Here is a 139,035-nt window from a genome sequence, read left to right on the forward strand (position 1 = left end):
TAGCCTTTTGAACAGAGAAGAAAAGGTTCCAGAAATAAAAAACAAAAACAAAAAACTACAAAAAATGGTTTTGATTTTTTAGTTTTTAAAACAGATTCCTTTTTTTTTTTGTTTTTAAAAACAAAAAAAATTGTTCTCAATTGCATTGTATTTTTACCGCCAGTGAATCTCCCGCGGATCTCTATCCCCACTGCTTTTTGACATACGTTGCTGGTAGCATTTCACTTCTGTTTGGCGCTCCCGCTCTATAAATGCCCCCACCCTTTGCCTCTATTTTCATTCATTCACTCACTTCTCCTTCCCCGCCTCTATTCTGCGTTTATTCTGATTCTGTATGTATTCTTTTCCTTTCTTTTCTTCTGGCTCTTTATTTTTCATCTTCCCCGCCTGTTCCCCCTCCCAAACTTTTTTTTCCTCCTGCTCTTCTCGCTTGTTTTCTTCATCACTTCATCTTCTTTATGCTTAACGCTGCCGTGGCAACTTCCAGTCTGAAATATCTGGCTTTGTCTGCCAAGTCATTTATGGTCACCATTGGATCAGTGTCTGAACTTATCCTGCCGTTCTTGCATTTGGATTCATTTTTACTCCACGAGTTAACTCTGTTTACGGAACGAGGCTCTGTTGGGTCGTTTAATTCATCCCAACCTCTTTCTGGAAGAAAGAGCTGGTTTTTTTTTTTTGGCGTTAAAAGATCAAAACTCTGTGCTGCTTTCCTCCCTAAATCCGGCCTAGACTAATAAACTCATTATAGAAAAAATGTCTTTGTCTGAAGACTCCCGAAGCTCGCTCGTTATTAAAGTGATTTACGCCTGCTTAACATATCTATGTAATTTTAAACCAAAGATCCGATACTTCCTTTATTACTGGCTAGCACTTTGCTTAATACTGATGCTGTAATAGATGCACTTAGATAAGTTGGGTCTGCCCCTAAAGAAACCGCATCTTGCAACTATTCTCCTTCAGGACTCCACTATTTAAGAAATAAATCTTCGATCGACAGGGAGAATAAAATCTTCAGTTTTTTAAAATGATGTTTTTGAGGTGGTTGGTGATAGTAGGTAGGTCTTTTTTTTTTTTGGGGGGGGGGGTCACATTGCTTAGGTTATGATTTTTGACTTTTGGTGACTAGCCTTATTTTCTCTGGGCGACTTACTGAGTTACTGTGTATTATCTAGAGCTGTTTCTCACATTACTTCTCTTGCTGCAGTTGAGTAATGGCCACCGAGCAATTGACCCACGTTCACACTCTCCGCGAGAGGCTTGATGAAACTCTCAAAGCTCACAGGAATGAAATCCTGACCCTCCTGTCTAGGTAACCATTATTTCTTCTTGAAAAAGAAATTATTATAGTGTTTTCTCAAACATACATCATAGTGGTTCAGTTGTTATGGTCAAATTAATTTTCAATGGGCTGCAAGAAAATCTACGAATTAAGCATTTGAAAATATGGATGGTGTTAAAGGATTGAAGCCAAGGGCAAGGGAATTCTCCAACACCATCAGGTCATTGCTGAGTTCGAAGCAATCCCTGAACAAAACAGGCAGAAACTAACTGATGGGGCCTTTGGAGAGGTTCTGCGATCTACCCAGGTCAAAATTTTCACATCAGTCAATAATGCTGTTACGCAAAATGTAACCGGTTCAGGAATTTTTTTTCCTTGGGGCATCTCATCCGAATTGATTTCTCCGCTGTAGGAAGCTATAGTTTTGCCTCCATGGGTTGCTCTGGCCGTTCGTCCAAGGCCTGGTGTTTGGGAGTACCTGCGAGTGAATGTGCACGCTCTTGTTGTTGAGGAATTGCGTGTCGCTGAGTATCTGCAGTTCAAGGAAGAACTTGTTGATGGAAGGTAAAACTCTGAATTTCTCAATGGCATTTGTTATTTTTGTTGTAGTAATTATTTTAAACAGTTGGGTTACACTTAACGCAGTGCTAACGGAAACTTTGTGCTGGAGTTGGACTTTGAACCCTTTAACGCATCATTTCCACGTCCAACATTAAACAAGTCAATCGGAAATGGCGTGGAGTTCCTCAACCGCCACCTTTCTGCAAAATTATTCCATGACAAGGAGAGCATGCAGCCGCTACTGGAGTTTCTCAGACTCCACAGCCACAAGGGAAAGGTATGGCGTCGAGAGCCATATTTGTCACACTAAACTGATATCTGTGCATCTTCTAATGAATAAAAGCTTTCGACTTGGGCAGACTATGATGTTGAATGATAGAATTCAGAACCTGAATTCTCTGCAACATGTTTTGAGGACAGCAGAGGAGTATCTGGGCACTCTTGCTCCTGAAACACCCTACTCAGAATTTGATCACAAATTCCAGGAAATTGGTTTGGAGAGAGGGTGGGGTGACACAGCGGAGCGTGTCCTTGAGATGATTCAACTTCTGTTGGATCTTTTGGAGGCACCTGACCCCTGCACCCTCGAGACCTTCCTCGGTAGAATTCCCATGGTTTTCAATGTTGTGATCCTTACCCCCCATGGCTATTTTGCTCAAGATAATGTCTTGGGTTACCCCGATACCGGTGGCCAGGTTAGTTGACAAGGATAGCTCCTGCTCTCCCTTTTTCCCACACTATTTTGCTCATCCCGTCTATTGCTTTCCAGGTCGTGTACATCTTGGATCAAGTCCGTGCTTTGGAGAATGAGATGCTTCATCGCATTAAGCAACAGGGCCTAGATATCACGCCCCAGATTCTCATTGTACGTCCGTGTCCCTCACAGTGGTCTCTCACTGACGTGCATTGTGTGGATATATGTCTGTCTAACCGATGATAATGAATGCAGATCACCCGTCTTCTCCCTGACGCAGTTGGAACTACTTGCGGCCAGCGCCTAGAGAAAGTGTATGGAACTGAGCATGCCAATATTCTTCGAGTTCCCTTCAGATCAGAGAAAGGTATTGTTCGCAAATGGATCTCAAGATTCGAAGTCTGGCCCTATCTAGAAACTTACACTGAGGTAATTGCTATTCTTCGACTCTTTCTTTAGACCTTTCACTTGGCTTTATAATATTTGACATGCACCCATGCTTTTAGGATGTTGCTCATGAAATTACCAAAGAGTTGAAGGGCAAGCCCGATCTCATCATTGGAAACTACAGTGATGGAAATATTGTTGCCTCTTTGTTAGCACATAAGTTGGGCGTAACACAGGTTTGTGTGCCTGTTACTTTTTCTTGACTATATCCTTTGGAATCCAGAGGCCAAATTAGTACCAACCAATGTGAATGATCTGTTGCAGTGTACCATTGCTCACGCACTTGAGAAGACCAAATACCCTGATTCCGACATTTACTGGAAAAAGTTTGAAGACAAATATCACTTCTCCTCCCAATTTACAGCCGATCTTTTGCTATGAACCACACAGACTTTATCATCACCAGTACCTTCCAAGAGATTGCTGGAAGGTGATCCATGCCTCACAGCTAATACCCTATGTTTGCACGAGTATAAAAACTTATATTGAAGTTGTCACTAAGTTGTATAATCTGTATTGCATTTACAGCAAGGATACTGTTGGACAGTATGAGAGCCACACTGCATTTACCCTTCCTGGGCTCTACCGTGTTGTTCACGGTATTGACGTGTTTGATCCAAAGTTCAACATTGTGTCTCCCGGAGCAGATATGAGCATCTACTTCCCCTACACAGAAACAAAGCGCAGGCTGACATCTTTTCACCCCGAGATTGAAGAGCTTCTTTACAGTTCAGTCGAGAATGAGGAGCACATGTTAGTTTTCTGTGCCTCTCGTGTCGGCAAGAAATTTTGTAATTGCACCTGATTGTATCCGAAAGCATTTAATGTTATTTTATTTCTGTGACAGATGCGTATTAAAAGACCGAAGCAAGCCAATCATCTTCACCATGGCAAGATTGGACCGTGTGAAGAACATCACGGGACTTGTCGAGTGGTACGGTAAGAACGCGAGGCTGCGTGAGCTGGTGAACCTGGTGGTTGTTGCTGGGGACAGGAGAAAGGAGTCGAAGGACTTGGAGGAGAAGGCTGAGATGAAGAAGATGTACGGCCTCATCGAGACCTACAAGTTGAACGGGCAGTTCAGATGGATTTCGTCGCAGATGAACAGGGTGAGGAATGGGGAGCTGTACCGAGTGATATGCGACACAAAAGGAGCATTTGTGCAGCCTGCTCTATACGAAGCATTTGGGCTGACTGTTGTGGAGTCCATGACCTGCGGATTGCCCACATTCGCTACTTGCAATGGTGGGCCGGCGGAGATCATAGTTCACGGCAAATCTGGATACCACATTGACCCATACCACGGGGATCGGGCCGCCGAAACGCTCGTGGAATTCTTCGAGAAGTGCAAGGCAGACCCAACCCACTGGGACAAGATTTCCCAGGGAGGACTCAAACGTATTCACGAGAAGTAAGCAAACTTGGTCTTGCTCTGCGGTGCCGTGTTTGAGTGGATGATGTGATTGTAATTGAGGTTTTGGTTTTTGGTGGGAATAGGTACACATGGCAGATCTACTCGGAGAGGCTTCTGACTCTCACCGGTGTGTATGGCTTCTGGAAGCATGTGTCCAAGCTTGACCGCCGTGAAAGCCGCCGCTATCTGGAGATGTTTTACGCCCTCAAGTACCGTAAATTGGTATGAAACCCCCCCCCCAAAAAAAAAAAAATTTCACTGGATGCACCACTTGCTTACACATGCACTCTTCCTTTGTTATTTCCTGTGAATCGCAGGCCGAGTCTGTGCCCCTCGCCGTTGAAGAGTAAATCAGAAAGTTGAAGAGTGATTCGTGAAATGGAGGATCCGGCTTTGCTCATTTTGGTGTTTTCCAGAGTTTTTATAGTCCATGTGGTCTATGTCTTTGATTTTGACTTTGTCATCACGTTGGGTCATAAAAAGGAAAGAAAAAAAAAAAAAAAGTCCTTTCGGCTTCGTTTTTGTTCTTCCAGATTCTTTTTCTTTGCCATATTGGAATGATTGGAAATCTACGAAGACGGGCGCACTTGGCCCATCAAGTTTAAAGCCGTGCATTCTTTGCCTGAATTACATTTCCGCAACCCAATTTATTTGTTTTTATATAGGTTGTTGGTTGATACTAAAAAAAATCCGATTAGTGCACTGTCCTGCTATAAGACGATATATATTATTATGTGTGTGTGGAGAGGGAACTTAGCTATGTGCCCCTGGGGGCGAACAAATCCTTCATAGGGTTAGGCCAATGTAGGTATGTAGGAAGGAGAGTATGTTTAGCTGGTTGGGCGTTCACTTTGGGCGGGTCTTGTCAGGCACAAACGGTGGCTGAAGCATCTCCTCAAAGAAAAGAGAAGCAAAACATGAATGAATGTTAGCAGCGTTCATTATGTCAGCAGAGGGCGCAAGCGCAACATGTTCTGATTATAGAAAACCTTCCAACTTAAACCATTCCGACTTCGAACTCCTTCCACATGCTCATTCCTTTTTCACAGCTTACTCGTCATATTCCACTTTTTTCTAGGTTTCATCCAACTTACATGGACTTAATTATAATTAATATCGTTACAATGCGATCCGATTAGCCGAATTCATTGACCATTCAATCGGTTTGAATTTTGAATCTTTTGCAAAATCAATCAGTATCAATCAATTTCGTACTTCTTTGATTGAACATTCTTCCTTGTGGCACAGACCGGTCAATGATGGACATGATCGGCTTTGGACTTGGATATAATTGTGAGAGGAAATACAATCAAGTTCCACAAAAAAGACATAATTACTAAAAGGTCTCAATAACAATCTCAACAACCTATAATAACAAGTTCTATAATGAGAATGACAACCTCTAGGACTTGTTTTTTCAATTATTTTCTTTGCTTAGGATTTCATTGTAATTCTCCCTATAATTGTGCAGCTTTCCTATCATGTATGCCAATGAATGCGCCTACAATAAATTCAATGTTTATGGTTTTTCTTTTTGGCCAGAAGATGATTGATTATTAGTTACTACTTAGTTTAACTTAACAATTATGTATAGATATCACCTGTTTTAAATATGAAACTTATTAGTATCACTTTTTTATTCCTTATATAATATCTAGACAAAGTAAATATATATTAGTTTTATTACGGCTGATCGATGATCGAGTATACATACAAGGTACAGTATCCAAGCTTATATAATTATATTCCATTACTCCACGAATATGTAAAAGGGAACTAGTATTTAATCTTTACCACAGGAAGCTAGTATGGACTTTACCGTAAAAGGAACTAGTATTTAATATCGTTTAGGTAGTCACATGGGCACACATAAGCAGATAATCTCACAGGAAGTTAACTTGAATGAGAAAGGACCAGAGTAAGATTCGCTTGGGTGAAGAGGGAACGAATTCTCGTTCCTTCGTGGACATTGAAGTAACTTGTTACTGGAGGGTTCACAATGTTCGTATGCCTCTGGAAAAGAACAAAACTATACACATCTAAGATCCCGCATCATCTCATGTATATAATGATATAATAACTGGCAAGACTTGAGAGAATAAACCCTGTACCCTATACCACGGCCAAAAACGAACCCTCTTCTCTATATGATTAAATGAGTACAAAAAACGAACCCTTCTGTACAGACCTATTGCCCTGTATACACGAAAAAGGGGGGGGGGGAAAAAAAAGCTCTCCTAATTTCTAAATCATGTCTCCATTCTTCGAACAGACAATATCATGATAGGTGCCGCCAGGCTTCGTATGACATGACTCGCCCGATCACCAATTCCCCTCTTCCATCCTCGAGTGTTGAATTCACAGCAGAGGAAACACTCAAGAGTGTCAGGGAATCAAAAAAATCCCATCATCCAATAGATTTTCTCCTTATCTGTCCCGAGCTTCTCTTTTTTCTGAGGCCTGTGTAGGGTAGAGAAGCATCGCCAATGATAGGCAAAATAACAAACCAACTATCCCACTAAATGGCTGGAATGGATGAGTCCCAATTAACCAAAGAGGGAAGTTGCTCCCATAGCTCAAAAATCTGCCCTTTTGCAAGACAAAATTGGACGCTATCATCCCTGTGCGTAGCCCAATCGGGATCAAGAGACTACCCCCATTTCTCTGTCGGGCACCTGAAAGCGACAATGATAAAAGCCAAAGTCCTGGTATTGCTTGTGGAGACCTGAAAAGAAGACCCCACCAAGATACAGATATCATTTAGATTCAATTGAAGAGCGCCATCAATTAAACATACCAAAGAACTTAATTAGACATACTTACACACCTCCCTAAAAGATTTGGGTCTAGTAATACTTAAAAATATGAATAAAAAATACGATAGACTTTTATCAGAAAAAGTAAGACAGACAAAAAACGACTGGATCAAGAAAACGAACCTCTGAAGTAAAGAAAAAGCAAGCCCAGATATGATAACTCCACGGTAATATCCAAGATCAACTGCAATTTCTTGGGGCAGCCACGACCTGAAAAGTAATTCTTCCACAAGCGCGATTGCAACTGCCATGACAAACCCCTGAACAACCAGCACAACCATTTGTCCGTGCACTTTGAGCCAAGTCATGATATCCAAAGAAAGTGGAATGGGCGGCCATGAGAAAATTGCGCACCCAAGTAATGCATTTGTAGCATGAATTGAAGAAACAAAGATGACCCCACCAACCAAACCCTTTAAAAAATCAAATAGCTGCAGCAAAGATTCAAAATTAGCTTATCTTTCAGAACCAAGTGCCAGTGAAAAATAAAAGAAAAATCCCCATTATCACATACAGCCTCTAACCTACACCCAAAGGGCAACAAAAAAGGAAAAAAAAATCAAAATAGATGCGCCCTATTGACCTTGAAGTTCATTTTGCAAACCACATCCAGTGTGCTCAATCCAACCACAGGCAGAAGCAAATAAGTAGCAAGAGCTATTATCCCTTACATGCAAATGCACACTAAAAGTTAATGATAGTGTGTGTCTATGCGTGTGCGTGTGAGAGAGAGAGAGAGTTAAGCAAATAAGTAGCCAGAGCTATTATCCCTTGCATACAAACGCACACTAAAAGTCAACGGTAGTGTGTGTCTGTGTGTGCGTGTGTGCGTGTGAGAGAGAGAGAGAGAGAGAGAGAGAGTTATGAATTACATGCATGGACAATAAGAAGGCTGTTTAATAATCGCTCTAAACTCAATTTCTCGCCAATCATGTCCTTTCTTCTTACAAATACCAACAATTCTTCATGTGCAATTACAAAAGTTTATTGCAACGCCCACTAACAATAATTTTTATTTAACTAGGAGCAAATGAGGAATCATTATAAATGTTTCAAACGGGACCATCCTAGTGAGAATTTTCAATCTTTGCAAACAAGAACCGCAAAACATGAAAGCGCCCGGATGGACAATTTTTGTTTAAGCCTCTCTAAAGAAGCATGAAAATCGAAGACACATTTCAAGATCAAACCACTTCTTTCAATTTCATGAAAATCCTCTTTCAGTAGACGTATCAAAGCGATTCATTTCCCCTTTCGAAACCAAGGCATTATAAAAACTTGCTTCATGAAATTAATTTGGAGGTGATAACCTTAAAGGCTGTGTAAGAATTTAATGGACTATGACAAAAGATATAAATGAAATCATTACCAGGCCTTCTCCAGGTAATGACTTTTCAAATTTATAATTTAAATCAAGATACTAAGAAAATATTAAGATGGAAAAGTGACACCGACAGCTTCATAGACAGAAAGATAGTCTGCAATACATGTCAATAAAAAACTCCATGTTCTTCTGGATTGTATCCCAAATTGATACCTTTGTCGGTGATGTCAAGTCAAGCCCATATTGCTCTAGTGCATTTCCATACCCACGGATTCTTTTTCCCCATAACACAACAAGTATCATTGTAGCAGTGTAGAGGCCAATAATGCAAGAAAGCTCAGCCAATCTGGAAGGATTATTTCTTGTCCAGCTTTGAACCAAAGTTGGAAGCAATGGAATGGCAACAGGGGACCATAGAACAAGGACCATTCCAACAAACGAACAAATCCTGAAGGAGGAAAGAGAAATCTTTGAAAATTAGGATATACAAAATCACAATCACTTGCATATATGGGAAAAGCTACTTTGCATGTTTATAAAAGGAATTACTGGAGTTTATATATTCCAATCTCCATCTCAGAAGCACATAAGACAAAACCAGCAGGATTTCACAGACGCAACAATTACTTATTTCTACATATTTAAGAGTATGCAAAGATAACAAATGAATTTAATTTCCCCGAATTCGCTCACATGAGAAGCTGCAAGTAGATGAGAAGGGTTTAGCATGTTAGTAATGCTGCATTGGTAAGAATCATGTCAAACGCAAAGATGGAAGTTAGCGAAGAATAATCAAGAAAAATGAAGAGGATAAGTGACCTTCAATAACTACAAACATGCTAAAATCCAGGTTGTGCGTAGCAAGTGATAAGCAACATGAGTGAAGTGTGAGAGATTGAAGAAAGCGAGGTGTAACTGAGAGTCCATCTTTTGTGTGATTCTAAGTACCAAAGAAGAGTAAAGAGTAATCAATAGAAGTATCTTAGTTGATCTCAAGTTCAACACCATTTAACTCTCCAGATTTGACAAAGTAAAATAAGTGTGCAAATGTTTCCAAATGTGACATCATAATTTTAGTTTCCCAGGTATCGAAGACTACTCTCAGCAAAGCTGCTGTACAAAATATCTCAAGAAATGGTTGATTTCCTCGCATGACCAACTACCAGTTCAGATTACCTTTGTAATAAGGGACGATCAGCTATACGCAAGAATGAGATAAGCCGGTCTGTCAAACTCATTGCACCACGTATGCCACCCCATAGCAAAGCAAGTTTACCAACTAGCCTCAGCAAGCCACCTTTTTGTCCTAAATCAGCCAGAATAGCAACCAGTCTTTCCATGCAGTAAAGTTACTTCAGGTAAGTAGACGAAGAAAATGGAGAAATTTCAATCACAAGGTAAAATAGTGTCCTGACCTTTCTTGGTCCACTTCACCATCATCTTTAGTGGGTACAACTGGACCAGCAACCGACATAGCTTTCTCAGCAAGGCTTGTGACCATACTATTATGGGTTTTCTCAGAAACTGCCTCCTCAAGCTTGTCAGATTCCTTATGATGATTATATTTCATTTTCACTGATGAGGATGAACTTTCAGCAGTCTCATTACCTCTGCATGGATCCTGAAATGGAGCAATAGAAGCATAAAAATAAGATGATTCAGTTCAAGGCAACAATAATAATAAGTTATTATTATTGAAGTAGTAAAAGTATATTCATATCCCCTGCTCTCACCACTTTATTCTCTTCTCGACTGTTACATACGAGCAATTTAAGTACATCCAATCAGAATTGAATGAAGTTTTTCTTTCGAGTTTTGATAATTATTCCACAAAAATTTTACCCATCTTTTGAGGAGGGGAGAAAGAAGCTGGGGCTGCTGCTGGAAGGGAACAAGCAAGCACTCAAATTTTAATGGTATAGTATAATGTAGTCAGTCAATATAGAGACATGACAAACGATCCAGTCTACACAACATATTTTAACATCACATGCTTCAAGGTGTAACCGGACACTATGTGCCTCAAGTGTCATAATTATATGGTTCATGGGTTAAGCAGAGCGATACTACACCTATCGTTCTTCAAAAGCATTTATCTCAAACACTTGAAACCCATGCGCATGTGCACTGGTTTAAAGATTCAGTCACTAGAAAAGTGAAAACACAAGGGATTCAACTCATACCTGCTCTTGCATGAGTAAAGCCGAAGCCCCAAGAGCAGCTGTAACTGCACCAACCATGACAGAACTTTTGCTTAGATCTTTCGGTTCACTTTTAACCCCATCTCTCTTTATGGAATGGTCCAAACTAGGTTTCTCTTCAGGTTCTTGATCTATCTCTGTTTCACTGACATTGTCATAGTTACTTCTCCAAGGCTTTTCCTCATAATTATCAATCGGAGGAGATACTCTCTGGCCAATATCTTGAGCTGTAGCTACATGAAAATATTGCCTCAACGCAGCTAAGCTAGTTCCGACAATAACACCAATAGGCATCACTCTTCTCAGGTAGCTTGTCTCCTGAACGGCAGATGATATTACCTGAATAATGTGCTCCCCATCAAGGATACCAGCTTTTGCATCAGCACCCTCAATATCATGTAATTGAGTTTCAGTGTGTGGTAATTGGACCTTACTATGTCTAACAGTCTGTGATATGGCATTTGCCACATGTTTGAGGTCCCCAGCAAGCTTCTGCTTCATTTCTTTCATTTCTTCTGAATTCAGCCTGCGATTAACTTCTATCGTCAAAGAGTTTAATAAGGTCTTTCTCACAAACAGGATCAATTCCTCTGATCTGTCACAACTCGTATCAATTTTTCCATTCATGTTGTCTTCTGTAACAAACTCTTTCCCAGGTTCTTGTTGATTTTCTGAATGTAATACTACATATGGTGGTTCAATACATTGCTCTGTATCAGAAGATTTTGCAGATGCGTGAGCCTTCATCTTGTAGCCCGCATCCTCATCATTAACAGAAGAAATTTTTGCATTTTGTGGTTGTTCAAAGAGCTTCCATTGACCTTCTTCTGGGAAATAGTCAAGTAGTAATGCAGCAGTCATGTCTAAATCAAGTGATTTGGTGGGAGCGTTTGCGATAAGACATTGATCATAAAGAGGATCCTTGTGTGGATCTGCAGCTATGAATTTTGGCTTCCTGTTTACTTCTCCATGTCCATCGCATTCATCAAAAAGAACTTTTCTACCATTCCGTTGACTTTTATTCTGAGCGACATGGTCATCAGAGTTACATTTTTTAGGATTGAAAATACTACTCCCATTACCATTGCTGAGGCTTTTACTTTGTTGTTCCTCCATACAAGTATCATTCTGTGAGTAAATGCCATCATGGTTATCATGTACAGAAGGAGCACCTGATGTGTTGGATTCCAAGATTTGGCTATCACATTTTTGTGTTCCTTGAAGCTCATGATCACCATCCTTTCCGTCCTTGATTTCTTTTTTGTCGGAACTCTCCTCAAGCTGAGATATCATATTTTCTATCACACCAAAAACACTATTAACAGCCGCTTGGGTGGAATCATCTATTCCTGTCAAGGTATCCAATGCTTGGGAAACGCTGAAGGAAGTGACGCTAGAATCAGAAGAGTTAGTTTGATCTGTAACGTTCTGCCAATTATTGTTCTCTTTCTTCTCAATGTTATTTCCTTCCTTTTCACTCGTTTGTGGCTCAGAGGATACAGGAGATAAATGAGATTCTTCTTTTGCATTATTTGATGTCATTTTACTTTGACCACTGGAGCAATCTGGAGTTTTCTGTTGAACCTTCTGGATATTATTTTCCTCCTCTGTGTCTATTTGAGTTTGAGCCATTCTACTGTTTAGGCTTTTCTGCTCATCGCCAGTTGCCACCGCCTCTTCATTTTGACTGGCAGTGTGTGATCTAGAGTCTGTTTCCAGATCTTTTTTGCTGAGTTCACTCTCTGAAGCAACTGCTTCATTTAATGGCTCATTTGTATCATTATTGCTTTTGGACTTGCTGGCTTCCTTCTCAAAACAACCAGAGGAACTAATTTCATTGTTTGGCTCCTGAGATTGAGTCAGATCAGTAGAATTTTGAGGTTTTAGTGAGGGTTGAACTCCTAATTCTGTTCCTCCAGCAGGCTCACCCATGCCACTCGGAGCACTAGCATGGTTATCGACAGAATTATTTGTACCTTTCATCTGGTTCAAAGAGGACTGGTCTTCAGACAAACCTTCTGAACCTGGTAATCTGGTAAACTTTTCTTGGTTCTTTTTCCCTGATGGTGAATCTGGAGCCTGAGGAATGCTAATAACCCTATCAAACTTCAAGTTGGTGCCCCGTGCATTCAAAATACCTGTTACAGCAGCTGTAAGCTTACCACGAACATCTTCTGGCAAAGCATCTTGTAAAGCTTTTATGAGTGTCTCTCCTTGACCCACGGCAGTCAAGACCTGGAATTTTTAATAATTTATATAAATGCCTATAACAAATGCTTCTCAATATTAGTATTACGACTAATTCATTCAAGGCCACATAAAATATAATAATTTTGATAATTATTACATCAACATGTAAGTGTACGATATTGAACAGCTTCTTAACAGCCTGCCATGCCCATACACCATAATCCATGCTCATATCTAAAAAACAGGAGTTGTTCCGGGTAGATACTTAGAAAACTGAAAAATCTTCAATTTTTCATGACAGGGGGGAAAAAAGACACATCATTGTTTTCAAACACGGACATGATACCAAGGCAATAGAAATTTTGAGTGCTACCTTATTCTTCTTCTCTTCTGTTAGAGTGCCAGGCATGGTAACATCAAGCATGTTCATCACCACTTGTGCTGTCTGTAGAACTTGACCACGTTCACCATCTGTTGAGCCAATATTCTTCTCTTCAACCACATCTCCAACAGAGGAGGTCATTGGCTGTAATGGACCATTATCTCCATGCAAGATCATGTCTCCAAGCTCAAGGTTGCCTTCTAAACCTTGTTCGTACCTAAAGTGCGAACCAGCATCAGTGCTCCTTTCCTCAATCATATCGTCTGCAGGGAAAATTGCGTATCCATTAGATACATCTGACCGAGTAAGGTCCAACAATCTGCTCCCTTCTTTTTTTTTAGCTGGCTTTATATCCTCTGCAACAGATAATCCTTTTGATGGATTTATGGTAACATCTATATCTGTCACAAGAGGATGGCGGCCCTTTAAGAGTCCAAGCTCCACCGCAGTAAGCCACTGCAAATACCATGTATAAGAATACTCCTTACAAGAACAGAGTGAAAAACTTCACAACAATCTCTGAACAAAGGGAACAGAAAAAGCAAGAAATTATAATCTATTAGCACACACATCAGAAGCGTTGATGATATGATGACCAAATCAAAAAAGATTGACAACTGCTTCCTACACAGGTATCTCCACTGACTGATACATCAGGTACCTAGACTTCAACCAAGGGAGCAATATTATATAGCAAGGATTGAAGGAATAGGATCCTTAGTTCATTTGAACAAAATACCATGAGCTAAATGGTGAACGCGATTCTTCCAACTAGGCAGTTTAGTTTACCTTGGAGATATGACTACCAAAGTTAGGGCAAGAACTTACTTTTTGCTCTATACTTGATACAAGGGAGAGGAAGATCACATAAATAGAATAAAAAATGATCCACAAATAGGTCCAGAAAGAAATTTACCTCCATTGTTAAAAGCTGGCACCAAGATATAGCAGACCTGTCAGTACCAATAACACTAGATGGTAAACAAGAACAAAGGAGCAGGCTAGTGAAAGGATTTTCAGCAATCTTATGGCGTGGAATTGAAAAAACTGGTACTGTGCCATCATCACTCTGTTAAAATGTTGAAACCGGTAAGGCTCTGGTGGATTTACGCACATGGAAGATTTAAATCTTAAAAATAACAACAGATATTCATTAGGTCACTCATTAATCAAAACAACCTAATCATATATAGAGCATTTTCCCATTTTATATTAGGCAGAACTGGAAAGGGGGAGGAAGGCATATGATGAATTCAAATTATTTGTTTTGTTCTTTCGCATGCCAGAGTACAACGCCAATAATTCATGAGGAAAGACCAACTAAGAGAGCTAATCAATAAATAAACCTAAAGGGGTCATCACTTTGAAGTAATGTTTTATTTAAAAAAAACAAAAAAAAAACTCTGTTATGAGATTATCTCAACACCTTAACTCTCATTCTCTGTCCCTTCTCACGTGTATTTAGATCAAACGACGATCATTCTTTTTTATTCAATTTCCTCATAATTACATAGCCTCTCCACCTCCCTGGATTGAGATGAAAATGTTAAGGTTAAAATTCCTTCAGAACGTAACCTATGATGAATTTACATGCAAGTGCAGGTCACAGTCTACTAAATAAAACAGATTCATATTACACAGTACACACAGTGCAATACTCACATACAGACTAAGTGAGATGGTCCCATAAAAGAACTCATTCTTACCTGTACAAATAGAACAGGAATTTTGATTTTTCCAATCACATTTCTTGTGCTAGATTTTGAGTAAAAATCTTCAATAGTCCCAAAACCATGAGATACCATAGATATTGCTTGCTCAAAATCACGAACAGTCTTTGCTAATAAAGCTTTCTCCACGTCAAAACCTTTTGCTTTGCCTTGGAACAATTCCTACATGGTCAATATGTATTTGGGTAATTTATAATCCTTTGAGTCATAAAATATTTGATACATGATAAATCAAATTCATCTTTCAGAAAATAAGATTGCATGGAGCCTCTCGTGAAAACGCCAGATAAAAAGAAAACGGAGAAAAGACGTTGAAGGAAGCAATTAAATCACCTTGTTAGTTTGCAGAATATCTATCAGTCCTCCAGTGAGTTTCTGATCAGTGGCAATGTGATAAGGTATGGACCTTGTAGCTTCCTCCAAATCAAAAGGATTATCAATGCATGTTGCAGCTGTCAGCGGTGTTCTCTCCCCAACCTCTGCCAAGTATTTCGTCAACATATTTGCACCATATCCCCATCCAACACCCATCAGTGTCGTCCATGGTCTTGCCGCATTAATATACTTGATAGCTGTGCAGATATCATCACTGTCGGCAGCTGTAAATAACCTACAAAATACATAGTTAGGAAGCCTCTAAAATCTTCTGTCTAGCCATAAGACTCTCGGGCAAAGGAGTACCCCAGGTCTAAATTGCCAACTTCTCGGGAATGAAGTAAGAAAGATGTAAGAAAGATGTAAGAAAGATGACGGGAAGAAGGAAGAGAAACACATAGGCTGGACAAGTGTAACAGGTCAGATTCAGAAGGAAGAGCAGTAATTCCCTGAGCTCAAGTCATCATCTTCATTCCTAGAGAGTACTAATATAGTGTGATTCCTTCCCTACAACATCATTTTCCTAGCATTCATTCGAAGACCCCTTTGCTTTGCCTCAAAATAAATAAAATTAGTAAATTACCCTGATCGCCTCCATTCAACACGTTTTGATGTTTTCCGTTGTATTCTCAAGTATCTTCTCACTCATATCCTTTATATATTATAACGTTAAAGCAACATGCGTGCCATCAGGCACCAAAATTGATCACATCGTAACCAACCGATTACAGCATCAATCTCAAATTTGTTCTGGGCTAAATCAAAACGAGGGAGTTACCGGGCAGTGGTGAGAGGCGAACCAGCACATCCTCTTGGGTTCATGACAACAGGAAAAAAACCCCTCTTGAGAGCTTCAAGTACTAATGACTTGGTGTTTCTGCCCATGCTGCCTTCAGGCGTGCCAGGAACCAGCAACAAAGTAGAATCCAAGCCACGTTCCTCTTCCAAGTCCAAATCTGCCGGCCAATCCAGCGAAATCACACCTCCATCTTCGGTGGTGACGCATACCCTTTGATAAGTCAAGTTACCGTCCTCCAGAATTGTCTCCTCACCATCAAGGCTCCTCACCTGAATCTTGCCACTGTTGACAGTCACATAATGCCTTTCCTCCTTCACGAGCTTCTCGTTCAGATCCTCCAAGAATTCACTTCCTTGAAACGATATCGACGGACATCGCAGCAAGACAAAACGGTTAAAAGGCGTCGGACTAGCGAACAAGATCCACTCCCCGATATCCAAAACCCCGGAATTCTTGTGAGATTTGAATCGCGACCAAAATAAAGCGACCCCGGAAGCGAAACCAAGTGCTGGGGCGAACAAATCCAAGGTATGGACAGAAGGATACTGGGTGATTAAGCTGTGAAATAAATTCTGGAATGGCGTCGGTATCAAAGTGCCCGATTGATTCCGGACGGCGAGTCTCCAGTTGTATTTAAGACTTCGGCGTCTGAAAATGCGAGATTTCCGAGGCTGAGAGGGTTCAATGGGCAGGAAAGGAAGCTTAGGAAGATGGATACCGGGAGCGTAAATGGAAGTGAGGTTCATGGTGACGATGAAAGTCGCGGCCGCGAGATGGATTAGGTAGGAGAAAACATCGAGGTTTTAGCATAAAAGGGAATTGAGGAAGGATGGGGATGAACTGCAGAAGGTGCGTGAAACATCGGGAGAGGCGGTAAGGCTTCGGAATTCTCAGACACAGGTTTCCCCGCCACGTAAAGCTATGGTCGCGGGAAGGGATTAACTCAACGGTCCATCTTTCATTGTCTGTTATGGAGCCACTGGGTCGTGCTGGACGGAGATCATTGGAGTATTTTATTCTATTTAGTTAACTAGTACAATACCCGAGCGATGCACGGGTACAAGTTAAGGTTCTTTCATAGACTATAAAATGTTGAATAATCACAAAATAATTAGTTGACGATCACATTTTTGCTTCAAGCCGTCATTTCAGCTTAATATGTATAAAATGTAAAGTATCTATAAGTTTTCAAGGCATGCAAAATATGTAGATCCGTTATCAACATTATATTGTTCAGTATTATACCTCCCATATTTAAATAAAGCCCAGTATTTAACAACTTGACCTCTTTTAAGAATATAATCATCCTAAAATCAATGCATACTCAACATCAACAAATATTTATGTTTTATATTTCAACTCCTTACCACTTCAACAATGCTGCCTTCATCTCTATCTTACCATTCATATGTCAAATTTTACTCTTTATTTTACGTCAGTTATATATAGCCCTGGAAGAGTATTTTATAATTTGAGGAGGATTCTGAAAATATCAATACAATAAACAATAAAAAGTCTATGTAATCAAGAAGCTGACCTTCAAATTTAACCCATCAGTACTAGGAAAAAAAAAAGAAAAGAAAGAAAGAAGAAGAAGCATCTAGTTAATCAACTCAAAGAGAAAAGACTCACCTTTCTTAATTAAAAAGCAGGCTGCAAAGCCTTGTCATCTTCCTATGTGTAAATCATGTTTTGTATGTTCATAAAAAACATTGAGAAACTCAAATTAGTGGATGAGAAATTTTAGAAAGTTTTAAGCTGCAATACACTTTAAATGAAAGTTATGTGGGCAACATCTTAGAATACAAACAATAAAATAGGCACAAGAGCAATGAACAAAAGCAAAAGATTGAATGACTGAAACGCACATGTAATGAAGTTATGCTTTCTTGAAGTTCCAATATATATATGGCAGCTTTTCGCCAATTTAAGCGGATATATCGGGCTATTGAGAACATGGGTAGAAAGATGGGCAAAAAATGTGGCTTTTTTTTTTTAAAAAAAAGGAAAAACATTTATCTACTCATAGGTGATACCACTTGTCGTGCTGTCAACAACTCCTGCTTTGTACTTTACTTTTATATATTAATAGATTAACCTCCATTTGTCGGAAAAACCTACGCTTTTCATGCTTCTATTTAAGTCATTTCGAATCGATTAAGAATTTTTAATAAGACCCTTAGTATGAATAAGCATACTGTGATGGGAAGAGATTATAAGACACAAGTAAGATTGAGGTAGAATTTATTATAATTAATCACTTAAGGGTGATGTTGGAGAGAAGAAATAATTTTAAAACATTAACTAAATTTAATCAGTTTTTCATAGCTTGCTTAGACCTGACTCGTGTGTGTGTCAATGTGATCAAAGACAGTACGCAGACATAGAACACTGTTCTAATAAACCAGCTTGTGGTGACCGGATCATCAAGTGAGATATGGATGGAGCAAATGCGGCCCGTTGCTCCTCCGCCAATATGAATAATTATAATAGCTCTCTATGTGGTCATATGCAAGTTCAGATTGTCCTAAAAGGTGTTAATAAGTTCAGCAATTTGATTGGTTCAATATATTATCTTGATGGTGAATCAGCCAAAGATCTAGCATTGGAGCTTGTGGAAAATATATGTACTTTATTTGAGTAATGATACTACCATTATTTATTTTATTTAGTCAATTGTTATTTTACTTGAGCTTTTGTATAATAAGCTACTTCTGCACCACACCTTTTTGGTTGATTTATGGAAACTCTATCATGCTTGTAGCTACTAGAATATGTATGTAATTGAGGTAACCTTAGAAAAGACATGTAGCACTTAAACTCTAAATAATGGGCATGATATGTTATTGAAGGAATCTTATATTTATTGGTTTCTAAGCTTATGCTGACCTTTGGATTCAGACAGAACACATTATTCTTGCTGTTCTTACTGGGTTTTCCTTTGCTTTGGGGGATTTATTAAAAGTGCTTTAAGCCTCTATGGTTTATACACGCAGTCTATTTTTAATGTATTGTTCTGCTTGATTGAAATATCATTCGTAAAATTTTTATTATAGTTTTACAGTGAATAAAAATGTTCCAAGAATACCTCACTTTATTTGTCTCAAATATACCCCGTGCAACACACGGGCACCAAACTAGTTTTATTCATATTAGAGAGACCGGGGGAGCCATGGTATATAGTTGCTTTATTATATTTAAAAAAAAAAAAGCTTACAGATTAAAAATGAATGAATATGGGACATGAGGTATCAAAGTTCCAAAAAAAAAAAAAGAATTCTTGGAGATCTTGATATGACCTCTCCATCATGTGCCCAATTGAGATACAGGGAAATGGAAACGTGATTTCATAAGATACGAGTTTATTATAGAATAGGTAACGCACATGGTCTGAATGGAACAGAGACAACTCATTAGGGTATATGCCAAACGATTATCTTAGCCCCTGATAACCAAGTCATCTGGGAGGAACAATGGAGTACAATTTCCACCCATTAAAAAAAAAAGGAAAAGAAAAGAAAAAGAGAGAAACACATATACACACACAAACACACAAGGATGTGCCATTTGAATAAGCTAACAGATTTTACTTAGGAAAACGCACGAATTTTGAGGACTTTATACGCAGGTAGCAGGTCATACGCCATACGAGAGAATCCAAACAAGTTTTTAAGACTCTACCATTAGATTGTCCCCAACAGGTTTGAAAATTTTCTAATATATTGCGTAATTGTTCCCGTAAGAAATTTAAAAGAAAATATCAAAACAAGGAGAATTTCTTTACACCTGATACCAGTCCTATGATCTGGTCCCCTACAAAGATCAGAGAAATCACTTTTCAGTAGTTCCTACATTTCCAGCTGCAATTTCACCAGAAGCATAAAGGTTAGTGAAATAGGAAAGGAGTAACAACTATAGATCACTCTCTAAATAGTTATATCCCATAATAACTTAATAATCAAAGTAAGATGACAAACCACAATAATCAAAGTAAGATGACAAACCACACGGAAATTAGGTCTATTCAGATTAAAAGAACATGAATAAAGGTACACAGAATGTAACGCGATCCAGCATGATATGCCTTTCATTTTAGGGAGGAAATGTTAGTCCATTTTCAGTTAACCTCAAAATTAACACGGACTTTTCCAGGATTGTGAAACGACACTATGGTGGCATTTATTCTTAAAGCTTTCTCTAGGAGTTGGATGGACATTGAAAATACTTGTGTTGGAGATAAACTTATTGCAAATAATCGAATCAACTTACAGGAGCTTTCATCGTGTTGATCTTTCTGATTGTTCTCCATGCAGTTCAGGAGGTATTTAAAAGTCTCAATCTCACACGGGATAGTGAGCCCACCACTTTGCTCAAACCCGAATTCGTCTGCAGCCTTTTCCAGCAGTGCTTTGAATAGAGAGTGACTAAGGTAGCTGGTGGGAATGATAAACCTCCGAAGCTCTGGCCCGACATAGACAGCCAAATATCCTTTGGGAACATCAGGTGGTGGCTCAGGGCTCTGGTAGCTTTCTTCATCCGAGTCACAGTACATGACATTTCTCAGCCTTCTGTTAACTATTGGTGCTATGCTCCTGTGATTCAAGTCAGAAGGTTGATAGTTAACTTTTGAGCCCATCGTGACAGATTGCCACTTCTGAATTATCTCCTTTAGTCTCACAATCTGTCTAATTCCAGTCAATTTGGAGCCTCCATTATCATCCATTGCTAAGCTTTCGTTACAGAAGTTAGTTATGGGATCAGACTCGGCGCGCATAGCATCAACTGGAGTAAAATGTCTCATCAGATCTCACCCTACAGGTAAATATACCTCCAAAATACCTGGCCATTCTAAAGTATTTTCAAAATCTTAGAAGAAAATTTCAGGTCATGCTTACCTTCATTGCATGGCTGCATAGAGGAATTTCAAATGTCAAAACAATAATATCCATAATTAAAATGGCAATGAGCTTCTAAAATCAACCATGACCAACAGGCTACAGCCAAAAGGAAACTATTCGTTATCATCTCAACTCAAAAAGAGATGGTAAGCAAGATGTCATTGCGTAAAAAGGGAGGCCAGGAACGGCTCCATTTATCCAGGAAAATATATTTCATTTTGCTGAATCCTTTTGTTCTCATTTGGCCTAAAATACTCATTACAATTTGTTGAATAGGTCAAGCAACCCTCACCCAGTAATGGCCTTTAAATCTATTCGTAAAATTACAGTTTAGTCATCACAATCTGCAGCCTTATTTGATAATCAATCGTTGCCATCTGCTTGAAAATACTCTAGCTATCCTGCAACTCTTATCATGGGCCTAAGAATCATAGCCAATCGTCATATTCCCCAATTATTTCCCCTTCGGTGATCATCCTATGAAGCTATTTCTCTCTATATCATAGCAAAGTGTCTAAATATTTCTGCATTCAACTTGAGGGCCACAAATCGAACGAAGTGAACGGATGAGGTGTGCTCATATTAACATTCGACGAGCATTTTCTTCTTTCAGCTGCTTATATTCCAATATTGTTGTTGTCTCGTCTCTGTTTAGTGTTTACTAAGCATGCTGCCAATCATCCACCCGAATTTGTTGGGATTTCCAATTAGCTAAATGGCATTACAATTTACAAGTTGCAATTTTAAAACCTTTGGATTTTGAAATTATCCTTTAATGTCAAAACGTAAGATCTGGTACTCTATTTTATATTTCATGAATTTGAATCGAGAACATAAGAAGATGATGATGATGATGATGATGATGATGATGATGATGATGATTAAGGTGAAATCAAAACAACTGGACCCAACATCTCACCATCTTTGTTCTAGATTACATCTACGGGGGATGGAATTGGCAAATTGTAAGCCATGGCCCCCTTAGATCCCTAAACAGGGGAAGAACCTAGAGCACAAAGAAGTAATCTACCAATAAATAGCATGTACATTTCATAAATGCCCCCAAACAGCACGAGCAATATGAGCAGTAATAATGATTAAACATAATAAAGGTGGCTAACAATTCTGGCATTCTAATAGGGACATGCAAGGAAGGAAAAAGGCAAATATCAATGGAGAGACAACGTCAAAATGCGGAAAGACATAGATACCTGAAAGAGAATAGATCCTCAGGTTTGAGCAGGAGGAGGAACCGCCATGCAGCGCCCGGCAATAGACGCAGAGGCAGCAAGCTCTCTGAGGAGAGAGAACTGTGGGAAAAATGTTCTCCTGGATTATTTTGTTTATCTAGAGGGACTCACCAAAAGACAAACTTAGTTTCACATATATGCGACGATGAATAATCGGAGCCCCCCCACCCTAAACCAGCGCTTACGGAGACCCTGTGTTTTCTGTTATGGTCCAACAAAGCATCGATCTGTAAGAAGCAGAAGCCTACAGTTATTTTTCTTTAAATATAAATAGTAGCAGTCGATAGTTGATTATTGCATTACATGATCCGGCACCGCTGTACTGTACCCCATAACATCTCGCACCTCCAGCCTAAAATTATCTTATAGATTAAAACATTTTTAAATTGGTTTATAATGGAGCAGGATCTGGTAATATCTTATCAGAGTGTTTGGCATTAAAATATTACTACATTCTAACTTTAGTTTGTATTATTTTTATTAATAAAAATAAATACTTGATAATGCAAAGTCTGGTAGGGGAGGTTTTCATGTTGTTTTAAGCTGCTTTTAGTTGAAGAGATTTTGATCCCATTTCCCTCATTCAACTAAAATCCATTGGTAAAAATATAAAATAAAATTATTTAGTTGGCAAAAAAAAAATTATTTAGGCTATCTGTGCCATGTAACGGATTGTCCCTAAAGCCTAACAATACAGTACTAATCTTTTTATTTGATTGGTGATCCTTATATTTACATTCGTTTATTTTTCATGTTTTTATGCTATATATAAGTATTCTCTTATTCGAGACAATCATATTCGAGATATTATCGAGCACTAAATGTAAGCATATCTCTTAATAGGAATTCAAATATTAATTCGTCGTGTTGCGTGACACTAACTCTTTCTGATATCCGTTTGCTTGAACATAAAACATGGCCATATGGGCCCAGCCCACACCAGACCCTCCTTTATTGCTAATCCGCTCTTCTAATTGAATTATAAGCTTTCTTTTTTATTATGTGCCTCTTTTTTTTTTGGCATTTGAAGCTATTTTTTATGCTGGAAAAAGTTTCATTCAAAACAAGTGCCATGATATCAATGACAGTGAACGTAATTTTGGACACATTCAAAGGTTGTATTCTTTTGCATGGTGTGAGTTTTTCTACGTTTAATTTTATCATGTACTACTACTTCACAAAATTTTGGAAAAGAAATAGATCTCATTGTTCTTAATTATCAAAGCCGGCATTATATAGCAGGACGATATTAAATTTTTAATGAATGACAGCGTAAACTTTTTATTTATATCACATCAACCATCCTCAACTATATTGCATCAGATGTTGATAAGTTAACAAAAAAAAAAAAGATAATTTGATTGAACGTTGGGATCAGATGAGAAAAAAACTTACTTTGATGAATCAACTAGATCAAAAAGAGAATGATGTTGAAGGTATGAAATTAGTTTAATTGATCTTTTTTAATTTAATATTAGAAAAAAAGGGATTTAATTGGTTGTGAGCAAGAATATTATAGTAATGACTAATGATGCACTCGAAGGTGCTCTCTCTAATCCCTATCACAGGGAGTTTTTCAAAAGGAATGCGTGGTTATTATTACAAGTAAACCGAATGAGATGTTAGTTGTGTTTTTTCAAGACCGTCCATATTTAAACTTGGATGCAACTTTCTACCAAGGTTCTCTATACAATTTATTACTTTAAATATAGGTGAATTTGGATGTATGCTTTTAATTTTCAAATAAAATTAATGACTCAACTACATCTCTTGAAATCCAATGAGATAGTTAGATTAGTTTATGATAAGAATAGAAACGAGGACTGCAGTCTGTATAGCAGGAGCGGGGGGAAATTTGCAACAGCACCAAGGTCGAATGGAAGGAACAGTGGCATATTGGCTTCAGATTTGCATTAGTTCTGTAAAGAACACGCAGCTATATGGAGGAAGGAGTTGCTAGATGGGCCTAACGTAATGGGTTGTTGCTGCTTGCTTAACAAGGGATGTGTATCGGTCAAAGAGAGACATCAATTAAAACCAAGAGTGACGAGCGCTAGATTTTGTGCTGGTTCCGCCTAATGCTCCCTGCTGCTTCTTCGCCTATTCCACTACCATAGCCCACATGCCAACTACAACCTCCTCCTTCCTTCTTCTTTTTCTTCCTCCCTCCAACATGATTTCGGAAATTCAAAATATCCCACTAATTTTAAAAAATTTAATCACTCTTTATAAATTAGTTAAAAGTAAATTACATTTTGGGATAAAAACTTGTGAGGGCTAAAATCCTGGACTCTGTCACTTATATACATGCATATCAAATCTGGAGGGAACTGCTCTCGCGAGAGTTTGGACTGTGTACTACTTTTTTTCCCCCTCTCAAGCTGCATGTGCAGATTTTGTTTTAAAATTTTTTTTTTGAAGATGTGTATAGAAATTGTTCGTCTTAATTTTGTTCATCCCTAGACCAGGAAACAAATCCAGGCACCATGGGAATCCAGTGGGGAACAGACAAGGGCCCCCTTGACATTTTCGTCTCGATAATTTGTGGCAAGCATGTGAAAATCTGTGGAGGTCTCTGCTGCCGAAAAATAGTAAATTTAAAAGGTAACTATTGCAAGATGGAAAAGACACTTGTTAGGAAAAAAGGGGGAAGAATTTCAAAGACGTGGTCGGCGGCCCAAGACACGGGGCAGAATAAAATAGTGAAGTTTGTAAAGCAGGAAAAATGAGATGCCCATGGATCGTATGATAAGCGATTGCACCAAAATGCACCCCGTGGCATGGTACGATTTTGGCAATGAAGTTTAATCAAAGGGGGAAATGAGAACAAGGGGGTGTTTGGATAGAAACCAAACCATGGTTTTAGAAGTGCTTTTACGGATTACGAAGTAAATATGTGAAGGAGGTTACCTCGTTTTGCGGAAAAGTGCTTCTGAAATTGCGGTTTTGAGAATGCCAAACGTCCCCTGAAATTAATAATTGTGGGTAATTGGGGCTGTGGGAGTGTAATATCCATGAGACATTGATGGCTTCTAGAATCCATGGTTGACTAACTGTACTTGCTCTGGTGAGGAATGGAGCTAATATTTATCCTACATGATAAGATTTGTTGGTTGAGTCATGAGTAGGCATCACTCATACAAGGTAGTTTATAACTTAGTGAATAGTTCAAGTTAGTATTTAATTTGTTAATAATAGACTTATTATTTGTCTTACTAGATCTATAATTGACAACTAAATTGTGAAAATAACGTTAATTTCTGCTAAAATTTAGTTAATATAGATAGATTTTCAACACTTATTATTTCTTATACTCGACTTGTCATTGGTAATATAACTGTCAAAATAATGTTAATTTCTACTAAAACTTAAATTAATGTGAATAATTTTTTAACATTTGTTATTTCTCATACTAAACTTGTATTGGCAACTAAATTGCAAAAATAATGCCAATTTCTTCTTAAACTTAAATTAATATCAATAGCTTTTCAACACTTATTGTTTTATATATTAGACTTGTCATTGGCAACTAAATAATGAAAATAATGTCAATTTCAACTAAAACTTGAGTTAATATCAATAACTTTTCAACACTTATCATTTTTCATATTAGACTTGTCATTACAATTAAATTGTGAAAATAATGTCAATTCTTGTTAAAACTTGACTTATTGTGAATAACTCATTTCAAAATATCACTTTGATGATGGGCATTAAGTCATTTAATATCCAATAACAAGTCCAGAGAAATAATAAATGTTATTTATAGTGGAGGCTCTTTCTCCTTAGTTCTAATTAATCAAAATGCATGGTGACATGCACATGTATAGATATGAATATTATTAAATCCCCCTCAAGCTCAGTTTTATAAATATAGATGGAAGGAGACGATTATTTAAAGTTTGAAAACCATACTTTTAAAATGAGCAAGTTCATTATTAGTATATGTTTGAAGAAAGTAGAAACGGCAGACTCTCTGTATTATAAACGAATTAGGGACGCAGAAATAATCTCATGATAATATCATTGTATGGGAAGTGTAGTGGTCTTAGATACGCTTAGACAAATCCAACAAATATGTTCATTATATTGAGGGGGGAAATTACAAAACAATTTATGAGGTAATCAAGACTGAACAACGTGAAACTCGCGAGAGAGGGAACCGAGGTTGCAGAAAAAAAGATGGGAAGGGAAAGACAACAGACAACGTCAACACGTTAAACGACTGGGCATTTTGATTACAATATTTGACCAGTCAATCTTCAGTGCCTTCAAATAATGATACCAACAACGAGGGAAGCACAACAGCACATTAGAATTTAATTCGCAAAGATGAAAATATCCCCTAAATGAGAACCTTAAAAGAAAATAAAAAATGAACATATTGGATATTAGACGACTTAATGTACATCATCGAAATCATATTTTGAAATGAGCTATTCACATTAACTTAAATTTTACCAAAAATTATCATTATTTTTATAATTTAGTTGTTAATGATAAGTCTAGTATGAAAAATATTAAGTATTAAAAAGCAACTCATAATAACTTAAGTTTTAATAGAAATTGTTATTATTTTCATAATTTAATTGTCAATGACAAGTATAATATGAAAAATAATAAGTATTGAAAAGTTATTCACAATAACTTAAATAGAAATTGTTATTATTTTCATAATTTAATTGTCAATGACAAGTATAATATGAAAAATAATAAGTATTGAAAAGTTATTCACAATAACTTAAATTCTACCAGAAATTATTATTATTTTTACACTTTAGTTGTCAATAACAAATCTAGTATGAAAAATAACAAATCTTAAAAAGCTAGTCATAATAATTTAAATTTTAGCAGGAATTAATATTTTTCCTATAATTTAGTTACTAATAAAAAATCTAATATGAAAAATAATAAATATTAAAAAGTTATTTATATTAATTTAAATTTTAGCGGAAATTTTCATGATGTGAATTTATGGGCGCATCCTTACTTCTCCCAGGACCCCGCTCGCGGGCTCTCCCCTTCTTCCTTTCCCGCCTAACTCCGCACAGTGTTCGCTAATACTCCCTTCACAGGCTCTGGTGCTCGTCTCGCTACAGCGCGCTTGTTGACTAAGAACATGTGATCCAGAGATTAATGAATGTGGCTTTTTGCTACCATTGCCGGGTCTTCTTCATTCGTAGTTGTATATCATTTCAAGAATACATACATGATTTTCATTAACAATCGACGTAGTTGTGTTATTTTTCAGAACTCAAGGCCTGGTCCAGAATGTTCACCCATCAGATTAATGACCAGCGAGAAAAGTATTAGATTGATCTGGAATTCAAATTTGATCAAGTTCGCTCTTAGGGCCATAAAACGCCCAACAAAGATAGTCTACACCAATAAGCAATATACAACATAGATAAGCGCACAGAATGCTATTAGAATGCAAAATCTTGAAGCTACTATATAAAGGCACTACAGTACCTAAGTAGACTGATAATCAAGAGCAAAAAATAGGACGTCTAATTAGTGCTTTGGAGCCTTACTCAGCAAAATACTTCTGCAAAACATTCATAACTGGCCCAAAGTCAGCCTTCACTTGCACTGGTGGACAAGCAAATCGGCAAGCCATGCCCTTTATAGTTTTGGACTGATAATCAATTTTGACTAGGTAAACTTCAATCCCAGACTTGAAGCATAAGTAAAGGGGATTCACATCTGCAGCTTGAGCATAAACAAACCTTGGAATCCTATCAACAAGTCCTAAATCCTTACACATTCGAAACCCCTCGCAAAACGCATATATATATATTCCCCAAATTTACTCATGGCACTATAACCAAATCAGGGACTTCCCAATCAAATTGATGCAAAATCTCAATAGCTGCAGTCTTCACAACCATAGGATTATTATGGATAAAAGGTTGCGCCAATACTTGCTGTCATATTTCTTCAACACTTCCATATCGTGCTGAACATCAAGCAGCCCACCAGATTGGGACCGATACAGGACCTCATCCAGGGAGTAGGACTCCGTGGACGAAGGATCTGCCTTAAAAGGGATGTACCTGGCAGAAAATCGATGGTGGCTGGTGGCCGACATTGATGTGGCGAGCGTCCTCGCAAATGTTATCGTAGACAGGACGACGCTGTTTCGAAGCAGAGGAGACATAGTTGTTCTCAGTAATTGGCCATCCAGATTGAGATTGAGCTTTAATGATGAGATGATGGGGTGGGGACGAGGAAGCGGGGTTGGGGGAGAAGGGAAAGGAAGACGAAGGTCGGGAGAAAGAGGAAAGAAAAAGACGGAGAGAGGGAGAGGAGGAGGTAAAGAGGAAAGAGAAGCGGTGATGGAAGGAAGGAGAGGAGGGAAAAAATACTCGTATTTTTTCTGAAAATAGTTAGATTTTTTTCCCGGGAAAATTAGGGGGAAATACACCGCGCCACTGGAAAACGGTTTTTAAAACCGGTATTTGACATTTGAGCGACGTAACTAAAATATAATTCTCGTAACATTTATATTGTTTTTGGTCATGTGTTTGCCCGGAAGGATTTAGGGTTTTACCGCTCAGTGGCCGACTAGCACAAGAGCCATGGAAGGTATCGAACTGGAAGAACCTTACTTCTCCTTAGACGAAGACAATGGGGATTTCTGCAGCTCCATTCTTTCTCGCTTCGGCAATTCCACTGACGAAAGTCATCAGCATCTCTGCGCTGTTATCGGCGCCATGTCCCAGGAACTCAAAGAACAGAACCTCCCTACCACACATGTCGCCTACTTCGGTGGCGCATGTTCTTCCCTCGATCGCCTTTCTTCTGAACCCGACGCCCCTAACCACATCGTGGACGCACTGCTCACCATTCTTTCCATCGTCATTTCCCGTGTTCCCGTTGCAATATTGAAGAAGAAAAGGGATTTTTTGTCGCGCCTTCTGGTGCAAGTTCTTCGGTCTCCTTCGATGGCGGAGACTTCTATTATTGCTGGACTGAAATGCGTTTCGCATCTGCTGATATACAGGGATAGTCTTATGTGGTCTGATGTGTCTCAGCTGTTCAGTGTCTTGCTGGGATTCGTCATAGATTCGCGACCGAAGGTACTATTGCGGAATAAATTCTGTAACTTGTTCATCATCTAAATTCTCTGTAGCAGTGGGAGTGATATCAGGCGGAGAATTCCTTGCTACTTCACGTTTAAACTGACTTGATGATATTCTAGTAGAAACTCACATTCAGTGTCGTTCAGTCCTTCTTAGCGTTCAGTGTTTTTGTTAGGTTAAAAAGCAATAATCATATAGCCAAAGTTGAGAAACTTTGAGTGTTAATGTCACGTTTTTTTATATTGTCAACTGCGCATAACTTTCACGTTTATAGCCGAAGACGGTTGATGTTTACTTGGGACTCACATCCCTCTTTAATTTGATCCCTTGGTGCATTGTCTTTCCCGTTTATCCAACAACTAGGTGGCACGTATGGCATTGCTAAACAACGTATGGCATTGCTAAGCAACGGAGAATAACAGATGCTCGTGCAGATCTAATTATTTTAAGAAGATTCCTTGCCTTTCTAAGTTATAATTAATTTGCCTTACTTTTTGACTATGGTCGAAGTTCACTCACTGGGAAAACAACGCATGTTATTTTGAATATTGCGTGCTAATTGCATCTTTATACAGGTTAGAAGGCAATCACACTTGTGTCTTCGTGATGTGTTACTGAGCTTCCAAAAGTCATCATTGCTGGTATCTGCTAGTGAAGGAATTACAAGCTTGTTTGAGAGGTTTCTTCTACTTGCTGGTGGAGAAAATGCATGTTCTGGTGAAGGACCAAAGGGAGCTCAGCAGGTTCTGTATATTCTTGATTCTTTGAAAGAATGCCTTCCGCTTATGTCACTGAAGTGCAAGAATAGCATTCTTAAGTACTTCAAAACTCTCTTGGATCTGCATCAACCCCTTGTCACTAGGCGCATAACCGATGGTTTGAGTTTTCTTTGTCTTTACCCAGCATCGGAGGTTTCCCCTGAAGCATTACTTGAATTACTAAATTCACTGGCTCTTTCTATCTCAACAAATGAGATGTCTGGAGATGTAATGACGTTCACAGCTCGCTTGCTAGATGTTGGAATGAATAAAGTTTTTACTCTTAATAGGCAAATATGTGTGATCAAGCTGCCTATTGTCTTTAATGCTCTCAAAGGTAAGATTCTGCACGCACTTTGAATGGTGGAGTTAAGATAACGTTTATATCAGCAGATTTCAATTCTATGAACTCTTTTGTGTATCTTTGTATGTGCATCTGCTTCCACAAATAAATTCTGAACGCAAGTTTCTTTAAAATATGCAGATATTTTGTCATCAGAACATGAAGAGGCCATATATGCAGCCACTGGTTCATTCAAGAGCTTGATACATTCTTGCATTGATGAAAGTTTAATTAAACAGGGAGTTGATCAGATATCCTTGGCTTTGAATGCGCACACTTCATCAAGGAGGTCTGGTCCCACCATCATCGAGAAAGTTTGTGCAACTGTTGAAAGCCTGCTTGATTATCATTTTGACTCTGTATGGGACAGAGTTTTTCAAGTTGTTTCTGCTATGTTTCATAAATTAGGTACTTAGATTGCAATCTAGTCTTTTCTCACTTCACATCATACATTCCTATTTGTTTTACTTGTCATTAGGCTGCAAGGGTAGGATTATTATTTCTCATAGCATGGTGCATAAAAACTGGCTACTTGCCTATACTGAAGTGATCAATTATCTAACCCTTCGTTTGGGGTATTTTCATCAAATAGTTTCTGTTTCTTCAAAATCTCATCTCTCAAGCTTCAAATTATCGCACAGTATGTATGTGTTGTTGTTGACTTTGTTTGCGACTAATTTTGTTAATACAGGAGATCAGTCCACTTATTTTATGAGAGGAATAGTTAAAAACCTAGCAGATTTGCAGAAGCTACCTGATGAAGATTTCCCTTTTAGGAAACAGGTATTTCTATCGTTATAAGAACACATTTTATTTTGTTTCAATAATACTGATGCAGAATTGAAAATTTGACATGACATGGTTGCATCTGTTTTGTTTTTCTAGCATGTCTGGTTAACTTAGAGATCATACAATATGCATCATTCGTTGCATCTTGTCTGCGGAAGACTTGGTCATTTTGTTATCACATTCACTATATGGTCACTATTCTTAAGGGTTTTATTTTTCACTGGTTGGTATGTTTTACTGGGGTATCCTTATGATAAACATCAGTTGTCTATTTTAACTGTTGTATTCTGACATAGAATAGAGGTAGAAAAGAGTGAGAGAAAGAGAGAAATATGAAGAGAGAGAGCAGAAAGAGACGAGAAAGGAAAACTAGTCCACTAGTCCACACCATGTCATGACTGTCACGCCCTATATGGCTTGCTAACTTTCGAACTGCCTATTAACCCCTTTACTGACCACGAAACTAACTTCCTCTTATTACATTTATAAAACACATTCTCGATACTCATGCATATTATGCTGATATCCAAAATGCATGTTGTATTGTGTATTTCTAATTTACATATCGAATGTAGCCCAAATATCCCAATTTCTAGTTGAAAATGTTAAACATGTTTTAAATTGTGCTTTAATCTTGAAGTTCGGAAGAAAGTGACTTGTCTTGGTAATTTTTAGACACCCTAATGAGGTGGCAGATCTAGTTTTTGGCACGGCCTATTTGGATTGATATTGAGTGCTATTGTTAGATTCTTATGTGTTCTAAAAGTTAGCCAATGAAAAAATTATGGTTTCAGTGCTGATGTTCTAAGTTTATGATAGAGCCCAAGCAAAATAATATACTAAATATCAAAATACTCTTCTTCTCAGTGGAAAGAAAGTTACAACATATGAAAACTCAGCCAGAGGATACAAAAGGCAATTGCTTGCAACACATTCAAGCTCACACACTAAAATACACTAAAATAGAAACAGAAAATGATGAAGGAAGATGATCTTCCTCCACCCTCAAGCTGGCACTTGAGAGACCAGAACTCTCCTCACCACTCTCAGTTTCAAAACCCAAAAGACGGAACTCACGAAGGAGAAGATTTAAAAACCCAAAAGTTACAAAGGATTAAACATACTTCTAGACAGACCCTAACACATCACAAGGCCATCAATTGCTTTTCCTTACAACAAGGTCCCATAGGATGATCCTCTGAACCATCAATATCACTCCCTTTTCTCTCCTTCCTTCTGTCTTTTTGCCACTGCCCAATGTCCCTCTGTGTGTTCTAGTAGCGGTAGGAGGTTGGATCTTATCAGTTTATTATGCTCTATAATCTAGTTATTGAAGACATTCGGAGCACGTTTATTTTGTTGTGTTTCTCATTAGAATAGATACCTTTTACAATTTGATTGGTAGTGGAGGATTGGGGGGAAAGCCCAATCTGAAATGATTTTTAGTTTTTAACATATCGCGGCTGACTAATCTTTAATATCGTAAACATGCAGCTGCATGAGTGCCTTGGTGCTGCTCTCGTTGCAATGGGACCAGAAACTTTCCTTTCTCTTCTACCTTTGAATTTGAAAGCAGATGACTTATCCAATGCAAATGTGTGGCTCTTTCCAATTTTAAAGCATTATACTGTAGGGGCACGTCTAAGCTTTTTTACAGAGGAAATTTTGAGTATGATTAAACATTTAAGGCGGAGGTCTCGGCAGGTATGAAATATTGTTGATGAGTTGCTTTATGATTCTTTTTTTTTAAAAAAAAAAAAATTATTTTTCGGAACTACCTGTTTCTTACTCTTTATGTTTTGCAGTTTGAGCTACAAGGGCTGATGGTGTCATCAAGGAATGCAGATGCTCTCGCACACTCTTTGTGGTCTTTGCTGCCTTCATTTTGCAACTATCCTTTGGACACTGCTGAAAGATTCATGGATCTGGGAAGAACTTTATGTATCAAACTTAAAGATGAACCTGACATTCGTGGAATTATATGCACAAGTTTGCAGCTTCTTATTCAGCAAAACAAGAAAATTTTGGATGAAAAAGATGGTAATCAATGTGTGGGCGGAGATATGGCCTGTGAGCATGGTTTAGTCCGTTATACAAAGCAGGTTGCAACAAGCAATTTGAATGTGCTGAGGTCTTCTGCTCAGGAATTGTTAACTGCTCTGTCAAATGTTCTTTTGAAGTCTACAAAAGATGATGGAGGTTGTCTGCAGGTACTTAGATCAATTGGAAATAGTCCTTTTAATGCTTTACTGCTGAACAATCCTTTTGGCTGACCTGATTTAAGGATATTTTAAGATTAGTGACATAAACATGGGATTTTATAATTGCACGTCTTTGCCTTGGAATAGTTGTATGCATTTGTTACCCGCATCTGTGGCATTCACGCTTTCATTACTCTCTATGGCATGTTACATTTTACATTCTGGTGCTAGGTTTGAATTCTGATACAGATTTTGCCATCCAGTGCCCATAAAGTGCATATTTTAGGCATATTGCTTGTGGCACTTGATTCCTAGTGCCTATTCCGGTTGTGGGAGTAACAATGAGATGCAAGTCAATGCTGAAGCAGTGATTGTCATATCATTTGATGTTTGTGAGATTTTATATTCACACCATTATCTAGGTTTATTTTCATGTGCCTAGGTGGTCAAGTAAGGCCTGCATTGAGTTGACCAATGTGAATATGTAGCTTTTGTTGTTGTATTGGCTTTTTGTTTTTCATGACTCTAACTACTATGAAATCAGTACTAATCTCTAAATTGCTGCATTGTGACCATAATTCTAGAACTGCGATCTTTAATGCTCAGGACAACTTCAGCTCTCATGTAGTCTCTTTCCAAGTTTAGGCCTTTCAAAATTGAAAGTCTATGCTGAGTTATAATACATGGTCTTTTACTGCTAATATATTATCTGGGAATTTTTCTTTCTCAATTTGGCTTTTTCAAAATTGAAAGGCTATCATATATTGGCACAGTTCTTGGACTTTTTAATGGTTCACAATTACACAACTATGCTAGATCCTCTTGTTTGTAATTTTTATTTTCTTTCCATTAGATTTGACTTTGCACCTGGTTGTCTTTAGCTACTGTGATGTTCCTAGAGCTGCTTTTGTTCTGTTTACAGCTCACAATCGGTGAGATTGCTTCCATATCAGATCGAGAAGTGATATCCATGCTCTTCAAAAGGGCAATGCTTAAGCTTTTTAAAGTCACGGAAGAGGCCAGGAAAGCGGACAATGCCAGTTCAATGCACGTTGATGAGTCATCAAATAATGTGTCACCATCAATTGTCAGGTGTCCATTGACATCTCGCTCTTGAAATGTTTTTTTGGCTTCCAAACTTGTGATTTAGATTCTCGGGTCATGAGTTTTAATAAGGCGTCTGATGGTTATGGTGGGTGTCTGCATATAATTGATGGTAATCATTTTCTTTCTTCCTTTTTTTTTTCTTTTCTAAATCCCAGGGCAAAGCTTCTTGACTTGGCAGTTTCCCTGTTGCCTGGTTTAGACCCTACAGATATTGATACGCTGTATGGTGCTATAAAGCCAACATTACAGGTTTGAAGGAGACATATATGCATAATCCTTTGATCTTTGCACAGATCCTTTGAACATCCTTTACATGATGAAAAGTTATGTTGATTATGCGGAATCATTATTTGTAGGATGTTGAAGGCGTTGTACAGAAGAAGGGATACAAAGTGCTTTCAGTCATTCTCAGGGTATTTCCTTTTTTTCATTTGGTTGTTTATCTGGTTCATATGATAGTTTGAATTATATTCTACTATCATGTAGTCATCAATCTCTCTTGTGTTCACCGGGCAAGTTCCCTGCATCAATCATTAGTGTACATTGTGTTTCCTGGTGAACCAAAATGCCAAATTAATACTTGGTGTTTTTGCTGCTTAGCTAGTGTCAAGCCGTTTACTTATTTGTTTGTGGATTTCTCAACAGGATTCAAATGAGTTCATTCCGTCAAAGTTGGAGGAGCTGCTTGCTCTTATGGTTGAAGTTCTGCCTTCATGTCATATTTCCTCCAAACACCATAGACTAAATTGCCTTTACTTCCTAATAATCCATGTTTCCAAGGTACCTAAGGTTATGGGTTTTGCTTCGCTGTTTTAAACTACCTTGTTATGGTCATGATGCATCTCATCCGTAGAATATTGCTATATTTATATTGCAAGTGTAACGTTTCTGAAAATATGCTTTGCAACAGGATAATCTGGAGCAAAGGTGGCGTGAAATTATTTCTTCTTTCCTTACAGAAATTGTACTTGCTCTTAAGGAGGTAATTCAGTTTATCTGCGGAAGAACTCTTTCTTCTGGTACCTCTATTTAGTGCACTTTTCAAGTTGACAATTGTGAAAACATTGTATATGGTTCAGTATGCAGTGTCATTTCACTTTCCCTTGGTCAGCCTGGGGTTTTACCGGCACTGGATCCGTACTATAGCATTTTCATTTTCATTTGCTTTTTCTTTTGCAGGCTAATAAAAAAACTAGGAACAGGGCTTATGATATTCTTGTTGAAATTGGCCATGTACTTGGAGATGAAGAGAGAGGTGGCAATAGAGACAATTTATGTGAAATTTTCAATGTGGTAAATATAAATTTTGAATTATTCACTAAATTATTGATAAATTACTGTATGCTAACTGACATCAGTCTCTTCCTTGATTGGATGTGATGTAATATAATCTAATCTAATTCTGAACTCATTGTACATGAGCTGTGTATTGTTAGGTTGAGCATATACTATATTTGATTCTGTTTCTTTTTCTTGGGCTCAGATTGCTGGAGGCTTGGTTAGTGAAACTCCACATATGATTAGTGCTGCAACCAAAGGCTTAGCTCGTTTGGCCTATGAGTTCTCTGATCTTATTTCAACTGCTTTTAATTTGCTTCCATCGACTTTTCTCCTACTTCAAAGACAAAACAGAGAGATTGTAAAGGTTTGCTTCCTTTTCTTCTGTTTTATGGTGACATGTTTTGCTGAATGAAGCAATGTTATTGGCTTAAGCTCCAAAATCAAGTAAACTAGCGTTGAGTCTTGCTGCAGGCCAATTTAGGTTTATTAAAGGTGCTAGTAGCTAAATCACAAGCAGAATGGTTGCAACTGCACCTAAAGAGCATGGTAGATGGTTTGATGAAGTGGCAAGATAACACCAAAAGTCATTTTAAAGCAAAGGTTGTTGTTTGGCTAGCCGGTGGCAATATTTTATTTAATGCAGTTTTATTGACTTGTTGCTGATGACTGTTGTCTTGCTGTTTCATTTGCTTCTCGTACATATTATGATGTTGCAATTTGATTGAATTTTTTCCCAGGTTAAGCTGCTTTTGGAAATGCTTGTTAGGAAGTGTGGACTGGAGGCAGTTAAAGCTGTCATGCCTGAAGGCCACATGAGACTTCTTACCAACATACGCAAGGTCTGCTGAACAGCATCGTATGATAAATTTTTTCATCAGCACTCTTTCAGATGTGTAATCCTGTTTTAAATGCAGATCAAAGAGCGTAAGGAAAGGAAACGGGGTGCTAAAACTGAGGAAACTAGATCTTGTCTTTCAAAAGCACCTACATCCAGGTTAATATTGTGATTATTTTGCATTTGTACTTGGTTTAACTGGTGAAGACATTTATTTCCAAATCTTGACATTCAGTCTAATTACTCATCCACTCAAATAAGTTGATACGCAGTTCTCTTAATTTCCGCAACTTGACATGAAATTAAATTTATCTTGAGCGGTAAATTTGAGAAATGGCCCTAGGATATGATACGGTGATACCTAATGTGATTAACTAGGAAGCTTCTTGATTGATGAGTAAACTTTATTTCTAATGAAGTGTTGCAGCTTTGTGATTGGTTTTGTACTTTAATACCGTACTACCTTTGAAATGCCATCATTTTTTTCGGTATTTGTTGTGTCGAATTGCAAATTAAAATAATTAACCCGTTTTAATTTGCACCTGATCAATGTAATCCCTTATTACTACTAGTACTTCTACTACTGTTGATCAATGTAATTCTTTATTGCTTCTTGATATGACTTTAATTTCAGGCAAAGCATGTGGAACCATACAAAATTTTTTTCCGATTTTGATGATGAAGATAGTGGAGGAACTGACGAGGAATACTTGAACACGAAGACCATCTCCAAAGGGGGCAGGTCTTACTCACACAGTAAATCAGCAGCATCTTCATACCGGTGAGCTGTAGCATTAAATCTGTCCGGTCTGCTATTGACTGCTTGGAGTTTGTTCCAATGAGAGATAATTGCAATCTGTGGCTTTATTCCTTGTGGATAAACTATGTGATGTTAAGCATTTTGAAAATTTAACCTGACTATACTCTAACCACGAGTAATATAGAGCTTGGCCTAGCCAAATGAGACTGCTCTTTGATTGGTTCACTGTCAAAATGGATTTTAACAGTGTTATTGCATATTCTACCTAGGTCGAAGATGAGACGCAAGAAGAATTTGCTTGAGCACTTGTCTGACCAATCGGATGATGAGCCGCTTGATTTACTTGATAGGCAGAAAACGATTTCAGCTCTTAAATCATCTGAGCATCTCAAAAGGAAGTCAAGGTTTGATGATCAGGTTGAAGTAGATTCTGAAGGACGCCTGATTATACGTGAGGAAGGGGATCAGATGATGGCAAAATCTGATGAGCCTGATCTTGATACTGTGAGTGAAGCTGATAGTCACTTGTCTGGGAAGTCAGGAACTCAGGTGAAGAAGCGCAGAAAAACATTGGACTCTGGGTGGGCGTACACGGGGAGTGAATATGCCAGCAAGAAAGCAAGTGGGGATGTGAAGAGGAAGGACAAGCTTGAGCCTTATGCATATTGGCCACTTGATCGGAAGATGATGAGTCGTAGGCCACAACACCGAGCTGTTGCAAGGAAAGGTATGGCAAGTGTTGTGAAGATGGCGAAGAAGTTTGAAGGCAAGAGTGCATCTAGCGTGCTGTCCCCGAAGAGCTTGAAACTAAAAAGGACCAAGAAAGGCAGCAAGAAATAGAAAATATAAGGAACGTCAATTCGGTTGGCGGCGAGATAGATCATTATTTTGTGCTTTACATTATTCGAGTATTGGATTTAGGAGCTCTGGTTGTAAAGCAACTTTTGTTATTGTGCTTTTACTAGGTTTGGTAGGGGGAAAAAGGCCGAATTTGGAGCAGCAGTTTTGTCTACGATCTGCTTATTATCGTCATCTGTTTAGGCATACGATTGTGGGTTGCGGAATGTATATAGGATCAGTCTGGTTGGTTCTACATTGGCGAAGCGGAAATCTAAAACCAAGTGTTTTCTTCTTTCTTCTTCTTCTTTTTTTTACGTTTTTTTTTTGTCTACATTATGTGTCATGTCATGCCCCAGTCATGCGTGGCAAATACAAAACTGCATCTTAGTTCAGCTCATCCCACCAATTTCATTTCAATGGTGGCAAATCCAGATCTTGCGATTGATGGATAGAGTCCGTCATCCTTAATTCCCGCAAGGGATTATAATTGTGGTTTAGGATGTTTTCTCTAGCAGTGCATTCCCCAATTGGTAGTTGGCTGGTAAACAAAATTCTTCTTAAGTTGATTAATTTGAGTGTATTAAAAAAATTAGTAAAGTTGGTTATTTGTAATAAGTAGGGTAGTTTTTTTTTTTAAAAAAAAAATTCTTGTTAGTCATATGTGTCGACTGGAATTATAAATAAAATTTTTAATGTGTAAATTATCTTGAAAAAATATCAAAATAGATGGGAGTTTTAAATTTATGAAATTAAATGTTAAATTAGTTTTTATATTAAATGAAAGTGTTATTTATTTTATATATGAAAGTCAACCGCTCACGATGTTTGATACTCCTCCGGTCCTTATTATAAGACTCCATTTGACTTTTTATTTGGTCCTAATTATAAGACCCCAATCCATTTTGTCTCTTATATTTATGCATTTTTTTCAAGATAATCCTTCTAATAATGATAGTTTTAACCAATATATTTAATTAGCAAGGATATTTTAGGAATGACAACACTTATTTATTATAAATAACCAATTTAACTTACTTCTTTAATCTCTTCAAATAAGTCAATTGGGTCTTATAATTAGGACCGGAGGAGTATTACTGATATTGTGACCGGTTGGTTTTGAATTTTTGTTCATGAAAAAAATCATTTGATGTAAAATGTTTTTAATAGTTAGGAATATTTTAATCTTTTAATTTCTAAATCACAAAAAAACTTGAAAATAGAAAAATTGTAAATATAGATTGTTACAATATTAGTATTGGTTTTAATGATAATTAATTAGTAAATGACAACAATTTTGTAAATGGTTCTTATATTTAATTTTTTAATTTTTGGGTCTTTTTTTTGGTTATTTTTCCAAACTTCTATCCTATTATTAAATTAATTGAATTATTAAAGTACATAAAAATATATAAGATGCCATTTTTACTACCCATTTATCTTGAGGTTATATTTGATACGAAACATTAAAAATGAGAAATAGGAACCGTAATTGTCACTGAAAAAAATCATTAAGAAAATATGTAGCATGAAAAATTATTTACTACATGAGATTAGATAAACCCATATATGTGAGATTGGACTAATCTCACATACTCCTCCGGTCCTAATTATAAGACCCAATTGACTTATTTGAGGAGATTAAGGAAGTAAGTTAAGTTAGTTATTTATAATAAATAAGTGTTGTTATTCCTAAAATATCCTTGCTAATTAAGTATATTGGCTAAAACTATCATTATTAGAAGGATTATCTTGGAAAAAATGCATAATATAAGAGAGAAAATGGATTGGGTCTTATAAGGACCAAATAAAAAGTCAAATTGGGTCTTATAATAAGGACCGGAGGAGTATATAGGTTTCTCTAATTTCATGTAACAGTAATCTTTCATACTAAATATTTTTTTAATAGATTTTCTTAATCATAATCCCTATCACCCATATGTAATGTTTCTTATCAAACGGATCCAAGTCCTATTTTGTTTTAATTTCTAGTTCCATCCCATTCCCTTTTCTTCTAAAAAAGCTGGCAGCAACCAAGCAGGCTTTATAGCCCGATAGCGGACCCAACAGTCTGGCGCTCTGCGTGCCGCGGCCCGTGACCGGTCCATCCGGAGCCAGTCCGCAGTGGGTCCCAGGAATTCAAAATGTCCGTTTATCGTTTCCTGATGCGCGCATTGAACGGAAAGAGCGTCCTCGGTAACCGTTACTACTTTCCTCTCTCCCCTTTCCCTTCCTCCCGCTGCGCAGTGAGCGCGCAGTTAATGTCATTTCTCAGTTCTCCCTGCTAATATATGTGCACTTCAGGGCATTTCTTTCTTGAAATCTTGAAACGCGCCAAGCAGTTCCAGACTGCGTCGAGATTTAGACACCTGATCCTCCTCTTCACTTTTTAGGTATTCAATCCTGGTTTTTCTTCCGTAGCTTTCCAATCCGCAGACAACTGCACCTGAGCCAAAGGCGTAACACAATGGCTGGAACACCAGCAACGCCGTTGTCTAAGATACAACGGAATTTCTCATCTACTCCTGGTGGTCCCAAAGTTCGGGAGGAGAAAAACTAGTGACCGTTCGGATGAGGCCACTGAACCGGAAGGAACAAGCCAGGTACGACCTAATTGCTTGGGATTGCTCGGATGAGCAAACCATTGTTTTCAAGAATCCAAATCAAGAGAGGCCTGGGACGTCATACACCTTCGGTATGTCTTTCATGAAAACGTCTCGTTTTTTTAATTGCCATCTTTCTGGTTGTTAACAGGAAGGATGTATAATTTTTAAAACCTGGTTGGCAACTGTAAGTTATTGTAGATCACTATTGCATTTTCTCCCCATTTTTTGTAGTAAGCTTATATAAAATAGTTTGTTTTTACTTAGATAAAGTTTTTGCTCCTACAAGTTCATCTCAAAGGGTTTATGAAGATGGAGCTAGGGACGTTGCTCTATCAGTGGGTTTCGGGAATTAATGGTGACTTCTTCGAAGCTTGAAATTTTAATGTTTAGTTGTTTATGGGGCATATTAAAAACTTCCCCTTGGTCCTTCTTAATTTCTGTCCATTCATTTGACACTGCAGCGACAATTTTTGCATATGGACAGACTAGCAGTGGTGTAAGACATTCACGATGAGAGGCATAACCGAAAATGTTATTCGGGACGTTTACATGTTTATCGAGAATGTAAGTTACGATTGATACCCAAGTTAAATAGAATATTCTTGTTGGATGAGAGGTCAGTGAGCGTGGAGCTGTTCTAAAATGAATCCCATAAACAAAATATGATTGCGTTGTCTAACGGCGAAAAAGTTCTGTGTTTAAGAACGTTCTCTTTTTATATCAATCTCACAGACACCAGGAAGGAATTTTATTTTAAGAGTCTCCGGGATGGAAATTTATAATGAGATGGTCATAGACCTTTTGAATCGTGAATCCGGCCCTCTCCGCCTCTTGGATGATCCTGAGGTATAGTTAACAAGAAGTTTTATATGAGATTTGCTAGTAAATTGTATGCATATCCTTTATAGACGGTTCTTTTTTTCTTTTCTTTTGTTGATTTTTCTTTGGTATACAGAAAGGGACTGTTGTGGAAAGACTAACTGAAGAAGTAGCCAAGGATGGTCAACATCTAAGGCACTTGATCGGCATCTGTGAAGGTAACGTAGATTGTCTTGTGTGAATCAGAGGCTTCCTAGTTCTCTCTTGAGCGGTCTCTGTCATCATGCAATGCAAATAGTAATATTTATATATTTGACTACGGCGGATGCTTGAAGTCGATTTCCTTTGTATAACATCAAGCGAAGCCGTTGCAGAAAATAACATTCACTTTGCACTCGATGTGGAAAACATTAATGGCTTTGCCATTTTGGATTATTTTCATGTTACCATTATTCTCACAAACATTGAATCCGCAGCTCAAAGGCAAGTTGGAGAAACTGCTCTAAATGATAAAAGCTCAAGATCGCATCAAATAATCAGGCTGGTATGCTCAAATTGTATTCACTTATCACAACTTCATAGAAATATAGCCTGCAAATTAGTGTCTGAGTAATCATTTAGCTACTCTCAGCCCAAAAGCTTACTATATTTTTCCATCCTTGCAGTCTTCCGGGCACTGCATAAGTTTTATTTGAAATAAAGGTAGCTTTTAATAAAATAAATCTTGGGGGGCTAAAGATGGCTCGGTCAATAAAATAAATCTTAGACTCGGTCAATATTCTCATTTCTCTTTTTCTAATTAAGCCAGAGGTTAAAGATGGCTCTCCGTATTTATTGATGTGTAATCGTTATTTACTTTTTATTCTCATATTTCTACCTGCATTAGACAAATTTTTATTTTTATGTACATATGTATATCAGACCATAGAGAGCAGCCTAAGGGAAAGTTCAGGCCGTGTGAAGTCTTATTTAGCCAGTCTGGTTTGGTATGCTATATCTACTTTATTCTGACCTGAAATTTTTCGTAGCAATAAGTCATACTTATTGGAATTCCTAGTGTATATAGAACCTGGTGGATCTTGCTGGAAGTGAACGTATCTCTCAAACAAAGACAAGTGGTGTGAGATTGAAGGAAGGCGGCAGCCACATTAACCGAAGTTTATTGACCCTCACAACAGTCATCAGGAAATTAAGGTTAGCAGCTCTAGATATCTGTAAAATGTCCCAATGCATATGGAACTACTTGTTATTATATTTCTTTTGGGACAAAATGATTACTCATAAATTTATTGATGATTGTTTTTTTGAACTAAAAATCCCGAGGTGTTGATGAAAACTTGAGTGTAAAAAAGAACCCCAACTATTTTAATAACGGTCTTGTTGAGTTGCTTTCTGTTGAGTGAAAAGCTATATTAACTGCCTACTTTCTGCAAACACGGCGCCTTTTCTGATTGTTTAAATCTAAAACCTTTGAGCTTTTGAGTCCCTTGTATACAGTGGTGGAGAACGTGGTCACATACCATATAGAGGTTCAAAGCTTACAAGAATTTTGCAGTCTTCGCTTGGGGGTAATGCTCGGACAGCAATTATATGTGCTATAAGTCCAGCCTAAGTCACGTGGATCAGACAAGAATACTTTAAAATTTGCAACCAGTGCAAAGGATGTCATTAATAATGCTCAAGTAAACATGGTAGGGTCTAATGCCTTAAATTGAGGTAGAGAAACCGAAGTTATTGACCCTCACAACAGTCATCAGGAAATTAAGGTTAGCAGCTCTAGATATCTGTAAAATGTCCCAATGCATATGGAACTACTTGTTATTATATTTCTTTTGGGACAAAATGATTACTCATAAATTTATTGATGATTGTTTTTTTGAACTAAAAATCCCGAGGTGTTGATGAAAACTTGAGTGTAAAAAAGAACCCCAATTTTAATAACGGTCTTGTTGAGTTGCTTTCTGTTGAGTGAAAAGCTAGCTATATTAACTGCCTACTTTCTGCAAACACGGGCGCCTTTTCTGATTGTTTAAATCTAAAACCTTTGAGCTTTTGAGTCCCTTGTATACAGTGGTGGAGAACGTGGTCACATACCATATAGAGGTTCAAAGCTTACAAGAATTTTGCAGTCTTCGCTGGGGGTAATGCTCGGACAGCAATTATATGTGCTATAAGTCCAGCCTTAAGTCACGTGGATCAGACAAGAAATACTTTAAAATTTGCAACCAGTGCAAAGGATGTCATTAATAATGCTCAAGTAAACATGGTAGGGTCTAATGCCTTAAATTGATGGTGAGGTAGAGATTCATTTTTTTTAACTTTGATGCATTCACATTTGCATGAAATCCTAATACCTAGTGCACTTCATATTGTATTTTAAGAGATATTTTCATCATATTAAAATAGCCAGTTTAAGCTGAGGGTGTTTTTTTGCGCAGATTGTTTCGGATAAAACACTGGTTAAACACCTGCAAAAGGAAGTGGCAAGGCTTGAAGAAGAGTTGCGAAGCCCAGAACTAACTTCATCTTCATGTTTAAGGTCTTGTTAGCGAAAAAGATTTGAAAATTCAACAGGTATGCTTGTGGTAATTTTCATGCGGGCTGAACTAAATTTTGGAATGACCTCCCCTAATCTTCTAAACGGATTATTGTGTTCTTGTATCTTGGAGCATTTAGCTTTTCATTACCTTGTAGCAAGAGTGGTCAAGGATTTTTGTTTACTCTCAACTAAACTTGTTTAAGTTGTTGCAGGGATTAGATCAAAACGAGCCTTCTAGTCAAGTGGTCAGATGCCTTTCTTTTCCTGTAGAGAATGAATCGACTCCGGGTGAACATACTCAAGAACGAAGAGAAGCAGTAGGCAGGCATGCAGTACTGAAGAAACTACTGGCTTCTCCTGATCCATCCGCACTGGTTACTGAAATCCGGAAGCTTGAGAATCGGCAGCTACAGCTCTGTGAGGATGCTAATCGGGCACTTGAAAATCTGCATAAAGATTTTGCGGCCCACAAATTTGGAAATCAAGAAACTGCTGAAGCTATGTCGAAAGTTCTGTCTGAAATAAAAGACATGCTAGTGGCCAGCTCCACCCCAGAAAATATTGTGGTTGCGGACAAAGCCAACTTGATGGAAGAGATCTCTCGATTGAAGTCTCAAGGAAATACTATTGCATCTCTAGAAAGGAAGTTAGAGAATGTTCAAAAATCCTTTGACAAGCTAGTCTTATCTTTTCCGAGTACGGAAGGGACTCCAGAGAACAAGACCCAAGCGAAAAAGAAGAAAATTGTTCCTTTCAGTTTAAGCAACAGCCCGAACGTGCAACATATAATACGAGCCCCGTGCTCACCTTTATCATCTTCTTCTAGAGCCACGGAACATGAAACAGAGAACAAGGCACCTGAAAATGACATTTCTCTTACAAATAGCGATAAATGTCTAAGGTCACATAGAGACGTGTTTCTTTCAACGGAAGGAAGTCCAACTATGCAGCAATCGAAGTCAATGAATGTTAAAAAGATTCAGAAGATGTTTAAGAATGCCGTTGAGGAGAATATACGAAGCTTCAGAATTTATGTTACTGAGTTAAAAGAACTGGTGGCGAAACTGAATTACCAAAAGCAGCTTCTGGTTTGCCAGGTAAAATTTATTTTCCATCAAATAATTCTAGAGATACCCACCATAATTATTTTATTAATATCAATACGACGTGGCGCCATTTTCTCTCTCATATCATTGGAAATACTTCGTGCTTTCAACCTTTGCTTACGTCGAAACTCTTATGGGTTTCAAACTTCCTTATGGGATGCCAATCTCTGGGTTGGCCTGTAATATAAAGTAATCATCTCCATCAGGGTGTGTCAGGACGCACAGCTAGAGCATATTATCCTTGTGGTGCTCCGATGGTCAGATTCCCTTTTTATGCTGACTCATGGATAATTAGATTATAGCAATAATTCTTTTTTCACCTAGCAAGAGGTCTGCCATTTGAGAGTCATTTGGAGCTCTGCATACAACGCAAACACAGACACACACAGCACACAGGATAATTTTTTTGAAGTATTTTGATATTACGTTTCATTTAATAAAACAAATATTAAAATGTAAAAAGTAGATTCATTTTTCCAAATAAAAAATAAAAAAATAGATTAGTTGAGATTAAAAATAAGAAAGATCTGATGAAATGTCCAGCCGTATTACTCAAAAGCAGCAGCAAAGGGTTAGCCACTAACATAAAATACCAAATGTTGCGGATGATGCATGTCCGATAGATTGTACTTATTTTGATCTTCCCCTTGTAGGTTTTGGAGCTTGAAGCAAACAAATTTGTGAATGAAGGAGTAGATGCAAGCGCACGATCCCCCATACCGTGGCATATTCTGTTTGAAGAGAATAGAAAACAAATAGTCATGTTATGGCATTTATGCCACATTTCGCTTGTACATCGCACTCAGTTTTATCTTTTGTTAAGGGGAGACCCTTCTGATCAGATATATTTGGAGGTTGAACTGAGAAGGTTGACATGGCTGGAGCAACACCTGGCAGAGCTAGGGAATGCTAGTCCTGCACTTTTAGGGGACGAGCCTGCAGGCTCGGTTTCTGCGAGGTATAAGTTTTTCTATTTAAAAAAAAAAAAAGAGAAAATCTTTCTTTCTTTTAGTTTGTTCTGAGGAAGTGTTTGGTGTATGTAAAAAAAACATTTTTAAAAAGTACTTTCATATATCTACTTTAGTTAATGATATAGATTAGGGAACATGAATATAAAATGATTTTAACCATTTGCCGCTGGTTTGTTGAATCAAATGCAGCATCAAAGCTCTTAAGCAAGAAAGGGAGTATCTAGCTAAGCGAGTGAACTCTAAACTTACGGCCGAGGAAAGAGAACTGCTTTTTGCTAAATGGGAAGTTCCAGCAGTAGGGAAACAAAGGAGGCTGCAGCTGGTGAATAAATTGTGGAGTGATCCATATAACATGCAACATGTACAAGAAAGTGCGGAAGTTGTAGCAAAGCTCATTGATTTTTGTGGATCTGGTGAAGATCTTAGCAAGGACATGTTCGAACTGAACTTTGCCAGCCCTTCTGATAAGAAAACATGGGCGGGCTGGAACTTTATATCAAATCTTTTGAATTTATGACACAAATTTGTCGTTTTCACTTCATTTATCTTTTCTACTGGTCAAAGGTACATCCTGTGAAGCACGGAATATTAGAGTGCAAAATATTTCTATATGATCTCGTAAATCCTATATAGCGGGGTGGAACTTAATAACAAATGTTTTTCATTTGTGAAGCGCGGAATATTCAAGAACAAAGTGTCTCTCTGTTACAATTCTGTCATATAATTAAGAAAGCTATGAAAAAATTGAAGCAAGGATGTAAAATTTGGGCAAAAAATGTTTACTGCTTCAGTCCATAAAAATGACGTAATGCAGGCATCCGTCTGGAAAGGAGGCCGTGAAATTTTTCAACGTGATTATGATGGCTCGTCAAATACCCAATTGGCATAACCTGAAAAGCTACATTTCTGACCCGGATTCCTTCACGGCGAATTCCTGAGGTTATATGTCATGAGGATGAGGAGGTTTAGTTGGGCCGTAGTAATCAGTTTTGACTTTTGGGGTTTCATATCTTTGCTTTCGTTTCAGAGGAAGTAAGTGGTGCCGGTGGGATGAATGACCCAGACAATCATGAAGCCTACTTCCATGACTAAAAACTACCCATTTTCTTCCTATATTAAGAAAATACTTTTATGTTACTTGAAATTTGCATAATATATCTATTTTTTTTGTACAATATTTTGCAAAGGCATAAGACCAGAAGCATGAGATTCCGGATCACTCCTTCATTAAATTAAATATTGAAGGAATTACAATCAAGTTTCGCAGAAAAGAAATAATTATTAAAAAGTCTCAATAATAATCTCAACAACCTATAATAACAAGTCTGAGAATAATAACTTCCGAGACTTGTCTTTTAATTATTTTTTTGTTTGCACCTCATTGTAATTCTCCCTTAAATATTTTGGAAAGAGATCAATGAGGGGTTGATTCCCAATAACAAGGTGGTGATATATATAGATAGATAGATAATATTTTTATTAATATTAATAATTTTTTTTCCCTTTTGCCAGCAATACTCTAATTGGTTCCCGGTATAAGTATTAAGGCATAATACAGATCAAAACAGAACTACAAAATCATTATAAACAAGGTAGATGATGAGGTCGATGGATATGATAGTGGGCAATAGGCAAAATGCTTTACAAAGGTTTATCAAAGAATGCTACAAGGCTTGCGGCCATATGCGCGCGCGCGAGCATGGAGCGATGGGCGAACTAGTTGGACAAGTGAAAAATAAAAGAGCAGGGGGAGTGGGAGTGGTAGTGGGAGGGGGTGAAAGGAGAAATGGCGCAAATAATAGGCAAGAAGAAGAGAAATAATTGAAGAGACAAGTGGAAGGAGCGAGCAGAGAGATCGGAAGGAAGGAATTGGGGATTCTATTATTGGGAAGGAGGGAATGTAATTGTGTGTAAAGGAAAAAAGCCATTTTCCGGCATAAGCCCTCCTCAGAGAAACAGCGGTCCATTTCCCGCCAATGGCCGCTGGTCGCTCTATCCTTCTCTTGCCTCTCTTCCTCCTCACTCTCTCTTTCCCCCACCTGCCTCTCCAATTCCGAGGACGACGCCCTCCTCCAACTCAAACGATCCTTCTCCCCCTCCTCCTCTCTTTCTTCCTGGGTGCCCAATTCCTCTGCCTGCTCTACCAAGTGGCTCGGCGTCTATTGCACCAACAACCTCGTCGTCGGTTTGCACCTCTCTAACATGGCTCTCTCTGGCAACATTGACGTCGATGCCCTCCTCCGCCTCCCTGGCCTCCGCAGCGTTGGCTTTGTTAACAACTCCTTCTCTGGTCCCATCCCCCAATTCAATAAACTCACCACCCTCAAGGCTCTCTTCTTGACCACCAACCATTTCTCCGGCCCCATCCTTCCGATTTCTTCGCTGGCCTGGCCGCCATCAAGAAAATCGGCCTCTCCGGCAATAACTTCTCCGGCGACATACCCAACTCTTTGGCCAGGCTCCCTTTGCTGGTGGAGTTGCGCCTTGAGGACAATGGATTCTCGGGAGCCATTCCGTCTCTCAGCCAACACTTTCGGTCCTTCAACGTTTCCAACAACCGATTGGAAGGACCCATCCCCGATGAACTGGCAAAGTTCGGCGCGAAATCCTTCTCTGGAAACCCAGGATTGTGCGGGAAAGTAGTGGAGAAGGAGTGCGAGGAGGCGGAGGAGCAGCAAGAAGCAGGGAGCGGGGAGAAACAAAGTAGTAATTGGGTGAGGGTGGTGATAATGGTTATAATGGTTGTGATGGTGGCGATGTTGATAGTGGTATTGGTAAAGACGGCGAGGAGACGAGAGGGCGGCAGGAATATGGGAGGAATAAAAGACGGGGGAGGGGAAGAGGTGGTGCAAGTGCATGTGCCCAGCTCCAACCACAGCAGGACATCAGGATCAAGTAAGAAAGGGTCGAATTCGGTTTCGAAAAGGAACGCGATAGGGGACTTGGTGATGGTGAACGAGGAGAAGGGCGTGTTTGGGCTGCCGGATTTGATGAAGGCGGCAGCCGAGGTGTTGGGGAACGGCGGCATTGGTTCAGCTTACAAGGCCACCATGAGCAATGGGCTGTCGGTGGTGGTGAAGAGGATGAGGGAGATCAACAAGATCAGCAGAGATTCATTCGATGCCGAGATGAGACAATTCGGCAGAATCAGACACCCCAACATACTCACCCCTCTGTCCTACCATTATCGCAAGGAGGAGAAGCTCATTGTGTCGCAATACATGCCCAAAGGCAGTCTGCTGTATGTACTGCACGGGGACAGAGGAACATGCCACGGCGACCTGAACTGGCCCACCAGGTTGAAGATTGTGAAGGGAATCGCGAGGGGGTTGAGTTTCCTGCATTCTGAATTCGGATCACATGATCTGCCCCACGGAAACCTCAAGTCCAGCAATGTTCTGTTGAGATACGTACGAGCCGCTCCTCACTGACTTCGCCTTTCATCCGCTCATCAACCCAAACAATGCTCCCCAGGCGCTGTTTGCCTATAAAACTCCAGACTACATACAGTACCAGCAAGTGTCCCGCAGGACGGATGTGTACTGCCTGGGGATCATCATCCTGGAAATCATGACCGGCAAGTTCCCTTCTCAGTATCATAGCAATGGCAAGGGCGGCACCGATGTGGTGCAGTGGGTGCTGACGGCCATCGCGGAGGGAAGGGAAGCCGAATTGATAGATCCTGATATTCAAACTAACAACACCCACTACCTAAATCACATGCTGCAACTTCTCCAGCTCGGCGCCAGTTGCGCTGAATCCAATCCTCATCAACGACTTAACTTAGGGGAGGCCATTAGAAGGGTAGAGGAGGTTCAAGTCTAGCAACCGGCCGGTCGCATGCTTTGTAGGTTTATATATAAATTCATGGATCTTCTCCGGAATGATGCTGATGATAAGTACAGTCGCTTATCTGCTAACACCATCCTTTCTTGTAATTATACTCCATTTCTGATCCTTTGAAGCCCCGTTTAGACCATTTTTAGAAGCTAGGAGTCATCATATATAGACACACGCGCACAATGGAACTAGCAGTTTTCCCCTCCTCATCCATACATTCTCACATTGAGGAATTGCTTCCGTCTCTCTCCCTCATTCTTTGTAAAATTCTTATTCTTGTGCATGTCAATACAGGTCTGAACTTTCCAAGTCTTTTTAGATAAAGGGAGAGAGTTCAACCCAAATCCCAAATAATGCAGCCATAATTAATACAATCTGTTGCTTTGATTTTTAACGCGTAATAAAATGCATAGATATAGATATATAAATCTTGGCCGAATAATGCTAGGTCCGATCCAATTTACTAATTAACCCGTGTTGCGATGAGTTTAGACATGATCATCATCCTTTTGAACCCCCCCCCCCCCAAAAAAAAAGACGACTTGATCATCATCATTGAACTAACAGTATTCTATACGGTGACTTGAGCGTATGGATGGATTAATCTTTCAATGAATTGCAATTTTAGGGTCATGTTATTTAACATAAGCACGTCTTCCTTTTGGGTGTTTTATGGATCCAGGCTCCAGTTTCAACAATGAAAACGATAACATAGAGATAGGATTTTACAGATGAATGTGTGGAACTGAGATTCGGACAATTGGAAGGACAAACACAGGACAAGACACGTGCCTTCGGTCTTCAATATGAATTCTAGTTTGTAGTACTTTATATTACCTCAAGTTCTACTATAAATTAGATCTTAGAATTAAAAATAAGTTTATATTATATTTTCTTGTAATTAATCAACGGCATTCTTGTTTCAATGCTTTTAATCAGACCACATAATTAACAACAGTCTACTGCCACATCATCATATTAAGATCACGCTCCTTGACAACCCCAGAAGTCGGAAATTTTCTTTTCTAAACATCAATGTAATGCATTATCTCAAAACCGATTCCAATTGAATTTATCTTCATCATAAAGAATTTCTTTGGTAAATTTATCAACTTGACAAAGCAAGCATTACCGTGTCATGTATGTGTTTGGCTAAGCTATTTGAGAAAGTTACATACCACCAAAACAAAGGAGAGCATTTAGAGCAATGATAACTGGTTTGAATTTAATCATTTCTTTTGGTTAAAAATATACTCATTACGATTCTTAATATAGGACATAATTATTGAGTTGATTTTAGTCCTAAATATAAAACGTACTTCTCATATTTATCAAATTTTAAGACACGCGCCTTCGGTCTTCAATATGAATTCTAGTTTGTAGTACTTTATATTACCTCAAGTTCTACTATAAAATTAGATCTTAGAATTAAAAATAAGTTTATATTATATTTTCTTTGTAATTAATCAACGGCATTCTTGTTTCAATGCTTTTAATCAGACCACATAATTAACAACAGTCTACTGCCACATCATATTAAGAATCACGCTCCATTGACAACCCCAGAAGTCGGATTTTCTAAACATCAATGTAATGCATTATCTCAAAACCGATTCCAATTGAATTTATCTTCATCATAAAGAATTTCATTTGGTAAATTTATCAACTTGACAAAGCAAGCATTACCGTGTAATGTATGTGTTTGGCTAAGCTAGTTGAGAAAGTTACATACCAACCAAAAGCAAAGGAGAGCATTTAGAGCAATGATAACTGGTTTGAATTTAATCATTTCTTTTGGTTAAAAATATACTCATACGATTCTTAATATAGGACATAATTATTGAGTTGATTTTAGTCCTAAATATAAAACGTACTTCTCATATTTATCAAATTTTCTTAAATTACCTCTATGGATACTCTCTCAACTATAATCAAGTAGAAGAGGGAAGGAAGATATTAAGAAAGATGATTATGATGTTTTAGAAAAAAACATGTCATATTTTTTTATAATTAACTAACTTATATAACTTTCTTAATCTAATCAAATTAGTTAAATAAGTCTTATATTAAAAACCAGAGGAGTATAAGCTAAGTAACTAATTTATAAATATAAATAAAATTAACAAAAATTTAAATATACATAGCTAATTTATAAGCATTTGTGGATAATGACTCAAATCTGAAGATCCATGCAGTGGACGATACAAGATACTCTTCCGATTCTAATATAAGACTTATTTAACTAATTTGACTAAATTAAGGAAGTTAGTTAAGTTAATTAATTATAACAAATATAACATGTTTTTTCTAAAATATCTTAATCATTTTTATTATATTCTCGCTCCCTCTCATATTTAATTATGATTGAGAGAGTATTAATAAGAATAATTTTAAAAAATTAATAAATATAAAAAATATATCTTATATTTAAGATTAAAATTAATTTTATAATTAGTTCCCATAATAGTAACTGGGAGAGTAAAAATTTTTCTGGGGGTAGGAGTAAAAGTTAAATCGTCATGGGAAGGAGGGCCTGGGGAAAGGTTCATGGGTGGTAGGGAAGTTAGTAACATGGCAGCACGCGTGGCGACTACGTGGAACTGCGCCTGCGGATCTTCTCCCAAACAATAACAAACCTAAACAAAATCCCACCGCCCCGTCACTCTTTCCGCTTCCTCCGATCCCCGCCACCGCCACGACATGTATCGAACGGCGGCCAAAAGGCTCTTCTCCCGTACAACGTCTCTTAATTACGCCTCCGACGGATTCTACTTCTGCTCTCCTACTTCGTTCCTACGCTCTCATCTCTTCTCCACTTTTCAAAGTGAACCATCTTCTGATCACCGCTCCAACTATCAGCCCCGCCCCCAAAGCCTTAATTTTTCGTCCTCAAGTTCGTCTTCATCGTCCTCCTCCGACCACGCACAACGCCATGAGACCCCTACACCGACAGCTACGTATCAAGACGAGCATGTTCGCGTGCTTCAAGCCTCCGTTCCTCACGTCGTTCGTACACTCTGGACTCTCCTATTATTATGCTGTCTGTTGGCAATAGGTTCCGGGGGGAAATATAAGAGAGTCGATTTGTGGATCTGTGAATTAGTTAGGATTCCAAAATATTTTTGTGAACTGAAAAGCGCTGAGAAAAATCCAAACGTGGGTTTGTATGCCGTCGCACACGTCTTTTCAAAATTCTTTTTACCCTGGTGACACTTCATTGCGCTTACTAAAATTCTGCATTTCTTATTTTTATGCGATTATTGTTATACCACGGCTGAGAAATCCAAGGATGACTCAGATTTGTAACTTTAGCTCTAATAATAAATTATGGCTCTCGTTGGACGTCTTGCAGATAAAACTGGGATGGACCGAAGCAGCGTTGATTGCTGGAGCAAGGGACGTTGGCCTGTCACCTTCGATCATTGGATCATTCCCGAGGAAGGAGGCAGCGTTGGTTGAGGTATTTTCTGTCTTCTGTCTTTATTCTTTGCTATTCTAAGCACTGCTTTGGTCGTTAACCTCAATGCCTCTTGCAAGTGTATGTAATTAAATCTCTTGAATGTAGATGACAGAGAAGGAAAGCTAGATATACTTCCTTCTGTCAGTCTCGTTGTCCTAACGCTTGTTGCTGCTTGCAATTTACAAGTGATTGCCACCTCGTCTTACGGATTGGACTGGATAGTAGTATTTCGATCACCTCACCTTTGGTGAGAACGTGTTTAGTGATGTTGGGTGTATACAAATATCAGCTTAAGAGGATAAAGAGGAGAGAATTGAATAATGCTCTGTATTATTCATTAACTCAACTGAATATTTAGTACAAGCTTTGCTTTTATAGAGCTCGAGACTGCCCTTACTAAACTCTATTTCTCTAATTGGTTTAGTTATAACTTAACAAGATAACAGCTAGTGACAGCTGGACTAAGGCCCATTGGTCTTATATCTTAACAGGGTGTCGCCATCAATACAATCCAACAATAAGATTGATCTCACATTACTTAATAACTCCAGTTTAGAAGAACTAAAGCGGCTCATTTAATGCCAAGTTAAGGTAGAATGTTGGCTGTTACTGTTGTCAGCTGTAAACATATCTAATAATGTAATTTCAACAGCCCATACCGTGATTCCAATTTAGTTTTACGATATTGGATTAACTATGAATGTATAATGGCGTGGATTTGATCTGTGCCGTAGTTCTGCAGCAATCAATCCTCTCTTCCCTTATTGGTAAGACTATATCTCCAGAGGTAGGATGAGTGCTAAAATGGTAGAAGGAAGGGAAAATATTGTTGGGATCTCTCACTCTGTATTCTGACTGACATCATATTTTATGAGTTTTAACCTTGAATGATTCACCATTTCAAGAGTCAACAATGATGCTTAGCAGTACTTGTGGTTTTTCAATTATGGGATTTAATGCATAAATTATCTTTCCATTTACTTTGTTAAGCCTTAATGATTATGACAGATTGTCATGCTGCTGGTATAAGAGTTTTTTCTTTTCATGAGTTGTTCTGTTTTGACACTATTCTGTGTATATTTTGAACTATTCAGTTTTTTATGGATGACTGCTTACAAAGGCTTGTCGATAGAATTGACTCGGATGAGGGGTTAAAAAACTTGACGCCCAGTGATTGCATCTTTAAACTTGTCAGAATTCGTCTAGAAATGCAAGCTCCCTATATATCATCGTGGCCTCAAGCTCTTAGCATTCAGGTCTATCTGTCTAATTCTTTTGACTCCTTTCTCCTAGTTACAGACTTGGAACTTCCATTTGTAGAGATGAAAGAGTCTAGAATTTGTGATAAATGAATCCTGCACAGGCACAACCAGTCAACTTTCCAACAAGTTTTAAGCAGAGGGCTATGCTTATTGATGAGATCTGGCATGCAGCTGGTGATACTGCGTCAGACATTGATTGGTATGTCAAGCGCACTGTCCTCGGAGGAATATATTCAACCACTGAGATTTATTGGCTGACAGATAAATCTCCAGGTTTATTTTCTTGCTCTTCATCTTTCAGGACCTGGATTTGCTGGCAATTTTTCTTTATCCACTTTCCATCCTGGTGGTTTGGCTTTTTGTTCTGGGACACTTTTTGGAAATTGATTCATTAACTAGGTTCAATATTACCTTTTCTTCTGAAACGTTTCACAAACGTGAGTTGAGACTGTTTTATTTGCTCTTCGTATGGCAATAAATTTGATAATTGTCTAAGTAGACATCAAGCGAAAAGGGCACTGACACTTCTTCTTCGACGACCTGGTTCTGATTCGTTTTAGCTTTTATACATCCAAACCAGTGCAGACCCTACTATTAATTGTTTGTGTTGGAGTAGCCATACTGACGTGACTTCTTTTCTGGCAGATTTTCGTGACACATGGGCTTTCCTGGATGCTCGCGTGAATGACGCCTTTGATCTTAAGAAAAGCATTCAAGAGGTCATGCTCCATTGCTTACTGTGATTGGTTCCTTGAGTATACAAGTTCATTATCTGGAAATAAAGTGGTTGGCATATTTCCGAGTTCCTCAACTGGGATAATCATTGCAGGCACAATATTTGGCAGAAGCTGTGGGTGCTGGGATGGGGAGCTCTTTGCAAGGGTTTGTTAGGAAAGTTTTTAAGGGATAAATTATGGTGCTTGCGCCAAGCATTCATTTCTCGGTCGCTGAGAAACCCATGACATGCTTTTAAACACGGTTCATTCTCATGAATGTTTAGCCCTTGGCGATGCTAGCTGTGAGTGAGGGCAAATGCAATCCTCATTTTTTTTCTATTCCTTTTAATCTACCATCTTTACGTTCCGCAATATTATGCACAATTACACACAGTGTGGTTATTACTACATCTAATTTGTTGATCAAAGATTTTTCTTTTTATGCATTTGTAATTCAGTAAAAGAGCCTGGTACTCCCACGACTCTTGGACCATCTTGCAGGACTAGATGCATTTCTCTAATTTTTCTTTTAGCATCTTTAATAGACAGCCTCTGGCCAAGAAACTAAACTGAGCCACTTCGACTTCAAACAATGAAATTAAATAGACAAGAACAGTGACTGAGCAACGGATATACATGATGAAAGCCTGCAACATGGTCCTGGACAAAGGAAGCTGGTTGGTTACCAACTTTCCCTCTTGCACCTCAATAGCAGTATGACAGTTGATTGCATGTACCAAACAATAGCATGCCTGCGAGAGGGTTGGACGCAGAAAAGATGTGCGCGTGTGATCAAGATAAAAGTGGTCGTTCATGTCGGCGAGCAAATTGCATTCGATATGCATTTCGTGGTTTGCATCCATAAATTGTCGGGAGAGGGAGTGAATGTTCTGCAAGACATCATGCGGGGCAGGCCAGAACGTTGGGTTTCAAATGCACGTGCTAAAGCAACGAACTTCGACCCGGAACATATGTCTATATAAGTATCTATGTCACAAACAAAAATCTCAGATGGGTCCCGCAACGCGCGCGTAGTTTGGTTAGTCCCAAATAACGAAATGCTTGCCTCGTTTACAGCCTCGCCTCCCGTACCAACTCAGTCATTGCCGTTTCTATTTTGTTCCACGCCATCAGACATCTTCCCATCACACTTCTTCACCGATTGAATTTTATTATCAAGAGAGCAATAACGGACTAAAATGGTTCTGAATTTACGGTTACAATCACAACCCACATACGCAAGGAGAGATTTAGTTGCGGTGGTGGTCACGACAGCATGTCCCGGAACAACAGGTGAAATTGAGATTGGCAAAATCGAACATGGGTTGTTCGTATGGATGCAGTCTTAGATTAGTTCTTCGATGTCAAAGTTTACTTGTTAGATTGATATTCAAATTAGCATTTAACATATCAACGTCATACGTGTTTAAGGAGACCATTACATCATGGTTTTTATTCAAAATTTTAAGTTTAGAAACTAAATGACTACTTTACGTTATAAAAAGGTAATTTGCACCGTTAGCTTTTCGTACAGAGACTAATGATACTAACAAATCAAATAAAGTTGTAAAATTTCCTGGTGTCAATCAAATAAGTTTATAAATACTAAATTAAAAATTAAAAAAAAATCCGCAAACAATATTTTTTTTTTTCAGAAATTGATACTGCAAACTATAATAAGCGGCCAGGTCAGTTTTGAAAAGGAGAGTATAAAGACAGCAGGGCATGAAAATGAGGGCTAATTCGTGGAAGGGGCCCAAAACACACAGAGAGAGATTATTTCTCTTTCCTATTCAGCCGTCACGTGCGGCCCTGAGAGGTCTTGCCATCGTGCTTTTCGCTTCGACTCTGTCTCTGCTACTCTGCTCTCCCTCAGAGCAATAAACAACACCGAGCCATGCCAGTGTGAGAGAGAGAGAGAGAGAGAGAGGGGGGGGAAGAATCCCTTCTCCTCAAGTCACCCCAGTCATTACGGTAAATCTCAATCAAAATCCCTCAACCTTGCTTTAAATAGGTTCGTACACAGACACTTGCAGTTGCAGCCTTTCACCCGGCCGTCTTTACTATTTATAATTACTACCCCCCTTCTCCATCATCGATATCAATTGTTCTATCCAATTATGATTCATTTTTTTAACTTTGATATATCCTTCGTCATTTATTCTACTTACCCCGTAAATTATGACTGATTCCCCTTTCTACTCTCATTATCACCCCCTTTTCGCTGCCTTTCCATTATCTTATTCTTATTTGAGTTCCTGTTCCTTCTGCAAAAGTTTCTTTCTCTCTCTCTTTTTCTTCTCTTTCCCTCTTTTCTTTTCAATTTCCGCTTCGCCTTCTGGGTCTTAACTATCCTCTGTCAGCCACCCTATTTACTGCCCTCTGCCACACTCTTTTCGTATGGTATTCGCACCTAACCTGATTTGCGCGCTTCTTCTTTGTCACTTGCCAATGCCATTACTGTTACTTGTACCCCCCTTGTCACTTCTGCATCAACAAGTACTGCCGCTTTTACTACCTCCCTGCTCCTCTTCCTGCCCCCATTTCTTGTTCTGTCTGTTTCATTTTCTCGCCCTGGGTGCTCAACTCGCCCGCTCCCCCTCCGTTCCTTCCTTGCCCCCTCCGTCCCCCAAGTCGCCGCCGGACTACCTGATTTGTACGGAAAGCGCCGCGAGACCGCCAGGGTCCAGATGCTCGAGAGAGAGATCAGTTTTCTTGAGGTGGGTTTCAGCTTTCTTAAATTCTTCTTGTCTTAGCATGCCCTTGTGCTGATTGTTTGAAAGCAACTACTTTCAACGTTTCGACTTTCTAATATAGGGCAGATATGCGCGTCGTACATCAGTGTCATTTCCAGATCTTGGTTATTGAACCATCCGATATAGCGACTTGGAATGCTTATTCCTTGACAGTTCTCACATAACATACCTCAGTAACGAGAACAGAGTTGTGAAAATGTTGTTCGCCGGTAATCTCTGCCATGACTTATGAGACAAGATCATTCGTTCGACGAACTTATATTAACTGCATGAACTGGGAGCGTGCTTCAATTTATGGGCGAGGATTAGCCGCACTCGATTAACTTTGTTAGCCTTAAAACAACCTCTTCGCTTGCAGAGTCTCTGAACTGCGGTTGCTGATTATGGGACTTGCTGTCCCATTTGAAACTATGGCACGGGAGGACATGTTTGCCTTATCCCTTAATCGCTCGGGTTGTGTAATATGTCCTCTATTGTTCTCATATCCATTCACCTTATTAATTAGGGCTGACTAAGCCTTCTATAATGCTGCGCATGATGTATAAATTTTCATCATATCAGACGACGCAGCTTGTGTGTGAAAAGGTTGGGATCGATGGCCAATGGGGACTGTTAGTATATGATTCCCCTGTTCACTCAATTACTGAGTAGTTGTGGAATATGGAAGTGGCTCAGGTAACATCTTGTGGGCTTTCGGTACGATATGGATTACTATACTTGTATAAGCCCATAGCGATGGGAATGAAAGTTTAGGAACTGTGTAGGCTGATACAGTAGTTATGCTGAATAAACAGATAAAACTTGATTTGGCTTAAATAGGAGACTGAACATATGGGTGAATTATGCGCAGTGGGATGGCGTGTTGGAAGCTATCATGGATGTGGTGTTGGTGTTGTGAAGGGTGCTGCTGTGGTGAACTAAAATGGAGACGAGGCTGCTGTGAGAGCAAAGGGGGCAGAAGCGGTTGGACTGCATGCATGAGCCGCTGTTGCTGCTGGCCAAAACAATGTAGATGTAGCAGTACAGGTTGTTGTAATACATGTTGGTCTTGTCCAAAATCAAGTTGCTGCGAACGCAGGCATTGCTGTATCCCTCAAAGTTGTTGCAGTTTTCAATGCGATTCCTGCCCTTCTTGCTGCACTTGCAAGTGTTCTTGCTCTTGCTCCTGTCCCACCTGCCCAAAGCTTCGCCCCCGTTGCTCTTGTACAAACTCCTGCTGGAATCCTTGCTGTTTCTGTTGCTAGTTTCCAATTCTTTCGCACATCATGATGATGCCTCACCTTCAACCTTCATCCCAAATGAAATTCCAACTTCCAACGGCCCAAGGAATCCGGATCTTTCATGTTTCTGCGTTTCTGAGCTCCTTCATATGCTCTTCTTCTAAATGTAAACCTTGCTGCTGAAGCCTGTTGTGCTGGGCTCTGCTTAACATGTACATATTATTTTGTCAGCCCTGCCCAGCTTCCCTGCCAATAGACCTTTACTTGGGTGGGGTTGGGGAGGTACCGTTTTCGTTTTCAAATTTGAATTGATGATGAGGGCTTCGTGAAAGGTGATGCTTGATTAAAATAGAAGTGGCAGGAACATGTGCGACTGCTATCCACTCCTTTTCTTCCTGCAAAACTGCGCTCACCACGCAGAAGTCAGAACAATGTCCTTCCATTCAGTACACTACATGCAGTATAAGCCATTCAGGCCCTGTGTTGCTGGTATTCGCAAATTCAAAGGAATGTGTTCCCTCGGAATTGACCACCTGTGCTTTCTGGTAAATTTTGTAACTCTTTTTAAGTTTAACTGCGCATCTCAATCAGATATATAGTTTCTTTCAAATATTATCAGGCATCTTAAAATACGAGTCATATTCACTATACTTTATTAACCAAATGATCTGTCATAAACTTTATTAGGAGAAAACAAGTCGTTAAATATCATTTTTCCTTTTTATTAAATGCATTAACTATTGATCTTACTTCCGTTTTTAAATTTAAGTCAGTGACTCAGTTTATACTAATTCACTGACATTAATAAAAAGTTGTTGAGAGGTAGATTAATTTGCTAATTACATTTAAGTTTCTAAACTATATTTGAACCATATAATCAAACTATAATTCATGCGTGTATGATTATTGTAAATATTAAAAAAAAAAGATAAGCAAGAAAATGTCCAACATAATACGTATATACATTATAAAACTGTAAAAATTAAAATAATTAACATAGATAAATATTACACCTCCTAATTATTTAATTTATTTTTAAATTTAAAATATTTATTTTCTTAAATTATATTGTTGAGGATGAGGTAATATTTTTGTTGAAGAAAGGTCCAATTTCAAATTAGTAAAGAAAAAAATTAATTCCTTCGTTCTTATACTTCATGGAGTTTTTAATTAGACACTCACAATTTTTGTTTTTAGTAATAAACTCCTTACTAAATTTTTTTTTCCCAATCATCGTCGTTGCTCGCTGAAGAGTTTAGAGTTTATAAATAAAGACCGAGGGCCAGTTTTTCTTTTTTCGACCAGAAGACCCAGGACCAATGAGGCTAGCTAATTAATGCTAAAAACATTGAGTAGCGAGCGGGAGCTCGACCAAGCGTAGATTGGACGATGATGACAAGGAAACAGAGCTACATCGAGTGGGATAGAACTCGAGAAAGAGTCAAGTTCAAAAATTCATCACCTTTGGACTTGTTCAAAAGTCCACCTTGCAGGTATTTCTTGATTCCTTATTCTGAGGCTGCAAACTACAAAGCATTACTCAATCTCTATCTTACATTGTCATTAAACGATAACAAATAGGGATATTTTACAAATACATCCATTCTGAGATCATCGAATATTCTGATGGCGCTTCCTATGAAAGAAAGCTGCCAAGACAACCACATCGACGGCCGCATAACTCCTAGTGCTGCCCGACCCTTGCCAGCAATCATCCTTCCAATAAACTGCCTGCCATACCTTCTTCAGTGGCTAAACACACCACCATCAGCCTACTCCGACGCCAAAGAAGGAACCAGGGACCGGGATGGTGAGGGAGAGAATGTAGGGCTTCGATTGTCGGAAGAAATCCAAGGGTGAATTAGCAGGAGCAGAGGAAAGAGCAAAAGAGAAAAGAAGAGGATACGCCGAAAGAAAGCAGAAGAAAAAATCGAGCAAGTAGACTGCAGAAGAAAATTGGAAGTCAGAAGTGTGTACGGATGTAGATCTGGTAACTGCAGAAGAAAACTGGAAGGATAAAACAACTTAAAATCTTGATAATTTCTATTACCCCACCATTCTTGTTATGACTTCTGTTAGGGATAAGATACATTTTTAAACTTCCAAATGATATTTCACTCGATACCCTCTCTCTACAAAGTCATAAAACCGAAAGTCTTGCCTTGAATAACCCAGCAGATAATAAGGGGATAGTTCCCGCAGATAAGTAAATGTTCCAGCTTTTGTCAACACTACCTTACTAAAGATACATAAATAAGATACATGGTCCAAATATCCAAGGAGCTCAACCAAATGAAATTTCTAGTGACCATACTTCTGAAATTCCCACTCACTGTTATCTGTCGCAGCAGAGAAAAAACAAGCAGATCAGAAAAGCACTTGGAATTCATAGCATCCTAGTAGAGAAGAGATGGAAAGGATTAAGCACATACCTAGAGGGCATACTTGACGGGTCTTGAGCCATCTACTAATGCAATGAAAGTGAAAGGCATGGTTACAAACCCCTGCGTAAGATAAAAACCCAGAGCAACGGTTTAAGTACTCCTGCATTTGCTAAGTTGAGATAAACTACATAAACAAGCGGATCCAAAAAGTACATTTACATATAGCAAATCAGGAATCAACCAGGTGGAAAATGATCAAGGCAATAGGACAATAGAGATAACATTAAATTTAAGGTGCTCTTAATAGATACTCCCAGTCTGATAATTTAAACTACAATTCATTGTTCAAAGAAAGGGCCTTCCTTTATTTGGAATAGAAAACTGACGGTGTTTTTATAATTAACTGATAATAACTAGGGCTATAACCTCGCATTAAGCAAATTGAGACATGGACTTAACGCATCACACAGAATTCAAGAGATGATTCGTGCTATCCACAGCCTGTGAATAGTGCAGTCGGTAACCCTTTATGTTGATATATTGATGTTCTATAATTAAGATACAAGTCTAATAATGCAGCAAGATAAACTTAATTATCTGACCTAACAAAAGCAGAAAATAAATCATAAACAATCCATAAAGCTAAAAACTAAGAATACCCAAAGTTATAATATGATAGCAATATATGTATTAGATAAAACAGTGAGAGGAATTGCGAATTGATAACAACATCATAGGAGACGGTCATCTTAATCATCATAAAAACAATTACATCCAACATCATAGCAAGAAAGATACCTATGATTTCACCTCATCACAAAATTTATCAACATCAACAGATATAATCATTATGTTTTATAAAAACTCAAGAGGCGTTTGGATGGAAGCTAAACCATAGTTTTAAAAGTGCTTTTACGATTTACGAAGTAAATATGTGGAGGAGTTTGCCTCGTTTTACGGAAAAATGTTTTTGAGAAGCACTTTTGAGGGTTGCCAAACACCCCTGAATCAACAAACACTAAACAGTTACAATTGATCCATAAATTATGTATTTTTTATTTTTGATTTTCTAACCCAGTGTAACATTGTTCTAATTATAAATTGATAATGACACCAACAGGAAACAATTATCCTAAACATTATAAATATACATGCATTTACATCCGACATAATAATGAGAAAGGCACAAGTGGTTTTCGTATTGTCAATAACTTTATTGCAAATGAACGCATATACCACAAAAATTAACTTACCACCTCACCCTCAAACTTTTTTGTTTAGGGGGCATATGCCAGCAAACAGAGGCAAATGACTTGATATCACAATCACAATTAGTTCGAATTCATTTTGAACAACAAGAGGTCTGAAAATACAGGTCCGAGAGTTATTCCCCAATCCCAACGAGGCAAAATGGAATCTATGTCAGGTGAAAACTTTTTTCCCTGGATATAAGGTAGGAGTAGACTACATTCAAACTGCAAAAGTCATTGCAACTAGAACCAAAAGTATTATTGAATGAGAAGTAAGAGAATGAATAAACCACACTTATAAAGTTCTATGATCTCGAAAGTTGTCTTCATGTCTCCGCAAGTTTCACTTCGTGATGGACGACCATGTAGGTTATTCCCATACGCATCAAAATTAACGGATGAAGCAAAGCAAAAAAGTGAAAATATTTTGTGACTCATCTATTCGTATTTAAATCTTCACAGAGAGTGTGTTAATGGGTGTTTAAATGCTATGCCTGGCCTGCCAATGGGGACATAAGTTACCAATATCTTGACAAATTTACATTTACAATCTAACATATAGGCATTACAGACAGTTTATATGATGCTTAAATACAGAGACAACAGAGGTCACATCACAATTCACTTTCAAAAAAATTTACAAACGTATCATAGCAGGAAAAATTACAACACTCTCAAACAACTGGCCAAGTATCATAGTGCAGCAAGGACAAACAAGACCAGGAAATCACCATACCATCCATCAACTATAGTCAAACAAAAACGCAAGACCTAAATCATATAGCTATTTAGAAAATAAGGCGGTTAAAACTTAAAGGCCACACTCTGCAGCCCGCACTGAAGTGGTGACGAGTATTTAGAAAAGAAAAATTGTTAAGCAAGGCAAAAAATTCAATGTTGTGCGCTTTTATTCTTTGATTCATAATGGGATTAAGCTGTCGTAGGATTTCAGGAAATACCCCAAGCCACAGTGCATTCCTCGCTAGTGGCGCTAGCCTGGTTAGCCTGGCACTCGATGCCTGCACGTCACATCGAAAAAAAACAAAAAAGAGTAAGAGTGTTTGCATGCGTCCAACGTCCAGGATCACGAAAGTTGAGGGGTTAAAGAGGATGAGCAGTTAATGAGTTCAAAAACGCAGCTAATCTATACTTACAAAGATCCATAATATGGTTCCGGCATATCGCACAGTTATCAACGACGATATCTGTAATGGGAATAGCAAGGAATGAACAATTCGGAAGGAAGAACGGAGCAAGGGAAGAGAAAAAAAATTAGGGTTAGGATAAAGGAAAGGGGTACCCCAAGCCCAAAGAGCAACAGCATTCCACTTCTTGATTTCGAAACGCTTAGGCTTCTTGGAAGAAGGGCCAGCACTACTGGAGGAATCACCGGCTTGCACCATCGGGATGTCGGTATCCATGGTAGCCATATGTTTTCTTCCACAAAACTCGAATGTCCTCCGACTCTACGCTCTGCGATCAAGACTCGAAAGAATGCCTAATGCGCGCGCTGCTTTAGGCTTTGTTTGGTTCGGCGAGAGGAAAGGAGGGGAGGTTAATTAAAAGAAAAGGAGTAGAGGAAAAAAAAGTTATGGGTTTTGTTTCTTCAGAAGGAAGGAAAAAGAGAGAGAGATTTCTTATTTAGTTATAAGAAGAGGAACGAGGGGTAATTATAAATTGATAAATATATTTTTATTTCTATATTTAGATTATTTTATTTTTTAATTGCAATATTCATATCAAAATTATTATTTCTTAATTTATTAATTTCAAAAAAACTAATTACCTCAATTACATGTGATAAAAAATTATGATAAAACTAAAATAAATTAAAAAATATAATAAAAAGTTTAATATTCTATCTCATTAATTTTATAATTATAATACACACACATTATGATATGTATATGTTAATATATATATGTATATGCATGTGTGCAACTTTTTTGAAATTGATATATATGCATGTTTACAGCCCATCTAAAATTATAATACACACATGATATATAATTATAATACACACATTATGACATGTGTATATTAATATACATGATCCAAAACCCTCAATCTGGGAGGGACAGCGGAGAAGGGGAAGGGTGATGAAAAAGAGAAAATTTTTTACCTCCCCTTCCCTCCTCCCAACCAAACGCACTTCCTCCATCTCTTTTCCTCCTTTTCTCTTTTCCTTTCAAAAAACCCCCAACTAAATACTACTTTCTATTCTTAATATAAGACTCTGTTTAATTTTTATTTTGGTCCTAAATATAAGAACGCAATCCACTTTGTCTCATATTTACTCAATTTTTTCAAGATAGTCCTTTAATAATTATAATTCTAGTTAATATACTTGATTAGCAAGGATATTTTAGGAAAAAAAACACATATTTAGAATAAATAACTAACTCAACTTACTTCCTTAATCGTTTCAAATTAGTTAACTAACCTTATAATTAGGACTGGAGATAGTACTACTTTAGTTTTTATAGAGAAGTATTTTTCATTAACCTTTTTTCTTTAACCATTTCTCCTCCATCGATCTCAATTTTGGTTTTTCTTGTTTTTTCTTGCCATAATTTTTGGTTTCTCACCTCTATTTGTAAGTAGGATGCATTTTTTATTGCCTTTTAAAACTGCGAGAAATTATTTTCTGAGTGAAAAATTTAGAAAAAAAAAATTGTTCCAATGGGTTAAAGTAATGTTTGAACAACGATTAAAAAAATTAACGTGAAAAACCAAAAGCCTTAACTTTAAATGACTTTCATAAAAAAAATATTAAAAAAACTCTTAATGACTTAATCCGACTTACAAACCGTGACAAATAGCTGAAAATTCAAAATAGACTTGTCTCTGGCATTGTCCATCGCTGACGGGTTACGATTTTTACCTTTACAACTTAAGAAATAAGACCATGAACAAAATTATACTTTTACCTCCTTTAATATGTAAAAGAATTGGGTGGCATAAGAGAAAATTGCACCCAAAAAAAAAAAAAGTTTTTGAAAGTACCAATAACAAGGATAGATCAGATATTACGAAGTTGTAAGGGGGGAAAAAACAAAGGAACACGAAAGAGGATAACCAATAAAACCATTGTAAAATCTCTTGTCCGTGCTCGAAATGTAGAGAGCATGTTCTGTTTATGTCCACGTTTGATACACGATTTACAAGCATTTACTAAGCATCACACAGCACCGATAACAAAGGCCATTTCAACTTTATAAGAATATTTTGTACATAAACTAGGAGGCAATAAAAGCGAAAAATAACACTTCATCTTTAACGGCGCACAACGACTTCCAAGGTAAGCGACGCGGCATTAACCATGGCAACCTCCAGGTATCTCAATACAACTGCTAAGCGACGATGGGATAAGATGCACAGGTTGCAATTCCTAAAATTTGAAGTTTAATACCAAGGATTAGCAAAACCAAATTTCGCCTGGAAACCTAATACTCAAACCAGTAAAAGTCTCCCTCTCCCTCTTTGTATATTTTATACACACAATTATGGGCTCTTTTTCTAAGGCTGAGGTCTTTCAGATACGTACCACAAAGGTTCTTCCCCAGTTCCATCTTGAAGTAGCCATGATCACCCCAGCTATCTCCCCAGGAGTTTTTGATGATCCAATATGGGACACCATCTTCCACTCCATACCCAACTGCAAGGACAGCATGGTTCACATCCTGCCAGGTAAATTCAGATTTAGTCAAAGAATATCCGATCAGTGTCATCCCGGAAATTAACATGGAAAACAAGCATATGCATGCAATTCATCTATTTTGATGACAAACGGCTCCTGTCAGTATAATTAAAATTACGGTGTTCACAATCGTTAGGATGTTTGAACAGAATAAACCACATTCTGTAAGACCATAGCTTCATATCAATGCATTAGACTTCTAGCAATGCAGTTTGATCTGCAATAGCATTAAAGACGCTCCACCTAATAGAGTCAGATAGTCTATCGCTTCTTAAATAGAACTCACCATGGGAGTGTTGCCACAAGTGTCGCTAGTATAAACACCTTTCTTGTAGAATCGGAAACCACTAACCACCTCAAATGCCACACTAACCGGCCGAACAAAGGCAACGGCATGCTTTAATTCATCCTCAGCATCCTGCACCCAAGATATGATGGATGAATAAGAAAATCCTGAACAGTTGCCAGGCCAAACTAAATCTGATACTGTAACATCTGTCTCGAATCACATATAAGTTAGAAAACACCTCGGATCACGTGAAAAAAAAAAAGTAACAGAAAACCTAGCAGTTCAATTACCAAGGTGATGTTGACAGAGTCAAGGACTCGGATAGCAATATTTTCCGCAGAGAATTTGCAGACTTCGTCTTTTCCTGTGTAAGGATATGCTTTCTCGGTCTCAAGCCCACCATTATATTTGATGTATTCAAAGGCTTGGGATGGCAGCCCGCCATTACAACCAAAGTTGTTGAAAGCTCCAGCGCAATCCACTAGCTGCTGCTCAGAAAGAGAGATGTTCTTTCCAAATGCCTGAGCATAAGCTGCCTCCAAAGCCCCAGTGGTGCTGCAGAAGGTAGATATTAGGATATCACGGTTACAAGCATGATAAGAGATATAGAGTAATGCCTTATTCGTTCTAGACATTTTATAAGGGCAAAAATAACCTGAACGTCCAGCAGGATCCACAGTGGCCTTGATCTTTGACTGGGCTGACTATACCTTCTTTTCTCCAGTCTTTCTGCAAGTAAAGCCAGCCAAAGGCAAAGAAACGTTGTGAAGACCCTATGGGTATCAAGATTTACAATGTCGAGAGGATGGAAGACACAGACGATACCCAACAAACTAGCAATTGCAAATAACCACAAACAAGGAGAAGGAAGAGAAAATGCAAACAATGACAAGGACCTGTTCAGATCCTAATTAGCCGTTTCTCAATTTCCTAAAGTCCCTCAGAACTAGTCCCCATCCATTAAACCATAAAGCACCATAAACCAATTATTTGAAACCGATCGCACTGCTGTAGCTGCGTTCAGCAGGCAATTTCAACGAAAAGCGGGTAGCTGCTAGCGACTAAGGGAATTGAAACAATTATTATACTCCCATCGTACTAAAAATTAATGACCGTCATTCATTTTTACAGGCAATTTTTACATCTAAAATTTAAGACCTTTATAATAATTGGAAACTCAATTAGCTTTAATATAACGGAAAACTACGTTAAGTGACGCTATATTAGAGTTAGCAGTATATACTACAATACTGAACACGTAAGGTGCGCCAAAAATGAACTCTGCCAAGTACCCACCGGCTGTCGAATATTAGGAAGATAGCTATGATTGATTGATTTGTTGCAACTTGCGAGCATCAACGCAAATACATAGTTTCGCTGCGATAGGAAACAATAATCACAACGCAATTAGTGAGTCAACGTTACATACTGTCTCAGGAAGAATGTCATCAGTAAACTTGTGGTTGCCCTCAAGGGTAGCAGAGCAATTTTGAGCAGCGCCTAATCTGTGGTTTTTGAATTCCTCCCAAGTCCAATCCGCAAAATCTGTTTGAGATAAAAGACGACATTCACAACGGGTTTGACCAGGTTAACATCTGCTAAGGCCGCCAGTCATAGACTATATTCATCCTAAAGTGCTTGACCATGTATAAAAGCGGGAAACAAACAAAACAATGGTGAAAATTCGCACATACGATTAACACCAAGAGTGTAGGACAAGCCCTTCCTGTTGGTCGATCGAATGAGCTTCAGATTATCGACGAAGATCTGGAACCGGAACTTCATCTCGTCGACAGTCTCATACCGCTTCCCATACCTGATCATCCGTAGAACCACACATCCCAGTTCAGATGTTGAAGACCCAAAAGAAGTAGCTAAAAAAAAGAAAAAAAGAAAGAAGAAGAAGTGATGAAAAAAATGGACATGGACGAACCTGTGAGCGAAGCGGGCAAAGGAGAGGGTATGGCGGGTTTGGCCGATGATCCGGAGGACCTGGGCCTCGATGTCGTGGAGGCCGTCCGAAACCAAACGGATGGGATTGGAGTCCTCGAAGGTTGATCCAGCTGCGGCGCAGGCGAGCAGCAGGAGTAAGACGGAGAGCAATGACAACCGGGCCATCTCTCTATCGCCTTCGCTTCGCTAATCGCTACTCCCACTGTTATGGAGGGCTACAAATCCAGTCAGGTTTCCTTCGTATTCGTATTGGATCAGCACCGCTGCTGAGAAATAGTGATTGCCGGATTGGTTATCTCTCGAGCACGAAATGACCAAATTCTCCTCGTCCTCGACGTCGCATGATTTTGGGCCTCACAGAGACGTAGATTATTCTCCCTACACGTTTTATCGGGTTTTTTTCAATCTGACTTTTACAAAAATCAGATTAGATAAAAACAACTTCTTTAAATTTATTGTATAAATCCGTTTCAGTGACAGAAATCAGATTGTAAAAATGTGATTCCAAACACATCCCAAATCAAAAAAGCTCCTTTTACTGATAGAGAAATCAGTTTAAAGGTTCAGATGTGATTCCAAACACACCTTAGTCATCAGCCGAAACGAAGCTGCTGTAAGCTTGTGATTGAGTTAGCCGGCTTTCGTGAAAAAGCAGAGCCTCCTCCGCATTTTAGCCTGCTTCCGCATTTTATTTTGTGTATGTGCGCATGTGGCATGCATCATAGCATTGCATTGCCCACAAAATGAATTTGATTCTTAACTTAAAACTTAGATAATTGATTCATAAATATTAAAAAATTAATTATTTATTATAGATAGGTGATGTATTTTCTAAAATATTTCTATTAATTATATGTATTAAAATAAAAATATTTAACATGTTTAATCATTATGAGGACACTTTGAAAAATAATAAATGAATATGAAAAACAAGATGGATTGAAACTGTATATTTAAAGTTGGATTAAAACTCCAACTAACATTTAGGGTGGAGGTAGTATATCCACACAAAAAATTTAAAAATTGAGTTGCAAATAGAAAATTCTCTTTAAAATCATGGACAGTAAAGAGAGCTGTGTCACGGAACTGCCCTAAATACAACGTTGGAAACTCCAAAACTCGCATCCCTGGGTCTCGCATGTTTTATGTGAAAATTTATCCTTCGATTGATGACCCCTGGTATATTGCCACATTCATGTGGCAGCAAATGACTTGGACCTATTGAGTGCCAGATCAATATTTTCGGCCAAATGAATTTTGTTAACGGTAAAGTTAATCTCTTTTTAAAACTAGGAGGCAACATTACAATGTTTTGAATAATTTAAGAATAACTCTCTACAACTTAATACTCTTCCGGTCCTTATTATAAGACCCAATTTGACTTTTTATTTGGTCCTAATTATAAGACCCAATCCATTTTTTCTTTTATATTTATGCATTTTTTCCAAGATAATCTTTCTAATAATGATAGTTTTAGCCAATATTTTAATTAGCAAGGATATTTTAAGACAACACTTATTTATTATAAATAACCAACTAACTACTTAATCTCCTCAAATAAGTCAATGGGTCTTATAATTAGGACCAGTAGTTTAGAATACTTCAATACTCTGATAAAACTGTTCAGTAAGGACAATGTTTTTTAATCCTATACTATACATATGATTGCATGTAAATATATAAATATCTCATCGAAATTGAATTATGCATGTGATTGTCTGGATTAACACCGAAAGCAAAAGGTGATGCCTGGGTAGCAAAACGAACTGCAAGTCACACGTGGAAGGTCAAAAAAAAAAAAATTATAAGTCACATATGGACATTCCTCGCTGGTATGGGACTAACCGCGCCTTTTGTGAGCGGAGCTCAACCATGCGTATGGATGAAAGATGCGCGTACATATATGTACTGTGTGTATGTGTGTGTATATATAAGGAGAGAGTTGTCCAAATTACTTTTCTATTTACGTATAAAGAACCGGATCGAATTTCTAATTTAGACAAAAAAAAAAAAATCAAGATGCTAGGCATTCCGAGAAGCTTTTTTATGTCATGTTCCTGTATGAGGAATGTTTAAATGTAAATCAAATTATAATTTTAAAAGCGTTTTTACAATTTACGAAGTAAATATATAAAGGAGTTTGTTTCGTTTTATGAAAAAATATTTTTTAAAAGCACTTTTAAGTATTCCCAAACACCCCCTAAATCTACATGTTAGACGTAGTTAGTGTATTCGGCGGCTCCCTGTTCAGTGCCTATGCACGGTTCTGTCAAGTGGTGATAGTTTTATTTTCCCAGGGTATAATAGACAATTAATAAAGAAGCGATTGCCCGTTAACGTTATGCCTGTATTTATTTACGAGCCGGGCCAGACTCGTCATATAAAAATAGGAATACACACGCACACGCAACTTAGGTTTGATATTGACATTGTTGATTGGCTCGTTTGATATTGACATTGTTGTTGGGCCCCGGAACAAGAAAAAATTGATGTTGTTAAAATATTCTCAACACCCTAGCGTCATCCCTGGGGCCCGGGAAAGGGAAGTGTCCAAGTGAGAAGGGCTGGTTTGACAAGCAATGGGAGAGAATGGAGGGTGACGGGAAATGAATAGACTCGTCCCGCATGAGGGATGACAAGTGTGCGGACCACAAGGCCCTTCCATGCCTTCGTTGGCCTCCAAGCTACGATAAGATTTTTTTTTCCCGTATAAAACTCCATTGACTAATTTTGAAATGTAAATCATTAGATTATATATTAATTTATAAGTAAAAAAAATTAGTTTGAATAAAAATAATAAATATAAATATTTTAAAATAATTTAATAACTTTCTTAATCCTTTCAAATAAATCAACTAAGTCTTATATTAAAAATTAAAAATAATATTATATAAACACATGCATATTAAAAATCGGAAGTAGTGTTATATAAACACATAACATGTATCGGGAGATGCAAACTTGCAATCTCCAATTATTATGAATAGGTCCTTGAGACCAATACAAGCCAGTTTGATATGGTAAAAGTTGCCTTGTTGTAAAAAGAAAAGCATTTTCTTTTCGTCTCAAGTTATGTTTGGCTACAAATTATATTTTAATGATAATCTCTTCATTTGTATGTGAGAACTATCTCTCCTGCTCAGACAAATGTGACCATAGTAATAGCCTGGGAGCACTATTAGGGTGCATAAAGATTGGGCTGGCTATCAACCCAAAGTCCAGCCCGATCAGAGCATGGGTTTATATTTTGAGCTCATGGTCTGGTTTGACTCGAAGGTAACTCAGGATAAAAATCGGGTCAAACCAAATTAGGATGGGTTGAACTAGGTTGGAGGATTATTATTGTAGTTAAAAGCTGAACCAAAAATTTATATTAAAAAAGTGATCGAAGACACTAGGAAACTGAACCGTCAAGAAGTAATCTTTCACCCATGGACATACCTCCAACTTCTGTACCACGATTATGAGAATAAGAATCAAATATTTCAAGTAACCAACGTCAGAAAGTAGCAAAATATAAAGCAAAACTTATAAAGACACAGATCTGAGATCCAAGAAGTGAGTAAGGAAAATAAGTGGTAAGAGCAAAAAAGAAAACGTAGATTTGACTGATAAGTGCTGAGGAAAATGTGGATCCAAGATCCAAGACGCTGAGTGCTGACGTTGTGGCCATAAGCTTCTTGTGCTCAATGCCTCAATAGTGCACTATATTTAGAATCAGATCTAAGATCTGATAACAATCAAATGCAATTTGGCCCTTCAATCTTTATCTTTGGTTTCATTTCTTGAGCGCTTAGCAACTCGTCAATTAGATCAAACAAAAGGCCCACACTACCTTCATCTTAACGGACGGGATAGTGGCATGAGATGAAAAGAAAAAAGAGATGACCATTGAAGAGGCGATGACAGGAGTCACCGAGCACGAGCCATGTGAATGATATGGGTAAAGAACAGTGAAGTAACACGTGACTGACTAAAGCCAATGTGGGATACTAAAATGAAGTTGTATGATAAATTTTTTTTTATTTTTAAGAACACTAGATTGGGTTAGACCATTTGGTTTGAAGGGCAAGTCTGAAACCCAATCCAACTAACCGATAGTTTACTCAGGTATAGCATGGTTGCTTTTTTTTTTGGGGCTTATATTTTTGTTTTGGACTGTGTTGGTTCGGGTAGCTTCGGGCCACACCAGGTTGATCGGGTTCTGGGTTTTTACGAACAGCCCTCATCATATCAAACATATACTTACTAACTTGCATGTAAAAATGAACTACAATTATCTCGACTCTTTGACTACACAAGAATTGGGAAAGCCCACGCTATTAAGCTTAGAGAGCCCCAAGAGGTCTATAGGTCCAAATCATCCTACACATAAACCCCGGGGAGCACATGCATGATTTAGAATCCACAACACTTACATAGGGCCTACAAGCCCATTATCATCAATTTAGATTCTTAAAACCAGAGCGAACCAATTGTCTTCAACGTCTTAATTAAGTTTTCCTTAAATTACAAGTGTGCATGTTAAATTTGAGCATAACATAAAATTCCTCATTTCGCTAAGGCCAGAGTTCAAATAGCACTTATAGTTCGTCAACACTCATAGAGAACTCTAATAATCTTTTGAAGCATCAATTGGTTGTGGTTTTCCTTTCACAGTACTGTTGAAAAATTAAGAACCAGAACTATCGGAAAAAAATTGCTCCACAGCAACAATAGAATAGAGCAGTCCAAAGCATTGAAAAGAAAATGCAACCCCGTGTAACAGATGCCTTCACTACGATCTTGCAAAGAACAGAGGAGTCCAAAACAGCCTTGCAGGGAAAAGTACTGCTTCCTTGCCGCATTGTACGCTTTCATGGGCCACCAAACTCACCCCCCCCCCTCTCTCTCTCGCACACAGTAGCCAATCACTCTAGGTTACCCCAGAGAGCAATATGCAGAAGAGAGTTCTCGCCGTCGACAGCCATAGATTTTTGAAACTCAGAGGACGAATAACTTTAACGGATATAACGTTAAGGAGCTGTTTTAAAATACTTAAAGTATATGGACCAATTCCAAAATTTGGTTAAAGTATAGAGATCAAAAGTTTAATTATCACAAAAAGAGAGGAAAACGAAGACTGATAACCTAGTCGCTCTCGATAGTCGATGGCACACGACTACGAAAAAGAAATCGCTCCTCAATGTTATATAATTCAAGCTGGGCCGGGAAGAATTTTCTGACTGTATTAGCATAGAGCCATGCCACTTTCTGAACTAAGGAATCAAGCCTCCCGAACATCTGCAGCGTTTCGCAGCCACAATCAACTGTTGCTTCAGTTTTGTTTAGCAGGCTACTCTAGAATATGACGACGTTCACTCCTGCGCCGGTAGCTTTGTCCGAAGAGAACGCTCTGTAAGCAGACCTGTTATGTCCCTTTGTTCAGCGATTCTATTTCTAGGCTTCGAATTTCGTTATGTCATTCTGTTGATGACGTGTCCGCTTGCAAAATTACAATGCCTGTTTGGATCACAATATTATTTAGTGATCGTGCATGTCTGTTTGCAGTGTCCATACTTGGATACTTTATTATTATAATGATGTTTGATTGTTGCTACTATAGGTTTCTTGACATACTGCATGAGGCCCCTCTCTTTGCTCATCGGAAGCCTGCGAGAGTTGTTGGGAGCATTTTCTATTGCTTACTATTGGCAAGTAGAATTGACATCATGGAAACTTATGACTCATTGGATGATTTTAGTTGAATTGCAAGCTAATTATGTTTTTGTTTGCTTATATTATGGAGTGTTTTTTTTTTGTTGGTGTTTCTTCAATTTTAGGCTGGTTATACTATTTTGGCTATAGGAGCTCCGTGGATACTGCGCCCCATTCATGGACTGATCTCTCCAATGCTTTGTACTTGTGATGTTTTTCTTTTATTAATCACAGGTTTCGCCTACAACTATCATGCTTTTTGTTTCCTTAACTTTGCACTTGGATATTTTCCGATGCGGGCAATGCTTTATTTAGGATGCGTTTATAGCTTTATATATAAAGAGCATGCTTATCTCGTACTTGTACGTTCAATTCACTTCCACAGAAAAGTTTTTCTTTGTCGGTAATGGAGTCTAACATATTTCAAGGGGATATTCCATATTCTACACACACAAAAAAGGGCTAAAAATTTGGCAATGCCTCTGCTTTCAGTTTGATATGCCTTTCTGTTCAGAATGTGAGAAGAAACGTTTGCACAACGCTTACTCATAATAACTTCCAACTTTTCATGCCTCATCTTACAGTTTAATAGGAGATCTATGCAGTTCTTTTTTTCATGCAGAACAATTGTTTTATATATTCAGGGCTTCTTGTTGAATAATTCACAAAATAGAGCCTGGTTTTGGTCCTTGTAGGGGTGAATACTTAAAGACTTCCTAAATAATGCATATAGGCCTTAAATTCTTAAAATTTGAACATCGTATGCATTAACATATCATCACTTGTTTATACGAATGCTCAATATATCTTTTTCTTTCTTTATAAAACATAAAGACGGATAATGATGGATTTAGACGTGCGCTCAGAGAATCAAAACTTCTTAGGGCTATATTGGAAGTGCATAATTCAACAATATCAATGTAGTGTTACTGAACTTTATATGCCTTTGTCAGCCCTAGTTTTCCCAGCGTCTTGTTCTTTGATGCACATGGGTTTAATGGCTATGAAGGTGACATTTAACTGTTTCAGGAATGTTTCAACAATATCTGGTATACCAAGTGCAGAAAATACGCTTGCAGGTAATTCTTTTCAAGGAAAATACTGCAAATTCATTTGGAAATTTCAAATACATGCACTTTGAATATTCATCACTTCCATGATACAGAGAAAACAATGAAATAACCAATAAAAAGTTGGCTGCAAAAGTTTCTTATTTGTTTGGTGATCTTCTGATGTCCTAAATAATTTTTCCATTGATGTGCTTTTTGATTGTAAAAATTTGCATTTACAAAATTCTTTTGTAGGGCTATTATAGTTTCAGCCAGAAGTTGAAGTATATTGTTCGCATTCCCTTTGCCTTCACTGCTTATGGTATGCGTTTCTGTGTTTAACTTGGATCTGTTTTAATCTCCTTATCACACTGTAAAATCAATTGATATATAACTAATTTGTCTGCTCCGAATTACTGATGTGTCTGTTTTTCAATGATTTGATACCAGGAACTGGTGCAATGCTGCTGGTTATGGTCTGGAAACCCCACATAAGTTTTCTCTCAATCCCTGCGATTTTGAGGTAAACACGTTTGTCTGCATCAAAGTTATTATTTTTTAGTGGTTTAAATGGAGCTAAGAATGAATGCCAATATGGAAAGCCTTATTTTTTGCTCTAAATCTTATTAACAAAATAAGGGTAATGGTGTTTGCTTCATATTTTAAGGCTGAGTTTTTTTCAGCTTATCTATGTGTGGTACAGGAAATATACTAACATAATAGGAAAATGACTGGTTATATAAAAATAAAAAATTAATATCAGAGATAGAATGATTTACTCATAGATGAATAAATTCTTCTGCTTTGCTATACTATTTGGATTATGAGCATATTTATACTTAATCTGTGTAACACCATTTCCTCATAGTTTTATATATGGGTCATAGATCATCATGAGTGATTTGGCTGGTGGATTGTGGAGTTGCAAATATATATGAATACATGTGTAGTAAGTATGTTGCATATGTATGACCTCGATGCAAGTACAAGATGAATGGATACGTATGCTAGAGGTCTATTCTAGACATCTTCAAATTCAGATACAGCCTGGATATACCACCTGATAGTGACACTATGGATGAATTAATCGGTGGTGATTCATTTCTTAAACAATATACGGCCAAGGGTGTTGCTAGATTTTTTTATCTGTTTCTTTTCTTATTATGGGTAATTCAATTATTATCATCTTTTACAACTGATATGTGACGCAATACATGTAATCTTTAACGGTTTTCTTCTCTATTCCCTATCTCCCTTAGTTTATTTGTTCGTTATCACTACATAATTGATCATTATCAGGTTCTTGTTCTACAAATGGCATATGTAATTTTTCTTAGGCATATTCTGTATTTCTTTATATCATGGTGTTTACTTTTTGCCATCTTCTAAAACTCTACAGGATTATTATGGTACTAGAAGCATTATGTGCGGGATCTTTTATGAGTCTTTATATAGGTGAGTTTACATGTGTATATTCTTTGTTTCAGTAAAAGGTGGAGACATGGGTTGGATATAAGGTGAAAAATGTTGAAACTGGGGCCTCAAGCTTCCTTTGTTTGACTTGTTTTAACTAGCTTTGCCGAAAACTGTGCTGAACATCTAAAATTAAATGTTTCTTACACTCATTGATTATCTGACGGTTCAATGTGTCATGGTGATATCCCCTTTGCGCTACTTCGAAATAATTAGAAAGAAAATAAATTAGGAAAGGGAGCATGAAGCCAAAACATAGTTTAGCAACGAAGTTTTAATTTAGATATACTTCTAAATTAGGAAAGGGAGTTTGAAGCTAAAACATAGTTTAGCGACGAAGTTTTAATTTACTTCTATTTGAAATCTCAGGTATAAATAGTTTTTGTGTTCCAGTAATTCCTGCTATGGGATTTTTACCTGTTTCTTTGCTAAGAAAGAAGGCTGAGAATGGGAGGCCAGTCATGATAACCCCCCAGGATGTAATTAGAGAAGTACATATCTACCTCATCAATATTAACAGGCTTGGAAAAGAAGTTCCTTAATCAGGTTGTACTTTTTCGTTGGGTGATGAGGTGAATTCTACGGCATTCCCTATAATTGGGTGAATCATGTTCTGATCCTAAAACCACCTAGAGGCTGGTATATCCTGTTGATATAGCATAGGCAGCCCTATATATTTTTTGTCCGGACAGCTGGTGATGGATTTTGTATTTCGGACCGCTTTCTCTAGTCTCAGCATGTTATTGTGTTAGAGAATGAAGTAATGTTTCTTTATTAATGGTAAATGAAGAACCTGGTTATCATTGTACCATGCCAATTCAATGAAGGTCTTTAAATACTGGGGTTCATCCTGCTTTTGCATCTTCATAAGTTCTCAGATGCAAATTCCTTGCTTCCTCAGACACATGCTGCTTGGCTCATCATAACTGTCCACTTGATCAAATGACCCATCCAGAGCCACATGTTGCATCTCCCAAAAATTCACATTTCAATTATATTGAAGTATAGGTTATGGCTCTTGTTTTTTTTTTTTTTTTTGGGCATAATGACAGGAGTCTGTAACATTCACCCATTGTCAAGAAATCCTAGCCATCCGTTTTCTTCACCCTATAAAGTGCTTGCTGCAAGTCCTACATGGTGCATTTTGTCACCTTCAGATAACTCCTGCATGTGAGGCCGAGGTTGAAGTTTCTGCAACCCTTTGCTGCTGCAACTCCTTGCTACTTCAACCACTGGGTGCTGCAATGCATCATTGCTGCAGACATGGCATTGCTGTTTCAACCCATTGCAGGATCTGGCTTTCTTTTTTTTTTTTTTGGAAAAAAAAAAAAATCTAACTTGCAAGCTAGAGTTTAGTGGGTTTGAAATTGGATGGCTGGAATTTGCTGGCAATTAATGGCTGCAATGGACTCTGTCATTGTGCAGAGAAATGCAGCTGAATACACCATTTCAACATAGGTGAAATAGTGTGTTTCAGGTGATGCAACATGTGCTTCCATCGAGATCATACCATTAAGGATGACTGTGATGGGCTGGGTTGCATGCTGAGCAGCATGCATCTCAGGACTCTGCAATATGCATTTGTAAGTTCTCTTCTATTATCCATTGGACTGTCTTTTTCATACGCTTATCTGATTTGAGCAGCTTCTTGAAACTATTTTTGCCTTTAAATTGAGACTACCAACCCTGAATGGCAAGTGGAAAAGGTTCTAATCTGTGTCCTGTTGAAGATTATATATCACGTTTGTTGTGACTATTTCACCTGACACATTCCTATGTGCATTTATGGTGCATGCAGGGTACATACACCAGTACAATTCATTAAACTCTCAGCCTGATGTTCTGAAGTCCTTGTATTCTCCACTCCAACCATCAAGTTCTTTGGAGGGTCTAAGGCAAACACTTCGTAACTTTGATTTTTCCTTGTTTTAATTCAGTACTCTGCATCCATTGTTTCAAACAGGATATTGAGAACAAACTTTCATCATTAAACTGTGTTTGCATAGGATTATGCTTGATGACCTAGCCTTCGATCATGTTATGCCAATGGCAGCTGATATCAATCATGTTTACAAGCCCAAACTTGTGTTGTACTGTGCGGCATGTGAACATTGTAATGAGAATATTTTGATTTAATAGGTACCATGATGGTGGGAGACTTTCTGATCAGCAAATGGCCTTGCTTCAATACCAGAGAGAAAATCTTCATTTCCTGAGTGAGGAGGTATATAACAATATTTGAAGCGTTCGTTACAGTAGTTAATGATTATATATGTAGCTGATTGTGGATATCCCTGTACCTTCTCTAGTTAAAGCGTCAACATTTTGGTCTTGCAGATTCTTCGACTGCAAGAGTGTTTGAGTAAATACGAAAGAACTGATGATGGGAGTGCGCCACAGGTGATAATGACCCTGGATAAATTTTTTCAAATTTCCACCTGAATTTATAAAATCTGTATAGATTTTGGTGAGCATTTGCTCTTGTGGTCATATCCAGTCAGAACAATTAATATGGTACTCCCTTTGGTTCTAAATATAATTCCCATTTTGTAGTGTAAAATGGGTAAATTCCACTACAAAATGGGTCTTATATTTAGGACCGGAGGAGTATTATTTAATTATGAAAATTTTAGTGATCAAGTTTTCTGTTATGTGATATCAAATGTTATTACATTGGTGGAGTTGCATCGGAATATGTATACATTTAGCATTCTTGTCTGTAGCGTCTGGGATGTAAAGCTTGTGTTTAAGTCATTTAAATCTGCATCACATGTTCTTTATTCAAAACATTTCCAGCTAATTGTAGCTTTTCCATGGAAAGTATTTTTATTATTAAATTATTGTTATAATTGAAGGATCTTCTTCAATCTGTATATACTAAAAGTAGTGACGCAACACTCTAAAATGTCTGCCATTTAGTGCTTGGTGCATTCCCCTATTGGAAAGATGCTCCCCAAGTATGGGGAGGTCACAGCTTCAATCTCGTAGGGCTGGTTTAGCCCCCTTTTTAATTAATTGAAAAAAAAAAAAAAAAAAGAAAAGAGAAGAAAAGAAAGAATGCCTGCCTTCCATTGTAGAATAAAGTCACCCATTGCAGAAAGTGCTGTTAACTGTGAGAATAAAATGCTGTTCCTTGAGAATAAAATAGTTGTTCTTGACAATTGTTCTTGACACCTTGACACATGACAAATTTGTCCCTCCTTAATTTCAACAAGTTGCTGGCATGCTTTTAATTCCAGAACAGTATTGTGGTCACTAATTTTAGTGACGGGAAAAATTAGAAAATCACACTTTTTTACAAGTTTAAGGATATCTACTACCACTTATTAAGAATTGTGAAATTAGTTAAATTTGCCATATAATTAGAACCAGAAGGAGTACGAATGATCTTCCCTTGAAGTTCTTTATTCAACAAAATGCCTTATTCTGCAAAGTGGGGTGACCTACATGAATTACATGACACTATTGTGCTTTATCAATAACTAACTCTTTAGATGCATCATTTATCAATAAATCCCCTTTGGTAGCTTCCACGAGTGTTCTTTTTGATCTCTCCCTACCTTTCTTCTTAGGGCTGAATATCAATTGCTCAACTCTTGTCATTGGTGCCTTTGTTGCCCTTCTTTGTACATTTCTAAACCGCTTCAAATGATTTTCTACCATCTTCTTCTTGATAGAATGCCACACCTATTTTTCCTTGTAAATATCATTTCTAATATCATTATGAGTTTTTACTTTCTTTTATAACTACACATTCATCTCAGCATTCTATCTTTGCTATCTCAACTTCTTGCTTTTATCCTTCTTTTCTTTTCTTTTCTTTTTTTTTTTTGGTTGACAATTCTTTCTTTTATCTTTTTAATGCCAACATTTACTACCATATAGCATCATTTGTCGTATAATTGTTCATAAAGCTTCCTTTTAAGCTTAGTAGGTGCTTTACAGTCACAAATGATTCCTGATGCCTTCCTCCATTTCAGCCACCTAGTTCGTATCCTACGCATAACATCGTCATAAATTTCACCATCATTTTGTAAAATCAATCCTAGATAAGGAAAACCTGATAAAAATACATGGAGAGGAGGATGCTTAGCTGATAAAACTAGAAAATTTTGATCCGAGTTTAATCGCACAACTCATCCCTTTAAGCATACGGAAGGAGGATTGGTTGCAACCTTCAGTTCAAACTCAGTGAAGACCTGCCGCACCTTGTGCATGTTTTTCTGTTTATTTGTTTTTTCCCCCTTTTCTTTACATCAGAGAATAAATTACTTCCTTTGCAGGTTGATCTTGCTCATTTATTAGCAGCTCGGGATCAAGAATTACGGACACTTTCTGCTGAGGTGCTGTCTGTCTTTCCCAAGCTTTCAACTTGATATGATGAATGAAATGTTGCGATATTTATATAGTTGCCTCATTCATCTTGCTCAAAATTCAAAATAATATCTGTGATGCCTTTTATGATGAGTTTTGCTTTATAGCTGATTATGGTGGTTATTTTAATTTCTTCGATCAAGTTATACTTTTTCATTAAGTTTTGGATGCCATTTATGATAAATCATGTCATATTCAAAATTCATATAGTATAGCGTCGACATGAAGACAATTCTATATTAAGGATCGGTGTCACTGGAGAGAGAAGAGAAAGAAAATGAGGAGCTAGTGTTTTCTGACACGAAACGAAACATAATAGTTTAGGTCAAGTTGTTCAAATAGTGGCCAGATAGGTTTTGAATTTGATTACTAGTATGACATCTTATACATGGCCAATCCTCATGCTGAGACGGAGCAAATGATGGCCTCAGAATATAACAAATATATACGAATTAAAAGATTGATTTTAGGGATAACGATAGGGTATGATAGATTATTGACTCTACTCTGTTTGCTCAAAAGGATCCTGACTGGGAAGTGCATATTACAGATGAATCAATTGCAATCTGAACTAAGGCTTGCTCGATCTTTGATTGCTGAGAGAGATTCAGAGATATTGCGGGTTCGCACAACCAACAATCAGGTATCTTGTCGGTAAGCTAGTGTCTTCCGCTAAAGTCGTTTGACTTTTAGGTGTGTACACTAAAATTTCCACTAAACACAACAGTATGTAGAGGAGAATGAAAGACTCAGAGCTATATTAGGAGAATGGAGCACCCGCGCAGCTAAGGTATGGTTAACGACAGCCATGATTGTGAAATTCATAGAGCCGGGAAAAGACGGGCTCGGCCCTTTTAGGCCCTGAAATTATGAGGGCTGGGCTTGATATTTTTCTCTTAAAATGAAAAATAAGCCCTGGAGGGCCGAGGGCTTAAAAAGGCCGGTCCTGGAGGGCTGCGGGCCGGCCCTTTTATATTTTTTTTAATTTTTTTATATAATATTAATGTTATTAATTTTTTATATTGTTAATAATATTTCAAATATTTAGTTATTATTATCATTTTAAAAGTAAATTTAGTTTTAGATAATAATTTATCCAATTAAATTTTTAAAAAATGGGTTAATTTGGACTTTAATAATGATTTGATTTATATTATATGCGTTGATATTTTTAAACTATATATATATATATATTTGATAATAGAATATTTTTATACTTATATAACTTGTGATTCTATAATTTGAATTAGAAATTCATGAGTTTTAACAGCAATGTTTCTCATATTAAAGTAAAATAATACTTAGATTGCAAAATTTAAAAATAAAATTCTTATAAAGAAGAAAAACTTGATATTTTTGTTACGAAAGAAAAGTATACTTATGAAGAAAAGTAATTAATTATAGTGATGATGAAGTTTCAAAAGATTAATGATAGTGTTTATTTATTGCACAATTGTATTATAGATAAAACTTTTAGATGTTATCTTGTTAATGAATGTTTTAGATGTTCTTAGATGTTGATGAATATTTATATATGATGATATTTTATATTTGTGACTTAATTTTATTCATATTTATGTCTTTTATTAATAATTTTATTGGTTTATTTTTATATTTTTATAAAAATATCATAAATATAAAAATAGTATTTTTTCTTAAACGGGCCAAAAGCCCGCGGGCAGGCCCTGGTCCTGTAGCTTAAGGGCCGGGCCTAGCAAATTGGGGTATTTTTAAAATTCCAACCCTGGGAGCCCGTCAGCCCTGAAGGGCCGACCCTGATTCCCAGCAAAACAGGCAGTTTTAGTGTACTTTCAGGCTTTCAGGTCCAAAAAAAAAAGTGTACTTTCAGGCTCCAGTCTTCCTTTTTAATAATATAGTGTGTTATATAATATTTGTTGCCTATTGAAGCTTGAACGAGCGTTGGAGGCGGAGCGGATGTCAACTCTTGAGTTACAAAGGAAGATTTCTATGCTAGGAAACCAATCACATCCATCAGCCGAGTCATCTGAACATGGAGATTAATCACTTGACGGTAAAATGCATGGAATGTTGCTGCCATCAGAATCCTTACTCCATGTTTTCTGATTCACCCCAAACTCTTGTAGAGGGGATTGGACGAGTCTTTATAGCATTGTTACACTCCGGAACATCAACACCCAATTTTACGTACGGTTTTCTGCTTTTCTTTTCATGCGGCCATTCAACTAATCGAGGGTCAAATATATCCCAGGCTATCCGGACACTGAGAACTCGACTCGTCATTGACTCAATCAAGATCACGATGGTTCATGATTAAATCAGATTGTTGCCAAAATTTGCCAAATTGTTTATCATTAAATTAATATCTTTTTAACTATGTATTTATTGTTTTAGATAAAATAAAAGGCTGAAAGATAAATTAATTAAAAAACTAATAAATCTATAATTAAAGAATTAAACAAATACAAAAAAGATTTTTTTTGAAAAAATTAGAAATGACATCTTCCTTAAACATTAAATCATATATATATAACCTCCTCGACCGAGACCGAATCCCCATAAAGCATAATGAAAAACAAAAGCTAGAGAGAATAACGAGAAAAAAACCAATTTTGTTTCTAATAAAATAAACGACTATGGACAAATTAGCCATCATTGGAAATGTCGCCAACAAAGTCTACCCAGCAATTTCCACCATAAAGCTTCATGTTTTGGGCCAAGCCTAGGATGCTTCAGAGTGCTTATGATCATTCAAACCAGGAGGCAGATTATGGCATTATCCGTCAAAGGCGGCAGGCTTGCCAGGAGCATCGACTGGTCACATATGATCATTAAAATAAAATTCTGTACGGCTAGGTTACAGCGGGCTGACATGTGACATCTCGTTCAGAAAGAGACACTTGAAAACATCATTGAAGAAGTCACAGCCTTTGGCAATGCCTCCCCCTCCAACCACGACCTCCATGTCATATTTGCATGCTCTTGTACAGTCGGGGCAGTAAGTCACCTGCATGAAAGAAAATACAAATTCATTTCAGAATCCACACGAGCAAACATCGCAAACAATATAGCTCTACGATTGACAGGACAAACAACGGATGGCATCATATCATAAAATCAAAAATGCATTATAAGATCAGATTAAAAACTGTTAGTCTCGAGACAAGGGATAAACAGAAGAGTACCAATGCTGCGATTACAAACCTCAAGCAGCTTGGGTTGAAAAAGGCTGTCCAACATGACATCTACACCATACATGGCCCTGGATTTTGGATTATGCATCTCTGAATGTGCAACAGCTGCGGCCTCGAACGCTGATCGAATCATATTCCTCACTCTTCCATGGATATCCAACCAGTTGACTGCAATAATGTATATTCGTATTGGTAAGTAATCCAAAATGCAAAGCATGTGCGAGAAGCCTCTGATTCTAGGAATACTCATCATCAGATTAACATGCGCGGCAGTCTCCATTACCTTGATGTTCTTCCTCAAATTCTCTCACGAAATCTTTTGTGTTCTTGTGATTTAATCTTCCACGATAATTCTGGGATTCATGAAGCGGCCATCAGAAATTTGGAAGAAAATGTAAAGCAATGAAATACTCATTATTTCCATATGAAGGTTCAACAAGATATTTTATTGCTGCTCGAGTGCAAGGAAATCAAAACATACCATAACAGTGAAGTGGGTTTCATACTCAAAAAAACTACTTTTGTCTAAAGAATATTCGTTGTTGGCTAATCTAACCTGTAAATGAAAAACACAGCCGCTTTGCATTAGAACCATATAGTGGGCATATTAAAACGTTAAGAGGTGAAATAGAGTATTCTATAAAGGGCAATCTAATAATCATCCGGTCCTAAATATAAAACTTATTTTATAGCATAAATTATACTATAAAATAGGATTTATATTTAGGACTGGAAAAGTAGTATATATTAAATCAAAGGATAAAATATGCATACCCAGAAAACATCGGACAGAAATAGTTGCAGAGGATTCATGCTGCGAACAAGTACTACGTAACGAAGATCAAACTTTTTCCCATTGAACAAAGCAGGCCTCTCAATATACTTTTGGCAAATTTTAGGACCAGTTTCCACGAGTCGGATTATTGCAGATAAATTATCAGTTACAGTAGTGTCAATAGTTCGCGCCATATTCCAAGGTTTTAGTATCCATATATTGTTAAGCCCTTCTCTTTTGCGTACACAGTAGTCTCCAATAAGTTGAGATAGATGTGTTTCAAGATTATAAGTAGGCTGCAGCCATTCAGGAGATCCATGTACCTGGCCCAACCCAAAAGAAAAAAAAGGTTATCATGAAACCTCAAAGGAGAAAAAACTAATCGTAAGTTACGATATCTCACTATTATAAATTTGGCTATGCAAACTTGCAAAGTAAAAATGTTACATACTAGTGTATTAAGTATTACATAATTTTTTTTCAAATAGCATGGTATTTCGCTAGAAATTGGCAATAGATACACTTCAGCCATTTAGAATGATTACGTTAGCATCAGTTACAATGTGAACTAGCTGACAGTTATCACCTTCTGAATGGTCTCTGCCAAATGATGTTTCATGACAAGACAAGCCTCAAAAGGAAATTGATTAATGTATTGATGATCTGTTATCCCAGTGACCTTCTTCATATCTTCATCTACTTGCACACTTGTCCATATTATATCCGCATCCTTTGGTTCTTTCGCTGTGATGCAAACAAATTTAAAGCAACAGAGCCAGAAAAGATGGCATGCCATACATCAAAAATTAATAACAATTATTAATAAAATATATTCAAATTAAATAATAGTCTACATAATAATGAGTGACCGGAATGGGAAGAATAAAGACTTAGAGGAAATTTAAGCTTCTATAATAGCATTATCCACTATGGGTTTACTGCACTTACAGATTGCAAACCCAGGATGTGTCAGAAATTCCTCTACTTGAGGTATATCTGAGTAAACAAGCAAAGGACGTCCACCAAGATCATGACTGACGGTTCTAGTGTTAGAAGATTGCATAGTTGGGGGTATTAAACTTTCTGATTGCAACTTCTTATGGTGCTTCTCATACTCCTGAATGTAGTAAGCTAATTAGCTTTAAACTTTCTGAAAACCCTCTAAAGAGTAATAGCCCATAAGTCACAATCTATTAGAGTAAAGGAGGAAAATACCTGAATAAAATAGTTCTCCGGGGTATGGAACCAGGCTGTAAGCCTGGCCGAACGTTGTTTCTCCTCCTCAATACCAAAAAGAAAATCACGAGTACATTCATCGCCTTTCTGAACATTCTGAGCAGGCCATAATATAGAAAAGCTGAGAATAAATAAATTAAAAAGGTTAGTTCAGTATTATAAATGATGAACAATGTTGACTTACATCATATTCCAAGGTTAGGTTACAAATTACAAACTTTTTTACCGAAAGAAAAGGTAATATTCCAAAATACAAGTCTTGATCAAACGGACCATACTGATGAAAATAGTTTTGGAAATTTTGAGCAAAAGAATACATGATGCATAAAGTAAAACCGCAGATTCATTCATAGGATAAAAAACTTCACTTTGTGCCCTCTGTGTGTGTATGTATATAAAAGAAGACATCAACAACAAAGTGAAAAAGCAGAGTAAGGGTTAGTTAGAAGTACCTTGTAGCTGATGCTAGATTCCCCTCTGGCATGAAAAGAAAAGGAGCCAATCTGAAATTTGGCTCATCACTATGCCGCAGGGATGATCCTAGCTCATCCATTACGTACCTACAAAAATATCCAAAGCAAAATGCCCTGACATTCACGTATCATTGGTAAATTTAGAAATTAAGATAATTGATGTAAGACCTTGATTTCTGTTTAGTCGCCTAAAACACCAAAACAATCAATAGTGGCAAGGCATTGATGCAATCAAATAGCATAAAATACCAATACTTAATTGGACCATGAAACAAAACTTTTGCAATTGAAAATTGCTTCTAAAGGCTCAAAATTATGTAATCTACATACTAAAGCAATCATAGAAAGATTGTACATTTGTACTGTAACTAGGAATTAATAGGGAAACAAGTGAAAGCGAGGTCATACCAAACAGAAGTTTCATCAATCTTTTCCTCATCTGCAAGCCTATATGTCATTAGATATTGCCACATTGCACTTATAATGCGATCAGCAAGAGGCTCATCAGCAGTCCATTCAGGAAGACGGGGAAGAAGCATCGAATCGATGACATGTTTTTGAGCTTCTAATATTTTTAGTGCACTGACTCCATTAAGCTCTGAAATGTTAGGAAGAGACTCCAGTATTTTTATGGCACTACCTCCAAGTGGACCAGGTATATCCACCTGAAAATAACTCATATTCCAGAAGGTCCAAGGGCTTGTTATGCAGTAGGACGCTAAAGAAAAGAATGATTATAAAGCAAAGCAAATGAGGAAAACAGGGCATAAGATATAAACCAAAAGTACCTCGAGCGAATGCAAGCATGGGAAACCTCTCAATAGTTCTAATAAGTCATTGACTGAGTTTTGCTCCAATGGATTTCTACGAAGGTTCAAGTATGAAAGAGATGGCAAACGATGTGGTGCAAATGCCTGAAGAGAGGGGAGCCAACAAGAACAACAATGAATAGACTCAGGAGCAATAGATTAGCATCAAATGCTGCATGATAACATCATGATCAGTTAGGAATATACTTAGGCTACCATTTCAGTGCCTCTAAGATGAAAAGGAGTGCAGACTTTCAGTAATTGGAACTCATGTAAAAGAACTTTGTCCTGTACTATAATGATGAACACAGCTCTGGAATGCAAAGAGCTGATAGAAAAGCTGCATGATAAATAGTTCAACCTTACTGATTAAATTGCGGATGTTTCTATCCGACAGGTCAAGAGAGGACACACTCTGCAGTGGAAAGTCATCCTGATCAGTGCCACCTGGATTATCCTTTCCATATATGCCCGCAACAAAGCCTAATGCCCACACACCGAAGTTGCTAGTAAAAGCTGAATTATAGATTTCCAATTCTGGTAATACTTTGAGAACTGCATCAGCCAACTCGCCATCACTGGAAGAATAAGAATAAATTACTTCTCCTAAAACATAGTGCGGCGAATGACCAATTTAAGCAAGCGTTTCTATCTCTCCGCAAACTCACCAACTTTTAAGGATCGGATTATTGTTCAACCAAAGTGCTTTTAGGCATTTAAATTTGATGACTTCCTGTGCGACCACTGCCAATTTACCAAGTTTGTTCCCGCACAGGCTAAGTGCCAGAAGATCCTGATCCAATGAAAGGGGAGGGAGAGCCCAAACATATAGAATTAGACTGTAAATAACGGTTGGCTTCAGCTAAATGTACCTTTTCATCATGAAATGTCTGTTATTCGTGAAGTATAACATAACGCTTCCGCATTACACTATCTCCTATCCCTAGTATTTATCTCTAGTATATAAGATTCAGTTGACTAATTTCAAAAAATTAAAAAATTACTAAATTACTTAATTGCAGTATATGTTGCGTGATCACTCTAAAATATTTATATGAATCAATTTATAAACTAGACAAATTAGTTTGGATAAAAAAGATAAATATAAATCCTTTCAAATAGTATAGTAACATAACTTTCTTGATTCCTCCAAATAAGTCAACCAACCCAAGGTAGTACTTAGTACCATTTCCGATCCTAATTATAAAAGCTAGTTGACTAATTTAAGGAGATTAAGGAAATAAATTAAGTTAGTTTTTTTGTAATAAATAGGTATTGTTTTTCCTAAAATATTCTCACTAATTAAGTGTGCTGGCTAGAACTATTATTATTAGAAGGACTACCCGGAAAAAAAAATATAAGAGACAAAATACATTGAGATCTTATAATGAGTACCAAACTAAAAGTCAAACAAGATAGTATATAAGGAAAAGAAAAATTACTAACCGGAAATCTATCAGATAAACTCAGAGATAGAAGCATATCGTCATCTATTCCAAGTCCGTCAAGCTCCAACCAAGTCAACGGACCGTTGCCTTTCATTTGTGCTGCTTCCAATTCACTCTCCAGTGACTGGGCAACATCGGTCTTGGCATACTCATGCGAAGCTCCATTAGCAAGGTCATTCTCGTCAGCGTTCATATTTAGATCAATATCTACACACATCAAAGAACCCATCCTCTCTGCCAATCCTGGAACCTGTTGCAGCTGCAGTCACCCAGAGACTTCTCAAATTTCGAGAAAGAAAGACGCATTTATTCTTTGGACTACTAGGACAGAATATCAAGTTCTAACAAAACGGCATTTTAAATAAGTTGTGTGAAATAAGGTTGAGACCTGGTTGTAAGCATCGGAAAGTCTAAAAGTCCATGCATGATCAATAAGGAAGACGTGGGAGTGCTTGGGCATGAAGTCGGCAGTAAGAAGGAGGCGTCGCTGGCGACCATCCTCGCAGGGCTCAATTTGGAAGTAGCGGCCACCGTCGAAGGTCTCGGTTGAGAGCTTCTCGAATAGCTGGCGGTATAGTGACTCAGGCAACCCCGATGCTGCCAATAGCAACCCATGAAGTTCGACGAATTCTTCGTAGGTTTGGATTCTCCTCCTGCTGGACAGAGTTGCCATCTCTTGCTGCTCCCACTTAAAACCCTTTTCTTAGAAGCTCGCTGTCCTTGGTCTGCCACCTTCAACTTTTGTTTAGGAAAACACTTCACAGTCCAAGTGCACCCTTCAACTCATTGCTGATTTACGATAAAACCACAACCAAACAAACCCCCCCCACCCCCACCCACACCCCCACCCCCAAAAAAAAAAAACACATTACTTTCAAACTCAAAATTATTTTTACTTTAATATTTTTGTCCAAAATTTAATTTAATTTAATATAATATAAATTAAAAGAAATATTTGGAGTCCAATCTAACATAAATACTGATTGAAAATCTTAATAAGTTTAAAGGTTGGCTTGCTTTGAATTATAAGAGGCATTGTTTAAAGACAAACTCACTTGAAATTAATTTGAGTCACAATTGTTATGTTGTTTTATTATTTGAAGATTTTTTAGATGATTAGGGAAAATTTTAAGCATCTCTAGATAATTTTTTTAGTAACAAGGCCACAAGCTAAGTCGGACATCAAAAAACAAATTATATCATATCACAAGGTAAGAGGTTTCTCCATCTATGAGTGGCCTTCAAGTATTCTAGTAACGAGATTGTTTTGGTATATGCTTGATGAATTAGCTATTCTGGACAACTCTTTACGTACAAGTTTTTTTTTATGGGTTTAGATGATAAATTTCTGATAACTAAGAATTTAAGAACAAGTTCCTCTGAATTTTAGCTTGACGTTATGCTTTTATTTTCTAATTAATTGATCTAACCCATTTGTGATTCTAACATTCTCTAAGTATGTTGCTGGAGGTTCCACATCAGAAGAGGAGGGGGAATGGATATAATACATGATTTATTTGGAGCACGAATAAGAGTCTTTAAAATTAATTTTTTAACTGTGATTTATAGAACACGAGGTAAGTATGTAAAAAAAGTTTTGTCTCAATTTATATAAAAATAATTATAAGTGTTTATATTAAGAAGCTTCAAACAAGCAAATAGTAAAGAATTAGTTTTAGAAGCTCAAATATTGATTTTACTATTCTTTTTATCGAGAATTTGATTTAAAAATCCTATAAAAATGTGATCTAGAAAGAAAATCTCTAAAACAACACATCGAGTAGACGTTAACATTAGAAGTATTTTTCAATATATTGGTGGTTATTCCCCTGTAATACTATCATGATACAGCCTTATAGTAAGTTTGATTATGGCGGGGTAAGGATCAAGGTATTAAAGGATCAGCCTTATATGCCCAAATGTTGAGTTTGCCATTTTTCTAATTGAGAATTTGGCTGAAAATCCTATGAAAAAAACGTAATCTAAACATAATATCTGTAAAATGACACATTCAGTAATCAGTATACATCAGCGTTAGAAGTATCTTCCAATATGGTCGTGATCATTTCCACTCTAATATCATTACGATACAGGCTAGGTTTGATTGTCGTTGGGTAAATGGCTGTGTCAAAGAATAAAGAAGGCATAGGCTTTAAAGAATTTTAAACTATGAACGTTGTTTTACTAGCGAGGATGGCATGGAGAATTCTCTCGAATCCTGAAACCTGGTGGGTTAAAGGGATTCATTTTCTTTCCTCGGAATTGATTTAATTTCCTAGAGGAAACCAGAGGCGGAAGACTTTTGCGTGGAATTGTTTTAGTCTTGAGGGTCAAAGGATGCTGGAAAATGATTTAGTGTGGCATGCTTGCAATGACGAATTTATTAGAATTTGGCATGATGGCCTAAAAGGAAGTAAGATTGCGCCATCTTGTGACGATATGAATGTTGTTGCAGCACTAATACAAGGTGGTAGATGGGCTTTGGAGGAGCTGAGAGGGAAAGTAAATGGGGAAGTTATTGAGCAGATAAAAGCTATTCTCATCGGTGAGGAATGTAGGAGAGACATGCTACTACGGGCTCTAGAAAAGAAAAGAAATTATTCTGAAAAGAGGATATCATTGCTTGTGGACGGCTACGTGGAAGATCAAAGAGCCTCCAAAATTGTCACATTTCATGTGGAGGTGCTTGACTGATGCGGTGGTAACCAATGTGGCTTTAAAGAAGAGGTACTGCTCCGACTCGAATGTGTGTTTGATTTTTGAGAAGCAGAAATGCAGGAAAATCGCCTGTTCTTATCGCCCTTGGTTGAAAAAGTATGGTTTGTATGTAATTTAGCTTTAAAAATTTAGAGAACGGAGGCCTGTCATTCTGATACATGGCGTGTTAGTCTTTTTGAACAACCAAGTTTTTTTCTTTGGTGACATGAACAACGAAGTTGTTAATGAGTGAGAAATGATTATCACTTAATTGGTCCCAAAAAAAAAAAAAAAACAGAGAGACTATGGTGTGGGTGAGTCATCCACGTTAAGTGCCAAATGTCTTATTCTACTTGCCATATAAGCGCAAGTTTGACTCTCTCCTCCACTTGCGGATGTTAAGGACTAGTCTACTATCATTTTAAAAAGTTTAAGGGCCAACATCACAGACTGAGCTGTAACATATTGAATTATAGGGACGAAATTATAAATTAGTGCGAATTATATTGACTAAAAAATCATTTTAAAACATGATTTTTTTTTTCAAAAAATCACTTCTTTTTTTATTCAAACACATGAAACTACTATGCGCTGGCCAAAAAGCCAAACAATTGGTTATCACAGTTAACTTCTTTAATTTGTAAGTTTTGTTTTACTGTTTTCGATACTTAATATAAAAATTACTTAACTAATTTGAGTAAATTAAAAAGATTTATTAAGTTAGTTATTTATAAAAAATATAAATTAAATTATTTAAAACATCTTTTTAATCATAATCACTACTCGATGAAAACCTTAAAGCCCGCTTTGATTCCATTACACATAAGTCAGGAGTGTAATGTAATGCGATGTAATCCATAATGTATCCAATCTTAATTGCCATGTTTTTGTTTGGTATGATATTAAAAAAGGTTAAGGTGTAATTTTAACTCCTATCTTATTTTCTAGGTGTAATTTTACCCCTAATCTTTTTAGTGGTGCAATTTTGACTTTGCAATTTTGCCCTCAGGGTCATCACCCAAAGATCAGTGACAAAATTGCACTCTAGAAAAAAAGATCAAGAATAAAATTGCACATAAAAAATAAGATCAAGGACAAAATTGCACTACTAAAAATTTAGGAGCAAAATTGCACCTGAGAAATAAGATCAGGATTAAAATTGCACCTTAACCCTATTAAAAAGATGAGAGACAACATCAATTTTTTAATTAATTTAAATATAAATAATTTTGAAAAGACAAAACTGCCACTAGAGGAAACTTCTCTCCTCCGCCTAGTCTATCCTATTGCTGATGAATCAGAACTGCAGCCATAACACAAATCACAAAATTAGGCAAAAATCAAAATTCAAAAAATGAAATCAATAAATGGTGAGTCTTAGTGGTGTGAAACCAATTGCTGTTGTTCAAGTCTTAATTATCAAAATTGATGAGCAGTATCGGGTGGAACTTGAGATCCAGAACTTGAATACATGAACTCATTATAGGGGAAAAAAGAATCTCCAAATTGCTGAATGGATAAACCTAAACCATGAAGTAGCGACAAACAATGGAGCACTAATTGAAATCTATGGAGATAAAGGAGTTTAGGGGGAGAGAGAGAGAATAAGCAAAATCAGAGAAGCTAATAAATGGATCTAGTAGGTGGGTTAAGACAATAAATAGCACGCCTACTCAATAAAGAAAACTATTGATAAAGAAGAAGAAGGAGTTGAGGAAGGAAGAAGTGTTCAATGGTGGTGAAGGGGCGTCGGCAAAAGTAATCCTGCGGGCAAATGTTGTCTTTTCACATAGGTTATAAAGGACAAAATTGGCATTTTATAATAGATTATAGGCCTGCAACGAGTTTTCATTGGGGACTCTATGAATAAATATTATTAGGGGTGTTCATGATGTCTGTTCGACAGTGTTAGCCTGAGCCTGAAAAAAAAAAAGCCTAGCCTGACTCAAAAAATTGAAGCCTAAAAGAAAAAGAGTACTTTTTGGGTAGAGCTGATCACATGCAAGGCCGGGTGCCGGGCAGGGTAGCCTGCCTCGCCTATTTGGTCCTGCCCAAGATAAATTTGTATGTTCAGTTTTTTTTTAATTCTTTCATATTACTTTTCCTTCCACTCTTCCAGCCCTAGCTGCCCCCCAAACCGCTACTCCTCTGCTCTAGTTCTCAAACTCAGTCGCTTATGCTTTGCTTGGATTGAGAGAAAATGGGAGAAGAAGGAAAAGTGGAGTGAAAAATGGGAGAGGAATTACGTTTTTCTCTGCTTGGATAGGAAAGAAAATAAAAGAGGAAGGAAAAGTGAGGGGGGAAATGGGAGTGGGTCCCACACCCATTTTCCTCTCAAAATTTCTCTCCACAAATGGAGAGATTTTCCTCATTCCGTCACTACCCTCTCATACCAAGCTCATAATCCTTAGCCTTTCCTTTTATTTTATTTTATAATAATCCTCAGCCTCAGCTTTCATTTCGTCCCATATCCATTTTCATGATATCAATTTCTCATATAATTATAATCTTTAATTTTATTTGATTTTTATCATTTTATTAAAATATTAGATAATGTATAGGTTATTTATTTCCTTTTATTTTAATTAAAAGGAAATAAGTTAAAAAATTATTCTCTTTTTAGTTTTACATAGAAAAATATATTTTTTTTTGCTAAATTGTTTTAGTTTCCTTGCCAATTAATTATTAAGGGTCTTTTAGTCATTCTAATACTTTTTCTTTTTTTCTTGTTTTCTCTCACTCATCCAAGTAGAATGAGTAATAATATTTTCTTTTCAGTTTTCTCTTCTCTCTATTTTCTTTCCTCCCAACTTGTCTTTTCATCCAAGCAGGAGGTTAGTCTCCCTCTCACCTCTCAGTCTCCCCCTCTCGGTCTTAGTCTCCCTCTCACCTCTTGGTCTCCCTCTCCGTCTATCCCTCTCAGTCTTTGTCTCCCCCTCTTAGTCTTAGTCTCCATCTCCCTCTCCCCCTTCCTCTCAGTCTCGGTTTCCTGTCCCTCTCAGTCTCTCCGTCTCCCCCTCCCTCTCTGTCTCTATCTCTGTTTCTGTCTCCCTCTCCCTCTCAGTCTCTGTCTCCCCCTCCCTCTCAGTCTCGTCTCCCTCCCTCTCACTCTTGGTCTTCATCTCCAATTTTGTTAAGACCACCAACCAACGAAGCAGCAAGCCATCGAATAGTTTGGTAGCTCACAGCGAGGTCCATCTCTCCTATCTCAAGTCAGTCTTCATTTCCATTCCAGTTGCTCCATTTTTCTATGTTGATTTGTCTGTTGGGATTTTCTGTTTACAATTTTGAAAGGATGATGAAATTAAGATGTTTATGATAGGTTATGTAGGCATATGTGTTTGTGAATTGTAATATATAGCTTCATAATTTCTGTTAGATGAACATCTCTGTCTGGCTTCTTTGTTCAGGTTCGATTTTATAGAATGCATTGAATCATTACTTTCAATATGCAATGTGCCAAGTATAGTCTTAAAGTGGACTTAAGAAAAAGGAGGAAGAGAGAGACGTTAATCTGTTGGTGTATTAGTATATATTATTGTTAAATTGTTAACTTCACAATGAAATATTTTGAGAGAAGTTGAAAAAATGGGCAAGTTAACTAAAGATGAGTAATCTGTGAGCATGGGTCAAGATACTTGTTGTGTTATTGAAAAAGAAATTGGATAAGGCTTTTATTTTATTAGGTTTTTCTTTACTATTTGCATAGCACGTGAGTGTTGCTACTTTATTGGAAACGTGTGGAGGCTTGAATCTTGATATTTTGATTCTTTAATGGTAGTTCAATTTTACTATTCACTTAATTAGATTAGATAATGCACCTTGCTTTACTTGAAATATGAGACAATCCCATTAATCATGGTATATAATACATTGGCGCATGGAATTGAATTCTTTGTATTAAATGCTGTTCAACATTAGCGTATGGAATTGGATGGTCTAGCTTTTTTCCCTGAAAGCTTCAATAACTGATATTTTACTTTATAATTTGTGATGTAATTGTTATTTGATTTTATTTTTCCTAAAGCTTCAATAACTGATATTTTACTTTATAATTTGTGATGTAATTGTTATTTGATTTTATTTTTCCTAGATTCTAATATACTTGGAGGGAGAATTTAACGGCTATTGAGGATTAAAAGGTTATTTTATAAATATGACTAGTTAAGCTAGTAAGGTGAATTAGTATATCTTTTAAAATTTAAAAGTACATTTCTTTTTTTTTATTGTTTATTTTCTAATATATTAAACTTTGTTTTTTTTTTTTTGTATTTTTCAGGTGTTTGAGTCTTTTCTGAAAATTATGAAGATTGATACAAAATGCAAATTGTTCAAATTTTAAGGTTTCAATTACAATATTAAATTTTATTTTAAATAGATTATTAATGTTATTTAATTAGATTTTTGTTAATATTTGTTTTAGATTATTTTTGGATGATTTTAATGTGCTAAAACGTAGAATTATGAAATGTGATTTTTAGATATGGTATCAACCGGTTTAGACCGGAAACCCGCAAACAGGCCACTTGTCTGGTCCAGTTCTTTCCAAAACCGAGAAAAATCTAACTCGGGATAAATCGTTTTTGACCGTTGTAACTCGGACAGAACCCGGCTAACCCGTTGGGTTGGCTTCGCGGTTTACCTGGGTTGCTTCCTTTTCTTCCCCAACCGTGACACCACTCCCTTACTAGAGGAAGAAAAACGAAAGCTTGCAAAAAAAAATGAGAGAGAGAGAGAGAGCGTGCGAATGAAGAACAAACTTGAAGGTAAAAAACATGAAAGAAACTACCTAACAATAATGAAGAGGAGAAGGAGAACGATGAGAAGGGCAAAAAATAAGACACCAACCAGAGAGTTTTGCAGAAGATGAAAGAACACGAAGAGAAGAGAAACAGATAAAGAAGAAAATGGCTGAAGGAAGAAAGAAGGGTTGCGCGTGGGGGATTGAACTTAATATTATCAATGTCAAATCTGCTGCTGTATGGGGAAAATACAAAGCTGAAAAGCTGCATAAACAAATAAATGCGCACAAGAAAAATGAAATTTCAATTCCGACCTCCAATGCAATTTAGTTGCTTAGTTGATAATAAATTAATAATATTAAATGCATGGGTATAGCCATATATCATATATGTCCAATGGATACTTGAAAAAAAAAAAGGTCTAGCCGTCTGGAAGCAAAATAAAATCTTATCCCGCCACTAATTTTTATTATTTTAAAAAATTATTATGATTTTGGTCTAATATTATTTTTTATTTAAAATATTTACTATATAATTAAAACTTCTATTATTTTAGTTATGACCGGTCTGACTCCGGTTTAATCCTAATTTGACCAACTAACTTTAATCCATTATCTTGACCGGTCCGGTTTTTAATACTTTGAAAATTTCAAGTATGAATGAATTTTTTTTTTGATATGAGTAGGGTGTCAATTTTTGAGCAATAAAGCTTGTCTTGCCTATATCCTACCCAAAATAGTTAGAGTTTCTATAGACAGGACTAGACAGATGCAGTTTGTACATATTTCAGGCTGAACATTGAGCAGGGGTTCTATATGCTCAAACCTACCTATGTGCACCCCTAAATATTACCAAAACCAGTATAATCTTCTTTACTGTTAATTAGACTTGATTGCTGACGGATTAGCTAAACGTGCGCTGCGCAACGCGTTGGGCTTGACGATCCATAACGCACACACGCTTAGGGAAGTCATGGATGCAGATACCGGAGACTAGTAGCTTGTTTTTCTCTTTCCATTGTTATAAAAAAAACAAATTAGACTAACTAAACGATTCATTTATGATAATACAATAAAAATTACCATTACACGTTTGCAGCGGTGGGTTGACCAAACGGATTCTTAATACGACTAACCAATGTATATATTTTGTAGATATCTATTAAATATTAATATTACTTATCTATTGTAAGCCAATGATCAAAATTTGTCACAGCCACAATAAGAAAAATGTTCTCTGGTGAGAATTATGGGTAAGCCGATTCCTGCATACCCCAACCACTGATAGCCCCTACCCCTCTAGCCAAAAAACAAGCCCCTACCCCATCATCACCCCTAAACTTCATGGCCAAGAAGCGCTCCCAATTCATTGCCGTCCAGTCTCAAACTTGGTAAGCAAGAAGAAGAATAAATGAATAATAACATAATGGGTAATTTTGTTTATTTAGGGATGGGATTCAACGTTTCTTTCCTTCTGCACCAAATTCTTCTAGTTTAATCCGTTTGGTGTTTGAACCTCTTATGTATTCCGTCCAAATTGTAAGGATTGGATTTTGCACTGTTGCACCAGCAGAGTCTTTTCTTCTTCTAGGTTGCCAAAACATAATTTAGCTTTTCTAAAATATATGCAGGAGTCTCTTGAATCCGGAGGAAGCATGCATCCTATGTCAACAGTTTCAATTCAAAGACCTGAATTCCAAAATTTCTTTCCTAATGGGTGTCCAAGCCGGGATAAATGTCTAAGAATTACTGCCTCTTGGACCATGTGAGTTTCAATATTCTGTCTTTTCCCTCTTTGACCCCCGGCCGGGATGCGAGACTACATTAAGTTTTGTGTTCTGTTTGATAGCTTGAACAGGGCGATGGGCTCAAAATTCCACGCTATGATGAATAATAAAAAGGAAGAAGTTTCAGTACAGCTTTCAACATCATCCATGCTCGTGGCGGAAATTCTGGGGTGCGATAATCTACATTGTGACGAATCGCAGCCATCATATCAAGAATTGGCTCCAGATAATATGTTCGAGTTTGGGCAATTTGTTGCCCGAGAAGCCATGCTTGATGAAGAGTATTGGGTCAGTAATAAGTTGTTACATAAATATAGTTCTTGTATTTGCTAATTTCGTTTTTCGTGATAGACAGCAGCGTGGCTAAGGGCAGAAAGTCACTGGGAGGATCGAACTTATGAACGGTACGGAATACAGTACTCTAGAAATGTTCTTTCACAAACCTATTCAAATTTTCTACCTAGTACATTAAGAAGTTGGAGAGTGGAGTTACAAGGACTCTAAAAGATGAAGGTGAAACAATTTGTTGTTGCCATTGTCATTCAATTTTAAGCGGGTGTGATTGATCCCCATTGAAGGAAAAGTTAACTGCCTGTGCCACTGATTCTCACTATGGCTTTTCCAGATATATTGATAACTACAAAAGAAAATTTGCGGAGCAGGTATGAGACGATGCAAACGACTTTGATAAGACCCTAAACTCAGTGTATGTGCATGATGAAGTCTGGAATCTTCCAAGAAATTCTTTACGATAGTTGCTAGTTCTTGTGGCCTAGGAATATAACGCAGTAAAGAGGCGATGCAGAGGGCAAACCAGGGAGAGCTGTACATGCATTATCACGGTAACGATGATGATGTTAGATTCTGATTTGGTTGATAATTTCAGGTTGTACGAAACATCTACTTTGATGTGACGAAATGATCCTTTTTGCGTATCAAAGTGCAGATAGACAGTTGATTATCAATATTTTAACTGTTTGGAGTCGATTTTATCAGGTGAATAACGAGCAGAAGAATGTAAAAGGGTCAATATTGAAAAGCGTGGTTGGGACCCTTGATTTGAGCATTGGATATTTGCTGAAGGGAGAGACCTTTCCTGGGGTAGGGATGGGCAGGCGCAGGCTCCGTTTTCCGGGTTTTAGAAAAAAAGAAAAAAGAAAATTGTATTCATTGTCGTTGCGATACAGGAAAATTCTAATAAAATGACACTTGAATTTGCAATTGAAATTCCAATTTGGTCACTGATGATGGCGTTGCTGTGTGAAATCTCACTTTTGCAGGAAGGGGTGAAGGCTCCTCCTCTTCTTTTTCGTAGCATAGACAGAACACCGCCAAGCAGATATGGCTATATCGCAAACTTATGTGTTGCCAAATCAGCTCGTCGGGTGGGCATTGCCAGCAACATGCTGTATTTTGCTGTTGAATATGCTAAATCTCATGGTAATGTAATTTGTTGCCCCTGCTGTCTTTCTAATTTCTTTGCACAAAACAATCGAGTTGTTTACCTGCTAGCTATTCCTCCTGTGTGATTAAATGAGCAGGGGCGGAACAGGCGTATGTGCACGTTGACCCAAACAACAGACCTGCACAGATATTGTACCAAAAAATGGGTTTTGAGGTAATTCAATTCTTAATTTGCTCATAATCTAGCTTGCCTCTCATATCACTCTTCTTAATAACTGGCGTGCTTGACCCTTGTTATGTATTGCATGGACTGCGGTTTTTTATTTACACATAAATGCCAAGGATCTTCCTTGTATCCTTTTCAGATGGTCGAACCGGCGCATGATCATTTGTCACCCCAGCAACCGTACTTGCTTCGCTTACATATATAGATCAATCCAAAACATGGTGTACTATATATGATTTGATTGGACACACACCGATGAACAATTATTTGTCTTGGATTGTCAAGGTTTACAAAATTAGATTCAAAACTTCGATAAACTCATGTCACAAGAAACTTGAGCAGACACAGATATGATCAATGCATTCTGATACAGTGCTAATTAAATGAACGATTTTCTTCCGAGATATTCATGCTTAGGAAGAAAATTTCCTTTTCTCAGAAGTAAAATTTGAAAAAAAAAAAAAAGATTCCTATTTTTACGCCTAGCAAGGAAATTTAAGCTCCTGATTTTTGAAAGCTGAATGGATCATATAAATCAAAACACATCGAAGGCAAGAAAGTCAAAAGTCGCAAATCTGTCTGTGCCTTCCCATGACTCGTCCAAAATTTAGTTCTACATCTTAAGCTTAAAATCACGATTCCAAGTTTATGAGAATATCATGCGCCAACCCAAAGGCAAGAATTCTCAGACCACTAAATTTATAGATAAACCGACGAATAGTGCAAAGCATGCGGTTGACTGTCGGGCACTTCAACATGCTGCAACAGAGGAGACATTTTCAAACCAATTATATGGATCTCCGGATTGGAGTGGCCGTTCAAAAATACATCTGTAATCTGCCAAGATGCAGAGCCAACATTTAAAACCTTAACGGTAATTTCTTTGTACAAATTACTATTTAGATCCACTCCAGTAATGTTCATAGTCTATAATGAAAGAGTGTGGCACTACACTACAGAAATACATAGGATCTTATTCATTTATTTACACTTTATTTGGAAAATAAAACTTCTAATGGATTAAGTCCATAAACTTTGACTCAGAATAACTCCGTCTTTATAGTTCATTGAGTTACGGAGTTATAAGGACCAACTTATTCCAAGTCTAGAATCTACTGAGATTTAGTAAAGTTTAGGCACTGAATCAATAATTAAGATATAAGTTCAAATACTAGTTATATTTTCCCTTTCTTTTTGCTATCTCTTCCTCGCAGCGCTTTATTCAGTAATTTAGTTATAGCAAAGGATTCAAACTAATATATAATTATTTATACCTGAGTGCATCCAAAAAGTTTAAGGAGCTTCAGAGATAAGCAACAATCCACAACAAGACCCACTGCACTGTCTGTCAAATTCCGGCACCAGGACAGATCCAGAGTATGCAAATTTTTTGCATGGCTTGCAAGTGACAAGGCTGTGTGGCGGCCAACCTGAATAAAAACAATGCTGCACCCAGTAAGGGCAACAGTATATAGAAGATATAACAGCTCCCGTACTAGAAATTAAACAGGTGACTGATAGCAAGAAGATTAACAGCCTCGATTACCATTCAAAGAATAGACTCATCAGTACAAAAAACCGGGGGAGGGGCAAACTCCTTGTTGGGTCACTCTTAACAGCCAGACAACGTTGTTTCGGGTAACCCTACCAAGAATGGAGATCAGACTGGAGAATCGAGATGTTAAACTTTATACTATTAGCTCACTTTAGGACAACGTTCCAATGTTCAGCTGCTTTACATGTGTTGGTGACGGCATGCCCAAATTGGGCCCGTTATCTTAATAAACCTAAAGCCTTTACTGAAATCTGTATTTCTTGTATTTACTATCTAAATAATTAAAAATCATATCATTCGCAATTTTTCCCTTTTATCTCATCCCCGATTGTCAGGTGGATTAACCGCATTAATCTCCTATATGTTTGAACCTCTGAACTGCTCTGTGAATCAAAGAGGTCAGAATCTGGAATTGTTCAAAGTGTTTAAAATGTGTGTATGCATGGCATGCACCGCCAAGCAAGAAAAGGTAAACAAGGTACCTTCCTAACATTATTGAGGGAAAGTTCTTTCAACGATTCTCCCACTGTCTCCAGGAAAGCAGCAACTGCTTCATCACTGTTAGAAAAAAGTTATGTCAGTTATTCAACAATCAGAAGGCATGAAGATTTGATGGATTCCAGCTATGAAGCACAATCTCCGGTCAAAAAAAAAAAAAAGCTATGAAGCACAATCAGAAGAATATGAAAATGATGCTATCAACATTCCAAAAGCCAAGACAGTTAGTTACACAGTTAGAAACTCCTACAAGTAGCCTCTGACAAGTAGACTAAATCACTGTCAACCTACAAGAACAGAATCATATACATAAAGTGCATAATAAAACATAAGATGCCCACAAAAAGCATGCGGTGAAAAGTAAAAAAACATACAAAATGAAAATACGAAATGGAAGAAGCCTCGAGATAACAGCAAAACCAAGCACCTGAAGGCATTGCAGCGAAGTTTCAGCATACGAAGTGCTTGACAACCATTTGTTAGATATACCATCGATGAATCTGTTAATTTAGTCAAGTTCATAAGATCAAGCGCACATAACTGAGGACAGTGTTCAGCAATGACTTTTATTGACAAATCAGTCAACTTTCTGCACATTGAGAGATACAAATCAACATTTAACTCACTTAAATACTTGTATGAAAACACTCTTGAGGAGATTCGAAACATTAATAGGGATAGTTCTCATATGGTACTCACACACAATCCTTTAAAACAAGCTCCTTCATGTTGTGACCACGGGCAATAATATAATCCTTGATAAAATCATCACAAATAGTCTGAATACCTGCCACCGACAAAACTTCAAGATGCTCAAGCTTCATCAGTGCAGGCACAATTTGTGCAGCATCAATGCCTTGGCAATCATCAAGATACAACTCTCTCAGAAGTGATCCTAATGAATCGGCCAAGATATAAAGGCTGGTCGATGTAAGAAGAGAGCACTGGCTAAGATTGATTGATCGAAGTGCAGGGGCAGAAGAAACTAGGGTATGCAACCCCTCATCTGAAAGACGGCATGCACCACTGAGGGACAAACTAGTTAATCTAGGTAAATGCCCTGGTGCCTGTGCCAAAGTAGAGCGTAATACATAATCCGGCAAACAGCGACCACACTGATCAAGTTGTAACACCTATTACACCAGTGAATAAACAAGAATTTGACTCCCCTGAGTTGTAGAGTTTGAAACACTAGAGAAACTTAATCAAAAGCAAAAAGGAAAAAGAAAGAAATCTTCCAAAAGAAATAGAAAATGCAAAAACTAAAAGCTACCATACAACAAAAATCAGATGACATAACAATGAAAAGTACTATTAGCAAAAATAAGAGGGGCTTAACATACATAAAGATACAAAAAGGAGAAGAGAAATTGCAATGTCAGTCATCAAGAATAAAAAGCGCTATACCAAGGTTCTCTGAGACTAAGAGAAGACAATAAAATTATGAGGTCCAGTCCCGGGGTTACATCCAAGTCAAACTAGGTTACATAACAAAGCAACTGCAAAGTAAACTCAGATAGAGGCAAGATGTGTATAGACAGCCACATTTAGCTAAGCATGATTAAAGGAGTAATTTCATGTGCCAAACAGAGATCAGCATTAAAGAAAAGCAAAACTTATAAATGTCTCCATCGCACTAAATACTCCATTTAGGAAGAGTATTTCTCATCAAATAAATCCTCCCCATATATGCAGAGAAAGGTATTAATTCATGCACATGATGAATGACATAGAAGTGAAATGCTAAAATTCCAACCTAATCAAGTATAGTGCTTTTGTACCTAGAAGATATTCTAAATAATCTTAGCTTACATAATACAGAAAAGATGCCCACCAATACTAATCCATTAAAGATTCTGACATTCAGGTGACATAATGTTGGTCAAAGGTAGCCCTCTGTTCATCGTGATGCATGTCAACACCATGTTTAGAATAATAATACTACACTCATAATCAGAATTCTGAGTAAAATGTATGACACAGAAATCCAAACATCAAAATATAATAAAATTGCAATAAATACTGAAAGCTATCATATAACTCTAGGAACATACTGCCAAACTCGCAGTGTTGCACATTTGAAAAGATTTCGTAAACTGCTCCTCCGTCATCCATGAGCAATCCCTTAGCCGGATCTCCATGGGTGATCCACTGACAAGAAGTTCAAAAAAATGACTGTTCATTTTTCGACGATTGCATAATAACTGACTCAGCTTATGCCTCAGAGCATCAGGGACATTATTAAGGGAGACGATAGCATCTGCATTCTTGGCAAGAACGCTAATGCATAGTTCTTGCAGTGAAGGGATTGAAAATCTTGCACCTTTTTGCCCTTGATTCTTCTTGGGAACCCATTTTACGGATACAGGTAAACTCCTCTCCGAAGAGACACCATCTGTTTGCGTACTTCTCACTGCTCGATCTTTGATAATTTTCATAGCCGTAGAGAAAGGACCTGGCCATTCTTCAGCTTCATTTTCCACTCTAGCTTCATTAGTTGATCGGTCATCTTCCTCATCTGCTGCAAAATGAGCAAATCGAGCAGCATTTGCCCTGGCTACATCCCTGAAACGTTCCATATATTCGTTCCTTCCTGAACCATACTCTCTTACACTCACGTTTATCAACCGTTCTTGACCTTGTGAGGCTGTATTGTCTTCTAAATGGCTGACATCTTTAGTAATATGATCTTCTGAATTGGATTCCAAGCCCATTATAGCTTCTTGACTGTCGTTAGGTAACAAATCATCACGGCTCAGCCCTGCATCCACATTTTCAATAACATCGCCTTTTTCACTAACACCAACTAACTTTCCTTTGCCTATTCTCTCACCGTTTGATCGTCTTGTATCAACTGACTTAGAAAGATCCATGTGAAGTTCTTTGTTTCCTCTATCTTCATCTCTCATTTTTCGACAACGCTCAGCACCACCAGCAACATCCTTATCAATGGATGCACCATCCATAAAATTATCATCGTTTTGCCCTTGACATTCAGTTTCTTCAAGAGTCTTGTCCACAGGATTGGCATTTGTTCCTCTCTTAGGTATCGTCTTTCCAGACCGTAAATTCAGAAAACCTTTTCTTCTTTCATCTTCCCTGCATTCAAAACTATGTAAACGGACATCCATACTTAACTCCCACTTCCTCTTTGCCTTAAAGGACTTGGGCCCAGGAATCTGCGAACTTGAACCGTGCCAACACGAATTTGATCCGTCTCCTCTCATTTCATTAAACAATTCCACTTTCGCGCGGTCAGTGTTGTCCGCGAGTTCCAAATCCCTAATGTCATTTCCGCTGGAGTCCAACCCCATGCCTTGAGCATCCAAGCGAGACACGCCGGGGGCACTAAGCTCCCGAGAAATTTTCCTCTGGAACTCACGGTCCTCGGGAAATGAGCAATCCCCATTTTTACTGAGTGGGGAAGAATCACATGGGGGGCGTGCAGCAACATCGATCCGGGAGGCGAGGAGGAGACGAAGGCTTCGCCTTCGGGCGGGGGCCGAGGGAGTTGGGCTTGGGCGTGGTAGTAAACAAGAAGGAGAAGGTTCGCGAGCATGGGAAGGAGTGATGGGGGGAATGGGTTTAGAGTGGGAGGCCTTGGGGGTAGTTTTGGAGTCAGCCATTCGGCGGGGAGAGGGAAAGAGGAGTAAGCACTGAGCAGACTAGTAATGATTCAGAGCAGTCGAAGAGGGACGAGTTTTCATCTAGGCTTCAGGGTTCAGGATTCAATGAACGCGCGGAAGCTTCTCCCATACACCTCTCCGTATGCCTCTTTCCCGCCATTTCTGACGTACGCGGTACGATACAGCTGAGGCATTTCACCTTGTATTATCATTTAGAGTGAAATACTCTGTCTTTTTTATATTTTTTAAAATATATATTTAAATCCAAATCATTGATTCTGCTTTGAATTTTTTTAAAAAAAAATTAATTAAAATTTATGTTGAACTACTTTTTATTTACTGATTTATCCTTTATAATACTAAATCCGTAAATTTTGGTTAAAACCATTTCAAAAATTTTAAAAAAATTTACCTTAATTTTATTTTTTTATTTTTAAAAATGTTATTTATTTAATTTTTTTATTTTTATTTTTTTATTTTTAAAAATAGTTATTTATTTAATATTTTTATCATATAGGGACAAAAAATTAAGTACTTTAGTTAATATAACCATAAAAAATTGAATGAAAATTTGATTAATTTTTAAAAAATATATAATCAATAAAATACGTTATAAATGTTTGCAACAAAATTTTTTTTAAAAAATTTAAATTATAGATTTAAATTATTTATATAACATCCCAAACTCACATAATTGATATATATGATGAAAAATATGCATTTAAATATTTTTTAGCCATTTAAAAAAAACCTAAATAAAATAAGTTTTAATATGTATATGAAAAATAAACTTAATAATTCATAATATAGTCATTCATGATTTATAAAATGTATAACATATTAGAAGTTTGAAAAATACATAGATTAGTAATTATTTTTTTATTTATCAAAATTAGTTTTTTTAACATATATAAACATTTAAATAAATGTTTATATTAGGAGGGATATTTTGGTTAACGATTGAATGAATGGAAATAGAATTTCAAATATATAAGGAAGATTCATGTAACGTACATTTTAATTTTAAGAGAAGTTTATATGCATTTTAAAATAGAGGAAATGTTCTTGTAATTTAGGTAAAATAAAGGGATAGTCAATAATTTTACTCTATCATTTATTATTTAGTTTCCTTTATCCTTTCTTTAAAATTATATACTTTTCTTTAAGTAGTGATTTATTTTTGTTAACATTATAAACTTTTTAAATAGGTGGAAAATATTTGATTTAGGGGGGTTTGGCAAAACCAAACTAGGTTTCAGAATCACTTTTCCGCAAAACGAGGTAACCTCCTCCACATATTTACTTTTCGTTATCCGTAAAAGTACTTTTGAAACCCTGGTTTAGTTTAATCCAAACCCCCCTTAATAATAACGAAATGCCAGAGTCACCATCTATCATAATGAGAAACCAGAACCTGAAAAAAGTGCATGGAAATATTCTGCTTCTGAAGGCATGATAATACTGGGCAAACAACATGGCGAGTTGGCATTTGAGACCTTGTTAGCAAAAGCCGAATAAAAAACTGGAAAAAGAGAGAAGGGAGCAAAAGACCTTTCAAACAGAAACGGCTACCATATTCACCACGGCAATGTTGCCTAGAACACAGATGTGCTCCTTAACCTATTCTAAATTATTCACCATCATCAATTATTGACGTGTAACTGTATCACGTTAAGCCAAAGGAAAAGGGTCCTTACTTCTAAGAATAAGGAATAGGATTTTTTTGCCAAATGAGATCAATAGGCATTATTATATTAATATTTGGAGAGATATTTTGACACAAATAAGAAGTAACGGTTCTAGTAACACGAGTAATTCATCCCCTTGTCTTGCGTTACTTAATGCAAGTTATAACTTTTTATTTTTAATATATGTCATTTTGTTGTTGTGTTAGAAAAAAAACCAAAAAAAGGGGGAGACCGGAGATTAACTACCAAGCAAGAAAATCACTATTGTGGGTAATATTACTTTTCATATTTAATATAAGAGCTGGTTTAACTTTTAATTTGGTTTTAAATAAAAGATCCTAATCTATTTTGTCTTTTATATTTTTTTTTTTTCAAAATATTCGCTTATTTATATGTAGGGTCGCCAATCTTTCACTTCTTTTGATTTTGTTATCATTAATCTTGCAATGCTCAACAGCTCAACTTTGCTGCTAGGCACTAGTAATAGCAAATGAGATCATAATTCAAGGTAAATAGTAAATTCATGCAACTTTTCCCTGCAGCGCAAGGAACATTCATCCAAAGCTAAAATATAGTCATCTACAACTAAATTATCCAGATATTTTTATAAAACTAAGAGTTCCGTAGATAATTATACTCCAATACAATAAGTATGAGGAAATGAAAAATTAGATATATTTAGAGCATTTGGCAATAATTATTTCTCTTTCCGGGCTGATATTTGTTTCATATTACCTCATATCAATATCATTAATATAAAATCTAATTTGACATTTAATTTGGTTATAAATATAAGACTCCTATTCATTTTGTCTCTCATATTTATCTATTTTTTAAGGTAGTCTTTGTAGTAGTTGCATATGTTAAATATTTTATCAAATAGTAATTCTAGCTAATATACATGATCAACAAAGATATTTTAGAAAAAAATAACACATGTTTATTACAAATAACTAATTTAACTAATTTATTTAATATACTGAAATTAGTCAATTAGTTTTTATATTAAAAACCGGAAATAGTATTTTGTTTAGATTCATTGAATATATTGGCTAGGAAGTTATAAATTAAAATAAAAATAGACCGCATATTAGTAAATTCTAGCTGGGGAAGTTCTATTTTTAACAAAAAATATTAAGATTGAAATTTCACATGTGAAGCTCTTCAGACGTACGTAGGTGACAACATTAACAATCCATTAGTGAGATGCATGGTATTCCGTTTTTTGTGGGCGTGTGCGTCTTTCTTTTTTGGGGGGGGGGGGGGGTTGTTACTATTAAGTCTTTTTTTTAATTTTTTTTTCAATAAATACGCAACCAACATTGACAATAGCCACTTGGGTTGTGGGATTTTCTTATTATCTTGGTGTCTGTTCTCCCTACAAAGCTGAGGAATGGTGAATGTTAAAGGGTCTCAATCTAACAATTCAAATGGGATTCAACAATCTTGTAGTGGAATCTGATAACCAGAATTTAATTCACTCCCTCACAAATTGAAATTCTCACTTTACAACTTGCTCGACAACTTTGCTAGAGGTGAAGAGGTTGCTTTCTTTACTGACAAAAGTTCATCTCCAGTATGCTCATAGGAAGTGTAATATCATTGCAGATGCTCTGGCCAATATGGGTTTACTAGCACGGCCATCTATGACCCAGCTCTCCTCCTAACTTGAGGACTATAGTGCAGAAAGATTTATTGGGATTGCAATCCCCTACTAGTTAGTTTTCTATTTTAGGCTTTTTGCCTTCTTGTATACCAAAAAAAAAAAACATTGACAAGAGCCGAAAGAGTACAAGATATCAAACAGTGGACATCAACCTTTCATCACCACCAACTCTTTCATCTAAGGTGGTCAGCTAGAGTCCCTCTTTTTAGTAAGATTAATACTACTTCCGGTCTTTAATATAAGACCTTATTTGATTTTTATTTCAATCTTAAATATAAGATCCCAATTCATTTTGTCTTTTATATTTATGTATTTTTTCGAAGATAGTCCTCCTAATAATGGTAGTTCTAGCCAATACACTTGATTAGTAAGGATATTTTAGGAAAGACAACACCTATTTATTACAAATAACTAACCTAACTTATTTTCTTAATTTTCTCAAATTAGTCAACTTGCTCTTATAATTAGAACCGGAGGTAGTATGATAATTAACAATCACAAATTTGAAGATGTCAATTAAGGACCAAATATTCCTTATATACCATCAATACTTTGGAAAGCAAATTCATTAATCCATTAAGGGTTAAGGTGCGGATTTAACAACTATGTTTTACAAAAAGGACAGCTGGCACCATTTACTTTTGAAGGGTGCTAAAGTAGACACAAACATTAAAAAGAGTGCTTTTAAAACCAAGCCGTTGAAAGGCCCAAACGTCTACCCACTTTGTGTAAGTGGGTTCCACATCTTTCTCCACCTGGCAAGTGTTAAGCTTCGGACATTTCAGACATGGCAGGTAGAGAGTTCAATGACTCTATTAATATCCGAACGCCTTCCCCTGCAACCACATTTATACCCATCAAAGAAGGCGAAGACGCAGGAAGTACACGAAGTGAGGTCTAAAAGTGAAGTTCATGGCATCATCATCGTCCTCGTCGACGACAAGATACAGGAGAAGGGTTGCTTTATTGAGGCAACCTAGTCGCAAGGACAACTACGAACCGCCGATGAGGTATTGCCATCATGGGTGGTAGCTCTCCAATGGATGGCGTGGACTGATAATAACCCAGGTAGGAGGTTTTATGGCTGCCCAAATTGTGACCAGGTATGAAGTGGTTTTCTTGCTATGAAAAATGCTATTTTCTTCCCTGGTTCCGTAATTGAAATGTTGGTATTGAACACGACGGGATGGGGGATGTGGCTATTTCTCTTGCATGATAGGGACTTTGTGAGAGGGCAAAACACTGTGATCAAGGAGCTATTAGATGATATTGACAGACTATATGATGAAAGTAGCAGAAAACCAAAGAGGAGAGCATGGGCGGATACTAAGTGAAGAGCTTAATGTAATTCATAGTGAATTGAAGAAGCTTAAACGCAGAAACGAGCTGAATGATGTGGAAGTGAGGAAGAGGGAAAAGAAGTTTAGAAGAGCAATGTTAGTGTCTGTAATGATATCAATTGCAGTAGTTGTTGTTTTGTATTTGCAAAGTAGGAGTGTGTGAAATTGATTGCAATATTGATAGGGACTTCGGTGAGAGGGCAAACACTGTGATCAAGGAGCTATTAGATGATATTGACAGACTATATGATGAAAGTAGCAGAAACCAAAGAGGAGAGCATGGGCGGATACTAAGTGAAGAGCTTAATGTAATTCACAGTGAATTGAAGAAGCTTAAACGCAGAAACGAGCTGAATGATGTGGAAGTGAGGAAGAGGGAAAAGAAGTTTAGAGGAAAAGAAGTTTAGAAGAGCAATGTTAGTGTCTGTAATGATATCGATTGCAGTAGTTGTTTTGTATTTGACAAAGTAGGAGTGTGTGAAATTGATTGCAATATTTGTATGCCAGGAGATATGGGTTATTATGATGTCTGTTTTGTAACAATTATGGACCACTTCATGGTATATTTGATGAAAAAATTATTCATGTGGTGAAACAATTACTGATCCAACAATTATATAACAAGTGAAGAGTATTTGGTGGTAATTGATGGCAATAATGTTAATTGAAATAATAGAAGAGAAGAACATATGAATTAAATAAATGTAAAGGTAACCTAATTAATAATGAGGAAGTGAAGATGTAACATAAGATAACAACCTTAATTAATTATAATGGACATTTGTACATGCCACTAATGTTGCTAAAAGAGTTACATCACATAGGACTCGCAAAATAAAAAGAAGGCATCCATCTGAAAGACTAAGCATTGGTTCACCAAAATATAGACCTAGGAAGTGATAATCCCATGTAAAAGGCAGTGAGGTAACCATAATCCAAGTAACGAAATACGTAGTACAAAATAGTCAAATGCATAGTCTTAAATGTTTCTAAGCAATCTAAATGTCAGAGCTCTTAGAGTTGGTCTTACTTCTTGTCTTTATCGTTTGGCTCTGCAGTTGGAGATGGGTACTTGAAATGCTTCGTTGGCCCTTCCACATCAACCCAGGAGGTGTAAATGGTAGTGTTGATGGCTGTGAAACAGTGGTCCCTTGCCTAGTGAATGGTATCCTCCTGGAACCCTTTGGTGCAGTGCATTTTAAAGCTCGTGATAGTCAAAGTTCTTTCTCATTTGGGATTGGAAATTTACTCTGAGGGTCCGCGTAGTGTTGTATATACTCCTGTGTAGTACCCTCCTCAATGACCACCTCAAAACGCATTCCAGGCTGCACAAGTCAATGACATTGCTTAAACGACGGTAAGTTTGCATGAATTAAAATGGAAGAGACTAGTGTCCAGTAATACTTACATTGTAGACGATTCTCCCAGTTCCCTCATCAATTCTTATACCCATTCCACACTCAACTCTGGGTTTGTAGACAGCCCTCTTTCTTGCTATGTGTTTGGAAGGTTTGGTGGTTGTTGCGTCGATGGAGGATGATTTTTCGACTATTGGGAGGGTAAAGTGGGATTGAGTGGTTGCTGTGAAGGTGGAGGGGGTGGTTGCTGTGTAGGTGGACTATGTGGTTGCTGTGAAGGTGAAGTAGGATTGGATGGTTACTGCATTGTGCCTTGGTTGGCTGTTTTCCTCCTTCTACCAGGTCGAGGCTTATTTGATGGAGGTGCCTAGAAAGAAATGAAAAGTTAGCTTATAGTTATTGTAATAAATTAATATAAAGAAATTGGCACAAGTTACCTCTGTGCAAGTGCTTCTATTGTGCCCAACTTTCCTACAGAAGCCACATTTGTTGACTTGTCCCCGTTTGCTTACTCTTTCAACAAGTGGTGTTTCTAAACCATTGCTCATGCCAACTTTACTTGAGGTAGCTTGGGAAGCTTTCCTAGAGGCAACATTTGTCCTTCTTGTTACTTCTTCTGTCCTGATTCTTTTTTTTTCCTTAGTCGGCCAGACAATGTGCGCTCAGGTGGTGGTAGCATAGGGATAAACTGTTCTGTATCCCAGAATTGTTTGCCCCTCACAAGTGCAAACTTTGTCCTATAGCTAGCAATGTAGGTGTCCTTGTGGTAATAGCGTGAGATATGGGTGAGGGGCTCCAGTTTACAATAATACATAGCATGAATAGCATGTTGGCATGGGATTCCAGTTAAATCCCATGCCCTGCACGTGCACACTTTCCTAGTGAGACATACCGTGTGCCTATCTTGTCCCTCAGTCACCTCAAATTGCTCATCCTCGTTGAAAAAAACTCTACACGTAGAGGACAACAACCTATTTGCTTCAAATAAGTCCAGACATTTTGGACTATAGTTGCCTTTCCAATTCCTCACATTTTGCTTACTCTCAGCCCATTTTTCCATCATCTTAACCCTTATCCCATCAAACATTCTAATAACAGGTAGATATCAATATTCATCAATCCAAGCATTTAAACTCTCACTCATATTGTTGTCTACAACCCAAGACAAGCATCTATTACTGAAAGGAGCTCTTACCCAAGCAGATGTAGGGTATGACACCATTGCTTTAGCTGCCTCTTTGTTAAGTGCTCTAAGTGCTTTGAGATTGTCTTTGAATTGTTCTTCAAACATACTCCAAGCACAAGAGAAAATTTTTTTCTTCATCTCGTTCCCTCTCTACCTTTTGCTCCAATTAGCATAAATATGCCTTGCACAAAGTCTATGCTCGGCCTTTGAGAGTATCTCTGTCACAGCATGTTGTAATCCCTGCATGTATAGAACTAGTCAATTAAATGCTCTCATTAAAACCACATAAGTCATATGTAAATTAGCAAAGGTAACTAATCATACCTTCTACATGTCTGACATGAAAGTTACTTTGCCACCATTGTGAAGATCAAGTGATATCCTAAGCAACTAAATGAACCAACTCCAATTCACACCATTCTCTTTATCAACCAAAGCAAATGCTAACGGGTACAATGAGTCGTTAGCATCTAAACCAACAGCAGTTAACAGAATCCCTCTAGCTTTACCTTTCAGAAATGTTCCATCAACTCCAATCAATGGTCTACACCCAACTTTCCAACCAACCTAAACCAACAATTTTGACTCGTCAGGACAAATTGAAATATAAAACAACAAATTAACAGATTATACCATATGTGACAGAAATCTAAACATCATACCTTTGCTGCATTAAAACACAAATACATTCTTCTAAAAACTCTTTTCCCTTGTTCCAAAGCCTCGTTACTTATCTCCACACTAATATCTGACCCAGGATCTGACACTTTCAGTTCATTGTAGTAAGCTTCTAACTTGGAGAATTCATCTACGAAGCTCCCATCCATGTGTTGTATTATTCTCTTCTTTTCCCTCTTGCACTTATGTAAGCTCATGTGGACCTTCAACTCACGCTCAACATCATTCTTCATTTCACATATGCTGTAATTAAGTCTCTCCTGTATTTTCTCCTTGAAGTGCTCGGCTAGCCACTTCACACTTGCCCTAGGGTTCTTGAAAACCCTACCACACCAGTGCTCATTGCACAATGTCTTCACCTTGTAGCCCACATTATTCCCATCTCTCGATGCATATAAGGTGAATGGGCAGCCCTCTTCACATATTGCCTTTAATAACCTTTTCTCACTTCTAATAATTTTGATATTCACCCCTTTCGAAATAGCATAGCTGTCTATGGCGCTCCTGAGCTCATTTAGGTCTAAGAAAGTCATGCCTCACATAAAGAAAGGCCGGTCTCCCAAGCCCTCTAACACGCTAAGCCCAACGCTTTCATCTGGAGGCTCACAATCTTCATTAAGGCCCATATCCTCATCTTCCTCTTCACTATTTTCAGATACTTCAAAATCATCCACCAAACTCTCCTCAGTGTCAGAGCTGGCACTATTTCCAACATAATTTGAATCCTCGCTATCAGAATCTTCTTCATCCTCACTATCTCCCCCTTCCTCACTTTTATCCTCATCCTCATCCATAACCAATACTCTTTTCCCTTTGTCAATTTCTCCAACAACGTCATCCTCACTATCTCCCCCTTCCTCCCTATGTTCAGGTAAATCTTCAATTCCATCATCATCTATCTCTTCTAAACCATCTACATCTACACACTCAATCACCTCTTGTTCTGGATCTCTATCATTTTCATTGCCCTATTCCTCTTTGTCATTTTCATTGCCCCCTACCTCTCTCTCATCTTGATTGGCCTAGACCCATCTCTCATTTTCCCTACTTCTTCTTACCCACTCACCTATGCTTCCATGCCCCTCACTCAATTTTTCCTTCATCCTTTGCACACTTCGTTTTGCCAAATCAAAAATTTGACTCACCTTTTTAAGTAGCCTCACATGCTTCTCTTCCAATGTCTCGTCCTTCTTAGCCTTCGTGTCGTCTTGTCCATTTGCGTCAACATTGCCCCGTTTGACAGGAACATTATCACCCTCGTTTGTCGCCATTCGCACTGCAACAAGTAAATCCCCAAATTTATTAAGGGCTTCAATGCCATTTCACTATTCAACTTAAAAATACAACTTTCTGTCTAAATCGATGCTTACCTGTGAAGAATCTGTTGTTCCCTCATCCGTAATCCTTTAAGAATTTTCGATCACATACACTTCGATGGACCACACTTGCTAACCCTCTATCTTGATTTCTCACGTTTTCAGTTTCCCAATTCAGACCCCTACAAGAATCTCAATTCTTAGCTTTCTCATTCTCTCCTTACCCCATCGATGCTTTGCCGCCTACTCTTAATGTTTGATTTCACGCCTCACCCTTAATCCAATTTTTAGGTCTCAGCCACATCACCTTAGTCTCAGCCACATCACCATTTTCTTTCTGCCACTTCACTATTTACTCCTTGCCACTTCATCATTTTAGGTCAAATTTTTCTCACCCCCATCCTTGTAACCGTCAACGTTAGGCCTTTCAACGGCTGTGGTTAAAAAGCTCTCTTTTTTAATATTTGTGTCTACTTTAGTACCCTTCAAAAGTAAATGGTGCTAGCTGTCTTTTTTATAGAACATGGTTGTTAAATCCGCACCTTAACCCATCCATTAATGTTGCTAATAGCAATGTGACTTTGAAGCATGTATGTGTTTGAATTAGCAACAAGAGAATAAATCTTAAACAAAATAAATTAAAAATTATAATTTTGAGTAAAACAGGTTTTGTTATAAAAAAAATTAGATGGTGTTCTTTTTTTAAATGATATGGTTCAAATTATATTTGAATGATTGTTATCATAATCATTTATTCATGCATAAATCACTAAAAAAATACAAGTTAATGTGTAAATAATCAATTTCAATTTTTAATTTTATTTTATCTTATAAGTAAATAATATATACTTGAACATATTTTATAATATATGAGTTTACATATAATTTAAAGGGAGTTTTTTAGTATATGAACCGTGTCCAACACCCATTAACATTACTCCCAATGACCAATTGACCATATTTCGTAATTCATAAGCTGGTGTTAACAGATTTTGATTATAACTCAGAAAGTGTTTAGATAGGAATCAAATCTCATTGTAACTTGCCTTATACCCGTACCGCATGGTAGGAAGAAAGTCTCATTGTAACTTGTCTCATACCCCTAGCAAAAGAAAACTCGTGCAGAACCACTCTTGGTTCAAATGGTAAGGGTTGTATCAGATCATTACAGATCTCGAATTTGAGTTCTGAGATGGTAATTGTGTTAGATAGTTGGCGATAAAACTTTGCAATACTTATGGTAATCAATCCAAATCCCTATAGTTAAAGTAAAATTGATTCCAAATACCGGATAATTTACTAGGTCAAAAAAAAAACTCTTTGCAGTGGCAACCTAGACTCCTTGCTGTGTTACCAGAGAGCAGCAAATCATCATTCAACAAGAGATGTGACAAAGGAGGCCCCTTCCTTTCCATTGTGATGGGTTGCCATTGTTATGGTCAGGGCAAATTGGACGCTAACCTTGAATCCAAGAAAACCAGCGAGATTCCGTCGCATTAAGGGAGGAAGCCACTCTCCATAATCATAAGGGATTTTGGCTTCCTGCACACCGAACCACTGAAACGATTAGATTGCTTCCCTTTTCCTTTCCCTTCCCAGGTTAGATTTCCACAGTACTAACGGGAAAGGAGGACATCCGATATCCCATCTGGTTATTTATTTATTTATTTTTGGACACTTAAAAGTACGGGCGTCTTATGTCAGACCTCCCTGGCATACTCATGCTGAAGAAATAACTGTTAAGATTATACTTTCGAAATTGATGAACTGAAAAGGGAACTGATATTGATTGATAAAGTTGATTTACACAAAAATAAAACCTTTCAAAGTATATATACCAGAAAATGGGATGCATCGCATATTTGTGTAGACGATTTTCAGAACCCCAGAAAATCTCCACATGACTCGATGGACCAAGACTGTAAACATATCAACCCTGCAGATGGAAACTCAATTCTCCTTCTCATCATCACTGGCAAAATCTTCATTGGTCCTGCCCCTATCCTTGACTTCTCCATCACTGTCCTGCAGATAAGCAGAATTTTCTCCTATGGGACTGGAATGTCTCTGTAATGGCTCATCATCATCATCAGAATCTGATAAAGCTTGCCTCCGTCGACTAATAGTTGAAGGTGCAGCCTTCAAACAAAAAGGAGTAGGCAGTACTTCAGTCAGGAGAAAAGTGAACAACAAATTCAGGTCAGTGGTAGACAAAATAAGAGTAATGGACACCTATCAGGCATCCATTCTCCAGACACAAGGTTTATTTAGAATCAACCCATTGTTAGACGTTGATAATAAGATCATATCCAAATGGAGCTACTCCTGATTCTAAAGCCACGTATCTCTTATGGTTTAGAAAAGGAAAAATTGAGATGCACAAAACCTGAGGATAAAAATGAGCAGTAAATGTAGATAGTTTCAACGATTCATTACCGTCCTATCATCTACATCAGAGTCTTCAAGCCCAGCTGCCGCAAGAAGACCCTGGGCATTCTCCTCAGCACCATCATCATCATTTATCTGAGCATCAGGCTCTCTGTAGTTTATGTCAGCGTCTTCGAATTCATTTTCCTGTTCATCAATCATTTCACCTATTTCCTCTGTGTCATAGTGTGACTTTGAATGCTTATCCTTCTTTCTCCTCTTTCCACCCTTTCTTCTCCGCTTCTCATTAGGACCACCATCCTCATCATCAGACCTTTCTCTCCGTTTTGAAGAATGTGTGCTGCTCTTCCATTGCTCCTGAAATGCAGAGAGAAACTCAAAGCTTTTAAAGAACATTTTGCAGCATAACCACGATCTCTATTTGAGCAAACAACATTCACAAAAGCCATTCCAATCCCCCATGAAGGGAAATGGATGCATTTGGCAACCATACCTATGTTAATATATTAGACATGTAATGTGACATACAGGAACATAAGCTTATTTGAATTGGTTACTCAGTCAGCAACATTAACTTGTTGCATTACAAATGTCAGATAACGCGCTTTACAGAATCATTTGTTCTCTTTATCAAGTTGTATTTATATATAATCTACCTTTCAGGTGCAGAATGCACTGTTGTCGGGAAAGATTTTGTTAATACTAAGGGATCCCTAGAAACTAGATAAACGCCTTATGCAGCAAGCGGAACCTTTTAGCCACCACACAAGATCTAGTCCTAAATGTCCTTGTGCTGTTACCCAGAAAATTATAATTCCAAAATGTCGCTCAGTGGAGTATTTTTCCCAACATGTTCCATGAAGACAATCATATAATGCCAAACCATCTCTTATTCTGCATTGTTCAAGACAACCTCGCTAAGATACCAAGAATCTAAGCCAAATGCAAAACAAAAAGAAGACTATTCAGCTTGGATTCTTACCTTTACACGCTTAAAATGTTCCTCTTGTTGCTGTACTCGTTTTAGTTCATCCTCTTGCTTTCTCCTTTCCAGCTGTTTACAAACAAAAGTCAGCAAAAGTCATCTACAATTTGAACATTTAGATATCAACTAGTAAGCATGCAGCAGGTGCTAAGCAATCATGAAAAGAAAACCTGATATTTCCTTTGTTCTTCAGCCTTTCGCCGGGCTTCCTCAGCCAACGCAACCTGACGAGCAAGTTCTTGTCTCTGTCGCATCTGCTGCTCCTCACGCTCAGCTGCTTCAAGGTGAACTTTTGCAGCTGAAAGTAAGTGGTTGCAGTAACCAACATGAGTTTCTATTTTCTTCTCATCAAACCCATGAATGTGCAGGTTGGAAGCCGCAGACAACTGACTAAATATACGGACCGCATTTTGCAGCTCTGCAACAGTTGCTCGCACCTAACAGTAAGAAACACATGTCAAATAGAGAGCAGAACATCAAGTGACCAAAGTAGATTCTACTTCAGCGTGATCTGCCAACAAAGGTACAAGGAACTTAGAGGAATAAATCAAATTAACAACCCATGAAGCCTAGCCTCAGAAATAAGCTGGAAACCACACCAAAATAATGCAACAGATTAAGATGCTAATGCACAAACTCTCTCAAATCTCAATCAAGAAGAACATATTTCTAAAATACTAGGCATAACACAATAAGATAGAAATCTTTAAATCAATGCCCTCTCAAAATCCCTCAATACTAGACCATAGATAATGACTTGAACAGAAATAATAACTGACATAGCGCAATTGAGCTGATACTTAAGACACAGCTGACTACATTTTTTTTTCTTTTTTTTGCCTTTAAAGAACACTGCCACAATTGAGGTTGGAGAACCGAATGCTACATGATCAGCTTTCACCAAAATATTCAAGGGATCTAAGAAAAAAACCTCATCTGCAGTCCTCTTAGCCTTTTGTAGCGTTGATGCTGAAAACTTTTGCATCGCAACACCAGCATCAAATCTTAGTGTATAATTTGAGGGTGCCAAATGGATAGCTCTCAATAGAGTTTTTATACAGTCTTGCCACTGTTCAGCTTCATAATGGGTACGAGCTAGGTATAGAAGTATTTGTGAATCTGTGTTATGATAGAACTTCCGCAAGCAGTTCTGGTACTGCATGAACCAAGGGTAATTAGCATATAATTTCCACAGTAAAAGGACTTCAGGAGATACAAAAGAATAGAGTGAATAGAGGACATGCTGAGTCGCTAACCATTTTCACCGCCAAGGCAAAATTGCCCTGAGCAAAATACACATGGGCCAAGTTTATCCACACATCAGGCATCTGCACAAAAACACTCCCACTTGCAGCTTCTTGAACCTACAAAAATTTAAGGAAATAATTAGCAGTTGAAACTTCAAAGTTTATATATTCATGGCCCAAAGATTAGTAACATATCAAAGGACCTGTGTGAAGATATCCTTTGAAACGTCAAAGTGACCTTTTTCTGCTAAGACTACCCCAGCACCATTGGCAGCATACAAATTAGCAGAATGCTGTATTAAAACCTACAATTTTTTTTTTTAAATCAGGGAAAAAAATTAACAAAACGATCGTTGTCAGGACAGTGTTAATACACAGTAATGAAAGTACATGAATGAGTAGGTTTGACTCCAGAAAAGACACCCAATCTAATTGAGATTCCATATTCTTTTCCGATTTTTCTCTCAAACAAGTATGTTTTACATACTCTTCCTCATGCTGTAGGGTAACTACTAAATACATGTAGAGGCAACTAGAAAATCCTCTAGTTGAAGGAAAAATACAACACTTCATATTCTTTCCCCCTATTTGTTTTCAATTTAACGTACATTAAGTAGACGAAATACAAATATCAAAGGAATCAGATATCACCCTAGAGAACAAAAGTTGAGAAAACCATGACCTCAGGCATTGCAGAGAATAGCTCTTAAAGGGTCAGTTAGAAAGATGAAAGAGTCATACTCTGGTATAAAGTTCCTTGGCCTTTTCCAAATGAGTAGCTTCCAGCTTTGGATTTCTCTTCTCATTGCGAACTGCTGCAAAGTAGTTCCAGTTTCCCTATTCACATCAAACAAGTAACACAATTAAGAACAAAAGCTATTCGATTCTACAGTGGGAAAAGCAACATCTAAAGCAGCCACATGTATAACCATATTTTAGTCCTAGCAATTGTAATTCAGTTTCAACCATTAATAGCATAACCTAATGATGAAGAAACACAGTTTGCAGGAATTTGGAATAAAGAAATCATGAAGCACATTGCACATGAAATAATAGACATACCAGGGAAAGAGTAGCATAGGAGTCTTTTCCATCAGTTGCATCACTAGCTGCCCGAAGGGTTTCTTTTGCCTTCACCCAATCATCATTTCTTAACTCCAACTCACCAAGCATAGACAAAGCATTTGGACATTTTTCATTGACCTTCAAGGCATCATTAACCTACAGAGCGAGGTGATTGACACAAAAAAGGTTATATAACTTAAAAAAGGGAAGACTGATAAGACCATGGGGATAGCAGTCACCAATTCAATGCTTAGGAGGATGTTATTCCGAGCCTTCGCGATAGCAGCTAGCCTCAAATAGGCATCAATATAGTCTGGATACTGGGGAGAGAGAAAAATAAATAAATAAGAAATCAGCAAGAGAGAAAATTTTATGCAGTACGTAAAGAACAAATTGTTTAAGAAAGGCTATGGGAGTTATCTGTGATAGGAATGTAGCTAATAAACTTAAAAGGGAAGTTTTATGCAACAATGCTGTATGGCAATGAATGCTGGGCTTTAAAAAGACAATAAGAGAATAAAGTTGGGCTAGTAGAGATGATGTTGAGATGGATGTGTAACCATACAAGAAAAAAAAGAAGATTCAGAATGATCATATAAGAATAAGAGTAGGCATGGCACCTATTAAAGAGACAACAGTAGAAAATCGTTTGCATTAATTTGGACATGTACAAAGAAGACTATTAGAGGCACCAATGGGGAGAGCAGATAAGACAATATTGAGTTCTCTGAAAAGGGGTAGAGGAAGACCAAAGAGAATATTCAATGAAATTATTGAACAAGAACTTTTGTTTAACAATCTATCCAAACATTTGGTTATTAATAAAGCACAATAATGCCATGCAATCTATGTAACTAATCACATCTAGTAGGATAAAACATGTTGTATTAAGAGTCACTATTTTAAAAGGGGGACACAAATGAGTTGCAGTATGCTTCGATGTTAACTGGGTAGGTTTAGTCACTAACAAACAGGAGGTCATCTACATGTTATTGTACCTTTGTTTGCAATAACTTGGCAACTTGAAGAAGCACAAACAGTTAATGGCATTACATGGGCTGGGGGCCTCTAATGTGTCTCCCTCTAATGCCCTTTGTACTGCCCCAATCTCCCAGACGTTTCTTTGATCATTAGATTCTATATTAAACGATTGACATTTTGATATCAAAACCATACATTTTTAGAGCATTTCTTTGGAAAATTGTAAGAAAGTTCAAAACTGCACCTAGGGGTGTTCAATAGTGTCCCGTCCTTGTCCCAATCATATCAAGTTTGGGACGGGACAAAATCCACATTGGGACAAGACGAGACGCGAGACAAGGTGTCCTAGTCCCATCTGAGATATATACATTTATTAAATTTCATTAGTTTATTTCTAAACACATTTATAATATTATATTATCAAAAAGAAACCCCAAATCTATTATTTCTAATGTTTTATACCTTGGGCATTTACATATACTGTGTGTGTTTATTTATAATATTATACTTCTTTAATCACTTTAACTTATGAATTTCTCAAATCTCTATTGTAAATTTTTTCATATTCACGGTGAATATAAACCCTTTTCGAAATTCATATGATGTGCACATATCTTGATCACTCATAATATTAGAGAAGAAGAATTGCATTCTAAAAATCAACACATAAATGCAAGCAGGTTTTAATTATTTATTTTCTGTATAAAATTTACAAACAAACTCCAAAGAAGAACTTACCAGAGAAGAATTGGATGTCCCCAAAACAAGACACGCTCCATACTTCTCTGACTTAGTATATCAAATGTTAATGGCTTAATAATTCTTGAATAAAATATCACCATTTTATTCTTTGGCTTTGATTATGTCTTGAAATGGAGATTATATTTTGAAATCACATACGCAGAATTATGATGCAATGAGAATATTGTGCTCTTTTATGATTAGAATATTATCTTATTTTGAGATTTTGTTGTGTAAAGACTAAGGGTGAACATGAGTGATTGCAAATTGGAGAGCAAAATCAAGTTTTTTTTTTTTAATTTTCACTCAAAAAAAGGAAAAAAAAAAAAGGGCGGGATGTCCCGGTCTTCGGGACAGGAAGGGACATGGGACAAAAATCCCGTCCCCATTCACCAGGACGGAATCAAGACGGGGTTGCCTCAGTCTCGTCCCATCCATGAACACTCTTGTCTGCACCATTTATCACGGTAAGATGTCAAAATATCACTCATTTTATATAGAATTTAATGATCAAAAGAAAAGGAAAGGAGCATTTAGGATGCTGGGGCATTAAAAAAAAACATTAGAAGCCCCAAGCTCAGTATCACATAGTAGTGCAGAAGCAAAATTTCAAGAGCCATGAAATATGTGAGGGAATATGGCTGAACAGGTCGCTCAAGGCGTTGGAAATAAATGTTTAAGTGCCAATGCAAGTCTTTTGTGATAATATGGCTACCACTGGAACTTTTAAAAATCCCATACATCCCTGGCCTATTGATCAAGACATTGGCAAGAGCAAAGTTTGAAGCCCAAAGGAGTAAGCGGGGAATTATCAATATCGAATCTCTAGCTTAAGGGGGAGTCTTGAAGAATATGCGTGCAATGGCCCAGCCCAATTAAAGCAAACTAGCTAAGCTGTAATCTTGATTTATTTTTAATTTTAATTAGATGTCATTCACTCATTTGTTTTTTGCTTTTGGTTTTATCTATTCAGTTTAGATACACCAGAATTTTATTTTAGTTTGCTAAAGATAGATTTGAAATTCACTGCGATTTTCCAAAGCACTGACTAAACCCTAGCTGCAAATGTACCAATTCAGATTACAAATAAATTTTTCAATTACTCAGCCAATCTTCAAAATGAAAATTAATTTCAATGTGTTTAGTCCTCTCACGAGAGACAGGATAAGAAGCTATGCGTACAGTAGCTTGACGTCAGAATTCAAAGTTTCTAGAAAGAAAGAAGAGAAATAGAGCAAGAGGAGAATGGTAATTGTTGACAGTGAATACCTATCCGCACAAGCTTCTTATTTATAGTGAAGATACGAGACAATGTATTGACAACTAATAATTACAGAAAATTCTCCATGACTATTTTCCATCAATTATAATCAACTCTAACCATGTAAAATCAATTATAATCTACAACTGATTATAAAAGCTCTAATAACTTGACTCAAAAGCTTAAACTAAAAATAAAGGCCTGTGAATAGTCTTATTATAATCTCTTGACAAATAATAAATGAAATACAGGTTGAAGTTGTGGTTGTCAAGAGAGGCACAAACAATCAATTCCAGGCAGTGACAGAAGAGGTCAGAACATTAACAACTAGCATCACAGTACATATTTTGCCCGAAGCAATCTGACATTTCAAACACACCATCAGATGGCATTTGGAACACTTAAATTTTTTTAATGTAGTATTTAGCATTCAATACGCTTGCAGCAGGTCTTTACTGAACCACATAGATATATGCATGTTGACAAACAAATTTTTGCTGTAATGAATACAAATATACCTTAAACAAGATCAGGCGATACAGTATACTTGCAGCTCCAGATTTGTTCAGCAACTCAAGTAATCTGGCCAGGTTAAAGAGTACTGTGACTTTGTCCCATGGTACTTCCACATGGTGACCGTTACTTTCAAGGTCATGAAATAATTGCATCTCCTTGAATTGCAGAATGGATGCAGCAGCATCAACAAATGACTTCTTTTCATCATTAATGAAAGAGAGCCATATTCCATCACCTAGAGCCTCTTCAAAAGTTTGTTGAGCAAGCTGAAATAATATAGAGATGAAAGGGATTTTTTAAACAGGATCATAACAATAGAATGTCGGACTTCCAAGAGAAGAACAAACCTGAAAATCCCCCCTTTCAAACTGAAGGACGCCAATATTATTGAGTAATTCAATTGGTACTTCTTGACCTCCCTTCTTAAAAAGTGTACGTGCCTGTAACGGATTTTCAAAATCCCAATTATAATAAATATATTGAGACTTCAACAACAAAGTCCTTCATCAAATATGAAGATAACATTTGCAGACCACAAAAGATTTTAGCCTCTTACAGTTTTGAAAGCATCCAGAGCAGCTCCTGTGTCAGACGAAATCAATAATTCTCCCAGTTCCAGAAATGCCTGAATACAGTTTAAAGAAAATACAAAATTAAACCAAGAGCTAGAAAATTTTAGAGAGAGAGAAGCCAAGAGTTAGAGAATAGCAAATTCTTGTCGTATAAACTTTGGTCTCAGGGATGTCAAAGAATCAGTGCAATGAATCTCATGGAATTTGGCGCTACACACTGGTGCTAACAATAACTATGGACATGGCCCCTCATGCAAAAGCCCTTTCAGCTTTAAGAGTGGACAAAGACATGACTATTTGTAGCAACATTGTATTTCTTATAATACTTTTTAAACGGATTATTTCCAGTTGTCCTTCAATTCTTGCGTAGTATTTCTCCCTTTCCCACATTTGTTTGTATGTGGTAGAATACAGGTTTGGGTTAGGGCAGTTCCTTAGGCACCTTCACATCTACTTACAACAAGCGCATACACACAAGCAAGCTTGAATCCTGTCAGCATGAGAATGCCGTTGCTTATAGCCTTATAGCCTTTCAACGGCAGTTACACATTGGTCGAGACTCACACAACAGTCAATACTCAAGATTTCATTTAGCTAAGTGGCCTATAGATTATAATAGTAAAGTTCACCGTAAAGATCAGTACATTCATTCCCTAGTTACTTTATTTCCAAGGCACCGCATGAGCAAGCCAGGCTACTCATGCTAGGCAGCTAACTGCTCATTGAGGAGAAAACAATAGAAAACCGATTGAAATGATTTGGTCACGTGCAAAGAAAGCCTTGGAACGCACCAATGAGAAGAATTGATCAAACAGTATAGAGTCCTTTAAAAAAGAGTAGAGAAAGGCCCAAGACAACACTTAATGATGTCATTGAGCGAGATCTTTCAATTAACAATATATCCAAAGATTCGGCTTTGGATAGGGCTCCATGACGTCGTGCGATCCATGTAGCCGACCCCACCTAGTAGGATAAAGCTTTGTTGTTGTTGTTGTATTTACCTTGATTGTTCCCCAATTAGTGTGTGTGTGTTGTCATGAAGAGAACTCTAATAACACACCACATTTAATTTCATTTCGGAACCTTCAATTATTAATAAAATGTTCCAAGGATGATTTTGCAAATTTTCTAAAAACTTTATGACACGAAGACATGATTAGGACAAGAATGTGCATCAACACTAGTAACTTCATCAGACCATGTGCCAAATATTGCTAGATTTAGAAGATAGGACACTTTTGGGCAACTATGCTGTTGTGATTATATTCAATTAAAGGTCATAAGGTCACTTAATAGTTAATGACGGAAAGGAGAAGGTTAAAATAGAAGTTAAAATAATAGATTATTAATTCTATATCCTCATGTGGTCAAGCAAATGGCATGACAAGTAGAAACCTTCAAGACATCCTTTAGCACAAAGGCAGCGCTTCAAGAAGGCCATGCATGTGACAGAAGGTGGAAGATCAACAGGAATTTTAAATTAAATCTTTGCAAGGAAAGTTGTATTAAAAATTAAAAATTAAAAAAAAATGTTAACACCATAGATTTTCACCTGAGCATCACGTGGATCTATTTTTGTAGCTTTCCTCAAAAATTCCTGGCCCTTATCGGCCTGACCAAGCTGAACATATATATGCCCCACTGACTGTAAGAAAAGAGAAATTACGAAAATAAGAAATGTGACATAATAGTTTGACAACAAGAAGAATTAGCCTTATCCCAATAGGCAGAGTCAACTATAAGGATTACATGATGCCATTACATTTTATCAACAACCAAATTTTTGTATAAATTATTAGACAAAAGGTCCTGCTCAATAAGAAATGTGACGTAATAGTTAAGTTAAAAAAATGACAGTAATTTCTTAGCAGCAATAAGGGAAAATTTCTGAGGGGGACAGGGTGGGGCATTTGGTTATAGCAGAATGTGCATCTTTAACCAGAAGTGTCTTCCTTCCCATTTTCTTCGGAAATAGATTGCCTTTATGGCTTCATTGTGGGGCTAAGTGAATGCGCTTTCTAGGCAGTGTCCCTTGGATTTGCAAAGAACTTGGAAAGCTCGTCTAAGTTACATACCCTGTAATTTTCCATTGTCTTTTATCTTTTGATACTAGAGGATTTTGTGCCCCCTTTTTATGTACTTTTCTCTATCCAATTGAATAAACTTTCTTGAGAGGGAGGGGGAAGCTTGTACTTCTGACAGATTTTGCTTGAGACATAACAAATTACAGTATAATCATCAATCTCTTTTGCTAAACCATCAGTACCCTAATGTACAAATCATGGGTGAAAGATTCACCGATTGCAGAGTTTTACAGATCATTTTCAGCAAACAGAAATTCCAATTAAAAGTTTAGTATTTGCATGCACAAAGGTTTTACATGACCTCATCACCACAAAATTTCCAGTGACCACATGGCAGGTGATGACCAGACTAGTTGGACACTTAATGACTTTACGGATTGTCATTTGCTGTAATCTAACCTTGCAAGTCATGCACAAAATAAACATTTATTTTCCTATCTTCCACTTAAAATTACACCAAGAATTCAGAAATCTGAGCACTTACTTTTAATGTCTCACAATTATCCGGGTACACCTCCAAAACCTTTTCAAAATTTGAAAGCGCACTTCTAAAATCTCCCAATTTTAGTTGCACTTGTCCCAACCCTGCAACGAAGTAAAAGAAATTAGGACAAAAAGTTAGGAGAGGAACATAAATCACCCGATGATATGGACCAAGATAAAACAGTTGAAAAACAACATGAAACCCTATTAAATAACAATAATCTCCCTCAAGAAGGGAAAGAAGTCACAACAGTAAGGAAGCTCTCTAAAACATAAAGATAAATGATGAAGAACAACTCTCTTCCTCCACCCCTAACCTAGGATTTGAGAGGCCAGCACTCTCCTCACCAAACTCAAGTTTACAAAATGATTCTTGCCTCCCTCAGATAAACCAACGGCCCAGTATAAATCAAAAGTGATGCACACAGTACCCAAAATACCCTTTTGACTACATGTAGGTCTGAAACATCCTAAATAATACTAGCTTTCTGCTCTTTCTCCAAAATAGTATGGTCAACATCCTGGTTACTAAAAAGCAACTTCCCTTTTGCTTGAATCTTTTGCCTTGCCAGTAAAAAGAGATTCTATCACCCTATGAAAGTATATTTGAGATGCTATTAAGAATACATATCATGAAAAGAACATAAGACATAACTAATAACATCAGGCCACCTAAAAGTAATCAAGATTCTAGTAAACGGCCTAGTCACATCATGCAAGACAATCACTGGATTCACTACATTAGAAATGATAAATTTTGTGATCCATGGCAAAAATCTCAAAGATCCAATAAACCATAACACTAATTCAATTTCCCACTGTTAACACATGCCACACCCCTTCTTATAGCATAGAGTTTGTGGTCGAATATCCTAATTACCCCTGATTAAAATTCCCTAAACAGCTTTACTTCCTAGATTCCCATACCAAATTACTCTCCCTTGAAAATTGATCTTTGTCCTCAAGGATCAATACAAAGGCACGAGGATAACACAAAATTCTGAAAACAATAATGTTTCCTTGCTTCGTTCAGCAGACTTGACCTTTCTTACTAGATATTGGATTAACTATCAAAAGATGCTAAGCCCCCAAAAAGAACTTGTGCAAAGGTCATTTTCTTCTCTTCTGTCTCCTTTCCAGAGACCAAGGGAGAGACCACATCCCCTCCTTTCGCTATTGTAAAAAAGGTAAAGTTTTCAGTTCTATTAATATTAACATATTTTGATAACAACCTAGGACTTTCTCCACTAAATATGACGATGTCTTGGACTATTAGGCCAAGTAACCTCCAAGTCCATATATGGTTCTGGACTCGTAGAGCGTTGCAGCCGCTCTTTTGAATTGTTGTGCAGCACAGAATCCACATTGCACAAAACCAACATGTGAGACAGTCTAGAATTTTCAAAGAGTTTGACCCATAAGCCCATCTTCAAGTCCTGGTCAAGCCCAAAAACAAGAAGAACCATGCTATTCCCTGAAACTACATAGAAAGATATCTTGTCCACAAATGATAACATAACAATAGTGTTTTAAGCCCCCTGACAATCCACAAAACACCATTTTCGTATCATTATACTTGCCCCAACCTGGACACCTCCCATCACAATTGTCCCTTCCAATTCCAAACTCACCACATTGCACGTTGAGGGAACAAAATAGCAATAAGGTATGAGCATTTTTGGTCCTCCATAGGAAGCCCATTACAGTAACAGATGTTAATGTCTTTTGACTGTCCAAACCAAGTACAGTCTTCCCAAACCTTTTGATTCTACAAAGCAGAACAAGCAAGTAGAGACATTCACGACATGCTAAAAAAATCTTCTCCACCTGATGTTTTGGCATCACAAACTCCTTGTTGGAGATGTCTTTTATTTGAAGCCCTAGTAACAAACTAGTAGTAAACAGTCATTTGATTTTTGGACTTTGTTTTGCTAAAGGTGTTTTAACAGATCCCTTTTGACAAAACTACCTAAGCCATAAAATAAAAATGCATTGTGCAACAATCCTTAGTTCCATTCCTCGGTCACAAGAGCCCTGTGAAGCAAATTTATGTCCTCACTTGGTTATTTGCGCCCCCTTCTCCATGTCCTCAATCACTACATCTAACACTGTCTCCGCTATTATGTTCATCCACTCTTTTTCAAATCCTCACATATTTTATCTCTTCATTGGCAAGGACATTGTGTAAGGCATTGGCAACCCATGCGAGTTAGATATCTTAATTACCCCCTAATTATAATTCCTTGAATACCCTTACCTCCTAAATTCCCATATAACATTCAATTTTACAACCCTAGGTCATATTTTAAAGTCAAAACAAAATTGCCTCAACCTAGAGGAAAAAAAGCAATTGATCCTGTACTTCCTTTTAGATAAAAGCAATAGATATTTACGAGTTCAATGGTGTTGGAATCCTATTCCTAGGTATGCTAAGTAAACTTTTAATCATAATGAAGGCATAAAATAACGTTAAATAAACTATAAATTCTCAAATAAGCCTGTGCCAACTGACCATAGTAAGGAAACACAAATTCATGGGGCTTGTTGACTTCCTTGACAGATGCCATGTAATAAAGTCCAGCTTTCTCATAGTCTCCCTATAGTCCAAAGATATCAGTGTCATTAGCAATACTAAAGCTTGAAAATCACAGAAAATATGAGGGGCAGGTGAACATCTGAATTTTAGTACTACCCCAAAAGAGGAGGAACTAGGAAGCTAATGAAGTACCAAAGAAGATAATTAATGTTTGAGGAGGGAAAGGGGGCTCACTCCGCTTAGAAGTTCAAAAACCAATAGGAAAAGAAAAGAAAATTGAGATAGGGAACTAATCAATAATAAGTTGAATTTTGTTTTTCTGAATTTCATTGCATATATGCCATCCTAACGCATCTGTTTCACTAAATAGAAGTTGGAACAGCAGGTTACATAAGTGCAGATCAATGTCTACCAAAACAGAATTCAGATGGTCTATCAATAAGTCAGAGTCCTTAACAATTGCTCACTATAACTTCTTAATAAGCAAATTTCAAAAATTTGATAACAGGCAAGAAGACCACAAGAATGGTGTAACTTGTTCAACTTCTTCAACCTGGCTCATTTGCTTGTGAGGGCAATTGAGCCACTAACTACTCAAGAAGCGATGCACATCTCACCCCAACCTAAGAAAAAATAAACAATATGTTGTAGCTCAAATTGTGCTAAGAATGTATTTTTTTGATGCTCTGCACAAACAGATGGACCAGGGCATTGCTTGCAATAAGAAATCAAGCAGAAATAAACATTACCTCAAACCTCATCAATATTTAGCCAACAGCAAAATCGAAGCGTCAGCTCTCAAAAAAAGAATTGAACAGGGAAAAAGATTTGATTTCCAACCTTGCTATGGTAAGATCGTGCTAAATTGTAATAAGAATGTGACTTCGTTGGACCATGATTTGTAACGGCTAGTGCAGTTTCTGTCAGTTGCTCAACTAAAAAATGTTGACCAGTGAAGAAAAAATGGTTGGCTAGATAATTCAGAGCCATTGCACAGTAGGGATAGATCTCAAATGCTCTCTGCATTTTTACCATTCCCTTCCTAATTCCAGCAGCTGAAAGATGCCATAGAGTTCAATCAGCCCGGTAAGTGAGAAGTTAGTATCAGAAGGTACTTCCTTCAGTCCTTGATATAGGACCCCCTTAACCAAATCACATGAATTAAGGTGAGAAGTTAAAATTAGTTGACAACCTTAATTTTAAAAAAAAATATATATTCCAGTGTCTTTCCAAGGGTACCCTACCCTTCCTAAAAAGTGGGTACACTTTATTTTCTAAAGCAATTTGAAATAAATTAAATAGGGGTATTACTAAAGAAAAAAATTGGTCCTATATGTAGGATCAAACTAAAAGGGCCTTAGTAAGACTAGAGGGACTATATAGTGAAAGCACAAAACAACATGATAGGAAGGGAGAGTGTACCTTCATTAGTGCGCAGATCCATTATCGCGAGTGCAACAAGAGCTTCAACATTTTCAGGATCTAACTGGTAAAATATGGAAAAACCAAGAACAAAACATAAAGACATTAGCACTAGCAAAATTACTCAATTGATGATGCATTAGCCATTGATAAAATTCACTTACCTGCAAAACACGTTCAAAAGCCTGTTGTGCTTTTTCAAATTGACCTAATTTGTACCGACATAGACCTATGCCAAGTCTCACAGCAGCAGGGCAATTGGGATACACTTGCAATGCCCTCTAACAAAATTAAAACTGCTATCAAAGTCATGTTTATAGAATGTCACAGGAAGAAAAAAAAGAATGGGCCAAAGATGACAGTGATGAAACGTTTTTAAACCCATTATTTATTTTCACATAATTCAATTTCTGAAAACCCATCATTTGGATAAAACCTCTCTACTCAGTTAAAGTGCCCATTACTTCCTATTATTTCTCTGATCCATCAACCTTCACGTCTCAAAATTTGCACACACCAACCACAGCTCTTTTGATATCTTTAGTGATGCTAATAAATAGATGACATTGATGAAGGTAATGCAGAAACAGATAACAACAATGTATTTAATACCTCATCAAAACAGAAAAACGTTGCTTACAAGCATCAAAGAATATGGCTATATTACAAACCTTGTACAACTCAAGTGAATCAGAATAGCGACCACGATTGAACTCAACACATGCCTGTAGATGTTCAGAAAAGTTATTGCGAGAAATACAAAACACAAATGAAATTTTTTATCAAATGAAAAAAAAGGCAGGCCTCAAACTTGCTCTGCCCTTGAGCAATCACAGAACAGATAAAGAGTAGACGACATCAAGTACACCGGAAACGAAGCAAAAGCATAGTAAAGTAAACTCCTAGAAACCAAGACATGGAAATAATTGGTCAACAAAGAAATGCATAAAAAATAAACCAGTTGACCATCCAAAGTGAAAAATATAGGTCATATTTCGGATTGAACAAATTTTGCATGTAGCATTGGTGAAAAAGAAATCAACATAGCTCACCATCAATCCTAATGGGAAAAAGGTACCAAGACAAAAAACCTCTTAAGCCATCCAACTTCAAATCAATTATCTACTGTTTCAAAGTTTATGGCAGCTAGCTTTCACAGAACTGCTCAATAATGTAAATACTACCCCCGATCCTTAATATAAGAACTCGTTTGACTTTTATTTTAATCCTAGAAATAAGACCCCAATCCACTTTGTCTCTCATATTTATTCATTTTTTCCCAAAGTAGTCCTTATAATAATAGTAATTCTAACCAATACACTTGATTAGCAAGGATATTTTAGGAAAGACAACACCTACTTATTACAAATAACTAACTTAACCAATTTCCTTAATCTACTCAAATTAGTCAACTAACTTTTATATTAAGGACCGGAAGTAGTATATGATTAACTATGCCAACCAAATTCTAACTTCACTTTATTTTTCCGTCGGGAAAAAAAAAATTTACTGGAGAGGATGAAAGAGTAAAACAAAACAGTAAATAAGTATACCAGCAAAGTGCCCCCAAGCCCAACTATGAAATCCAAATCAAGTTTCAAATAATTTTTCAAAGCTTTAAATGAATTTTGGGGGGGAAATCGCTGGCTTAAGAAGAAAACAACTGCAGAGAATAACAAGTTTCTCTAAGATTAGGAAAAAAGATATCCTACAAGAGTAACTTTTTTTTTTTGGCAACATACAAGAAAAGTAACTATAAGAAATAGAAATAAATACATCCTCAAGAAAACATTTGCGTGACGAATATTTAAAAAAAAAAAAAATCTCCTGGATAATTTGACTTGATTATAATAGGCAGAGGCAACAGTTAAGTGATGATTTGCAAGTTCTTATGATATTATTCGAAGGACAGTATAAAAGGGGAAGAAGACCTCCTAAGGCTCATATGCTTTTCTTTTTTCCCTTCATAAGCTTCACACTTTATCACAGATTAACCAGATTTGGATTAAAGCATTTGTAGATTTGTGAATGTCCTAAATGTTAGGTATGTTCACTGGATTTTTTTTCTTCCAGAACAAAAGCGTTCAATAAAAAGAATTTAGAAGACGTGTTATCAGAGAGAGAGAAGAAAAGAAAAGAAGTTCGAATACAACTTGTAACAAAGTTTTTATTAAAAAAGAAAAAAAAAACCTCAAAGGATCAGGGAAATCGCCAAGTTAAGCTGAAAGATTGTATGCTCGTGCGCATCTTCATTATTTTTTTCACTTTTCAGAAGAAAATGATATACCTGGCCTAGAAGAGCAGGAACATTGTCATGATCTCCATCCAACACAATTTTAAAGGCTGCAGATGCCTGGTCAACTTCACCCTTTGCTAGTAAGAGCTGACCTGAGAGCATCAAGTACTAAGCATCTTCAGTGCATTGCCCATTATTGATGGTACAGAACAAATATAAGACAGTATCAAGATCAGTAACAAAAATAAGGTAACCTAAATGCTAGCATGCGTAAAATAACAATAGAATTGAGTAATTCCTGAATTTATTTTAAACATCATATTTAAACGTGTCAGTAACACAGATCAAAATACAGATATTCCTCAACGATCATCATGTTAAATAGATGAACAAATAAAGAACAGAAAACGTAAATAGAGATCCCAGTATGTAATGGGAGATAATCAACACAGAGAACAGTACATCAATCTACACAAAAGCTTCAGTGCACAACCAGGATTTATTTTAAAACATTCAGTAGGAGCGCATGACAGTTAAACAGGATACAAAATACATTATTTCACACCTAACATAAACCCATATGCAAAGGCACACAATAATAAAACTAATCAGCAACTAAATAACCATCACAGCCCAATCCCTGATAAACCAAACATATTTTCTTTACCTCGTTATGAACTTAGTGTTCACACCTTTATCATTAAGATAGACTCAACTTGCAGAGCCGTTGATATGATTACCTTTCCCAACCCAAGTGGAGGGCTCGTGCATGTCAATTCTTGATGCTTTGTTGTAGTATTGTGTTGCCAGAATAAAATGTTCCTCTTTTTCTCTTTGTTTTGTCTCTATTTTTCCAAGGTAACTATAGTAGGCCCCAAGGGCATTTAAGATAGCTATCCTCTCATATCTAACATCCGCATAATAGTCATCAATTTCTGCAAAATGAGGAAAAGAAGAAACCCCTACAGTTTGCTTATATTAAATTAAAACATATAATGTCAAACGACATTGAAGAAATGAGGTTGTTAAACAAGCACGAAATCAAAAGCCAAGAGGAGGTATACCCGGACTCGATCCTTCCTCCAAAATCTGGCGAAATTGATCAAGCTTTCCCTGCTTGAAGTACTCTCTCTGCAGCATAACAAGAAAACTTAAATGACACCATAAATTGGAAAGAGAAAAACGATAAGCCACGTAACCTGATAATAGGAAGAACGCTAAATATATATTAGCATTAGTTTGGGAAATCAGAAAAAGCAAAAGAGAAACCAGACATCGTAAGAAATAGTTACGTCCAACCAGGGTAAACCATCTAAAGGACCCGTTCCGGTTTATAAATAAAAACAATCAGACGAAGTCATCTTCAGAAACTTGTGTAGAAATGAACAACTATTTACCAGCTATATCCTCAACCTCGCAACACCGGGCACCCAGATTAGGAATTCGTCCCTTGTAAATGCTTACGTGTGTTTCCAGGAAAGGAAGGAAAAAGAAGCGTAGAAAGAACTAGCAAGTCTGGAGACTAATTTAGGAGACATGCGTTTATTTAAATTCCAAGACACACTAGAAGTTGCAGTATTTCAGCTCGGTTGGACTTGCAACTATAATTTTGAACTTGAGGTAAAGGGTACAAGTAATTTTAAGCAAGCAACATACCGCGATGATAAGCCAAAGATCGAGAGGAGCTTGTTCCGCCTTGAGAATGTCGAGGATATCAGAAGCATCCTTGGGGAGCTGATCCAGAGCAACCCTTACCTCCTCCTCGGAATTCTGCACCGGTATGTATACGCACGCCATCTATTCGCTACCGAGACTGCTTCTAAATTACCCTGGAAACACTACCAACGAGTATTAAAACCCTAGATGCGCTCCCCGCGAGAAGCACCAGAAGGAGATGTCAGAAGAGAGATGTGGAGCGAACGTTCAGATTCAGCTTCGGATTAACGGACTATGCGATGTGAACCATGCCCTGCTTGGGTGCAGCAGGACAAACGAGTCAAACAGTGAGTGGGACTGTCTTTTTAGGCTGGGAACAATAGGAAGATGTTTGTTTAAAAGAGACGTGGAGCGAACGTTCAGATTCAGCTTCGGATTAACGGACTATGCGATGTGAACCATGCTCTGTTTGGGTGCAGCAGGACAAACGAGTCAAACAGTGAGTGGGACTGTCTTTTTAGGTTGGGAACAATAGGAAGATGTTTGTTTAAAACCAAACTATAGTCTTAAAAGTGATTTTACAGCAAGCGAAATAAATATATAAAAAAATTTATTTTGATTTGTGAAAAAATATTTTTAAAAAGCACTTTTGAACAATACCAACATCTCCTGGGTCTCTCATTACTAGGAATTGGTTTGCTCCCTTGCAGCGTTGAGCAGTCTCACCGCAAACCATGGGAATCACCTAACAGTAACGGCAACAAACCTTTTAGGACAAAAATGTCCCTGTGTTTGATTTGTATTTATTAAGTTACCCTTTTCCCTTGTTCTGCCATTCTTCCCCCTCTCCGTCAATGTGTTGCGCCCTGCTTGGCATGACCATCACAATTAACGGACTATGCAATGTGAACCATGCCTTGTTTGGTAGGAGTAGGGCGAATGAGTCAAACAGTGAGTGGGATTTTCTTTTTAGGTTGGGAACATAGGTCTCCCATTACCATGAGGGGTTGAGCAATCTCACCTCGGACCATGGGAATTGCCCAACAGTAAAGGAAATGAACCTTTAGGACAAAAAAATATCTTTGTATTTAATTTGTATTTATTAAGTTATCCTTTACCCTTGTTCAGCCATTCTTCCTCACCTCCATCAATGTGTTACGCCCTGCTTGGCACCATCACCTTTTTCGTGCCCCCATCATCATTGGGTGTATTTAAACTAATAGTAGTAGAATTAACTTTTTGACAATCTAGCTTTTAAAAAGAAGTCTTACTTCACATCGCACCAATCAGGTACTGCTCCTCTTTAAGCAGGAACAACTTTTGTGAGTGTGATGTTGTTTACTGATGAAAATTCATTACATTGTGTGGAAACATCTATTTGAGTTTTATATACAAAATTCAATGCAGGACTAATTTGTAGAAGCTGCAGTTTTAAATGGTGTTTGTATTTAGTATGTATCAATTGATTGATTATGGAGTTCACGGGCTGTTTTCGTAAATTAAAATGACTTTCGGTTACGTAGACATTCATGACGAATGAATTTTAAAGTAATCACATAATTTCCAGTTTATAAATTTTGAGGGTGGAATTAATGTGGAAACAGAAAAATGTTAATGTGTATGAATCGGTTGCATGAGTGTAATGTGATTGGATTTATAGGTTTTGAATCTATATTATGTTTCATTTATCCTTTTAATGTAATTGCTTCTGTTACTACCTTTATTAGGTTTTATTACTGTTATGCTTAAATATTCATTAATGTGAACATTGGCGTTCATGGCGTGATTTCATATATGGTCATCTTGTCAGAAATTCTAGAAGTTAATTGTTATATTAAAAGAGATTATTTAATTATATTAAGTTTCATAACCTCCATACATATATACTCTTAATGTTGGGGGTTTTATTAGGTTTAGTTAATGAGTATTCCGGTGAATTTAATCCCTTCCATTTATTGAGATTTTATTGCTTTCGGTTGATGGGCATATTAAATTGGTTTGAATAGTTGCTAACCTCCTATAATTCCATCAACATTTTCTCTCCTTAAATAATCATTTTTAGTGTGCCATTGGCTTCGTATATAAAAATATATTGCAACATTGATGTTATGAGTTTCATAACCCCCTATATATAAATGCCATCTGAGTGGTCTTTTGTGGGTTTTAATATATTACCGTTGTGTGGACAATTAAACTTGTTAGTGGAATTTAAAATACATTACGTGATAACAATTTTGACGAAAATATTTGATTATATGAATGGAACATTTTATATTCTATGTATCCATATTTTAATGTGTTGATTTCAATAGCTTGGCATTGTGAACAAACTTTAAATTCAATATGTTGTGATGCCTTGTGAAATTAGTATGATATTTTCAATTCTAATTTATAATTAGAATGGGAGGAGATATTGGTGTCAAATTCTAATTTAATTAGAATTATTATTGATGAGGTATGTAAATAAAAATGAATATTTGAAAGTGTGGGAGTGCCTAAAATGTGGGGTACCTTACAAAAATAATATTGGTGGAGAAAAATATGTTTTAATTTATTTCAAATTGTGTTAGTCTCATTTTGGAAATCTCAATATGTGTGTTGAGATTGAAAGAAAAAATAAGTAGAGGCTTTGTTATTTGCTATTGAGAGCAAATTTTGTGAATTATCAAATTTTTCTGTGTCGCTTAAATCAAGCATTATATATATGGGTATGAAAATTTAGTCATTTATCTAGTACATAGATAAATGTGCTTTAATTTTCATAATATTATTTATGGATAAAATTTATCTTGACATAAATATGCATGAGTATGCACAACTATTGTGAATATTGAATGTGGATATAAAATATTATTTATAATGTTTTGCTGCTTCAAAATTTAATATGAAAGCATGAATGGAACAAACGTGATTTTAATGTTAAAATCATAAAGAAATGAGATTTTGACAGAAATGTTTTTAAAAGCTTGGTTTTTGAGAACCAATATGTGAATATTCCTTATGATGCTAACACTTTGTTTGAAGTAGCTGTGTAGCTCAATTTGTGTATGTATAAAATTTTGTGAATTTGTTGCATTAAATTAACCTTTGTGATGTAACTTTTGTTGTAAGGATGAATACATATTTAAATATGGAGGAGGGAAATGAAATACTTAAGGGGTACCATAAATGTTGGTATCATGCATGGTGGATTCCCGTTGTATTGAGATACACGGATATTAACTGAATTTCAAGTTGTATGAAAAAATCCACTAGTAATTATTCACTTATAGCAGTGATTGAAGGCTAAGTTATTGAAAATTCCTTAGCAAATATATTGTTGCAGAAGCAGAACTGTCACTTAGTGTCGATGAATTGTG

General features: G+C 37.2%; 16 protein-coding genes, 1 long non-coding RNA gene and 1 pseudogene across 26 annotated transcripts in view; 9 read left to right on the forward strand and 9 right to left on the reverse strand.

Annotated features, from left to right (window-relative positions):
* Positions 1–809: 809 nt before the first annotated feature.
* On the forward strand, positions 810–4,997 carry LOC114742867 (sucrose synthase-like). Its single transcript, XM_028931097.1, is given in 15 exon segments — positions 810–1,058; positions 1,208–1,312; positions 1,463–1,589; positions 1,695–1,846; positions 1,928–2,120; positions 2,203–2,538; positions 2,613–2,708; positions 2,793–2,966; positions 3,044–3,160; positions 3,249–3,354; positions 3,357–3,414; positions 3,513–3,737; positions 3,832–4,395; positions 4,482–4,620; positions 4,716–4,997. Coding segments are annotated over 14 exon segments (2,418 nt in total). The 5' UTR covers positions 810–1,058; positions 1,208–1,214; the 3' UTR covers positions 4,749–4,997.
* Positions 4,998–6,327: 1,330 nt separating this feature from the next.
* On the reverse strand, positions 6,328–17,126 carry LOC114742866 (uncharacterized). 4 transcript variants are annotated; one of them, XM_028931095.1, is made up of 12 exons: positions 16,195–17,126; positions 15,375–15,651; positions 15,018–15,203; positions 14,228–14,380; positions 13,303–13,794; positions 12,786–12,974; positions 10,722–12,737; positions 9,954–10,159; positions 9,715–9,870; positions 8,752–8,986; positions 7,338–7,645; positions 6,674–7,123 (listed from the first exon to the last, which is right to left on the reverse strand). In XM_028931095.1, exons 1-12 carry the CDS (start codon positions 16,959–16,961, stop codon positions 6,826–6,828), a joined length of 5,283 nt encoding a protein of 1,760 aa, XP_028786928.1. In that variant the 5' UTR covers positions 16,962–17,126; the 3' UTR covers positions 6,674–6,825. The 4 variants fall into 4 exon arrangements, with proteins under 4 accessions (XP_028786926.1, XP_028786928.1, XP_028786927.1 ...); XM_028931093.1 differs by having other exon boundaries at positions 6,328–7,123; positions 10,722–12,974; XM_028931094.1 differs by having other exon boundaries at positions 10,722–12,974; positions 13,303–13,767.
* Positions 17,127–20,046: 2,920 nt separating this feature from the next.
* On the reverse strand, positions 20,047–20,938 carry LOC114742834 (protein SMALL AUXIN UP-REGULATED RNA 10-like). Its single transcript, XM_028931047.1, has 2 exons — positions 20,485–20,938; positions 20,047–20,075 (listed from the first exon to the last, which is right to left on the reverse strand). The coding sequence occupies exons 1-2, from the start codon at positions 20,936–20,938 to the stop codon at positions 20,047–20,049; spliced, it is 483 nt and encodes a 160-aa protein (XP_028786880.1).
* A 7,938-nt stretch (positions 20,939–28,876) lies between these two features.
* On the forward strand, positions 28,877–38,659 carry LOC114742871 (RRP12-like protein). Its single transcript, XM_028931100.1, has 18 exons — positions 28,877–29,445; positions 30,024–30,543; positions 30,691–30,957; positions 31,241–31,332; positions 32,833–33,042; positions 33,144–33,548; positions 34,462–34,631; positions 34,802–34,895; positions 35,003–35,059; positions 35,292–35,426; positions 35,557–35,628; positions 35,826–35,939; positions 36,130–36,291; positions 36,399–36,527; positions 36,665–36,766; positions 36,842–36,921; positions 37,397–37,543; positions 37,792–38,659. Exons 1-18 carry the CDS (start codon positions 28,945–28,947, stop codon positions 38,360–38,362), a joined length of 3,828 nt encoding a protein of 1,275 aa, XP_028786933.1. The 5' UTR covers positions 28,877–28,944; the 3' UTR covers positions 38,363–38,659.
* Positions 38,660–40,634: 1,975 nt separating this feature from the next.
* Positions 40,635–47,020, forward strand: LOC114742876 (kinesin-like protein KIN-7B). The gene is given in 19 exon segments (XM_028931103.1): positions 40,635–40,752; positions 40,781–40,911; positions 40,914–41,054; positions 41,230–41,303; positions 41,305–41,320; positions 41,427–41,461; positions 41,464–41,529; positions 41,698–41,811; positions 41,921–42,002; positions 42,261–42,328; positions 42,706–42,765; positions 42,851–42,978; positions 43,282–43,376; positions 43,941–44,050; positions 44,223–44,323; positions 44,325–44,358; positions 44,479–45,420; positions 46,083–46,387; positions 46,590–47,020. Coding segments are annotated over 18 exon segments (2,784 nt in total). The 5' UTR covers positions 40,635–40,752; positions 40,781–40,826; the 3' UTR covers positions 46,918–47,020.
* A 1,356-nt stretch (positions 47,021–48,376) lies between these two features.
* LOC114742872 (pollen receptor-like kinase 3) lies at positions 48,377–50,515 on the forward strand (annotated as a pseudogene).
* A 2,253-nt stretch (positions 50,516–52,768) lies between these two features.
* On the forward strand, positions 52,769–56,179 carry LOC114742873 (ubiquinone biosynthesis protein COQ9, mitochondrial). Of its 2 annotated transcripts, XR_003739913.1 has the most exons (7): positions 52,769–53,246; positions 53,593–53,700; positions 54,795–54,956; positions 55,064–55,161; positions 55,264–55,361; positions 55,608–55,681; positions 55,792–56,179. XR_003739913.1 is itself a non-coding variant. In XM_028931101.1 (6 exons), the coding sequence occupies exons 1-6, from the start codon at positions 52,941–52,943 to the stop codon at positions 55,870–55,872; spliced, it is 903 nt and encodes a 300-aa protein (XP_028786934.1). In that variant the 5' UTR covers positions 52,779–52,940; the 3' UTR covers positions 55,873–56,179. The 2 variants fall into 2 exon arrangements, 1 of the variants encoding a protein (XP_028786934.1); XM_028931101.1 differs by lacking the exon at positions 55,264–55,361 and having other exon boundaries at positions 52,779–53,246; positions 55,064–55,235.
* Positions 56,180–59,089: 2,910 nt separating this feature from the next.
* Positions 59,090–61,038, forward strand: LOC114742877 (uncharacterized). Its single transcript, XR_003739915.1, has 3 exons — positions 59,090–59,109; positions 59,285–60,199; positions 60,960–61,038. It is a non-coding gene; the product is annotated as an uncharacterized LOC114742877 (long non-coding RNA).
* An 89-nt stretch (positions 61,039–61,127) lies between these two features.
* On the reverse strand, positions 61,128–64,810 carry LOC114742874 (RING-box protein 1a). Of its 2 annotated transcripts, XR_003739914.1 has the most exons (6): positions 64,589–64,810; positions 64,443–64,493; positions 64,248–64,307; positions 62,087–62,158; positions 61,890–61,993; positions 61,128–61,597 (listed from the first exon to the last, which is right to left on the reverse strand). XR_003739914.1 is itself a non-coding variant. In XM_028931102.1 (5 exons), the coding sequence occupies exons 1-5, from the start codon at positions 64,716–64,718 to the stop codon at positions 61,956–61,958; spliced, it is 351 nt and encodes a 116-aa protein (XP_028786935.1). In that variant the 5' UTR covers positions 64,719–64,810; the 3' UTR covers positions 61,668–61,955. The 2 variants fall into 2 exon arrangements, 1 of the variants encoding a protein (XP_028786935.1); XM_028931102.1 differs by lacking the exon at positions 61,128–61,597 and having other exon boundaries at positions 61,668–61,993.
* Positions 64,811–66,358: 1,548 nt separating this feature from the next.
* LOC114742891 (thiol protease aleurain) lies at positions 66,359–69,563 on the reverse strand. Its single transcript, XM_028931117.1, has 8 exons — positions 69,211–69,563; positions 68,972–69,093; positions 68,707–68,822; positions 67,933–68,006; positions 67,568–67,832; positions 67,275–67,406; positions 66,836–66,971; positions 66,359–66,679 (listed from the first exon to the last, which is right to left on the reverse strand). The coding sequence occupies exons 1-8, from the start codon at positions 69,393–69,395 to the stop codon at positions 66,642–66,644; spliced, it is 1,068 nt and encodes a 355-aa protein (XP_028786950.1). The 5' UTR covers positions 69,396–69,563; the 3' UTR covers positions 66,359–66,641.
* Positions 69,564–74,317: 4,754 nt separating this feature from the next.
* LOC114742887 (protein FIP1) lies at positions 74,318–84,137 on the forward strand. Its single transcript, XM_028931114.1, has 14 exons — positions 74,318–74,627; positions 74,836–74,923; positions 75,053–75,161; positions 75,957–76,006; positions 76,232–76,298; positions 76,427–76,499; positions 77,376–77,431; positions 79,248–79,344; positions 79,589–79,673; positions 79,787–79,849; positions 81,733–81,792; positions 82,374–82,466; positions 82,551–82,613; positions 83,732–84,137. The coding sequence occupies exons 1-14, from the start codon at positions 74,578–74,580 to the stop codon at positions 83,843–83,845; spliced, it is 1,068 nt and encodes a 355-aa protein (XP_028786947.1). The 5' UTR covers positions 74,318–74,577; the 3' UTR covers positions 83,846–84,137.
* A 261-nt stretch (positions 84,138–84,398) lies between these two features.
* LOC114742965 (tubulin--tyrosine ligase-like protein 12) lies at positions 84,399–90,437 on the reverse strand. Of its 2 annotated transcripts, none has more exons than XM_028931194.1 (15): positions 90,126–90,437; positions 89,736–89,996; positions 88,958–89,082; positions 88,651–88,867; positions 88,269–88,394; positions 87,889–88,145; positions 87,460–87,567; positions 86,987–87,128; positions 86,720–86,888; positions 86,358–86,515; positions 85,771–86,094; positions 85,478–85,552; positions 85,280–85,349; positions 85,007–85,164; positions 84,399–84,809 (listed from the first exon to the last, which is right to left on the reverse strand). In XM_028931194.1, the coding sequence occupies exons 1-15, from the start codon at positions 90,408–90,410 to the stop codon at positions 84,660–84,662; spliced, it is 2,625 nt and encodes an 874-aa protein (XP_028787027.1). In that variant the 5' UTR covers positions 90,411–90,437; the 3' UTR covers positions 84,399–84,659. The 2 variants fall into 2 exon arrangements, with proteins under 2 accessions (XP_028787027.1, XP_028787028.1); XM_028931195.1 differs by having other exon boundaries at positions 84,988–85,164.
* Positions 90,438–98,487: 8,050 nt separating this feature from the next.
* LOC114742938 (uncharacterized) lies at positions 98,488–100,950 on the forward strand. Of its 2 annotated transcripts, none has more exons than XM_028931169.1 (10): positions 98,488–98,566; positions 98,807–98,940; positions 99,025–99,250; positions 99,314–99,366; positions 99,588–99,624; positions 99,739–99,804; positions 99,959–100,063; positions 100,243–100,402; positions 100,504–100,580; positions 100,732–100,950. In XM_028931169.1, exons 2-10 carry the CDS (start codon positions 98,831–98,833, stop codon positions 100,795–100,797), a joined length of 900 nt encoding a protein of 299 aa, XP_028787002.1. In that variant the 5' UTR covers positions 98,488–98,566; positions 98,807–98,830; the 3' UTR covers positions 100,798–100,950. The 2 variants fall into 2 exon arrangements, with proteins under 2 accessions (XP_028787002.1, XP_028787001.1); XM_028931168.1 differs by lacking the exon at positions 98,488–98,566 and adding an exon at positions 98,684–98,714.
* A 132-nt stretch (positions 100,951–101,082) lies between these two features.
* LOC114742937 (uncharacterized) lies at positions 101,083–106,361 on the reverse strand. 2 transcript variants are annotated; one of them, XM_028931167.1, is made up of 6 exons: positions 104,700–106,361; positions 103,345–103,778; positions 103,073–103,234; positions 102,630–102,705; positions 101,867–102,022; positions 101,083–101,351 (listed from the first exon to the last, which is right to left on the reverse strand). In XM_028931167.1, the coding sequence occupies exons 1-6, from the start codon at positions 106,269–106,271 to the stop codon at positions 101,292–101,294; spliced, it is 2,460 nt and encodes an 819-aa protein (XP_028787000.1). In that variant the 5' UTR covers positions 106,272–106,361; the 3' UTR covers positions 101,083–101,291. The 2 variants fall into 2 exon arrangements, with proteins under 2 accessions (XP_028787000.1, XP_028786999.1); XM_028931166.1 differs by having other exon boundaries at positions 101,083–101,429; positions 104,700–106,357.
* Positions 106,362–112,930: 6,569 nt separating this feature from the next.
* Positions 112,931–114,720, reverse strand: LOC114742835 (uncharacterized). Its single transcript, XM_028931048.1, has 4 exons — positions 114,172–114,720; positions 113,924–114,076; positions 113,664–113,749; positions 112,931–113,411 (listed from the first exon to the last, which is right to left on the reverse strand). Exons 1-4 carry the CDS (start codon positions 114,718–114,720, stop codon positions 112,931–112,933), a joined length of 1,269 nt encoding a protein of 422 aa, XP_028786881.1.
* A 3-nt stretch (positions 114,721–114,723) lies between these two features.
* On the reverse strand, positions 114,724–115,458 carry LOC114742836 (glutamic acid-rich protein-like). The gene is made up of 2 exons (XM_028931049.1): positions 115,254–115,458; positions 114,724–115,106 (listed from the first exon to the last, which is right to left on the reverse strand). The coding sequence occupies exons 1-2, from the start codon at positions 115,456–115,458 to the stop codon at positions 114,724–114,726; spliced, it is 588 nt and encodes a 195-aa protein (XP_028786882.1).
* Positions 115,459–117,262: 1,804 nt separating this feature from the next.
* LOC114742852 (protein CTR9 homolog) lies at positions 117,263–135,983 on the reverse strand. 2 transcript variants are annotated; one of them, XM_028931068.1, is made up of 24 exons: positions 135,677–135,983; positions 135,085–135,151; positions 134,761–134,955; positions 134,072–134,172; positions 132,456–132,509; positions 131,949–132,065; positions 131,785–131,848; positions 131,203–131,417; positions 130,339–130,423; positions 127,828–127,928; positions 126,812–126,904; positions 125,244–125,312; positions 125,035–125,127; positions 124,690–124,953; positions 121,428–121,508; positions 121,186–121,344; positions 120,865–120,960; positions 120,327–120,428; positions 120,133–120,240; positions 119,808–120,032; positions 119,047–119,313; positions 118,874–118,945; positions 117,940–118,248; positions 117,263–117,642 (listed from the first exon to the last, which is right to left on the reverse strand). In XM_028931068.1, exons 1-24 carry the CDS (start codon positions 135,815–135,817, stop codon positions 117,454–117,456), a joined length of 3,267 nt encoding a protein of 1,088 aa, XP_028786901.1. In that variant the 5' UTR covers positions 135,818–135,983; the 3' UTR covers positions 117,263–117,453. The 2 variants fall into 2 exon arrangements, with proteins under 2 accessions (XP_028786901.1, XP_028786902.1); XM_028931069.1 differs by lacking the exon at positions 120,327–120,428 and having other exon boundaries at positions 135,677–135,982.
* LOC114742853 (photosynthetic NDH subunit of lumenal location 5, chloroplastic) overlaps positions 134,131–139,035 on the forward strand; it is a 15,875-nt gene continuing 10,970 nt past the window's right edge. Inside the window, exons 1-2 of the mRNA XM_028931070.1 lie at positions 134,131–134,137; positions 136,187–136,192. The gene's annotated coding sequence lies outside the window, so the exon portion shown is untranslated. The remainder of the gene's footprint in view (positions 134,138–136,186; positions 136,193–139,035) is intronic.

This window comes from Neltuma alba, unplaced genomic scaffold (assembly GCF_004799145.2).
Source record: "Neltuma alba isolate B1F8T4 unplaced genomic scaffold, ASM479914v2 tig00003893_pilon, whole genome shotgun sequence".
Lineage (NCBI taxonomy): Eukaryota > Viridiplantae > Streptophyta > Magnoliopsida > Fabales > Fabaceae > Neltuma > Neltuma alba.

Excerpts from the sequence above, each read along its gene's own strand:
- LOC114742891 (XM_028931117.1), bottom strand. The coding sequence starts at position 69,395 with ATGGCCCGGTTGTCATTGCTCTCCGTCTTACTCCTGCTGCTCGCCTGC. Across the intron at positions 68,007-68,706 it reads ATGACATTCTTCCTGAGACA|AAAGACTGGAGAAAAGAAGG; the intron begins GTATGTAACGTT and ends CTTTACTTGCAG. Across the intron at positions 66,972-67,274 it reads CTTGTGGCAACACTCCCATG|GATGTGAACCATGCTGTCCT; the intron begins GTGAGTTCTATT and ends TTTACCTGGCAG.
- LOC114742873 (XM_028931101.1), top strand. The coding sequence starts at position 52,941 with ATGTATCGAACGGCGGCCAAAAGGCTCTTCTCCCGTACAACGTCTCTT. Across the intron at positions 53,247-53,592 it reads AAGCCTCCGTTCCTCACGTC|ATAAAACTGGGATGGACCGA; the intron begins GTTCGTACACTC and ends GACGTCTTGCAG. Across the intron at positions 54,957-55,063 it reads CTCAAGCTCTTAGCATTCAG|GCACAACCAGTCAACTTTCC; the intron begins GTCTATCTGTCT and ends AATCCTGCACAG.
- LOC114742938 (XM_028931168.1), top strand. Across the intron at positions 98,941-99,024 it reads ATTACTGCCTCTTGGACCAT|CTTGAACAGGGCGATGGGCT; the intron begins GTGAGTTTCAAT and ends TCTGTTTGATAG. Across the intron at positions 100,403-100,503 it reads TGAATATGCTAAATCTCATG|GGGCGGAACAGGCGTATGTG; the intron begins GTAATGTAATTT and ends TTAAATGAGCAG.
- LOC114742965 (XM_028931194.1), bottom strand. The coding sequence starts at position 90,410 with ATGGCAACTCTGTCCAGCAGGAGGAGAATCCAAACCTACGAAGAATTC. Across the intron at positions 89,083-89,735 it reads GTTTATCTGATAGATTTCCG|GATCTTCTGGCACTTAGCCT; the intron begins GTTAGTAATTTT and ends TCATTGGATCAG. Across the intron at positions 86,889-86,986 it reads CGGAGAACTATTTTATTCAG|GAGTATGAGAAGCACCATAA; the intron begins GTATTTTCCTCC and ends TACTACATTCAG.
- LOC114742887 (XM_028931114.1), top strand. The coding sequence starts at position 74,578 with ATGACGACGTTCACTCCTGCGCCGGTAGCTTTGTCCGAAGAGAACGCT. Across the intron at positions 75,162-75,956 it reads TTTTCTTTTATTAATCACAG|GAATGTTTCAACAATATCTG; the intron begins GTTTCGCCTACA and ends TAACTGTTTCAG. Across the intron at positions 82,614-83,731 it reads GGAGCACCCGCGCAGCTAAG|CTTGAACGAGCGTTGGAGGC; the intron begins GTATGGTTAACG and ends TGCCTATTGAAG.
- LOC114742866 (XM_028931093.1), bottom strand. The coding sequence starts at position 16,961 with ATGAACCTCACTTCCATTTACGCTCCCGGTATCCATCTTCCTAAGCTT. Across the intron at positions 15,204-15,374 it reads ATATTCTGCAAACTAACAAG|GAATTGTTCCAAGGCAAAGC; the intron begins GTGATTTAATTG and ends TTGACCATGTAG. Across the intron at positions 7,124-7,337 it reads GCTTTTTCTTTACTTCAGAG|GTCTCCACAAGCAATACCAG; the intron begins GTTCGTTTTCTT and ends TCTTCTTTTCAG.
- LOC114742835 (XM_028931048.1), bottom strand. The coding sequence starts at position 114,720 with ATGACTTTCTTAGACCTAAATGAGCTCAGGAGCGCCATAGACAGCTAT. Across the intron at positions 113,750-113,923 it reads TGGTTGATAAAGAGAATGGT|GGATTACAACATGCTGTGAC; the intron begins GTGAATTGGAGT and ends CTATACATGCAG. Across the intron at positions 113,412-113,663 it reads TATGCTAATTGGAGCAAAAG|AATGTTTGATGGGATAAGGG; the intron begins GTAGAGAGGGAA and ends ACCTGTTATTAG.
- LOC114742937 (XM_028931166.1), bottom strand. The coding sequence starts at position 106,271 with ATGGCTGACTCCAAAACTACCCCCAAGGCCTCCCACTCTAAACCCATT. Across the intron at positions 103,235-103,344 it reads CTTGTTTTAAAGGATTGTGT|AAAGTTGACTGATTTGTCAA; the intron begins GTGAGTACCATA and ends CTCAATGTGCAG. Across the intron at positions 102,023-102,629 it reads CCCTCAATAATGTTAGGAAG|GTTGGCCGCCACACAGCCTT; the intron begins GTACCTTGTTTA and ends GTTTTTATTCAG.
- LOC114742834 (XM_028931047.1), bottom strand. The coding sequence starts at position 20,938 with ATGGATGATAATGGAGGCTCCAAATTGACTGGAATTAGACAGATTGTG. Across the intron at positions 20,076-20,484 it reads TCAACACGATGAAAGCTCCT|CTGGAAATGTAGGAACTACT; the intron begins GTAAGTTGATTC and ends GTGAAATTGCAG.
- LOC114742871 (XM_028931100.1), top strand. The coding sequence starts at position 28,945 with ATGGAAGGTATCGAACTGGAAGAACCTTACTTCTCCTTAGACGAAGAC. Across the intron at positions 30,544-30,690 it reads TGTCTTTAATGCTCTCAAAG|ATATTTTGTCATCAGAACAT; the intron begins GTAAGATTCTGC and ends TAAAATATGCAG. Across the intron at positions 36,767-36,841 it reads TTCTTACCAACATACGCAAG|ATCAAAGAGCGTAAGGAAAG; the intron begins GTCTGCTGAACA and ends TTTTAAATGCAG.
- LOC114742836 (XM_028931049.1), bottom strand. The coding sequence starts at position 115,458 with ATGGCGACAAACGAGGGTGATAATGTTCCTGTCAAACGGGGCAATGTT. Across the intron at positions 115,107-115,253 it reads TGAGGGGCATGGAAGCATAG|ATGTAGATGGTTTAGAAGAG; the intron begins GTGAGTGGGTAA and ends TTGAGTGTGTAG.
- LOC114742852 (XM_028931068.1), bottom strand. The coding sequence starts at position 135,817 with ATGGCGTGCGTATACATACCGGTGCAGAATTCCGAGGAGGAGGTAAGG. Across the intron at positions 135,152-135,676 it reads ATCTTTGGCTTATCATCGCG|AGAGAGTACTTCAAGCAGGG; the intron begins GTATGTTGCTTG and ends GTTATGCTGCAG. Across the intron at positions 120,033-120,132 it reads TTGCCTTGGCGGTGAAAATG|TACCAGAACTGCTTGCGGAA; the intron begins GTTAGCGACTCA and ends TGGTTCATGCAG.
- LOC114742874 (XM_028931102.1), bottom strand. The coding sequence starts at position 64,718 with ATGGCTACCATGGATACCGACATCCCGATGGTGCAAGCCGGTGATTCC. Across the intron at positions 64,494-64,588 it reads TGTTGCTCTTTGGGCTTGGG|ATATCGTCGTTGATAACTGT; the intron begins GTACCCCTTTCC and ends TTCCCATTACAG. Across the intron at positions 64,308-64,442 it reads GAACCATATTATGGATCTTT|GCATCGAGTGCCAGGCTAAC; the intron begins GTAAGTATAGAT and ends TGTGACGTGCAG.